This window comes from Neolamprologus brichardi, chromosome 17 (genome assembly GCF_056152115.1).
Source record: "Neolamprologus brichardi isolate AB-2024 chromosome 17, ASM5615211v1, whole genome shotgun sequence".
Classification (NCBI taxonomy): Eukaryota; Metazoa; Chordata; class Actinopteri; order Cichliformes; family Cichlidae; genus Neolamprologus; species Neolamprologus brichardi.
The window spans coordinates 24,416,602-24,560,780 of record NC_142120.1 but is presented as its reverse complement, the minus strand read 5'-3'; the positions used below and the strand labels follow the sequence as shown (position 1 = coordinate 24,560,780).

Genomic DNA, 144,179 nt, shown 5'->3' with positions numbered 1-144,179 from the left:
CACCCAAAGGTGGTTGACAACAACAGAGCTTAGGTCCTGTGGGATTTCCAGTTCCAAACCCCAAAACTGAAAGTGTGGCTCCATTCTTTTGATATTGTAAAGATGGGGATTTTAACATGAGATTCTATGGCAAGCGTGCCCATAGTCCAGTCAGGGGGCCAATCATGGCCCTAGGTCAGATTTTATATGGTCCCTGGCTCCTACCATAAAATGTATTATTTATAGTCAGCAATCATAAACAGAAGTAATAAAATGTAATTTCTCTTTTCACCATTAATTTTGAAAGTGAAATTACCGAGGAGTGCATAGGAGTTTTCTACACTCACACAATAAACACAATAGTAAGTGTCGTTTAAAATAAACCTGAAATGCTGATATTCAGCAGCTTCACTGAAGTTTCAGTTTTTTTAAACAATGATTCATTGATTTTTTTTTGGAACAATACAAACAGCAACAAATCAGCACAGCCAAATACAAACAAGAAGAAGAGGAAGAAAAAAACAAATACAGGTACATGAGTTACAAGTGTACTGGGTCAAAATATGTACAGTGTTCCACATTTAAAGTCAAGGGAAAGAAGGGAAAAAAAGAGGGAATACAGATATTAATTAATATGTTTAAAAACAAAATGTGATCCCCCTTTATGCAATAGCACAGCAAGGTCACGAGGTAGGTGATCAAGCAAAGGCTGCCATATCCTACAGAATGCATCACAATTGCCCTTTATGATAGCACTAAGGCGCTCCATTGGCAGCGCCTTGAACGTTTCTCTGTACCATTGTGTAACAGTGGGGTGCTGTCTCTGAATCCATTGAAACAGTACACATCGCCTCACTAAATGTAAAAGTTTACATAACAAAAGCATTTGTACAGAAGACAGAGAAAGCCCTTCGATAGATAGACCCAAAACGAACAGGACAGGGTTCAGTGGGATCGTCTGGTGAAAGATTGAGCAAAGCTCTATAGCAATATTCTTCCAAAATCTAGTAATTAAAGGACATTGCCGTATGCAATGGCAGTAAGTCCCCACATCCATATTGCACATTACACAATGAGGAGAAATCTGAGAAATTTTATTTTAAAACTCTGGGGTACGCTGCAGTCTATATAAGATTCTGTAATGGCTTTCCTGAAGTCTGCTACAGGAAAACAATTTCTTGGCAGATCTAAAAGTTCTGGACCATGCTTCTGCACTAAGCTCAACTTCAAGGTCAGTTTCCCACCAAACCCTGGCCCTTATCGGTGGTTACAAAATTCAGAGACAATGATTTCTTGAAACATACAAAGACAAAACTAATTTAAAGACAAAAACTTTAATGAGCCAAAGCCAACACAAATGTGTTTTATCTACTTTCTAATTCATTTATCACAAATGTAACAATGAACGTGTTTAGAAAGTAGGCACATACATGTAATTTTTCATTTTTTTATGCGTCCACCTATAGAACGCTGCATGTTATATTCTAAATCTGCCTGTTTTTTTTTTAGAAACCTGCCTGCAAAAAATAAACCTAAAGTATGTAATACATCAATGTAATCACTTTCAAGATGGAGAAAGCATAAGGTTTGTCTGTAAGTGACAGTTATGGACACCTAATACGATAAGGAGATTCTGCAGGTCAATTATCAATGTATAAAACTAAAATAGAATGTATTTTAGTGACACAGGACACAAACATGGAAGCAAGATATATAATTAGGATTATTTATAGTAAATATGAATAAATTATTGCAATTTCTTTAACCATCGAGAATGACTAAATCCTTCAGGACAATATCACATCAGTGCACTGAACTCACTATGTTATCCATCTAACAGAGCCTCCACATGTTCTCACTGTAATTTCGCCCTCATGACTGAATTTATGCTTGCGCTAATCAATCTGAATGTTCAGGGGGGATCAAACGCATTTTACTCGCAGTACTCAAGTTGACTTACCTTTTTTTGAATGATGACATACTCACAAAGTGGAGGCTTAAAAATAGCCAAATCTTGTACTTAACCATTGGTGATTTGGCTGTGCGCCTCCAGAGATTTATAATTGCGAAATTGGCTCGCCGTGTATGCGCTGACTCCACAGACGAGGTAAGTTAATAGCGGTAGGTCTTCGGGGTTTCTACTCCACTGCCGTATTTCATACAGGTCCACATTTCCAATGCACACTATTTTTTGCAAGTACCGTCTCTTTGCATCCGGACGCGATTTGTCTCAATACCATCCTTTTTCTTTTAAGCTGCTTTTAAGCATGGTTCGTAGCAATCTTCCTTCCAACACAGTTTGTTTTGATTCGTGGCCTTCAAATATGACTCCCACAATACATTGCACCGTCAATTCCAAAGCCCTATTGAGGATATACGTATTTTCCGCACTATAAGGCGCACTTAAAATCCTTTAATTTTCTCAAAAATCAACAGTGCGCCTTTATGTATGAATTCTGGTTGTGCTTACTGACTTCGAACCGATTTTATGTGGTACATGGCACTCAAAAATCTGTCAAAAATGCTTTAGTAAGCATTTACTAAAAGTAAAAGTAACGCACCACTTGATGGATTGTCGGAGCATTACAGCTACTGTTACAAGCCTGGCGGCGGAGTAATCAGGGTCCAAACTCCGCTTCAGGTCCTAAAGTCAAACGAACACGGCAGCATCACTGACAGTTAAGACTGTCTAAATTCTTTCATCTTTAATAAAATGATCAGTGTTGCTGCTTTACCAGGTGTAACAATTAAGTTTAACATCCAGGCATCCATGAAAACAGAATTTATTAAATTTAACGGAATTAGAAGTTAGCGGGAAGTTAGCTCGCTAATTTCCACCTAAACATGATATACCATGTTCTGACAGGGATTTCTGAAAAAATTAAAACGTACAGCTCTGCTATCACTTCCAACATAAATGAAGACAGAAAACTAAATAGCAGTGACGTTTGTGGGATTACTGATGTTGGGCTAGCTGGTATATAATGATGTGCTACGTGATTGCTAGCAACACAGCTATGTTAGCATAATATAAACAGTGAAGCTGGAGGATAAACGCTAACCACTCGATAAAAGTTAACATTCACCCGTTCATCTACAGTGCACCTTCTAATCTAGTGTGTCTTATGGTCCGAAAAATACGTACAATGATTTAAACGATATCTTAAGAGGAATGTTTCAAGTAATGCAGAGGCATTTGTTTTTGGGAGCGCCTGGAAACTGTGAAAATATTTCAATGGAGTGGAAAAATACCCCGCTGAGTCATTGAACATCTCCTAAGTTTAAGGCTTTAATGTTTCAATTTTATTTTACATTTTGGTTTGCTTTGTCAGTTTACATGATAACAGCAGTTAGACGTTTTTGAAAGTATCTCAGAGGAAGTAAGTTTGAATTTGATTTAACCACAGAGGCGTCTCATAATATAGATCAGTCATTATTTAGTCGCTCCGTTGATTTATCCCAAAAAGGCATATGATTGCATAGCCGTGAGACAAAAACACTAACCAGCTAAACAAATCACACAAAAATGAGATGAGGTGTTAAATACTTTATGCATCCTTTATTTAGTAAATCTTTTTGTTACAGTACTTACATATGTGAGATGCCTCTCTGCCACACAGATGTATAGTATTTTCACTGTTGGTGTCGCCAGCCGTTAAACAGCAGACCACAGCAAAATACACTGTACTTACCACAGCGGACTGTTAGAAAATGATATTGCTGCACACTTTAAACAGTCTCAGCTTCCTTGGTAAATTGCACCTGTTTACTGAACTGTGTTGGGCTTCCCGTTCAGCCTGATGTCGATGCGGATGCCCATCTCATCCTGTCTCAGGGTAGACAAGGGTTGTGTAGCTGTCCTGTTCCTTTCTGAAAGTGATCACCATCTCTCTGGTCTTCTTCACATTCAAAAGCAGATGATTCCTTTCAGACCACTCCAAAAGATTGTCCACAATGCTCTGTAAATTAAACTACTGGAGACTAATGACAGTATTTCTGTATGCGGCATGACCCAGAGTTGTATTGAAAGTCTGAGGTTGTACAAGGTGACTAGAAATGGAGACACCACAGCCCCACAACACCAGACAGATCACTTCCCAGTATCATGTGCTACAGCCAGTCTGTCAGGTAGTCATGAGATGGTGGATGTGTTTACTGAGATTTCCAGTAGCATCTTTTTTTTAGTAACAACAGCTGAATTGTTTCAAATGTACCCAAGAAATCAAAACAGGTAAGTCTCACTGGAGATGTAACAGTTGTTATGTTAGTATTTGACCACTAGGCGGAGCTCTTGTAATGATAATGTAATTAACGCATTTTATTTTGTATGTTTTATTTTTGTGTTGAGCATGTTAACATTTTCCTTTTTTGCCTACCGGATTGGTGTACAGTTAATTTGATACATGGAAAATAACCGGTTAATTTTGTAAGTATAAGGTAAGGGCAGAGGTCACTTCCTGTTTTGGGAAGTAAGGTCAGAAAAGCTGCTCATGGTGACGGTCTAGCCGTGTAAAAGTCAAGCTAAGAAAGAAGAAATAAGTCCTAAGTTCCAATTACACCGGTTTGTCTACTTGCAGGCCAAAGTGGTATGTTTGTTTATATTTTGTGAATTTTATATTGTAATATGTTTAATGCTGAAATATAATTTTCTTGTACATTTGTATTCACCAGTTCTACGGTGTACCTGTGTACGTTAAAGAAGCACAGTAAACATCAGTAAAGAAGAACTCTCGTGTCTCTCGTGTATGTGTACAAGCCGGCATAGTAGAACACTACACTGCCCCGGAGAAGGCAACGAGATGGTTGGACCGAAGCCACTAGCAAGATAAGCTACTAGCAAGAGACGCTACTAGCAAGAGAAGCTACTAGCAAGAGAAGTATCACATGCTCCAGCAAATGCATTGAATAAGTAAAGAAGCAAGCTAACAAGTGAAAGATAATCAAGCAAGCACAAAAGTCCGTGTCTTGGAAGTAACAAAAGCACTTGTAAATTGCTATCAAGCCTCAGTTCCATTTGAAATTCAAAGTGACCTTTCATATTAAGGAGCAGCTAAAATCAAGATTTATCAAGTAAATGTTAAAGTCAAGTGAAAATACTATTAAGACAACATGGCAGATGAAAATGAAGATGCAATACAGCCCACTGAAGAAGAAAGTGCTGATGATAATTTTCAAAATGATGAAAGTAAAGAGCAGACAAGTGGAGAAGAAACTCCACAGTCCTCAGTATTTACTGAAGGCACACAGTCAGAAAGCTTACGCAGAAGCCAGCGCACACGCACTCTCACTGAAAAGGGACAATCCTTACAAGAAGCCAAGTTAAATGACTTGACAAACAATTTTGAGCAAGTTTACAAGAAGTGGAAATACCACATAAACTTATTTAAAAGAATGGTGAAGAGTAAAGACATTGAGTTAATACCTGAAGCTGTAAGTGTTATAGACGCTAGTATGACTGACATCTGTAACATTCATGATGAGATCAGAAAAATACAAAGTCCTGATATTGAAATGCGCAGAAGATGTGATGTGTGCATGGCTATCAGTGAAACTGCCAGAGCAAAGGCTCGGTGCCTTTTAGAAGAAGATGGTGATCCAAATAGTATACCATGGCCTGATTCAGAGTCCGTGTATGACAGCAGTTCATCCAGCGCTTCTTCAAGGATCACATATAAGTCAAGGTCTATCTCTGGGATGTCAAAGCAATCATCTCTGGTCATACTACAACAAAGACAAGAAGCTGCAGCTGAAGTAGCAGCTACAGAAGAAGTCATTAAAATAATGAAAACACAGCATCAGTGTGAGGAAGAAATCAGAGAACTTGAAGTTGAGGATGCAAGGAAAAGAGCTCAATTTCTAACTGAGAGCACCTCAATAAAGACAAGGTTAGATGAAAAGAGAAAGGAAGTGGAACTTTTGAGAGAATTGCAAAAGCGTAATGCAGCACAAGCACGACTGAAGGTGTATGCTGAAAGTGTGAACAGTGAGGATGAAGACAAATCTCCTGTTCATTCCCAAGTAAGACAAGATAGTTCCTTCCCGCAACCAAGCTTTCCAAATGTGAACTCGAAACCATTCATCCCCTCTCAAGTTAGAGCTCCGCAACAAACTGCACCTCTCCAAGCCTCTGTTCCTCAAACAGGAATTCGTAGTGCAAATGAAACGCCCTCCACTGATCTTGTAAGGATGCTCGCTGAAGCTATCACTGCAAACAGAATCCCAATCCCAGAGCCTCCAGTCTTCACAGGTGATCCGCTGCAGTATAACGACTGGAAGTTGTCTTTTCAAACATTAGTTGACCGCAAGAATCTGCCAATACAAGAAAAGCTATTCTTCCTGAGAAAGTATGTTGGAGGTTCAGCGAAGAAGGCTATTGAAGGACATTTTCTGGTTGGAACAGACACCGCTTATCATGCTGCCTGGGAGATACTCAACGACAGGTTTGGAGATCCCTTTGTGATAAGCAAATCATATCGTGACAAGATTCAGTCATGGCCAAAAATTAACAACAAAGACACTAAAGATCTACGTGAGTTTGCAGATTTTCTAAGCAGTGTTGAGTCAGTCATACCTTACGTTCAAGGTTTACAAGTTTTGCATGACTGCGTGGAAAATCAGAGGATAGCTGCAAAGCTGCCTGATTGGCTAAGTGCACGATGGAACAGAACGGTGACAGAGTTTCAAGATGAACACAGAATGTTCCCAGATTTTAGTCATTTTGTCAAATTCCTGAATAAAGAAGCAAGAATTGCATGTAATCCTATCACTTCTCTGCCTGCAATAAAGCAAACTGAACAAGACAAGCATGCATTCAAAGACAAGCCCAGAAGAAACTACATGCTGAATGCTAAGTCACTTAGTACAAGCTCTAGTGAAAGGACAAATGTCACATGTCTCTTTTGTAAGAAACCTGGTCACACGCTTCAGAAATGTCGCAAGATAATGGACAAGTCAGTTGAAGAGAGAGTAAAGTTTGTGCAGTCTGAAAAACTGTGCTTTGGTTGCCTCAAGACTGGTCATAACTCTAAGAACTGTACTTCCAGAAGTGTGTGTGACAAATGCCAAAAGCCTCACCCAACTTGTCTACATCAAGACAGAGAGAAAAGAGACAAGGAACAAAGAAAGAATAGCCAACAACAATCAAAGACTAACCAGGAAACAGAGGTTTCTGAAGTACAAGAGCAAGTATCTAACCAAGTTACATCCAACAGAGTTGTGCAACAAAAGTCAAAAGGTTGTACTTCCTCAGTTATCCCAGTTTATGTATCCACTGTGGATGAACCTGAGAATGAAAGGTTAGTGTATGCTTTGCTCGATACTCAAAGTGACACCACTTTCATCTTGAAAGACACAGCTCAGTCGCTCAACGCCATGTTAGAGCCAGTTAAACTCAAGATTTCCACTATAACGTCCAAAACAAAAGTTGTTTCAAGTAGCAAGTTAAAGGACTTACAAGTAAGAGGCATTTACTCTGAAACGAGAATCAAACTACCAACAAGCTATACCAGAGACTATATTCCTGCTAACAGATCACATATTCCCACAAACAAAACAGCAGAGAACTGGTCACATTTGAAACATTTATCAAAGGAGATGGCTCCCAAGCTTGACTGTGAAGTTGGACTACTGATTGGATATAACTGTCCTCAAGCATTGCTCCCTCTAGCAGTGGTCAGTGGTGATCGAGACCAGCCATTTGCACAGAAATCTCTGCTTGGCTGGAGCATCATTGGCTACAGTGACTCTGAAGGTGATTATGAAGATGAAATAGGAGTAAGCCATCGTGTTATTGTTAGACAAGTCTTGCCAGCTGTAGGACCAGCTCACAAGCTCAAAACAGAAGTTCACTTTGTAAGCAGAAACAAAGTCAAAGAAATACTTACTCCAGCCGAGATACTTAATGTGCTAGAGATGGACTTTGTTGAAAAAAGTGTTGAAGAAGAGTCAATGTCACAAGAAGATCTATTGTTTCTAGCCAAAGTAAAAGAAGGTATAAGACAAAAGCAAGATGGCCACTTTGAAATGCCACTACCCTTCAGACAAGAAAGACCTGACTTGCCAAACAACAAACTTTGTGCAGAACACAGACTGAAGTGTTTAGAAAGGCGTCTCAGAAAAGACAAGCGCTACTACAAGGACTACGTGACTTTCATGCAAGACATCATAAAGAGAGGTGACGCAGAGAAAGTGCCAGAGGCTGAGCTAAATAATCAACCAGCATGGTACATTCCTCACCATGGCGTCTACCATCCGCAGAAGCCAAATAAGATCCGCGTCGTCTTTGATTGCTCTGCAAGGTTCCAGAATACATCGCTCAATGAGCATCTCCTGTCAGGACCTGACCTCACAAATACTCTTGTTGGAGTTCTGTGTCGTTTCAGGAAAGGACATGTAGCTGTCATGTGTGACGTGGAGCGCATGTTTCACCAGTTTCATGTTGCCCCAAAAGATCAAGATTACCTCAGATTCCTATGGTGGGAGGATGGTAACATGGAAAGGTCCACATCAGTGTTTCGCATGAGAGTCCACTTGTTTGGTGCAGCATCTTCACCAGGATGTGCAAACTTTGGATTCAAGCATGTCGCTGCGCAAGGTGAAAATAAGTTCAGTGAAGCCACAGTGAAGTTCATGCAACGCAACTTCTACGTGGATGATGGTTTGGTGAGTGTGGATTCAGTGCAAGAAGCTATTCAACTTGTAAAGGAAGCTAGAGAACTGTGTGCCACGGGTAAGCTGCACCTGCACAAGTTCATTAGCAACAGCAAGGAAGTGATTGCTGCTATCCCAAAGGAAGAATGTGTAGCAGGAGCAACTGATCTGGATCTGGCACTAGGAGAGCCAAAGATAGAAAGAGCCTTAGGGGTCCAATGGTGTGTAAGCTCAGACACCTTTCAATTCAGAGTGATTGTAAAGAATAACCCCTTCACTAGAAGAGGAGTGCTCTCGACAGTGGCCTCAATATTCGACCCACTTGGATTTGTCGCTCCGTTCATTTTAGTTGGTAAGAAACTCCTCCAAAGAATGTGTCAGGAAAAGCTGGACTGGGACGAGCCGCTTTCAGAAGATCTCAAGCCTCAATGGGAAGCTTGGCTCAGAGACCTCCAGAACCTGTCCTCCATAAAGATATCACGTTGTTATGTCCCATCAACATCTGACCAAGTGAAGCAGTATGAGTTACACAGCTTTTCTGATGCCAGTGTAACCGGTTATGGTGTGTGCTCATACTTGAGTACAGTGACCAAGTTTGGAGAAGTACAGTGCACTATTGTGATGGGTAAAGCAAGAGTCGCTCCTACTAAAGTGACAACCATCCCAAGATTAGAGCTTTCTGCGGCTGTAGTAGCTACGAGAGCAGCTGACTTTCTAAAGAGAGAATTGGAGATCCAAAATATTCAGGAGTACTACTGGACTGATTCCAAAGTTGTCCTTGGTTATATTAACAACGACGCAAGGCGCTTTCATGTATTCGTTGCTAACAGAATACAGAGAATTAGATCAAGTACAGAACCAAGTCAATGGCGATATGTTGCCTCTGAACAAAATCCTGCAGATCACGCGTCACGTGGAGTCATGACAAAAGAACTAGTACAGTCCAACTGGTTCACAGGACCAAGTTTTTTATGGCAAAAGGAACTACCAAAAGAAGATGCTAAAGTGAAAGAGATCAGTATCGAAGATCCAGAACTCAAAGTCACAACAGTATTCGCAGTTAAGGCAAAAGAAGAGAAATCCATTTTAGAACGACTGGAAAAATTCTCAGATTGGACAAGAGTTGTGAAAGCAATAGCAAGATTGAGACGGCGTGTAAAGTATGCAAAGAACTCAAAGGAAATGTCCAATGAAAGTACTACATTGGAAGAAAGGAAAGAAGCCGAGGAGTTCATCATACGGACAGTTCAACAACAAGCATTTGGAAAAGAAATTAAGATCTTAAAGGATAAGGAGGAAGTCAGACCATCTCACTCAAAGCCACTTCAGTTAAGTCCATTCCTTGATCAACACAATATCTTGAGGGTAGGAGGAAGACTTACAAAAGCGTCAATCCATCCCAACATCAAACACCCAGCCATTCTGCCAAAGAAACATCATGTGTCGCACCTGCTCATCAAACATTTTCATGAGAAGATGCATCATCAAGGCCGAGGGATGACAGTAAATGAGATACGGTTCAATGGCATATGGGTAATTGGCTGCAGTACTAAAGTATCGTCATTTATATACAAATGTGTCAAATGTAGAAAGTACAGGAAAGGCAATCAAGAACAAAGGATGGGCGACCTGCCACCAGAAAGACTGGAAGCTACCCCTCCATTTACATACAGCGGTATGGACTGCTTCGGACCATTCTGTGTAAAAGAAGGGAGGAAAGACTTGAAGAGATATGGACTCTTGTTTACATGTATGTGCTCGAGAGCTATACATATAGAAGTTCTAGATGATCTCAGTGCAGACTGTTTTCTCAATGCACTCCGTTGTTTCATAGCAATACGTGGCAACGTAGGTCAGCTGCATTGTGATCAAGGCACCAATTTTATCGGTGCAAGAAACGAGCTTCTAACGCAAGCAACTCAAGAGAAGGTCAAAGAGCTGGGAATAACTTTCGTTTTCAACCCACCTGCTTCTAGCCACATGGGAGGAGTCTGGGAGAGGCAGATTCGGACAATAAGAAATGTTCTGAAATCCATTCTTGACCAGTCAGCTTCAAGATTAGACACTTCATCATTGAGAACGTTCATGTATGAAGCTATGGCAATAGTGAACAGTCGACCACTAACTGTAGAGTCTATCAACGACCCTGTAGGACCGGAGCCGTTGACACCCAACCATATTTTGACGATGAAATCAGCAGTGATCTCACCACCACCTGGAGAATTCGCTAAAGAAGATCTCTACCTCCAGAAAAGATGGAAAAGAGTACAACATTTGGCAAATGTATTTTGGACAAGGTGGAGAAAGGAATATCTGTTAAACCTGCAACAGAGAAGCAAATGGAATAAAAACAGAAGAAATGCAAAATTAAATGACATTGTGGTATTGCAAGAAGACTGTCTTCCAAGAAATCAATGGAAACTCGCCAAAGTTGTGGAAGTCACTCCAGGAGCTGACGGCAGAGTCAGAAAAGTTAAGCTTCTCATCGGTGACTCTACTAGAGACAATAAGGGGAAGCACACAACTAAGACGATTTTAGAGAGACCCATACATAAGACTATACTTTTACTTGAAGCAGAGTAAAGACTCAACATAATGTTTATTGGTTAACCTTTGCTAAGTTCATTGTTGGGTCAAATTCCTTTAGGATCACACATGCTGTTGCGATAGTGTGATGGTGGGAGTGTAACAGTTGTTATGTTAGTATTTGACCACTAGGCGGAGCTCTTGTAATGATAATGTAATTAACGCATTTTATTTTGTATGTTTTATTTTTGTGTTGAGCATGTTAACATTTTCCTTTTTTGCCTACCGGATTGGTGTACAGTTAATTTGATACATGGAAAATAACCGGTTAATTTTGTAAGTATAAGGTAAGGGCAGAGGTCACTTCCTGTTTTGGGAAGTAAGGTCAGAAAAGCTGCTCATGGTGACGGTCTAGCCGTGTAAAAGTCAAGCTAAGAAAGAAGAAATAAGTCCTAAGTTCCAATTACACCGGTTTGTCTACTTGCAGGCCAAAGTGGTATGTTTGTTTATATTTTGTGAATTTTATATTGTAATATGTTTAATGCTGAAATATAATTTTCTTGTACATTTGTATTCACCAGTTCTACGGTGTACCTGTGTACGTTAAAGAAGCACAGTAAACATCAGTAAAGAAGAACTCTCGTGTCTCTCGTGTATGTGTACAAGCCGGCATAGGAGAGCTGTTAGTATCTGGGAGCTAGCTCTCTGCAGATGATTACAATACCATGGTTTTGGTGTAAATTTTACAATTGCTTGACCCACAGGAACTTAAAGGGATGCACTCTGGATATCCACCCGACTGACACAGCTCTTGTTGTTCAGTATAAGGTGGAGGCAACTGTTCTTGGGGAGCTGGAGGAACCCACACTTGTCGTCCAGAAAGATTGTCAGAAAATGTGAGACTAATTATTGACATGAGCTGATTTTTTGTTATGTACCTTACATTTAAAAAAAAATGTCATTTAATGTTTACCTTTGCATTTTTGCCACTTTTAGCATTTGCCTAAAAGGCCTGAATGCCAGCACAGACGCACACTCTTGCTCAGAAGGTGGTTGAGGAATGTCCACTGATTCACCCATCTAAACTCCATGAAGTGGAACAGTTGCTCTTCTACCTGCAAAACGGCAAGCAATCAAATGGTACAGATGAGTTTTCTAGGACTACTTTAATATGACTGCGAGCATATGTTGTAAGACTCATTCTTTATGAATAATGGAACTAGTTTATTGTAATAGTTTTGTTGTGGATGTTGCTTTTCACAGACACCCAGGAGAAGAAACAGATATCACTTCGAGACTTTCCTCCTTATGCTGGATTAGAAGTAGGGACTGATTTTAAGGCTGCATCAAAATCTTGTTTTAGTTAATAATGGAGTGCAGTGTTGGATCATATGTAAAACAGTATATATGTTTATATACTATTCTTCAATATGGTACTGTATTCTCTTTGAAGACTGGTGTTTATTTTCTTACAGGTGGACAACAAAGCGAGCATCATCAGAATTGATGAATATGTGAACTGCTTTATGAGGACATTGAGGAAAAGACCAGAGGAGCAACTCTCATCCTCCAGCTGGCTCGCAACCCAGATAACCTGAGGGAACTCATACAGAATGGTTACTTTCTCTAGTAGTTCTATGTTTTTGGTTTTGCAACATTATTTTATGTCATATGCTAATTAATGGTATACTTCCAACTTTTGGTTCAACCAGCTTTATCAGAGTATGGTGGATCAAAATCCTGGTTTTATATTATCAAGCAGTGGAGGGGGGCTTTTCAATACGAGAGACATACCCCCCAAAAACAAAAAGAGGAACAACAGGTGGGGAAGGTGGCAGGTACATCTTTATTGAAGTCCTCTTATTTGTACATAGTTAAACTAAGTTGCAGTTTGTTAATGAAAATGTTTTATTTAAACAAGGGTTCAATGGGGTGCCTGTGGGGGTCTCAAAAGACAGCCACAAAAGGATAATGCATACTACACATGAAGAAATAAAGTGTATGTCCTTAATGTTGATGGCATTGGTAACCCAGTTAAAAGAGCCAAGATTATGACTAAACTCAAAAAGGAGAAGACACAGATAATTTTCTTACAAGAAACTCACTTATCAAAAATAGAACACGAAAAATTAAGGAAATTTAGGTTCAAAAACACCTACAGCTGTCATACAAATTCTAGGAAAACAGGGGTTGCAATTCTGATAACTAATTCCCTTAAGTTTGAATCTCGCAAAGAAATAAAGGGTAAGGAAGGTAGATACGTTATAGGCTACGTACACAGGTATTTTTGAAAACAGAGATTTTCCATTTTTGTTTTTTAAAAAAAATCTTGTCCACACGTGCAGTTTTGAAAAATCTCTTCGCCCACATGTAAACGGCCAAAACACAGTCAAACGTTGTGAAGAACCAAATCCAAGCCGTGTAGAAATGTTGGCCAATTAGAAGTCTAGAAACCTGGGAGGGAAAGAGTAAACAGGATTTTATGCAGTACTACTGAAAAGTTTTTGTGTTCTTTTGGAAAGACAGATAGTTTTGTGCAGTGTTGGGTGTAACGCATTACTATTTATTTTTCTACTTATTATTATATTTTTTTATATATTGTTTTTTTCTTTTTTTCCCTCTATAGTTCCTATATTTGTTCCTTAAGTCTGTGACTCTCAGTATTTTATTTCGCTGAAGAAACTGTATTTGTACTAGATAGGAGAGTTGTTCAAATAAATAAAATTTAAAAAAATAATTAAAAAAATTTAAAAAGCCACAGTCTGAATGAGGTGGTCATATACTGAGATCAGATTATTAAGTGTTTGTTCAAAGATATTCTTCCTGGATCATTCTCTGACTCGACCTTACTACCTTACTTTTACTCTATAAAAAGTCTTTATGCTCAAAATTGGAATTAAACTCACATGACTTTTAGAAGACAACCCATGAATTACTGTAAATCTTTACTTAATGACTGTATTTAGATCAAAATTGCTAGAACTCACTAAGATCTCAGTGTTATAGCTCCTTCACTCTGCTACTCTTTGACTTGGGAAGAAAACAGAGCTCAGCTCCTGCTCGTCCCCCTTTCGTGACCAAAAGCCCTTTTTTTCCTGTAACAGCATGTATCCATCATTGCCTCCATCCTTTGTGAGATGGCACAACTTCATTTGTTTCTGTCATAAAGCATTGTCTGCTCACTCCATCTGCCACGCCACATCAGGCAGTCCAGTACTGATAAGAGCCAAGTATTCATGTGAACCGAGACTCTGGGGTCAGGGTGGAAAGAAGAGATGAACACTGAGACATATGTTGGATGTGAAGCACCCACAGGTCACAATCCCCAGTAGCAGTCAGCATGATCACATTACCCAACACTCTTTTAAATTAACCTCCAGTTGCACTTTCACAAACTCTGCTTTTCCTTTCTTTTCCTTCCCCATTCCTTTATTTTGTCTCCTGCATATGCATTACACATATCTATGATGACTCTTGTTTACCCGTGTGTTCCCAGAAACTGTCCTTAGAGCCTTGGCCAGAGTCCTAAGAGAAGACTGGAAGTCGAGTATGGACTTGGCAACAACCATCCTCTCTGTCTTTTTCTGTTTCTCCAGGTAAAAAATCTAGTATATTGTTTCAAGAGTAGTAATGTAGCAGGGCATTCAAGCCACTCTAGAATAAGCTTGGTGTATCTACAATAGAGGCAGGGAGAACAGTGATGTGGTTTGCTCCTTAACTGCATACTGCTCCAGCACGCTGCTGAAATGGGAAGCAGAGGGATTAGCTCATGTACAAGAGATGTGCCAGTCACCTCACCTGTTGATGGCCCTGAGCTATCCAGCTCCACCTCCCCCATTTGAAGCTGACCCAAGACTCCACCCCAACACCATAGTTAGATACATCTTTTTATTAAATCAATTTGTATGGATACCCCTAGCAATATACTCACTACATGGCCAAAGGTATCTGGACATCCGAACATACCAGCCATATGCATCTTGTTAATATATTGTTAGATTATTTATATTATTATATTTCAGTTGTCCTGTTCCGGGGTCATGTTCATGTTTATCTGCTCTCTCTCTGTCTCTCTCACAGTAATCACCCATCTTTGGCAGCAAAGTTTTACTCTTTAGCTGTGTGTTTTGAAACGCTAAAATAAGCCCTCACTAAAACAACACATAAACGTCTGTCAGGGCTAATTTAGGCTTCAAGATGAATGTCTGAAAACTGATCGTCATTCTTGGCTTGTCTCCCTGTCCATGTTACACTAATTGGCTTGTGAAATGGCTCAGGTTGGGCTGATTATGCGTCAGACAAGGACATACTGTTTGACTGGATGTGTTTTGACTTTGTCAGTTTGCTTTGTAAAATATTTCAGGGGTGACCGATTGGGTAATTTTAATGACAGCTGGAATCCCAAATTTGATTAAAAGAAAAAAATAGTTTTGAAAATTCACTTTTGGATTAATAGTAGTCTTTTACTTCAGTTCCATGGAACGATCACACATTTCAAGATTGGGTCCCTGTGTAAGAACATTGAATATGAGCTGAAGAAGTATGACCTCTGGCAAGATGAACTGCAGAAGAAGAAGGCTTATATCCTTTTATAAAGAGTCAAAAACACTTGATTATGTGTTTTTTGTGGTTTGTATTTATTTGAGTTCCTTGACTGTTGCTACATGAAGCGCTCTCTGAGGACGAAAATCTAAAGAAAGTAGAGGAAGAACACAAGAAGCCTATGTAGACTTAATTTTAGTGGGTGATTAGTTCAGTTGTCCTGTAGCTTGTATGCAGCTATAATTGTTGATAAATAAGGTGTGATTCCCGCTGTTTTGGTTCTTTGAGCCATTGTTGCTCCAGAAAATTAAATCAGCTAAGTTTATTTAATTTCACAGACATTAAATGATAACTTAAACTGCGTCATTTGGCCATAACTGCAGCACTTTTGTGAGTTAAAAAGTGGCCAGAATAATTATTTTGTCTGAGTTGAGCACTAAAGTCAGATAAAAAGTCAGATCGGGTAGAAACTCTGAGTAAGGCTCAGGTAGATGATGGATAAAAAATAAAAAATAAAACAGTTTTTTGAGGTTTTCAGCTAGGGTGGACAAGGCTAAGCGTCAGGCTTTCAAATTAAATAAAACTCTGTCTAATAAGCTGGAGTGGAAGATTCCCTCCTCGGCCTGTGCTTTGAGGACTCTGGCAATTAGTATGAGTCGGGGTGTCGATTTAAACTAACATAATCATCCTGCTGTAACCAGGTTTCTCTAAGGTAGAGTGTTCTTCACTTTGATTTTCCTCTATGCAATAGATCTTTGGTTTTATTTGTTGTTCCTAATTATGCTTACCCTGCTGTAAAACTAGTTTCAGTAACAGGATTTTATGTCCTTTGTGGCTCTATTTTGCCTTCTTTCTTAATTTTTTGTCTGTGATTTTACTTTTAATATGAATCATCTGTATAAATGAATCCATAATTCTATATGATGTTTTTGAAACTAAATGAAAAGTTCAGCTTTTCACAAGGAAAGATGTGCTCTTTTTCTTGGTCATAGATAGTGAGGTGGATATTTTGGGTGCTATACTGCTGATCAGACAAAAAAATACCTGGGGTTGCTTAATTTCACTGTTTTAAGGTTTACATAAAATTAAATGCAAGATTAACCAATAATTAACCTAATCACTGGTTACACTTAAGAAGCATATGCAGTTAATCTACTTGAGGATTGCTACAAAACAAAAGAAAGATATCAGCAGTATTCTTAGAGCCAGTAACCAGTGTTGGGAAGGTTACTTTTAAAATGTATCCCACTACAGATTACAGAATACATGCCCCAAAATGTATTTTGTAACGTATTCTGTTACGTTACTCAATAAGAGTAACGCATTCTGAATACTTTGGATTACTTAATATACTATCAAGCTTTTTACAACTACATGAATATACTATTGCTGTGTGATTTATTACTATTACTGAAAGTTACTCGCCATACCAATACCAACTAGATGTTTAAATCTTAATATAAATGAGTAACAGTAGGTGGACATTAGGTAAGGCTGCACTTTTTGCAGCGATCTCGTATAGTGAACTATTCTGCGCATATATAAAACAGGTCCGCGGCTCCAAACCGTAGTAAAGGGACCTCTGGCTAATACGTCGGGTTCGTGTCGGGCTCGTAGCCGAAAACTAGCTTTACTTTGTTGCCTGGGTCAACTTTGCTCGTGAGAGACAGAGAGAGGCGTTGAAAGGCTGCTTAAACGGAAGTTATTGTTTTAGAGGAAAACACAAACACATTGTACAGTCGAGTCTTAATAGCTTACTTACAACTGGGCTACACTGCCCATGAGTTCCCATTCTTCAGGGCTATACTTGTAACACTGCCTATTGCCTTCATATTAAATAATTTTTTGAAAAATAATTTTTAAAAATATTTAGTCATGTCATTATGTGGGCCGCAAGTAGAGGTGACATGGGCAGCGAGATTAAGACACAGGTATTAGAGCCTCTAAATGCGTGTTTTGTTTGGCGTGTGGAAGTAGTATTATTTTCATGAGCTCAATTTTTAAAAAAAGATTTTATAAGATATAAATGTCCAAATTCTGAAAAATATCTTTTGCTCATTTATGCTCCTTTACCAAGAATTACTCTGTCAGCGTGGCATAACTTGGAGGTGATCCATGTGTGCCAGTGCTGAGGCGTTATTGAAGCCCAGATTGCTTTGAAGGCAGCCTTCAGCTCATGTATATTTTGGGGTTTTACACTTTCTGTCAACTAGGTAACAGATAAATACTTTCTGCTGATCTTTTATAAATGAAAATGGACTGGCATTTATATAGCACATTGTGAGTCTTACTGACTGCTTAAACAACTTCTACAATCAACAGTTTAACCACCCATTCATACAGTGTTTTATTCTATGCACTTAATCCTGTTTTCGTAGTGTGGAAAGAAGCTGATGTACTTGGAGAGACACATGGAGAACATACAGACTCCACACACAAGCCTCCAGCCAGGTTTTGAACTAGGAACCTTCTTGCTGTGAGGGGACAGTGCTATCCACTCTATCATCATGCCACCAAGCTCATACTACCTGGTATTCCCATCAAGAACTTGAGAAAACACAGTGGATCAACTACCACCACCTGTGTTCCAGCTATGATTGTGTGAGAGTTGTAGCAGCTGTCACAAGTTCTTATTTAATAATTCTTTAAGGCTGGTTTCATCTCCATTGCTTATACATCTTTTGCTATCACACGTTTCCCTTCTTGTCAACTTTCCATTAGTGATGTGTCGGTCGCGAATGAAACGGCTCTTAGAGCCGGCTCTTTGAAGTGAACGACGGTCGCCGTGTTTGTTTGTTTGTTTTTTCCTTTCTCTCACCCTCTCTCGCGCACTTTTTTTCTCTTCACTCGGCACGTGAGCCTTGTGCTTGCACTGAGCAGAGGGAGGAGGGGCAGTAGTTACACTTGCAGTAGCAAAAGAACAGAGCGGGAGGGAGAGAGAGAGAAAGAGAGCCAGGGGCAACAACAAGACACAACATCATCACATTAGAAAGGTATAGTAATCATCCACAACTATTTTCAGTTACAGATGATAAAGGATTTAGAAAGATTATTCATGCAGTGAATCCTATGTATGCAATTCCACGTAGGAAAACACTCTCCCAAAAAATCCTCCCAGGCCTATATGACAGAGATTGTGCATCTTCTTTGTTTTGCATATTTTAACTTATATTTTATTGTGTTGTGGTTTGCAGTGTTTTGTGGTTTCACTATAAATTTGTTTAAAATGAAAAAGCTTTTGTTACCTAGTGGCTACACAAGCCAGGAAGTACCAACGACCAGATTTGATGTGTGGTAGTAACAGGTAAATGAATTTTTTTTTTTAAGTATTTGAATATATATGAGTGTTTGTGTATAAATACACAAACAATACACATATGCTTTCAATTGTGTAATTTAAGTGATCTAGGTAGTTCTGTTTTGGAAGTTCAGTTAACGCTAGCAATGTGTTTTGGAGGATGTACGTGCTTTGTCTCTAGGGGCCACCGTATATATTTATATATAAACATATATAAATAATAAAACACGGGTTTTTTTACATTAGTAATTCCTTTTCTGTATAATTTTATATTGTTGTTGATAATAAATTAATTAAAGCAACAAAACAGCCCTAAGAGCTGGTTGGGACCCGAAAGAGTCGGCTCTTTTTAGTGAGAATTCCCATCACTTTTTTCCATTCATGTCCTTTGATATTCAGTTTTTTCAGATGTGACCTTCATTAGCCTTCTTGTGGAGGCTATCCATCATCATCATCATCTGGACAAATATTAAGTCATCAGTTTTGCCCATGTTTGTGATTGAGTGTACTGAAGACAGTACAGTGAAGACACATATTATACTTTTTAAATATTAATTTACGTACTTGAGATATAATATTCTATTATTTTCTCATATTAGATTTCTGAATTATATGAGCTATAAGCTTTAATCATCAAATTTAACCAAAAAGGTCTTGAAAACAATTCACATGTAAAGAAAATAGTTTATTAAAGTTTACCATTTTTAAATTCAGCTGCAAATAAAGAACAACAACAACCAACCTTTATTTGTCACATACACAATCATACAGAGTGCGGACAGGCTGCAGACGTAGCCGCGCTATTCCAGGGCTTGGTTTTAGCATGGGGGGTCTAGCCAGGACCCTTGGGAATTTACCCTTTTTTCAGTATTCTATTTTTTAAGGTACACTTGTATAAGTCATATTTTTTTGCTAGTTTAGTGTGTTTTTGTATTTGTGTCTTTTTATAATTAAGTAAAGGTTTATTTATCTCTAAACAGCAGTTCTAAAAAGTCTTTAAAAGCAAGGTACAAGAACCACAGCTAAAATAACTGTTACCTGCACTGTTATCTTTGACCCTGCAGTTGCTCTGTCTCTGCTGCTCAACCTGGGTGAAGACACACACACAGAGCTGAAGATGAGGAACAAAAACACTGTTCACATGCTTTTGAAGATTGTGCACTGTGAAGATAATGAGCTACTGCTGGTTGTTATCACCATCCTCAAGAAGCACTCTATCTTCCTGGGGAGCAAGATTGACAATGGTAAACAAAAGATCTTAGATTATAAGAGAAGGTATTATTAAACATCGTAAAACTGCATTCGGAATATTTGTATAGTATTTCAAAATTCAGAAGGAAAATATCAGGGCATCTGTACTGAATCTCATAGCTACCTCCAGCACAACGCGAGTATTTATAGGATGATTAAAGAAGAATAAAGATGTTTTCTAGTAGCCAAGTCAAACTCATGACCTTAATCCAACAAAAATATTATGGAAGGACCTGAAGTTAGCATTGCAGAATCTGGTTTGCTCTGGGTTTAATAATTTGAGGGAAGATTGTGGGACAATGTCCCAAGTCAGCAAAAATGTTGAATGTTAAACCAGCCTAATTAATACAAACTTCTTGCTCACATTCTTCTAATTAAGTAAAAAAAAACATTAATATTATAATATTGTCTTTTTCATACAGTCTATATAACCTACAGACACTGTGGAGCACAGAGTCTTACCAAAATAGGTAAAATCTTAACAAAATGACCATTGTTAGAAAAGCTTGGACTAACTGTTTGAAACTAGATTTTTAAATTCTATTTTCTACCTTTATCTTCACCTCGTCTAATCAATGGTTTGTTTAAATGCATTGTTTTGTTACATTACATAAATTACTCATAAAGGACTGAGGATTTATTTTACTGTATACAAAAATGTAAAGGATAATATTTTCACTAATGTCTGTAACCTTCTGCAGTGCCAGTTAAAACCATGCTTAGATTAGATTTTCATTTTAAAAACATTATTCAGAGTCCACTTTGGTGGGCCATAGTGCTCAAACAGAACCCTTGCCTTGTCAACCGTCCCTAATCCAGTTCCATCTGGTTCCAGTCTAGTTCAAGTTTGTGGGTCTTTATCAAGCCCAGACCCTGTTAGAAACTTGCTTTATCTCCTTGTTTACCATTGATTACACCTTCAATTCACATTAGAAAAACTTTCATACCCACACAAGCTTGTGTCCAGCATGGAAATGTTGGTTTCAACACTTTGACTCATTGACGTATTTAAGGGCATGGGTGTTTAATGAATCAAAAAGTGATGATCCTATCAGGTTATATTTAGTCAGCAAACTGAATCAGATAAGAGTTCAGTACTGCCTAATACACTTTTATTCTGCCTATGTCACCAGTGGAAATGTCAGTGGTAGGTGACACAGGCTGCAGTTGATAATGCAGCTCAGTGTCTGGTTTGGGATGGAGCGACTGGAGCTAGTTTTGCACACAGAAGCAATGAGTGTGTTTTAACTGGTAGCAGACTGTATCACCCTGGTTTCTGGCTTTGGGCAAATCACAGGAGATGGAAACAGACACTTTAGAAAGCAGAACTGGACTGAGTGGCACTGCTGTGCTGATAGTCACAATCGTAGAGTGTAGATGAAGTTGAACCCTGTGCTATATCTGTGTCAATCTGACTTCAGTTCACAACAACTCATTTCGAGGTGCTTTATACTGTGCTATACAAAGTGACCAGTAGAGAAGCTGGCCCGTTTAGTTCCCAGTGACTACAAGGAGCTCCTGGACGCCACCCTGCGCCTCCTGTTCAGCCTGTCTTTTGACACTTCTCTCCACAACCAGATGGTCGAGGCTGGGTTCATTCCCAAACTTTCCTCTCTGCTTGGTAATCAGTCTCAGTAAAGATTAAGTGTTTATGTTTTCCCTGTGTTTGTTCCTGTAGATTTGTTTAATTGTGAGTTCATGTGTCGGAACCAGCATTTAAGGTGTTTTCTAAAACAGAAAGACACGGGACATCAGAAAGACGCATTGATCTCTGCTATTAATTTGCAATGATTAAGGAGGCATATGTATAGGTGTAGCTTTTATGCCCATTCCTTGAAGTTCCTCTTGGGACCATTTTGCAAAGCTGCACAGAATGTGTCTTTGCAGAGTTGTGTGACATCGTCATCTCTGTTGGGGCTTTTGAAACCTCTCAGGAGAGGCTCAGGTAACAGTACATAATTAATAGAGTGTATTTGTTCGAATAACATGCCAGATTCTGGTCAGATGATTTTTTTTTTTATAGGATCAGGGTTGAGAGATGGATATTTATGTCTTTGGAGATTTAGGTAGAGCTTTGTGGAGGGGTGGGGGCATGCATGCACAAGTAATAACACGTAACAGTGAACAATCACGCCTGCTTATAGTCTTGACACTGGGTGTGTGTGTTTTGTGCCCTGTGTGTGAACCAGGAGACCATTAATCATCTGCTCCCTCTGCCAACTGTCCAGTTTTCAGCTGACACACTAAATGCAATTATCTCTAAGGACAGACAACACAGCAATGGTCTCTTCTCCCTTCATGCCTTTTGGATCTCTGTTCAGGCCAGACCTGAGGTCCTGACCCTGACTGATAAGATAAAAGCGAAGAGGGAGACTCTACTTGACATCATCACCTCTTTCCTGTTTCATCAGACAATCAAGCTTGAACACATCATTTCTCTTCATCTCTGCTTTGCAGCTCATGCATAAACAAAAGTAATAATTCACAGTTTAATGTGCAGTAAATTACATTTTTCATCTATTAAAGTGGATCAGTGGGGTCGGGAGTGCAGAAAAGACTTGGGACCCCAGGACCTTGTGGCAAAAACAAATTTATAAACCAAAAATACGTTTTCTCTGAATTTAAGACAAAACCAAAACACGTAAATAAATAGTAAGTAATTAAAACTGATTTTAAGATATTGCCTTAATTTCCAAGAAGTCACAAAGCATGTTATTGTGATATTTTCAACTACTTTATTTAAAATGCTTAATTAAAATGACTCTATCACATGAATCTGAAAGTAAGTAAATTAGTTACATGACTCATCATAAAGCCATACAGACTCACTGTAAATTAGTTACATTAGTGCATTAGTACTATGAGCAGGCGTGATTGTTCACTGCTACATGTTATTACGTGCTATTACTTGTTACCCCTAAATTAGTTACATAACTCATCATAAATGCATACAGACTCCACTGGAAAAAGAGCTAGATATTGTCAGAATTTGGGCTCTTCACAAACACACAACACAAAATGTGAAGAGCTACAGTGCAAGTGGTTAGAATGTTTGTAAAGCTTTACTCACATGTTGTAAACAGCACAGTTAGAGTAACTGCATTCACCAAAAATTTACTGAAAAGATGCTGAAGACAGTTTTTCCACAAATCTAAATTATACTGAGATTTGGAATAAAAGTCAAATCTATAAATATATCTTATGAGGTCATTTGGAAAATGATAGGAGGTAAAATAAGTATTGAACACGTCACTAATTTTCTAAGTAAATATTATCCTAAAGGCCCTATTGACATGAAATTCTCACCAAATGTCAGTAAGAACCAATCCAATCCGCACATGCGAAGCAATCAAACCACTGTGCATAAATTAAGATATGTGTAATAATGAGAAATGGCAGAGGGAAAAAGTACACGAACACACTTACTGAAATGTATTTAATACTGATAAATAAATTTCTACCACTGCTAGCGCTTCAAATCATAAGCTACAGTGCAGCGTGTTGATTCTCATTACAAGACAAATGAGAGGATTTAAGTGGGGGCAGGGATCTTTGTGAAGCATTTTTATAACATCTCGTTATGTGGTATGTGATGTCTTCAAATACCCAACCCTTCATGCTTATTTATCCAGAAAATTCAATAACAATGGAGAGGTGCAGCCCACAGACATTTCTTAATGTTTGTGGGTGTAATTTTACAAAGGCTAGGCAGTTTTAAATTAGCCTGGGGTGTAATTGAAGTTTAGCTCTCCCACTAACTGCCCTTGAACATAGTCTAGTTAATTCTTAACAGCTCCCCTTCACCTTTTTTTTCCTTCTCTGCTGCCCTAACCCTACTTGTGTTTTGAACATTTAATGGGGTCTTTCTTTTCGCTCATAAAGAATCCTCGACTCTATGTTCATTCTAGAAAAGTAGGGAACTTTCTTGGCCTGGACAAGCTTATTGCCTCTCTGTGTGTGCAGTTGGTAGTTGTGCACTTCAAGGTGCTGGTTAAGGTAAAGGCTCACTAATGAGCAGCACATGTTCCGGTCAATTGGTGGGCACACGGGAAGGGCCAAAGCAGCGAGCAGCGTGGCTTTAACTTATTAAAGGCAGTAAAATTGATGCTTCCTCCTGTTTTCCCAATTAAAGCTAGAAGCTCCCTCTCCTTAGCATTCACTCCCTTCTGTGATTCCAGAGGTTCACTGAGTACATCTGGATCTAATTTTTCTGAGATAAGGCTTCCTAAACAGCCAGTGACTGAACACAGCTGAGATCAGTTTTAATTGGAACAGGGTGGGGCTTTGGAGGCTGGTGGACATTACAGGGTGTCTCTCAGTGGCTGTCCTCCAGTGAGAAGCCTCTCTCTTAACACTTCCCTTAATGAAAACTCCCGAGGTGAAACTCTGGTTTCAGCTTCATTAATTCTCTGTAGCTGGTTCCTCCTTCAGACCCCCAGCTGTGGTCACAGGTCAAACTCATAAAGTTCCCGGGCTCACCGACAGCCTAAGCCTAGATTATACCCCACTGTGGATGTGGACAGGGACAGCAGGGGACCAGTGGCTGAGCAGTCATTCCTGTTATACTTCTTTGAACTGTGCTCATGGTGGCGCATGCAAAGTTGACGCTTTAAAATGTAAATTCTCTGCGAATGTAAGGGGCCATTTTTTTTCCCACCTTCCGATAGATGCATCTGAGAACAACTCTGGGTTAATATCTTGCCCAAGGATATTTGGCATGCAGACCGCAGCAGCCAGGCCTCTGAGCACCAAACTTCCAGTAAGTAGATGACCTGCTCTACCTCCTGAGCGACAGCTACAGCCTGATGTTTGGTGAACTGTGCCTTTAGAGCATGACAATCTTGCCTTCATGATGTTTTTGTCTACTAACTGCTTAAGAGACGCAACAAACTGAGAAATTGCAGTTGACTGTTGCTGATTATGCACTGAATGTCAATTGACCTTCAATTAAAGAGGCCTTTCAGCCCATTAATATTTTTAGAAAAACACACAGCCCTCCTAGATGTGGTCATTGGCATCCTGTGGAACATTACAGCACAACCAGTCATTCATCCATTAACTTCCCTCCCCCTCCTCCATTGACTTACCTCCTTCTCTTGTGTTTATGTTGTAGCTGATGAGGGCCAGAGACAGCTCAGCATGTCCATTCTGTATAACATCAGCATGGACCACAAATTTAGGTCCATGTTTGCCGACACAGACTGCATACCGCAGGTAAGACTGGCTAATGTACACTGCCAGTAGAGCAAGACACACACATTAGCATCAGCAACTAATGACATACAGGAATTAATGCATGAGAAACAGAGCGAAAGTGAGAGACACACCACATCTGGAACCAAAACCCACCAGAGGATTGCTGCTCATTCTTCTGTCAAACTGTGTGCACATTGCTTTGTTTCCTCCTTCATTTCTTTTTCCAGTGAGTCCTGAAAGCAGCCTGGCACCATTTCACATTTTTTTGTATCTTTTTCCATATTAGCGTTTTTAAGTTCCATTACTAAAAGGGGACATAAACACCAAAATACAGCTGCTGATGAAAATTAAGGTAAAACCTCAAACAAATTTCTTTCAACTCTTAATTTTAACATCTTTTGAGTTTGCTAAGTTTGCTACGATTGAGCTGACCGGGTCAGTCATTCCTTTCATCACTGCCATCATGTCCGTGTTAGCAGCTAATGTTAACATCAGGGTTCTCCCATGGTAGAAGGAGTACCAGTTTGCAGTGTGACCAGGATGTGAACTTCAACCTTGCCCTTAAATTTCAACAAAAGTGCTCCAAAGGCACAGGCACAGTGGAGAGTTGAGTTCAGGGAATTAAATTAGGCTCAGGAGATGGCTAAAAAAACACATCCAATGTATGAGTTATAAAAATCCACAAATGTCATGAAGAGTATCCATAGAGACCAAAAGCGTTTGTTTGTTTTTGTTTAACCAGTCTGTAAAAATATTTTCATGGCTGAAAGGTTGAACATTTTAAGATTTAATGCTGTTTGATGCATTCTTTCAGAAAACTTCAAGGAGCTACTTTGGTTTACATGAAAGGTGGTTTTAGATCAAACTACCATAACTGGCTGGTTCAAGACATCTATGAACAATAAAACGTCTGTTTTCTGTAGAGCTCCATCACACTCACTCACTATCCTTCTGTCAGCCAACCTTCGTCTTTGTGGACATGCTGTGACACCGTACTTGGATTACCGTAATGACCCTAATATCATTGAAAAGCACCTGTCTGATGCCAGCGACAGGTTAGGCTTTAGAGGGTTAGGGAACTACAGTTTGGGCACTTTGGCATTTTAATATTTTTAGTCCTAAGTTTCCAAACTGGAAACTGGCATATGTGGCAAAATGATGATATCTCTAAATTGGTGAAGTTCTTTCTGGATACTGCTCGTGAAACTATTATGAAGCTTTTTTGATCAGCACATTTTAGTAGAGTTTCAGAAAGTAAAGTAGTTATAAGCTATTTATTTTGTTTAAACAGAATGAAAACAAAAGTGACTTGAGAACATTAGAGTCCTTGTATTATTCCCAAAGATTCACTTCCAGTTTTGTCTGTCTACTTCATCCTCCTTGTTTATCTTCCCACACAAAACACAATTTCAGTTCAATACAGGGAATACATGTTCTTCCATTTGTAAAAAAAAAAAAAAAATGGATCCCTGACAAACTGTTTTGCCCCATTTTCCACCTTTTTATCCTCTCACCTTTCTTGTATTTATAAGACCCCTCTCTTTGATCACTTTCTTAGCATGCTCACTGACCTGCCCTTTTCCCCTTCTTCTGTTTTAATGGGGTCACCATTTGGTACGATGCGAGCTTTACAGAGCGGGGAAGCCAGGAGTAAAGGAGAGGTGCTTACAGAGATGGAGGAGGGAATGGAGGTAGCTGTGTTGGTCAGATTGTGGCATGGTGCTGTGGCCCTGACAAAGCCTCCGGTGGCTCTCTGTGGTAAATAAGCAGATGCAGGTGCCAGAGAGTCTAGACAGGGTTGATTTGGAGTCTGGGGCCCCTGGTATGTGATACCTAACCCTGGCCCGCCCTAGTCTTTCTCTCCCTCTCTCTCTGATTCCTAACGCCTCACTTCCCCGTGAGGCGTTAGGAATCTGCTCCCTGCCCACTGCCACCCCTCAGCTCAGAGCCTTTCCTGTTTAATGTTAAATCAGTGCAGGAGAGACGTACAGACAGACTAGTTAGCAGAAGGAGGGTAGCTTAGGAAATGACGCTTCTTCTCTCTTTCTTTTTAAAATTATTTTGGGACATTTATTGCCTTTATTTTTATAGTCATCAGCTGGAAGAGGCATTAAATGTTGATAATGAAAGCTAGGAATTGACACAGCAAATAGTCCAACGAGTCGGAGAGTAAGAGCTAGAATTTGCATTTGCAAATTTCTTTTTTAAATTATTTTCTGGTCACTCTATTTTGTCCTCACCCTTTTTCACTCTCACACTCAATGTCTACAAATATGAATATGAAAAAAATTTAAATATATAAAAGTGTATGGAGTTTTTATCTAGCAAGGGTTAGAATTATGCAAGAAGCATGGCTCCTATATAGCATTTTCTTTTACTGCCCTTGAGCACCTAAAGTGTCACGGTTTGGCGTGGCAAACCGTGGGGGGTGTGGGGAAGGAGGACCCAGGCGCGGTGCTCTATGTACAAGCAGTGCGTTTATTTACAGTGAAAACTGTACACACAACAATACATCCCCGTGTGCTCCCGACTTCCACTCCGTGTCTTCTCCCAGTGTTTGTGCTCGTGTGTCCGCTCCCTCGTGCCAGTGCACTCTGTGTCTGCTGCCCTCTCGTCCAGCAATCCTTCCTGGGAAAATAGAGGCAGTAGTTAGTACCCTCAGTTCACGTGGTAAGCTCACACTCACAAACAGACCAACTGGAGAACTGACGGGAAGTCTCACGAAATGATCCCGCGTCGGTGGGAGCTCCAAGACTCTCTTAAGTAGCTCCCCCGACGAGGCCTGATCAGGAGCAGGTGTGTGGCTTCGGGTGTGGCCAGTCCACCAGCAGGGCCACACCCACCCGGCCTGAAGTGGAAACACACACATCCGCAAACAGGAAGAAGAGAGACAGCAACACCAAATATACATATAATACAACCAGGCCATAACTGCTCAGGGATCCTGGGTTGCTCAGACCCAGAACCCTGACAGTACCCCCCCTCTAAGGGTCGGCACCCGACGACCCCAAAACAAAAACAAAACCACAGCCCAACCAACCCAGGGCGGGTGGCGGGGGGTCCAGGACGGAGGGCCCCAAAACCTCTCCGCCAAATAGCCACCACAAAGCAACAAAAGAAAAACACAGTTCAGTCCAATCCCCCGGTCCAGTGGCAGCAAACATAGTTCTGGCGGCCGACCCGCAGGACGGCAAAACAAGCGGGACCTGCTGTGGGTTAGGCAGTGGCGGCAAAACAGTTCAGGTGGCCTACCTCTAACCCCTTGATGGAAACGCAGCAGCTCCGGCGGCCTGCCACGGGTCCGGTGGCGGCGGCGAAACGGTTCTGGTGGCCTGCCACGGATCTGGCGGCGGCGGCGCTGCAACTCCGGCGGGCGGCCACGGGTCCGGCGGTGGCGTTGCTGCTGCGGCAGGCGGATATGCGTCCGGCAGCCGCTGCGAAACGGTCCCGGCAGGCGGCCACGGGTCCGGTGACGACAGCGTGGCAGCAGCGACGGGCTTCCACGGGTCCGGTGGCAGCGGCGTGGCAGCTGCGGTGGGCGGCCACGGGTCCGGTGGCAGCGGCGTGGCAGCTGCGGTGGGCGGCCACGGGTCCGGTGGCAGCGGCGTGGCTCCGACGAGCAACCGCGAGGTGTGGCACCTGATCTACGACGTGCTGGTTGCGGTCGTGCGGGTCGCGGACGTGCTGACCCCTCCGGCTCTCCAAGGTCTTGCGTGGGCAGCACGGGTTCCTCCTGCCCGCTGAGCTCCTCAGGCTTGCTGAGCTCCAGCTCAGGCTGCGGCGCGGGTTGCTCCGGCTCGTCCCACTCCCTCCGCTCACTGAGCTCCAGCTCGGCCCCCTCCGGCTTGCCGCGCTCCTCAGCTAGCGGCGCTGGCACCACCGGCTCGCTGAGCTCCTCCGGCTCCTGCCCGCTGAGCTGCTCCTCGGCTGGCTGCGGCGCGGGCTCCTCCCGCTCGCTGAGCTCCACCGGCTGCGGCGCGGGCTCCTCCCGCTCGCTGAGCTCCACCGGCTGCGGCGCGGGCTCCTCCCGCTCGCTGAGCTCCACCGGCTGCGGCGCGGGCTCCTCCCGCTCGCTGAGCTCCACCGGCTGCGGCGCGGGCTCCTCCCGCTCGCTGAGCTCCACCGGCTGCGGCGCGGGCTCCTCCCGCTCGCTGAGCTCCACCGGCTGCGGCGCGGGCTCCTCCCGCTCGCTGAGCTCCACCGGCTGCGGCGTCGTAGCAGGTGGCACTGTTACAGATGGTGAAGAGCTGAGTGGTGTGGAGATCGCTGAACGAGGAGACGCTAGCTGCACTGTTGGCTGGCTTACAGCAGCGTCGGCGGTGTCACCATCCACTAAAAACAAAGAAGCAAATGGGGTGAGAAATGAAAAAGTGTCCTTATTACTCACCACAGCCGGCTCTTGAGATGTCCGGGAAGTCGGCTGCGGTGAGGAACGCCGGCGGCGCGCACGTCGTTTCCGGGTAGACGTCGGGGCCGGCGTGTCAGGCTGTGCATCCACCAGCTGACCGGGCTGGCGAGCAGCCTGAGTAGGAGAGTGAAGGTGGAGAGTTGAGAGCAGGAAGTCCAGGACTACTGAATTGAGGGAGTCCACCAGCCAGGGGAATTTGAACAGCGTCTCTTGCAGCCGCCTCTCCACGGCGTGACGCAAACCTTCCGCGGGCTTCTCCCCCCACAACTCGCATAGGCGGTAAACCTTGTCCATCACCTCCTTCCTGAGCCTCTCCTCAGAGACCGCTGGGTCCATGCCTGGCGGGATCATTCTGTCACGGTTTGGCATGGCAAACCGTGGGGGGGTGTGGGGAAGGAGGACCCAGGCGCGGTGCTCTATGTACAAGCAGTGCGTTTATTTACAGTGAAAACTGTACACACAACAATACATCCCCGTGTGCTCCCGACTTCCACTCCGTGTCTTCTCCCAGTGTTTGTGCTCGTGTGTCCGCTCCCTCGTGCCAGTGCACTCTGTGTCTGCTGCCCTCTCGTCCAGCAATCCTTCCTGGGAAAATAGAGGCAGTAGTTAGTACCCTCAGTTCACTTGGTAAGCTCACACTCACAAACAGACCAACTGGAGAACTGACGGGAAGTCTCACGAAATGATCCCGCGTCGGTGGGAGCTCCAAGACTCTCTTAAGTAGCTCCCCCGACGAGGCCTGATCAGGAGCAGGTGTGTGGCTTCGGGTGTGGCCAGTCCACCAGCAGGGCCACACCCACCCGGCCTGAAGTGGAAACACACACATCCGCAAACAGGAAGAAGAGAGACAGCAACACCAAATATACATATAATACAACCAGTCCATAACTGCTCAGGGATCCTGGGTTGCCCAGACCCAGAACCCTGACATAAAGTGCATTATACAACATGTTTTATTCATCCAGAACATGCAAACTGCACACAGAAAGCCGTTAGACTGATGGTGGAATTGAACTCAGGACCCTCTTGCTGTAATGCAACAGTGCTAACCACTGTGCCACCGTGCTGCATTCACTCATCCTTTTATACAGACATCCATACAAGCACTTTTTTCTACATCTAGTTGCTTTATATCACACACAGAGCGGAGCGTATCACCAGGGCAGGACAGAGCATCTCCAAATCTGCAGTTCTTGTGGGGTGTTCCCAGTCTGCACTGGTCAGTATCTATCAAAAGTGGTCCAAAGAAGGAACAGTGTTGAACTGGCAGCCAAGACACACTGATGCATGTGGAAACGAAGGCTGAATGAATGAAACTGCGTATTCGCAGACTAGTCAGGGTGTTCATGCTGACCCCTGTCCACCCTCAAAAGCATCAACAATGGGCACCACAGATATCACCGTCTAAACATTTGCTGACTATGTGCACACCATTTCTTGGAAACGGTGTTCCCCGATGACTGTGGACTATCAGCAGGATAATGTGCCCTGCCATAAAGCAAAAGTGGTTCAGGAATACTTTGATGAGCACAACAATGAATTTGACTTGGCCTCCAAATTTCACAGATCTCAATCCGATCGATCATCTGTGGGATGTGCTAGACAAACAAGTCTGATCCATGGAAGCCTGACTTCACAGGGTTTAAAGGATCTGTTGCTAAAATCTTCGTGCCAGATACCAAAGCACATACTCAGGGCTCTCTCTAGTGGAGTCCATGTCTCAATGGGTGAGGGCTCTTTAGGCTAACACAATATTTGGCAGGTGGTCATAATGTTATGTCTGATTAGTGTACAGTACAATTCAGACATGATGCATTCTGGATTCATTTTGTTTGATTTATACTTCTAATGGAACTGCTTGACTGATTTTTGGATCATGTGATTGACAGCTGATGAAGAATGGTGTATGACTGTGGGGTAGAGATGATGGACATTGTGTCATGGTCCCCGTGCCTCGCTGGCTGACTCTGTGATAGGCAACACGTTTTGTTTGTTCTTTGCCCTCTCTCTTTCCCGCCCCTGGCCCAAGCACCTGTGCTCACCGTCACACCTGCAGCTGATCCCAGCGAAATGAAGTAGGGGTGGGTTGATGATCAATTTATCGATTAAAATTTATTCTAGCTTGGATAACGTGATATAGATTCATTAAAATCCTGAATCGATTTTTAAATATAAATTTATTTTTGCCCGAAACGGCAGAATCTCAAGTTAAACCTCACAAAATTTCTACAACCACCAAACAGCTAAAACAGTAAATGAGAGCAGGAACACGGATTCTGCACAAAGAGCTAAACACAAACCTGCCGACGCATCAGAATCGGTGAGACGACGCACCGTCGGGGCTGAAAGCTGACAGCTTCACTGATTTTGAAGCGTCGGCGGGCGCTTTGTGTTTACCTTTTTGTGCTAGATTCTGAAGCTGCAGGTTTTACCTCTCCAAACAATATTGACTGAACCAGCAGCCAAAGACGATCCAAACTACGCTTCACATTTTGCTTCACATAAACATTGTCACGAATTTCCTCTTACTTTTACTGTTTTGCTTCCACCACGATAAAATCACACTTCATGTAGAGCTCTCTCTCTCTCTCAGGAAAAGTTTCCCATCTAAAAATCTGTGTTTTTTGCATTATTCGCTTACTTATTAATAACCAGTCTACGGTGTCGGCTGCTGTTTTTAGTTTTTTTACTCACTTCCGACAAGAAAGCCTCATTTCTGCTGTTCAGTACTGAACAAATGTAAACTTTTTAAAATTGCAAAATTCTTAGCTGTGTCAAACCTCTGTAACTTTGCTTCACTTCGTTTTTGACTGCACAGTATTTTTAAGGTCATCTTCTATAAAAACCCAGACCAGGAAAACCACCTTCATGTTTTTCTGTGTTTTATCCTCAGTTACTTTGACACAAAGGAATCTGCTGTGATGCTTACACCTTTGATAAAGTCTCACAAGTGGCAGCTTTCTTTTTATAGATATAAAAATACCGATATGTACTGATAAGTGATCAGAATTATAATATTTCTGACTGTCTGAGGTAAAATTTCCCCGATTTGAATCGAATTGAATCGATTCTAGAAATCAGTGACGATACCCAGCCCTAGATTGAAGCACTATTTATGATGGCGGACTTGTGTTCTTCTTCGCTGGATCGTTGTGTATATATCGTCACTTGGTGTTTCACTGTAAATAAACGCACTGTATTCTTTGCCAAGGATTTCTGGTCTGCGCCTGAGTTCATTTCAAACTCTGTGACAAAACGATCCAGCCATCATGGAGGTCAGGTCAGGATCCCGTGGCTCAGGCGCTGGTTGCCTAGGAAGCTGCGTTAGCTCGCCACAAACAAATGCTTATGCAACAGAGGAATGAGATTGCTCTGTTAACGCAAGCTGTCGCCCACATAACACCTCTGGAAAGCAACGCACAGCCAGGGAACGCAGCTCCTCAGGCGTCCCCGGCGGCTAGCCCACCTCGGTAGCCACACCATCTCCACCGCGGTAAAGTGAGCCGTCATTTGTGAGCCGCGGTCAAGCCAGCCGCCTCTTATCCGCCGCATAAATTTCCTTGCGCTTTTACACCAGTCTTTACGGTAGCGCCTTTTCGCTTTATATCCCGATTGAGAGCCTAGACCCACGCGCACGCGCGCGCACACATTACGATGGAACAGCCCAATACAGTCAATACAATTATGTCTATTACAAAAATTCATTAAAAATCATCCTTAGTAGTTGAGGTCCAACTTTCAACACATCCCTCCTCTGGGACACCTACTGTACCTGTGTGCCAAGTTTCATCCAGATTTACTGTAGAATTCCTCAGAAATTAAAGGAAACTTATATTCAATGCAATACAGTCAATACACTACAATTATGTCAAATTTCAAAAATTCATTAAAAATCATCCTTAGTAGTTGAGGTCCAACTTTCAACACATTCCTCTTCTGGGACACCTACTCTACCTGTGTGCCAAGTTTCATCCAGATTTACTGTAGAATTCCTCAGAAATTAAAGGAAACTTATATTCAATGCAATACAGTCAATACACTACAATTATGTCTATTACAAAAATTCATTAAAAATCATCCTTAGTAGTTGAGGTCCAACTTTCAACACATCCCTCCTCTGGGACACCTACTGTACCTGTGTGTCAAGTTTCATCCAGATTTACTGTAGAATTCCTCAGAAATTAAAGGAAACTTATATTCAATTCAATACAGCCAATACACTACAATTATGTCAAATTTCAAAAATTCATTAAAAATCATCCTTAGTAGTTGAGGTCCAACTTTCAACACATTCCTCTTCTGGGACACCTACTCTACCTGTGTGTCAAGTTTCATCCAGATTTACTGTAGAATTCCTCAGAAATTAAAGGAAACTTATATTCAATGCAATACAGTCAATACACTACAATTATGTCTATTACAAAAATTCATTAAAAATCATCCTTAGTAGTTGAGGTCCAACTTTCAACACATTCCTTCTCTGGGACACCTACTGTACCTGTGTGTCAAGTTTCATCCAGATTTACTGTAGAATTCCTCAGAAATTAAAGGAAACTTATATTCAATTCAATACAGCCAATACACTACAATTATGTCAAATTTCAAAAATTCATTAAAAATCATCCTTAGTAGTTGAGGTCCAACTTTCAACACATTCCTCTTCTGGGACACCTACTGTACCTGTGTGCCAAGTTTCATCCAGATTTACTGTAGAATTCCTCAGAAATTAAAGGACATGTATATTGAATTCAATACACTTACTTAAATATTGCATCATATTCAAAAATTCATTAAAAATCATCCATAATAGTTGATGTCCAACTTTCAACACCGTCTTACTCTGGGCGACCTACGGTATCTCTGGGCCAAGTTACATCTCAATTCATTGTAATCTTTATCAAAAATTGAAAGAACAATTATATGTCAATGCTGGCTGTGTGCCTTTCAAAGTGACACTAAATAACAGAACTCAGGCACATCAGGGAATAATCCAAAAGGTGGATTTATTAAACAAAAACAACATACAAAATATCCCTAACCCATACTACATAACCTAAAAAGAAACAAAGGGACACTTAGAAGCACAAGAAAACAATACTATACTGAAAGGGCAAGAGACACAGCCCAAACATAATCCACAACTAAAACGCCAAAAGAACAAGTCATCCCACATAGCAGACGGGTGTTGCCTGGATCTGGTGTGAAGCCGGCACTGCTGGCTGACTTCTGGCATGGTAAGATGGCACTGTTTATGTGATGGCATGCTACATCTGGCCTGATTGGGTGAATGTGACATGTTGTATAGAGCACTTTGAGTAATATGGGTGAGTAAAAAGGCGCTATATAAGAATCAGTCCATTCACTGTCTGAACAGAGTTTTGTCATGACAGCATATTTGATTGTCTTCACTGACTCGCTATCCGCCTTAGTGCAGCTGCCATACCATCCTGGGATGCAGTAAGTTAGTAGGCTCTCAATGGGCGAGTGGTGGAAGGTCAGCAGAGGATGTCTGGGACGATTGCATTAAAGGCTGAGCTGTAGTCCACAAAGAGCATTCTGGCGTAGCTCTGCCGCTTTTCTGGCGTAGCTCTGCCGCTGTTCACCCTCCACTCAGCACCGAGTGGAGGGTGATGGCATCTTCTGTGAATCTGTTTGCGCGGTATGCAAACTGGTGGGGGTCGAATTCTGGGGGGAGGTAATCCTTGGTGTGCTGAAGGACTAGTCTCTCAAAGCATTTCATGATTACAAGTGTGAGGGCCACAGGGCAATAATAGTTCAGGCTGGTGATGGGAGACTTCTTTGGCACTGGGATGATTGTGGCTGATTTTAGACAGGATGGGATGGCTGCTTCATCCAGTGAGAGGTTGAAGATTCTGGTGAAGATGAGGGTGAGCTGGTGGGCACATGGTCTTAGCACTTTACCATGTATTCCGTCTGGACCGGCTGCCTTCCTGGGGTTCACTGCTTGGAACACACATCTGACATCGTGCTCCGTTACAATGAATGGAGCGGTGCAGGAACTAGGTGAGGATGAGGATGGGAGCAGGCCTGAGGCAGATGAATGCTGCTGTTGTGGTGTTTCAAAGCGGGCGAAGAAGCCGTTTATTTCCTCTGCTAGCTGCACACTCAGGTTTTCTGTTTTCACAGTTCTGCCTCTGTGGTTTATGATGTCTATTATTCCCTGCCACACCTCTCGTGTGTTGTTGCTGGACAAGTGGGACCCCTGTTCAGGTCAGCTCGAGCAGACCTGTACAGAGCTCTGTCAACAGACCTGAAGTCGGCATTGTGGGCTTTGAGCAGACCTCACTGGTCATCCAGGGTTTTTGGTTTGGGAAAACCCGAATGCTTTTGTCCACAGTCACATTTGTGGTGTAATCTGTTTGAGTATAACCTGTTTTATTGTGAAAGGGGGTCCTGAAACAGGAAGTAGATAATAAAGGTCGGAGTTTGAGTGCTCTACAAGGTGTTGCCTAAATTCTTGCCTAAAACCACGACAACATTTGCAATACAGAACTTGATATAGTCCAGTACTGATCCTGTGAAAGTTTCTAATGCAATATATTATACTTTACCAATGTAACACTGCATGCCAAATCACTTTTGAAAATATCTGTGAATTTTGTATTGAAAAATGCAGGTATCTTTCAGATTTATTTTTATGTTATCAAAAATGTATTAAAAGTACAAGCATGAAAAATTACAAGAATGCAATAAAAAATATAACCAAACAAGCTTAATTTACAGTTTGAAATACAGAACATAATAAAAATATATAAATAACTACCTATTAATCCCCATATCCAAGTATCAAGACGTGTAAAAACAAATTACATTCTTTCCTCAGTTTCTATTAATAAGACTTAAATTTACATGAAATTATTCAAAATTATATACATTATTCATAAGGTGACAAAGAATTCAGAAACAACACGGAGAATGTCATCCAGGTAATTAAATCTCTAAAGGTTGATTCTGTTCATCTGGACGTAGCGTTTTCAATGGGAGAAAAGTTTCGTCACTCATCCAAGTGACTTCTGCAGTCTCAGTTGACTTCAGGTTTCCCTAATCTTATAATAATAATAATCATAATAATAATAATAATAATAATGGATTCCATTTATATAGCGCTTTTTGGGACCCCTCAAAGCGCTTTACAATTCCACTATTCATTCACTCTCACATTCACATACTGGTGAAGGCAAACTACAGGTGTAGCCACAGCTGCCCTGGGGCAGACTGACAGAAGCAAGGCTGCCATATCGCGCCATCGGCCCCTGTGGCCAACACCAGTAGGCGGTAGGTGAAGTGTCTTGCCCAAGGACACAACGACCGAGACTGTGGGAGCTGGGGCTCGAACCAGCAACCTTCCGGTTACAAGACAAACTGCCAACTCTCATTATGCAATGTACTGTTTAAAAGAAAAATCTTTTTTTTTTGCCTTGACATCATACATTCATCTTCATTTCAAATAAGTAGTTATTTTTCACACAGAGAGCAATACCATTCTCCAGCCTCTGCTGTCCAAAACTACTCTGTATTCATCTGGAGGCACTGTGTGTGAAACCACTTTAAATAGCTCTCATGCAGGAACAAAGCAATTGTATAAAATGAAGTGAGGGAATGGCGCTATAAATAGATTAATATAGAGATATGAAAATAAACTTATATATAGACATAGAAACACAAGTTTTAACATTAATGTTTCTGGGATATAATAAACAATATAAGCATACAGGTGTCTAAGCAAACATTGTGGCATACAAAGTGAGAGAGTGCAGTGAGTCATGTTTATTCCTGTTCAATATGTGTCTGACACAAGTGGATGAATTAAAAAGTCTGACAGCAGCAGCAACAACAGGCAATGCCTTCCTGATGACTTTCTATCTGGTTACATCTTTGTCTTTGATGCCTATATCCCAGCTTGAAGAGTCCTGGACCTTTTTTCTAGTCAGTGGGTGTGTAGGCAAACAACTCTGGCTTGTCACCCAGTTGGATTTCCTGGTAATTGTCAGGTGGCACTATCTACAAATCAGGACACATTAACTATGATATTAAAAAATTGACATGATGACATAGTCCTTGGTCAGTTTACCAAGCATTTCTCAGTTTTGTTCTTTATAGTTCTGTTCATCATATCATTGTTTGTGAGTCCTGGATTATTTGATGATATGTTTACATTATGTATTCTTTTGTTTTCAGTTCCATATTGCTTTTAAGTGTAGTTCTTTTTAAGCATTCCACAAGTGGATGGAACACTCTAGTGTTAAAGCCAGTCTTGTATTCATGTCTGTTTACGGTTTTGTCTGTGTCAAGCTCGTGTGTCTTAGTCTGTGTTTTAGTTTGGTGGCCTCTTGTCTCTTTCTTGTGTTGAGTCTTACTTCCATTGTCTTCTTATTCCCAATGTATCCCTGCTGTGTTACACAGCTGTCTCCAATTCCCCTAATCACCATCCTATTTATACATTTTGCCAATCTCCCGGTCTGAAGTACATTATTCTATTCGATTCTATTATATTATATTTATACAGCACCAAACCACAACAACAGTCACCTAAAGACACTTTATGTTGCTGGTTAAAAACACAACAATAATACAAAGAAAGCCCCAACAATTTAAGTACCCCATATGAGCTAACATTTAGTGTGAGTGGGAAGGAAAAACTCCATTTGAAGAGGTAGAAACCTCTGGCAGAAACAGGCTCAAGGAGAGACAGCCATCTACTGTGACTGGCTGAGGTTGATGAAAAGGAGACAGGACAACATATACACTGTGCAAGAGATACATACTAACTAATGATTAAATGCAGAGAGGTGTATAAACACAGAAAGAGCAAAGAAGGAAAAAATTCATACATGATGGGAAGCCCACAAGAGCCTAGGCTTATTGCAGCACAAATAAGGGAAGATTCAGGGTCACATGATCCACTCTAACTGTATTATTTGTCAAAACTGAGGGTTTTAATGCTAATCTCAAAAGCAGAGACGGGTGTTTGTCTTCTGAATTAATATAGAATAGAATAGAATTCAACTTTATTGTCATTGCACATGTCACAGGTACAAGGCAACAAAATGCAGTTTGCATCCATCAAGAAGTGCTTTAGCCATGATATAGATATATTACAATATATATTAGCAATAATATAGGTATGTAAGTATATTACAGAAATGGGTCTATTATGGTATGTTACAATGTACACGGTATAAAGGTATGTTATGAATATGCTATAACTATAAGTATGTACAGGCTATGAACAGGATATAAACATGAAAAACTATACAGAATATGAAATTAAAAAAACTATACAGAAATATGAGATATACAGCTATACACAAATGTGAACTATGCAGGTTATAAACAGTTGTAGAATTAAAAATTATCGTATTGTACAGAATGATGTGAGCTGCATCCACAAAAGAGAGGCCTGAGAGATGATTCCTGTTCAACCTTAAAATTCTATAGGAACCACAAGTACACTTAATATTCCAAAATTAAAATCTGGATTTCAAAGCGAGTCAGTGAAGACAATCAAATATGCTGTCATGACAAAACTCTGTTCAGACAGTGAATAGACTGATTCTTATATAGCGCCTTTTTACTCACCCATATTACTCAAAGTGCTCTATACAACATGTCACATTCACCCAATCAGGCCTTTTTAGGTTATGTAGTATGGGTTAGGGATATTTTGTATGTTGTTTTTGTTTAATAAATCCACCTTTTGGATTATTCCCTGATGTGCCTGAGTTCTGTTATTTAGTGTCACTTTGAAAGGCACACAGCCAGCATTGACATATAATTGTTCTTTCAATTTTTGATAAAGATTACAGTGAATTGAGATGTAACTTGGCCCAGAGATACCGTAGGTCGCCCAGAGTAAGACGGTGTTGAAAGTTGGACATCAACTATTATGGATGATTTTTAATGAATTTTTGAATATGATGCAATATTTAAGTAAGTGTATTGAATTCAATATACATGTCCTTTAATTTCTGAGGAATCTTACAGTAAATCTGGATGAAACTTGGCACACAGGCACAGTAGGTGTCCCAGAAGAGGAATGTGTTGAAAGTTGGACCTCAACTACTAAGGATGATTTTTAATGAATTTTTGAAATTTGACATAATTGTAGTGTATTGACTGTATTGAATTGAATATAAGTTTCCTTTAATTTCTGAGGAATTCTACAGTAAATCTGGATGAAACTTGACACACAGGTAGAGTAGGTGTCCCAGAAGAGGAATGTGTTGAAAGTTGGACCTCAACTACTAAGGATGATTTTTAATGAATTTTTGTAATAGACATAATTGTAGTGTATTGACTGTATTGCATTAAATATAAGTTTCCTTTAATTTCTGAGGAATTCTACAGTAAATCTGGATGAAACTTGGCACACAGGTACAGTAGGTGTCCCAGAGGAGGGATGTGTTGAAAGTTGGACCTCAACTACTAAGGATGATTTTTAATGAATTTTTGTAATAGACATAATTGTAGTGTATTGACTGTATTGCATTGAATATAAGTTTCCTTTAATTTCTGAGGAATTCTACAGTAAATCTGGATGAAACTTGGCACACAGGTAGAGTAGGTGTCCCAGAAGAGGAATGTGTTGAAAGTTGGACCTCAACTACTAAGGATGATTTTTAATGAATTTTTGTAATAGACATAATTGTAGTGTATTGACTGTATTGCATTGAATATAAGTTTCCTTTAATTTCTGAGGACTTCTACAGTAAATCTGGATGAAACTTGGCACACAGGTACAGTAGGTGTCCCAGAGAAGGAATGTCTTGAAAGTTGGACCTCAACTACTAAGGATGATTTTTAATGAATTTTTGTAATAGACATAATTGTAGTGTATTGACTGTATTGCATTGAATATAAGTTTCCTTTAATTTCTGAGGAATTCTACAGTAAATCTGGATGAAACTTGGCACACAGGTAGAGTAGGTGTCCCGGAAGAGGAATGTGTTGAAAGTTGGACCTCAACTACTAAGGATGATTTTTAATGAATTTTTGAAATTTGACATAATTGTAGTGTATTGACTGTATTGCATTGAATATAAGTTTCCTTTAATTTCTGAGGAATTCTACAGTAAATCTGGATGAAACTTGGCAGACGGGTACAGTAGGTGTCCCAGAGAAGGAATCTGTTGAAAGTTGGACCTCAACTACTAAGGATGATTTTTAATGAATTTTTGAAATTTGACATAATTGTAGTGTATTGACTGTATTGCATTGAATATAAGTTTCCTTTAATTTCTGAGGAATTCTACAGTAAATCTGGATGAAACTTGGCACACAGGCACAGTAGGTGTCCCAGAGGAGGGATGTGTTGAAAGTTGGACCTCAACTACTAAGGATGATTTTTAATGAATTTTTGAAATTTGACATAATTGTAGTGTATTGACTGTATTGCATTGAATATAAGTTTCCTTTAATTTCTGAGGAATTCTACAGTAAATCTGGATGAAACTTGGCAGACGGGTACAGTAGGTGTCCCAGAAGAGGAATGTGTTGAAAGTTGGACCTCAACTACTAAGGATGATTTTTAATGAATTTTTGAAATTTGACATAATTGTAGTGTATTGACTGTATTGCATTGAATATAAGTTTCCTTTAATTTCTGAGGAATTCTACAGTAAATCTGGATGAAACTTGGCAGACGGGTACAGTAGGTGTCCCAGAGAAGGAATCTGTTGAAAGTTGGACCTCAACTACTAAGGATGATTTTTAATGAATTTTTGAAATTTGACATAATTGTAGTGTATTGACTGTATTGCATTGAATATAAGTTTCCTTTAATTTCTGAGGAATTCTACAGTAAATCTGGATGAAACTTGGCACACAGGCACAGTAGGTGTCCCAGAGGAGGGATGTGTTGAAAGTTGGACCTCAACTACTAAGGATGATTTTTAATGAATTTTTGAAATTTGACATAATTGTAGTGTATTGACTGTATTGCATTGAATATAAGTTTCCTTTAATTTCTGAGGAATTCTACAGTAAATCTGGATGAAACTTGGCACACAGGTAGAGTAGGTGTCCCAGAAGAGGAATGTGTTGAAAGTTGGACCTCAACTACTAAGGATGATTTTTAATGAATTTTTGAAATTTGACATAATTGTAGTGTATTGACTGTATTGAATTGAATATAAGTTTCCTTTAATTTCTGAGGAATTCTACAGTAAATCTGGATGAAACTTGGCACACAGGTAGAGTAGGTGTCCCAGAGGAGGGATGTGTTGAAAGTTGGACCTCAACTACTAAGGATGATTTTTAATGAATTTTTGTAATTGACATAATTGCATTGACTGTATTGGGCTGTTCCATCGTAATGTGTGCGCACGCGTGCGCGTGTGCGCGTGCGCGGGTCTAGGCTTTCAATCGGGATATAAAGCGAAAAGGCGCTACCGTAAAGACTGGTGTAAAAGCGCAAGAAAATTTATGCGGCGGATAAGAGGCGGCTGGCTTGACCGCGGCTCACAAATGACGGCTCACTTTACCGCGGTACCATCTCCGGAGGGACCCCTGCCCACTCCACAGCCATTCTCGGGTGAGTCAGACAAATGTGTCAGTTTTCTAGCTCAGTGCTCGTTGATCTTTCGAGAGCAACAATGTTGTCATAATAACGACGGAGCGAAAATTACCTTTTTGTACAACTGCTGAAGGATCGTGCACTGAAATGGGCCCAGGTTGTGTTGAACTCTGACCCTGGGATTTCCTATACGGACTTTCTGTCTAAATTTAAGAATGTGTTTACCAAAGGTTCCGGTGCAAAAACAGCTGCACTCCGCCTATTAAACTTCAAACAAGGTAAGCGGAGCATGTCTGATTATGCAATTGACTTTTGGATTTTGGCTGAAGAAACGGGCTGGGGTCAGGAAGCGCTGAGAAGCGTGCTTCTGAATAACATTCGTGAGGATTTAAAGAATGAACTAATTATGCATGACCTGCCAGCTTCATTCAATGAACTAATGTCTTTATGCATCAAGGTGGATGAGCGGCTGCTGGCCCGCCGGTCGCAACGAAACTACTAGAAACTCCCATGAGGTACTGGGGCAATTAGGAGCGGGAGCCGCGCCTGAATCCAGCTTCTCCCGGGCACGGGGCATGCAGCTAGGCGGCTCTCATCTCTCTGCTATGGAACGGCAACGGCAAATCTCCGCTGGTGAATGCCTATACTACAGTTGCAAAGAACATGTTGTTGCCACCTGCCCATCGCAAGCAAAAGGGCGGGCCCTTTCGGTCAAGAAAAATCTCCTCCACGATTAATGTTCTCAGCTAAAGTCTCCATCTGAAGTAATGGCTTGAAGATCCCGATGAAGCGGGCGTTAAAGCTGAAGGATGTACAGGTGATGAAGATGATCAGGAATCTGTCTCAGCATGATGGACCCGCCAATATCTCTGCAATATCTTTTTGCTGGTCTGAGAGACACAGTACTGTGACACTGTTCATTTAAACAGTACATATTGAAGCACACATTCATAGAAGCACTTTATTTCTACGGAAATGCTTTTTATCAACATTAACATTATTATTAACATTCATACTCAAATCTGAATGTTTGTAATTTATCATGACAGAGGCATGCACAAAAATATGATTCCTGCTATGGATCTCTGAGAAATGACATGGGTTTCTTTGAAACTGTGCTGAGCAGTTTCGGACAAAACAATAAATATAATACAATAATAAAACCAACAAATTACATAAAAATAAAAAGGGTTCTATGGATCTGTCGATCATTTCAGTGTCAAAAACATCTTATACTGCTAAGATCAGAAGACTAAAGGTTTGAATTAATTGAATCTTCCAAGTAAGAACTGTTATAATGTGATGTATATTACAGAATTCTGTATTTTTCGTTGTATTTATTAAATTGATTCAGAGCCCAAATTACAAAAGAAATGTTTTATTGTTCTACAACAAAAATGTAAAAATTAATCTAAATTCAAATTCCAGAACCAATTCACTGAACTTCAATCTATGCGCTAGCATTTCTGCACTCTGTGGAGCATTCCTACAACAGATGCTCTGAGTGCTCAGAGTAGAAAAGCACTATATAAGAACATTTACCATTTATCTATTCAAAAGTGATTTTCTCTGTTGATCCTCTCTTTAAGTCAGAGCTTCTCTCACATTTCACATCAGTGATTAACTAACTGATGAATTTCTTGTGACTGACACGTGTGGTCAGCTCCCAGTCAGTGTGTGATCACTACCAGACCTCAGATCAACATAATTAGCTGTAGATTAGAGACAGGCAGTGCAACAGGGCAAAGGAAGTGTTTCATTGAAATTATCAGTGAGACCTATTAAGTTGTGAACCACATGAAAGGTAGCCATTGGGGCTCTGGAGTGTGTCAGCAGCTGGACAGCAGAGGTGAGAGAGAAAGCAGAACTGTGGACACAAACACACACATCATTATTGCTTGGCAATGTGGGATCCTTTTGGCAGCACACGCCATAACTGCGCTGTCCTGAAATGCTTGCCTTTGATCATTGCAGCTCTGCTCATGTACAAATACACATTAACATAGTGATGGTTTCATGTGAAACTTTGTAGATGCTCCAAGTGGGACACAGGCCCAATTCACAATGATATTCTTAGCCTGGGTGTATTTCCTTAGGAATATGTTCAAAAGCTCCCAAAACCTGTTATGTGCTTCCTTAGCCCTGCTGTCAGCTTATTTATATGAAATTAGTCATGTAAGAAATGCTGAAGGACCTTTAAGTGCTCAATCAAAGTCTGTGTCATGATGTTGTGTCAGCCTCTTTTAAATCGGTCTGGTGACAAAACATGTCAGGACTAGTGCAGGGTGGAGGGTGAAGGAGGGGAGGGGAGGTCTGAGTAACACTGTAATAGTCCAGGGATTTGGGTGGTTGCATAATCTTCTTTCTTACCCCTCCTATCTCGTCTTTTTCTGTCCTCAGAAGCATGATGAGGATTGGGGGGAAAAGATCCAGATGGAGAAATTCTGCTTGCACAACAGTAAGTGGTTAGAAATGATGGAGAACCATCAGGTGGATGAACCAACCAGACATGAGCACTCACACTAACTGTAACGGTCCTGTGTCGGTGACCCAGTGTGTTCCGTTTTATATTATTAATCTTTGATTTCTTGATGTCTTGTTAGTTCTTAGGTTTTGGTTCTGTGTCAGTATTTAGTCCTGTGTGTGTTTTCTTAGATTTTGCCCAGTTTAGGTTTTGTATGGTTTTTCTGTTCAGCAATAAAGCTGCTTTTTGACTTTCACTCCCGCCTTAGTTTAGTCTGCATTTGGGTTCTTTTCCTGCCTGCACACAGCTGTAACATGACACTAACTGTTGGACCTATATTTTTTTTCTTTTTTTGACATTCAACAGTAAGCCACTACAAAATAAAATGACTGTTTGTGATCAAAACAGCAGACCATCGTGTGCTAACTACCTGTCTAGTGATGTCCTGTGTTACTCATCCTCTGTATTGGGTCAGTGTCCAATCCCTTAGGTTTTCAGCCTTTTGTTGAATATAATGATTTAAAAAGTATACGAAGTGTTTTGTAATTATGAGAAAGTTTTTCCAGAATTGTAAAATGTTTTAATCTTAGTGTGTGTGTGTGTGTGTGTGTGTGGGGGGGGGGGGGGGGGGGGGGGGGTTTAGTAAAGGTTTTTTAAGTATGCGAGTAATATCCAATTTAGATCTATTTTGTCATCGCCAATTATTTGTAATTTCTATGAGCGAGACCTCCAGGAACCAAGGTGTTAAGTAATCAGATCCACTTCTTTTCACATCTCCTTCTGCACCATCCGTCCAGAAGAAGTTTCCTTCAATACCCGCAATTTTACGTCACTGTAAACTGTGATAGGCAGCACGGTGGTTAGCACTGTTGCTGCACAGCAAGAAGGTCCTGAGTTCAATTCCACCATCAGGTCTTTCTGTGTGGAGTTTGCATGTTCTCCCCGTGTTTGCGTGGGTTCCCTCCAGGTACTCCGGCTTCCTCCCAACATCCAAAGACATGCAGCTTGTGGGTATAGGTTAATTGGATGATCCAAATTGCCACTAGGTGTGAATGTCCGAGTGAATGTGAGTGTGAATGGTTGTCTGTCAGTCTGCCCCAGGGCAGCTGTGGCTACAACTGTAGCTTGCCTTCACAAGTGTATGAATGTGAGAGTGAATGAATAGTGGTATTGTAAAGCACTTTGAGGGGTCCCGAAAAGCGCTATATAAATGCAATCCATTATTGCATTTATAATGTAATGTTATATTTATGTTGCCACATGCGAGTGGAAATTGAGTTTTTGGTTTCCCCAATGTACTGGATGTGGCATCTTGTACAGAAAATCATGTAAACACAATTGGAGGTCCTAGGACTAAAATTTTGTGAGAGTTTGTACAACCTGTTTGTTGTCCTGTTCTTAACGAATGCTAATTTGACAAATGGACAAATGGACCGATGAATTTCTGGTTTTCTTTGGTTGTGCCGGGCTAAGTCTCGCCCTCATTAAGTAATCCCTGAGGTTTTTGTTATGTCTATATGCCAAAATCACCTTGTGGTTTCCAATTATCCCGTGTTGCCCAATTAGGGTTGGGGTTAGGTTTAGTCACAAGTCACTGTCAAATTATAATATGGGCAGGACGACTTGTCAAAGTAGGACAGTTTCTCAGAACACCGATGAGAACAGCAAACTCCCAGCACATCTTTTTCAAACCCCCGCGGTCTTTCGCTACTCAGGGTAAACATGATATATAAGTCACTTAGATAAATGTTATTCTTTGGCTTTTTTCAGTGTTTTATTTTTTCGTGGGTAAATCAGTTTGGCTGAGATTAAAGTGATTCGTTTAGATTAAATAAAACTTTATTAATCCATCGGGTGGGTTCCTCCAGGGTTTTCACACAGCTGAATAAACGTCAAACAGAAAACTGATTAAATAGAAGTGTGAGATGGTGGGCAGCCATTGGGCGCCCGGGGAGCAGTGTGTAGGGGCGGTACCTTGCTCAGGGGTGCCTCAGGGTAGCTGTTCAGGGGAATCGAACCCCCGACCTTGGGATCATTGATCACACAGCTGCAATCTCGCATGAAAATATCTTAAAAGTTTATTTTGTGACCCAGAAAGAGTAATATTTAAAAGTTTTTAGCCGCACTCCTCTGGGTTTGAGTTTTTGACGAAATGAATTCTGGGATATTTAGCTGTACCAAGTACACACAAGTCACCACCGATGCATGCTCAATAAAACGGGCAGAGCGAGAACACATCCGGAATTTTTTGCGTTCTTGGCTTGATGTGTACTTTGAGTTGGAACAGTACTTGGTTTCTGACTGATGACGTATCGCAAGTACACGAGAACGCAAGTACGCACAAGTACGCATATCCGGTCTTTAAGTCTGCCGTCATTACCCATGTCTGGGTCCAAAACTCCGCTGCAGGTCTCTAAGTCACACAATCACTGCAACATTACTGAGAGTTGAAAAAAATGTCTAAATCCTTTCATCTGTAATAAAATGATCATTGTGGCTGCTCTACCAGGTGTAACAATTAAGTTTAACATCCAGGCATCCATGAAAACAGAATTTATGAAATTCAGCGGAGTTAGAAGTTAGCAGGGAGTTAGCTCGCTAGCTTCCACCTAAATAAACACTGTAAATGCTGTAAATGGACCAAACTTCAGTCAGGAGAACAACCGAGATAATCCATCCACAATACAAGGTTAGTTATTAATATACTGCTGCATAGGCTGGGCTATCGTTACATCGTAAGACTTTAAAAACCGAGCTTTAAAATGATTAGCGGTAATAAAAACCGAGAGAAGTCGACAGTGATCACTGACTGTTTTTAGGGGCTTGTTGAAATTAAATAGAACAAGATACAAAGCATTAAAACATGTCAAAAACATAACAGCCTTATTAAATGCAGAGTACTTTGGGCCTGGAAGGAGGATTCATCACATCATCACTTAAAGACCGGATTGAGACAGGCCATGCGTCCTCCTTTTCCCCGAATTTGAAGGATGGCTCGAGTGTATCCTTCGCGGCCCATCATATCTCAGAATTCATAGCGAGGGCCAGCCAATTTCAGTTTCCAACAATGGCGACCGCTATTAAGTTTTAATATTACTCTTATTACTCTTTCTGGGTCACAAAATAAACTTTTAAGATATTTTCAGGTATAATGTAGCTGTGCAAACTTCAAATATCTGTTTATCAAGATATCACATATTTGCAAAAGTGCTCCAACGTTTTCGGAGACGTCTGTTACCCACCAGCTCGATAGCTAGCTGGGAGGTCGAGGGTCACTAGAGCTGGTGAGAACTGTCGTGCCAAAGTAGGTATCCCAGACAGAATATGTTTTCCCTGCATTGGGAGCACGCAGGAAGTACTGATGTTTTAGTTTAGTGAAAAAGTGAAAAATTAGTACCATTACCATTCAGTTTGAGGGTTACAACAGAAAATTATACATTTATTGTTGTCATGTGGTATCGGATGGGATTATTTTAACAAACCAAGAACATTTTGGCTGATAATTATTTTTATCCTCCTGTAACTTTACTGTATAAAGAGCTAAATCCTCCAAAGTTTCAGGAGTCATGCGTCATAATAAGAAGTGTTTCTGAACTACAAATCAAGAATGTGGGATACTGTTTGTCCGTGATTTATGCAGGGGGAACAAATTGTGACAGGACCATCCTGATATTATTACCCACTATAACTCCCAGTATAAAGAGCTAACATCTCAACAATTTCAGGAGTAGTTAGTCATTATAAGAAGTGTTTGTATGTACATGTATATCCTCACCCCCCAACAGCCCTTTTGAATGTCTCCCTAATTCTGAGGTCTCAAGGTTGGCAAGTATACCTTCTTCTAGTCCTGCACCACAGATGAGTACTATTAGAAGCTCAAGTTAGAAACAACAAAAATTCAGGCACTTTTCCCAGCCTTCAGAAGATATCAAACTTTGCTATTATGTTTCCTTTACTGACAAATCAAAATTATCTTAAGAGGGATGTTACTAATGATCACAATCTGTTTTGGACAACACTAATATTTTAATTACATTGATATTAGCTGATTATTGTTGAGATTTTTGTATGGTTTGTTTGGATGTGAAATCATAATAGTCTTAAAAATGTTATTTAAAAATCTAACTTCTTTAACCCTTAATTGCCCTTGTTTCCATGCCAACAGTACCAAAAAAAATCATTTTTATAACACCTTTCCTAAAGAGACCCAACTTTCTCACTAAAACACAGCAATTTCAGCGTATGTATGCAGCATTATTGTGAATGTGAGCATATGACAACAGCTGTAAGCAGGGCAGGTTGCCTTGTCCATAAACACTGGCTGTGTGAAAGCACTGAATTGCAGGTGTTTGCCTTCAGCTCTCAGTGACACCGTCAGCTCGTTCAGCAGCAGTACTTTCATACTGTTATTTCGAATCACCATTCACTGATCTGTGTTATTGAACCAGCCCAGGCCTAAATCAACAGCCCCCCTCGCCAATCCCAGAAGACATCACTCAATAGCGTTGCTCCAGCTTTGAGAACAAACATTCTCTGGCTGTCTCTGTGTCACCATGTTCTTGTTGTACTCTCCAAGTTTCTCTCATTCCTCTGTGAAACTATGAAACTAGAGCCAGGGAATCCTGTTATCAGTAAATTCAAGTTTCAGTTTTGTAGTCCCAGTATTAAGCACCAGTTAATTCGATATGCTGCTGAGATGATGAATAGTCAGGGAAACAGAGAGTTTATTCATAGTAATTTGTCTTATTTAGCAAACCAGTCCTTGCACGCAATATACTTCTTGCCAATTATTTTATTTATTTATTTATTTATTTTTGCCTCTACCAGCAAGGATTGTTTAGTTTGGCTGACATTGAGAAGCTGACTGTGACTAGCTGAATCCACTGCAGAGTCAGTCTGAAAGGACTGGAACTCGGAAAAAACCAGAGTGAAATCCCAATCAGTGCTCCCTTCGCTCATTGCTGTCTGTTTTTGCTCTTTCTCCTTCCTCCCTCTGTCGCTTGTCTCTCTACCAGGTTTTGTTACTGATACCTTTTAAATATACTGTGAGCACCAGGGGAATTGGCATCTGTGAGACTGTTTTAATTTGGCCCCTGTACTCTAAGGAATCCAGGTTAACATAATAATCAAAACCAGATCTGCTGCCTGCTCTAAACTATGTGTGAAACAGAGTGTGAATGAGGCCTTTGAAAATGGACACATTCTTGTTCAGTCAGCTGTATTTGTAGAGATTTTATAATGATCTTAATTTAATCATGGAAATGTGGTATCCAAGGCAAGAACATAGTTTATACAATTCAAACAAGTTTAAAGGTCAATAATATTGGGGTAACGGTATTTCAGGAGATAGATCAGGTCACCTACTAATCAGAAAGTGGTGGTTTGATCCCTGGTGTGCATGCCAAATATCCTTCAGCAAAAGAAACTAACCCCAAGTTGCTCTCCAGTGCATCCATGTGTTTAATCTGTGTGAATGTTAGATAGGAAGCACGTAAGTATAGTGCTTGTGTGAATGGGTGTGAAGCGATCAATGAGGCGTGTTGTACAAAGCACTTCGAGTGCTCGGGTAGAGTCAAAAAGTGCTAAATAAGAACAAGTCAATTTACCATATTTGGTATGACAATCTTTATCCTGTTTAATCGTGTATTTTTTATTGTTTTGCAAAATCCATGTATGTTTTTGCGGCATTGGCAGTGTCTTGGGTGTCTCACTGTCATGCTGAAAAATGAAGCCATTGCCAATCAGACATTTTATTGCATTTTATTGCATGCTTTTTAAATCTCATGATACTTTTCTACATTTATAATTCCATCAATTTAGACAAAGTTCCCAAAACCAATAGCTGAAATGGATTATAACAGAATCTCCAGTGTGTTTTTAAGGGTGACTGTAGACGCACTATTGTACCTCTCTCCTGACCTTCTCTGTACATACTGACAACAATTTGAACCAAGACCTCTTGCCACATGTTTTCAGTCCAGTTCTCGTATAATTTGGCTTACCTCTTCTTTTTCTCCTTGTTTCCCTTAAGAATGTCTTCTTGACAGCCACCTTTACACTGTGACCATTTCTGATGAGGCCTCTACACCCACTGTATGGATCTGTTCATGGGCTAGATGAAGTGCAGGTCCTGTGTCAGGTCTTTATTCCTATTTCTTAAGGGGAAGACTTTCAGATACTGCTCATCTGCTGTCGAACCTTTTAGGCATGCCACTTCTTTCTTTTGTTCCTTTATCCTCAACTTGTTCCTTGAAATTGTAAGAACACAGTGCACAATTTTGGCTGACAGCATTTTGAGGATCACTGGTAATATTTAATGGTAAGTGGCCTGTACTTGTATAGCACTTTACTAGTTCCTAAGGACCCCAAAGCACTTTACACATCCAGTCATTCACACGCTGGTGATGGAAAGCTACATTGTAGCCACAGCCACCCTGATGCACACTGACAGAGGCGAGGCTGCCAGACACTGGCGCTAACAAACTATGTGTTAAACACTGCTATAAAGAAAATGTGTGAAGACAGAGTTTGAAATAGTTTTTTTGCCAAGTTATCTGTTATCTGACCTAACGCTGGTTCATCCCTGAAGTTTGTGCATTATTTCCTGCTTGAATGATTCATACATCAGTGTTGAGTAACTTAACAAACAAAAAACCTGCCCACTGAAATTGGTCAAGTGCAAAAAAATCTGGACTAATACATGTAGCACAAGAATGCAAGAGTAAAGTATATGCAAATACAAAAAAATAGGTCTAACTGCTTGGGGCCGTCTAACAGTGAGGGGCTGTCAGGAGACGTGACCTGAGCAATGACAGCAGGCAAAGATCAAAGCGAAACCCTGGAAGAGTCAGACATATGTGAGGGAGAAATGGAGGAACACGGCAAAGGAGGAAAAGGGCCATATTCCCTTTCCTGTTCATTCCAGGAGAATTTTCCCAGTATGATATATTCTGCTCGGGCTTCTCCTCTGAGGCCAAACAGACATCTATGAGAACACTGGGCCCCATTATCCCAGTTGCCACCCTCCTCATTTTGTTGCCCTCATTTTGTCAGCTTCTCACAACACACATGATGTATATAATGTAGCAGACAGGTTGATTTCCATATTTCATCATCACAAATGTCAGAGCTTACAGCAGCCATGTCATGTGTCATTTCTGGTGTTCAGTCCTGCTGGGCTTATAGAATATTTCAGTTACATCCTAAAAAACATGTAGTAGATATTCTGAGGTGCTACACTGACAGAAATAGGAAAAGCATCAGTTGACCTGTTGGATAAATCAGATTCTTCAACTGTAGTGTTTTCAAAGTGATCATTATCCACTGCCTGGAAGGTTTGTGGTTTGATCCCATCTTCACAATACCAAAGCATAAGTTTTGTCAGCATGTGTCAGCAACAAAGTTCAATTCAGTTCAATTTTAGTTTTATGGCGACAAATCACAACAAATGTCCCTCAAGCTGTTTGCGCATTGAGTAAAACGCAGCGTAAATGTGTGTCTGAGTAAATGAATGTGACTTATATTGTAAAATCACTCGGATGAGTTAACTTCTGATTTTAAAAAACAGAACAAAACATATTTCGATTCTCAGTTTAGCCTGCTTTTTAAGCTGTTACACTATAAAAGATAACCATCATAACAACCATGACTCTCACCAATTAGCTTTACACTTCACATTTAGCATTTTGGCTTCCACCACGCTTTTTTTAGAGAGCCAGAAACAATCACAGGGTGTAATGCTGAAGTTGTCATCTACACACAAACACATGTATTTGTTAATAAACCAACTAATAAAATACTACAATTTCACTCACCAAAACTGAAGCATGAACTTCTTGGAGGTTTCTTTACCACACAGCAGTCGTGTTATTTGTCACATAATTAAATAAAAATGCTCCATAAGCCACCAATTTCACAAACATAGCAAAAGGTTTATGGTTATATTAAGGTTTATTAAGGTTATACATTTAGAGTGAATGGTCTGATTCTTATATAGCGCTTTTCTACTCTCCTGGAGTACTCAAAGCGTTGTATACAACATGCCTCATTCACCCCCTTCACACCCACTCATACAAGCACTTCTAAACTTAAGAGCAATCTAACCAACGTTCACACTCCGATGTTAGTATCTTGCCCAAAGATATTTGGAATGCAGACTGGAGAAGCCAACCTTCCGATCAGTAGCTGATCTCCGCGACCACCTGAGCCACACACTTTATGCACCTTAATATAAATTTCAGTATAGATAAGAAGTTTACCTGGACAAAAAAGGGCTTAACTTATAAATTTATATAATTATACTGATGTTTCAGAAAGCAAGTTTAACAAATCAGTAGACATCAAATACTTAATTTTACTAACACAATAAATAAAGAGATGAGGCTACGTTTTAATCAGGTGCATCTTAATGAGGTCGAGGATGTTTCATTAACTAACAGGGACAAATGCCAGTAATGGCAACTGCGAATTAGTTTAATTAAGGAGTTTTGATAACATATCCATTAGGAAGTGAGGTGTGAGTGTGTATTAGACAAAGAGCTTAGGCTCTATATAACTGTGTGTGAATGAGTTTTGTAGTAAATATGAATTGAAACAAAAGTTAGCTTGAAGTTCATAAGACATGAACTTCACATCATCTCCAACATGATGTCAGTAAATGGGGCATTTTTCCATCACGGCAACAGATTACAGCATGAAAAAGATCATTGTTCTCAGTCGATATCACAAACCTCAATCAATACCAAAGCTTAGGTCTTCACTCAAACCTGCAGTTTTAGAACTTTTATATCATAAGTAAATGACTAAACTAAACCAGGAGGACTCATACAGGTCCTATACAGAGCCTGTATAGTGTAACCAGTAAAGCCAGCCACAAAAAGGGTAGACAAGCATGCGGATGGTGTGACTCAGAGCTCCAGTGGTTCTCCAGCCACCTTTAGCCTGGCTCTCAAATCCCCCCTGACAACCGTAGCGTGCAGAAAATAAAAAAGACATATTTCTACCGTAACAGGAGAGAGGAAGATTGTGGAGGAGGTGAAGTGGCAGGGGGCAAAAGCAAAACATCAAGCAAGGAGATGAACCCAGTGGGGGTTGGGTGGGTGTTGCTGCAAGCTGAGCAACTGATCGCTGGAAGTGATTTGGCTAAAAACAACATGTCATTATAGGAGCTTGCAGGGGCAAAGAAAACAGCTCGTATTTTTAGAAGGCCAGGAGAGGACAACGGCTGGGTAGCAGAATTCTCCCACTTCCACTGAAGAACGAAGGAATTTGTGAGATGTGGCGTCATCCATCACAGCCTGCTTTATCCATCAGCTGCTCTGTCCTGACAAGGCAACCGGGCCCAACCCACTGACCCCTTCACCAGGCTCAAACTCCAAGCAGCTGGTCAGAAGATGGAGCATGAAATAAGCCCCCAACCTTCAAATCCACGCCCCATAGTAACTGATTTATATGGTGTAGATACAAGCCCTTTATCATTGCTCCTCAACAGGCCCCTATTGAGGAGGGCAGCCAGGTTCTCTAGGCTTGGCTGTCAGTCCTCACTCTCATCATGGTGGGGCTTTTGTTTTTTTGACATATCTTTGGTTTTTATAGCTTGGCCACTCTGATGTTTACCCCTCCAGCTATTAGCAAAGTGTAATTCATAGTCACTGTGATGTCCAATGTATGCGTCATTGTGGACGAATATTGCATTTACTTTTTATGAGGCTTTTTTAATGTCCAATACCATGACTGAGTAGGGCTGATGGAGGGGCTTCTTTATGAGATGTTTGGTGTCATAGCGCCATCTAGTGGTGTGACGTTTAACAGTATTTAACTGTCATTCATTTATGGCCCTGAACTGAGAGGAGAGCATCAACGCTGATGCTGATTGATAAGATGCAGCTCACAGTCTGAGTCTCACTCTCTATCCAGTTGTGTTTACAGCAGTAGCTGTATTTCATTTAATTGAATTTCTGTTTTATACAAGCTGAAGTTCCTCAAAGCACTTCATGTTCTAAGATAAATACTCTAAAATATTAGAGTTACAACAATCTGAAATTCTGATTAATCTGAATAATTCACTTTTAACAGGAAGAAAGCAGGAAGACAGCAAAACCAGACTGCAAGCCTTTCTATATGTTTATTTTGTTAAATAAATGCAGTCTAAGGATGTTAAAAAAAAAAGTCAAGAGGAAAAAAATCATCATGTGTTTCTCTCCCATTTTTCACTCTCAGTGCTGCTTAACCTGAACAAGATATGACTCTGGGAACGCTAACCTTTGTGCCAGTAATCTCCCTTTTGATTACTGACCTAAAAATAGAGTCGAATCTAAACTATTTCTTCTTCGTTCTACATGTCAGACCTCATCGTTTTTCTCCAAGCTTTCAAATATTTTCATTATTTCCAGCTTCACGTTAAAACATGACACATATTTGATGCAGCCTCAGACTTCTGGACGTCACTGCATTGACACACTGACTGTGAGGCAGCTGTGACTAATATTAGTCTGTTAAAGCACCGGCTTGCCGATTTCCCTCTCTTCTGTTCACTGCTCTGATCCGATTGATTCACCACTGAACACAAGCTTACCTGAATGTTTTCAAACTTTGCGCCTGCCCTGCTATGACAAGTAGCCTAAAAAGTCCATTGGACATTTGCATAGGAAAATAGAGATGGAGTCAGTTTTTGTATACAATGAGGTTTATAAAACACAGCACATATATTTCAAGACATACTATCTTGCACTTGTTTCTTCAACATAGCTTTCAGTCAGGTAATACTTTCTACCTGTGTCAAAGAGTGTAACTCTTTTTTCCCCATCTCCTTTTGTCCTTCAGTGACTATTTTGTTTCTTCAGCTCAAATCCCAGGAGATCAATCACTTCAAGAGCTTCCATTCTGATAAACACGTCTACTACAAACCTATAATACTGCACAATTAATTAAATTTGCCTTGATCTCTCACCTGAGCACTGGGAGATATTTTACTTATATTAATGTTATGCTGTTGTTAACTGCCTTTTATTGTGAACAATCTGTTTTAAATATGAACATTTGAAAAATAGTATATTGATGTTTTCTTATTTTGCTTGTCCTTGATGCACCTGGAGTACTGCTGAAATATGACAATATATCAAATTAGAAAATAATATTATAGTCAAATTTTTCCCGTGGTTCGTTAAAAATGCTGAGGATAATAAATGATTAAATCATTCTGCTGCATTTGATTTACTGGCTGCTAAAAGTATTTATGAATTGTTTCCAAAACACAAAGATTTCACACAAAAAGCTTTCAGGGAAAGTTTGTTTATTATATGTATTTACAGGCTTTTACTAATGAGACATATTCAGCCGGTGGACAGTCTATGGTCAATATGCTATAAACAGGCACTATTAGGAACACACACACACACACACACACACACACACACACACACACACACACACACACCTCCGCATGTCCCCTGATAAGAGTGGATGGATGGATGGATGGATTTACAGACCAGTCTCTATAGCAACTGCATCCAGTTGTATATCTGGTGAAATCTAAGGCAACGTGGATGTACTACAGAGGCACTTTAGGCTGATCCATAGTAGTATTTAGGTGGATATTTAAATTTAAAAAAATCATAATAAGGAGAAATAATGTCAATATTGTATGTGTATGTTAAATTATCTGTTATAGTGATTTCCAAACACCCTGAAACTTGAAAATACCAAATAAATACAGGGCCAGTATTTTAAGCTTATGTCGGGGAGATCAGTGTGATTTCTGCTTCCCACCTTGATTTTTTTTTTTTTTCTTGAGACCTGGAACGTACGTAAAGTACTTTGAGTCAACTTCTATTGTGTAAATGTGCTACAGGATATAAATAAAATATATGTGACAATCAACACAAAAAGATTCAGACATTTTTCATAGTGCATATTTTTCATTCCCCCCCCCCAAACAAATGAAAACAAATGAGTGGACTACATACTGAACACAATAGTATTTATCCTATCGTGCTAGTATTGACCTGATGCCAATACAAGCATTGGTTTAGATACTATCGACATTTGGAACGATCCACCCACCCCCAGTGCTCATACTTCGAGGAGCCGGTTACATCACTCTGATCTAAGGGAACCCTCACACACTTGCGGACACCTTAAATACAACTTTTCTAAGTGGAGCATCGTCCCTCAGAAACAACATCTGGCCAAGTTACACTTTCAGCAGAGAGGAGGAAAATCTTCCCTGCAGTCACACTACTTCAGAAAAAACATGCTACATGAGGCGTTTATCTTTGGTATAAATGACAAGCTGCTAACAAAAAGGTTTAACAAAAAAAGTAACACCATTAGCACTGAACCTGTATTCTGCAAATGTATATTTGAATCAGTTGCACTCAAATACTTCATCCATTTCCTTCTTGGAAAGAAGAGCAGAAATGAGGAAATGTGTTCTTTATGGCCCTTATAATCACACATAACGCTCATATGAACCCCATCCCAAATGCATTGTTCCTTCATATCAGATTAATTTACAGAAATTTCTTCACTTACAAAATTGTTCTAAATTCTTTTTTTAATAATTTAAGAGTTGTAGTGTTTAAAAAAAAGCCCTGTCCAAGTTACTGAGTGGAGAAGACATTTTGGTTTAGCCACTTTGCAGCTGAAATCAAGACTAATTTATTCATATAAATAATCATGCTATCATGCATATTTATAGGAAGGAAGCTGAGGAGGCTTCCCATCTGTCACATGTTCGCGTTTAAATATAATGGATACTGACTGGTATCAGAAGTGGAAGCCGTTCTATATAGAAGTGACAACTACTGGAATATTTAATCTTCTTTGGAGATCCCGCTGGGGTAATGCTGCACAGGTTCCTCCACCTCAATCACCTCCACCACCAGGTCACGGATCTCCTTGACGCAGTCCAGAGCCCGTGCTTGGCCAGGACTGGAAGGTGTCTCCTCTTGGACGGGTTCACTAGACAGAGATGCTGTCATTTTCTCCACCTCCTCTGCTTCCACCTCTATAATGGCTCCAGTTCCAATGACAGTGCCACTCTTCACCTCTGTCTCGACTGGCATTGGTACCTTGTCACTTGCTGTTATGTCCTCAGTAGCATCTCCTGAACCCACTGGTGACTTCCTGATGTTAGCTTCGCCCTCCAAAATGTCTGAGGATGTTGACACGTCATCTGTGGACTCAACATCTGAGGGATGAGACTCGCTTCCCACTGACACAGCCAGAGAGCTCGTCTCTGAGAAAGCAACTGGTTCTGCGTCCCCTACGTTCTCACTGAGGACTATTCCTCCTAGTGCTTCACCACTAGGTGGAGCCTCGACCATGATTTCTGGGTTCTCACACTGTGTCTTTGCTTCAGTATTGGCAGGCAAGGATTCAGTTCCTTCTGCTGAAAGGTTAGAAGCACTGAGAGATTCTGCCTGCTTTGGTGCTTCTGTTGTTGTTATACTTGCTACAGCAGTGGGAGGTTCTGCTTCTTGTGGAGCATCTGCGCTGTTCATTTCAGGCTCAGCAGCTGTCTTAGTTTCTTCTGTTTTGACAGAAATCACATCTTCATGCATCACAATCGCTGGAACTGCTGCTGCTGTATCATTTGTGCAGCTCTCTGGCATGTTCTCTATTAAATCAGGGCTGTTGAGGTTACTATTGCTTCCTGCTTCTTCCGCAGCAGTTTGGATGACATCTTCTGCTTTAAGTGCTGGTAGGTCTGATTCCTGACTGTCAGAGGAACTAGTACGAACCCCTGTTTCAACCTTCCCCAGAGGTGTCTCACCCACTATCATGTCCTTTAAGGCCTCACTCTGAAGCTGGTCTTTCCCTTCCTCCTGCTGTTCTTGCTTCTGGGAGCTGGCGAAGACATCATTAGAAGCAAGTGGAGAAGGCTGAGGCTCTAAAGAAGGTTTATTGAGGGAAGCCAGTGTCATGGCTGGGCTGCCAGGAATAGATGCTGGCAAGGAAGAGAGGCTAGACTGACTGTTCAGGTCTCGCTTGTCTGTGAACAAGTTGTACTTCTTTAGGTTGGCTGCCTCCTTCACCACTGCAGAATGACAGAACAAACAGGAGGACAGATTAGAGGTAACTCTTCACCTGTGTCTGGGGAAAGGCTGTGTGTTGCTAAGTTGCCATTATTAGTTTTTTTGTACCTTTAGTGACTTCCTTGTCCAGAATTTGCAGAAGGATGTTTTCATAAACATTGTCAACATGAACGAAGCTTGAATGGTCACTATAGATGGTCTGTTCAAGACCCTGAAGCTCCTGTATAGAGGGACAAAGACAAAAGTGTCAGGCTTTGCTGAGGGATATGTGTGTTACACCAGCGGTCCCCAACCCCCGGGCCTCGGACCGGTACCGGGCCGCGAGAGTTGAGGCTCAGGTGTGAAATGTGTGGTTTTCAGGGGTTTTATCAGTTTTCAGCGTTATTTTGTTATCGTTTTGATTGTTAAGTCGGTTTTCCTGGGTCTTTTCACGTGTGTTATGAATAAATCTTCTTTTTTTTTTGGTACCGGTACTAGTTTTATTTTGTTGTATTTATCCGCGACACATTAAAGGCCGGTCCGTGAAAATATTGTCGGCCATAAACCGGTCCGTGGCGCAAGGGCCTGATATCCACTTACAGGGACATTATACTGCCTTTATCCTATCAAAATTTAAAGCGAATGTCCTCGTAAGTATATCTCATTTTTCTCAGAAACAAAAATCAGGTTAAAAAAAAAAAATAAATAAAAAAAAATAAAAAAAATAAAAAATCACATAATTCTTTGTTTTTACATTCATCAGGTCCCAATCAGCCCAAATAGCAAAGATAAATTTAAAATGCATGCCATGGAAGAGTGTGGGTCTTTAAATTTGCATTAAATCAAAATACAAGAGAACGTGATAAATTTCCTTGAAAATTTTATTTGAAAGACACAAACTATACAGCGTATTCCCTATAAATTGCTAATGCTGCTCAGTCATATGCTAACTGTTAAGCCAATGTATGTCCCACCTGCCAATGGGACACAAATGTCAATATAAGAGCAGTAAATTTAGGTCAGAGTAATGAGTAATATCGCAAACTGACCACCTCCAAAATTGGCAGTTTGCTATACCTGTATGGACCAACAGCCATTATGGGGACAAATTCCCGTCCCCATGAGTTTGAAGGCATTTTTGAGACCCAAAATGTGGTTTTAGTGTCAGGGTTACAATTAAGTTACTGTTAGGTTTAGCCTAAGGATTAGAGTTAGGCATTAATTTTTGATGTTTAGGGTTAGGGTAAGCATTATGTCAATTAGATGTCCCCGGGGTTAGGGGTATGGTTAGGGTTAAAATAAGCTAGGGTTGATAAAGCAACTACTATTAATTGTAGAGTTATGGTAGGAACAGATGTGCTGGAATTTAAGGTCCATAGAAAGACATTATGCTGTGTGTGTGAGAAAGACAGAGCCCTCACAGGTTTGCAGGTAGACACCAGGCTCTTCTTGATGAAGGGCAGAGTGATGGAAACCAGAGCTTCCTGGAAGATTCTCTTCCTCACCGTGCTGCTGTCATAGTCGTATTTCTGCAAGAAGATGGAATAAAACCAGTCAGTGCATCTGGAGGAGAGTTTATTAGTTTTAGATAAAAAGGACCTATTCTGATTGTTATCTCTTACAAGCATTTGGCCTACAGTTCTGATGACATTTCTGTATACAAGTGAACATTTCATATTAGGGTGTAGATGTGAACCTCACCTGCACCTGGTTACAATTTTCTCATGCCTTAACTAGAAACTTGGGAACTTTAGTTTAGTTTTAGATGACAAACTGACCTTGAGCACTATGTGTTTGACCTTCTCAGTGGCAGAGCTGGCGTTGTCTGGGTTGTCCTGGATGGCTTTGTAGAGCAGCTGCTCGAAGGTAAAAGCTGCATTGTCAATCAGCTAAAATGAAGAAGCAGAGAATTAAATTGGACTTAACACTCACAATATGTTATGATATATATATATATATATATATATATATATATATATATATATATATATATATATATATATATATTTATTTATTTTCTGGAGCTAATCTAAGGAGCTTGGAAAGAAAAGTTGCTTGAAGACGTTTCATCTCTCATCTGAGGGGCCAGGTTTCACAATGAGCTCACCCAAAACCCTGGCTGATTGTGACCCACACCCGTTTTCACACCTTGGCTCGTGTGATTAGGTAGAGGATCATCAGGGGGTCCTTTTGTCCCTCTTTTGGGGGGAAACTCCCACTGGGTTTAAATCTGGGACTCTCCACCATTTGACCTTAGAACTGAAGAAGCTTCTCGGATGAGAGGTGAAACGTCTTCAAGCAACTTAAAGAAGTCCAGACGCTTTTCTTTCCAAGCTTCTTAGATTACGATGACCTGGATGACTGAGAACCTTCACAGACATATTTCTGGAGCTAGTTTTCTGGCATCTTCTGGTTTAATCAAGGGTAAGTAGCAAAGTTAAAGCAATTTAATAAACAACCTTTCTGCTTTTTGTTTCTACTCAACAGGAGTGAACTCACATTTAGCTAATCATCCAGTTGATTTGACAAAATCAACAGTTTTTTTTCTAATAAGAAAAGTGAAGCTCATATTACGAATCACCAGCAATCATAAACTACACTAAGTAAATAAACTATCACCAGTGTTTCATAAAATGCTGATTCACAAACGAGTTGTGAAATCCTTACACTCACTCCATCTCAGTAGAAATAACCTCTCAGAAGGAGGGAAAGGGAATTCAAATAAATCGTCATGTGAATAACAGCATGAAGCTGTACCTGCTGCAAATCGATCTGAGCACTGTGCATCACTCCTGTGGTGTCAGAGAATCCAAACCTCGCCTGCAAGTGCTGCAGTTTAATCTGCAGGGAGCCGATCTTCTCATAGCAGTTCAGCAGGTCCGGTTTTGCCATGGCGTCGAGAGACTGAGAGACGAAGAGAGAAGAAGACAGAATAGAAAATAATTAGATTAATAGACAAGGTTTGTCTGTTCACTTTCACAAGGTATGAAAGTGAGTGCAAATGGTCACTTTGTGTTAGCCATGCAACAGACTGGTGACCTGTCCAGCATCTATCAGATATTAAGCCTGATACGTCACCAACACCTTATGTAGAGGTAAATTTGGGCTTGAGGAAACATCTAGTTTCTGAAAAGATCTCCAGTATTAAAGCAAAACTCTACTCCTAACCTTAGTTAACTCTTTCCTGTGAATGTTATAAAGTTGAAGGTTTAAAATGAGATGAATCAGCCCAACCAAAAGTAATTTCTGGAGTGTAACAGGTTTGTTGCGTTATATCAGAAAAAAACCAAACAAGTGAAATTCCAACCAACCTGTTTCAGCTGTTCGTTACCACATCCCTGCTTGATGTCCTGATACACTTGGTCCATCATGTTTTCACTTAGTTGCCGTCCTTCCTGGAACCCAGCGCTGATTGGCTCCATCAGCTCCTCCAGGACTGAACCTAGGTACGGCTGGACAGAGTCGGAACACAGCTTCTCAGCTGGCTCTGACACTTTGGCTGGAGAAAAAAAAATTACATTTGAGAAAACAGCCCAAGTCCGTCACTCTGTATTCCCTATACGAAGCTGCACTTCATTAGATCATTACATGGAGAGGAATGCAACACATCATTCTGTTTCTGAATGTTCTAAGTAACTAGTAAGGCTATCAGATAGATGAGAATACCTCGGATTTTTTCCTCGAGTTGCCTTCTTGAGTTGAGGATCTGGTCCATGTCGGAGTGAATCAGCACCTCTTGCTGCCGAACAGACACCCGACATTCCTCCTTCAATGCTGATAGCCTCTCAAACATGTCCTCCTGGACCAGGATATATACTGCCTCCACCATCTGAGAGAAGGTAGCAAATTCATGAAAAAGATGAGCTTTTTAAAAAAGAAAAATGACTTCCAAGAGTGCAGAAAAGAGCCTGGAGACTTCATGAATAATGTCTTAGTGCACAACTTTTTCAGATATAACCCTGAAAAACAGACTTCCATTCATTTTTCCTTTCAACAGCTGGGAAATGAAAGTTGCAAACATAAATGACTCACAGCAAACCAAACTCTCTTCTTCTCAGTCTTTTTGGCTTTGAGGCCAGGCAGCATGTCTTTCTCCAGAGACGGCAGCAGCTGCTCCATCACCATGTTGGCCATCACCTAGAGTTAACAGACATAGAAAATATCTCAGGTTTGTCTCATCATCATCCAAACGAGGCCAGAATAAACTTTTATAAACCCTCAGGTTTTACTAGTAAGACAGGATTTCAATATTTTTTTAAAAACTGAAAAAAATAACAAAAGCAAACAAAGCAACAAAAACACACCATTTATATATCGATATATATATACACATAAAAAGAGTGTTCTCTGGAATATTTCTCAAACCTATGTCAGGAAAAATGTCCAACAAACCCCAAGTTTAGAAATTAACTCTGAGCTGATTAACTCTGAGAATATTAGCTAGTTACTTCAATCAACTCTGAGTATATTCAGAGTTCAGCACGTACATGAGTAGAGAAAGGAAGCCATCGTGAATTGAGCTCCAATAACACACGTTGCTCTGTGGCAACAGGTAAATAAATAATCTGAGGGATACTGATGCATGGGAGTGTGGACATTTTAATTAGCTTAAAATATTTATTTATTTTCCTTTGGTCAACATTTACTCCATTGGTACTTTAATTTAATGAAGATAAACTGTATATAAACTGTATCAAGGCCTGATAGCCCGATGTCTTTGTGTGCAGACCCACTCAGACCGATTTAGCTGATTTTCAGTGGAAAAAAATATAAATTTTCTGTGAATTTCAGACTCTGTGCCTTGTAAAAGTCTGTTTGACAACATTTAAATTTACACTGTTCTTGAATACACTCCAGTGGCTCCAGCAAGTGTTTGTGTTTTACGCATGTTTAGTTTGTTATAGCAGAGGACAAATTCCTTCTATAATGCTAAGAGGAAGACTCGCTTGGATTGGAGAAAATGTCATGTGGGTAAAGGCATAGTGTATGCTCACTGCCCCAAATTATTATATCTCTTTCTAATAGTCTGTGCTAGTGGCTTAATATATAATGGGAAAAGTACGGGGACAAAGAATCATCATTGCCGATAGCCTCTTTCAAGGTCCACATGGTGAGACAAATTGCCATTTATTTTAATTAGAATAATAGGAGACTGATGGAATGATTTCACACCTCTGATTATACAGACATCAAAGCCAAAACAGTATTCCTCCAAAAAAACTGAATCAAAACCCTTTTAAGTTTCAAGGCTTAAAACTATTTATTCTTCAGAGGAATTTTGCATGTGGTCAATGAGATTCCTAACATAAGCCAATGTGTGTGTTTTATAAGAAGCCTGTTTGATCTACATCTATAAGGTAGAATAGACAGAATGCCTTTTGTTGCCACTATACGCACGTACATGTCCAGGGGTGCGTTACACAGCTAATAAGTCAACCTAGCTATCCTAGCTTTCCTGTGTTATCCTTTATCCATTTAATTTTCATTTTGTAAATGTATTTACATGTATTAATTATGTAGCCATTTTACTATTTATATTTAAGTAAATATTCATCCTCAGTATTACTATGTTGGGAGAAATAACTGTTAAAATAAAGAAAAGAGACATACCCTTGCATCACTTCCTATCAGCACGTCCCAGGCTTCGTATTTGCCTTTGTCCTGTCTGTAAAGCTGAATAGCTTTAAGGAAGGCCTGAACTTCACAAGTCTTTTTCTTCAGGAAGTCTGACAGAGGGAAGAGAAAAAAAGTCAAGACATGCACGGAGCTTTGAGAAAATGAATTCACTGTCAAAACATTGGGCCATTGCGCTCGCTTGTTTTAGCTTAATCATTTATTCATCAGCTGATTTTAACAGTACTTCACCGATCGCACACAGCAGATATTTATCTTTCATCTTGATGCTCAGACGACAAAATCGTCACACGACAGTCTTTGTGGCACAACGGCCAGTCATAATCCTCTCAGTTTTTTGTAATCCGGCGCACTGCGCAATGGCTGCCACAGCTGGGTAGAAGACACGAGTGTATGATCATGTTGGTTTTCACCACCAGTTTAATGATCTTGCGTGGGTTCTCTCTGGGTACTTCGGCTTCCTTCCACAGTCCAAAGACATGCAGTTAGTGGGGATAGGTTAACTGGAAACTCTAAATTACCCATAGGTGTGAATGCAGCAGCTTCCTGCAGCTTAACTGCGGGTGTAAATACAAGCGACCGTGAGACGAGGTTGTGGAGCCGAGCGAAGCGACCATTGTGGCGGGTATACTGTGGCCACTCTGTCACCGCTCAATACTCCATCCACAACCCATTCAGCCTGCCATTATTATTCATCTTTTCTCTGACTACAGTCCACAAGCTACTGGGTTAATGTTAACAGATGGCTCGTGTGACTATCAGGGAACTGCTAGTTTAATGGATAATGTTAACATGTGTACTGGCCAAGTTAACATTTAAAATATATAATTAACACTTCAGTCTTGTTGAAACAGGAACTTTACTGATCTCTCTGAAAGTCTTCATAAAGGGTTGTTCGGTGTTATGAACATTAACTACTCACATTATTAGTAAGACGAGGAACTGTGTGCCTGAGGAGGTAAGGACATCCTTTTCTGTAGCATTTTACCTTGGTTCTGGTGTCTGATGCAGTCTGATAGGATGGAAATGAAGGTAGCCTGTGTGGCCTGTTGTTTGAAGCAGAAATAGGAGTCCTTTCTGTAGGGCAGACGCAGGTAGACTGGAAACTGTCCCGGCATCCCTGCCATAGGTGGAGCAAAGTCCTCTTTTGCACCTGAAAAAGAAAAGAGTAGATGAAAGTCTACATGTGCTGCTAGTGAGCAGCTGTCAAATGGCCAGAACCATTTATTCTTTAACTTTGTTGTGCACTAAAAATGAGATAATGGTAGCAGGCTAGACAAGATTACTTTGATTATAGAAACATGATGTAGGAGAAGGTAATGGATAATAGGTATTAAACAGGATGATACTGCAGTATATTTCTAACTAAGCAGCTCTTTCTATTTCGCTTGACAATACTTTCCTTAACAAATACCATGCATTTTGGGATAAACTTGAAAGAAAGGCCGATATGAAATGTAAAAGTGAGATCAGAGGTCAAATGTGAACGATATTAGAAAGCAATCTTTAATGTGATTTTATCATATCTTAGATGTTGCCATTACAAAGGCAGTATCGTTTTAAGCATAATTTTAAAGACAAACATTTTATGAAGGTTTGACCGTCTTAAACATTGAACCTTTGATCTCTTCTTAATGTGATATTTATAATTTTCTTATCGTTCCCTACATGCCTACAGACAATATTGCCAAGAGCATTTGCCTGTTTGTCTTCTCATACATATGAACTTGAGAAACAGACCATTGTTAATCCAGAGGGTTTAATGTGATGTCGACACCCTTTGCAGCTATAACAGCTTCAACTCTTCTGGGAAGCACCTTCCACAAAGTTTAGGAGTGCGTTTATTTAATTTCTGATGATTCTTCAAGAGGCACATTTGTGAGATCAGACACTGGTGTTGGACAAGAAGGTCTAGGTCTCCGTTTCTATTCATCCCACAAGTGTTAAAGTTCTTTATGAACCCTGTTTTGTACACTGGAAAATAGTTGTATTGGAACAGGAAAGGGCCATCCCCCCTTCCACAAAGTTGGGCACCCTCCAAACCCAGATTCGTCCCATGGATTACCAGACAGAAATGCGTGACTCTAGAAATATGTTGTTGATCATGAAGTAGTGTACAGGCAACAACCATTGAAAAATACAAATGAAACACATGCAAACAGAGAACATCACATTTACAGGGGGACAATGAAATGAACATCATATATAGGAAAATCAAAAATATTAGGATTTATAATGAATCCTTTTTGAAAAGCATATAGATTTTAATAATCACTGTGTGTGACACAATGTGTGTAGAAGGTTTAGTTCAGATTGGCCCTCTGAGGAGCTACGGTACATACGAACATATATACGCTACAATTATTGTTGATTATTATTATAAAAATAATAATTGATAAAATAACCATTTTCGTTTGGACATTTAAATTCTCATGATTTCGTCTTTATCTGTGCTTCTTAAGAGGCTTGATGCTTTATGTATCCTTTTCCCATCTCTAACTGTTACCAGTTTGAAAATTGGAGCTTTTCATACGTAATAGTAAGGTGTTAGAGGCTGTTCTACTATTAAACTAAAAGCAACTGACTTTTTCCAGTTAAAGAAAGGTCTAAGATAAAGCCTATGATGTCATCACGAGCCAAAACTATGGTTTTATTACAGAAATGACGACGAAAGGTAGAGAAAAGCATTGGCTGTGAGTAGAGCAATGTGGAAAATGAACCCATCACACAGTTACACATTATTCTTACTAAAACATAAAGCGTAATATAAACTTTCATCATTCAGCTGGCTTTTTAAATATATTAACTAATTGCTATAACATTAACATTAATATTAACAGTGGAAGAAAGGGTATTATTTAATATTCTACATTTGGTTTTTCCAAATTTGTCAAAGATTTTTAATAAAAATTCAGCTAACGTTACTAACACTGATATTACTCCCAACAAGGTGGCTTTAAAGAGAGAGTAGCTAATACTAATGGCAGTTTAAGGGAAGGGTTATTTTGAACTGCCAGTTATCGGGAGTTAATTTAGAAGAAGAGATTTGAAGACAGGAGACAGACACGACCATAATCCCCTTTATAGCACATATAAACGTATCGTGCAATGCCTACATATAGTTTAGACAATATTAAATTGAAAATGTTCTCTACTGGAATTCAATGTCTTCTAAAATTACTGTCTGATGATTGCTTTGTTGTGTGATAGAGGAAATTTGCAAAGCTTTATTAAGAGCCCAGTACCATAAGGCGATGTCATAAAAATGTAAGTGAATCTAATAACTCTTAAACCATATGTTAATCCAGTGGTTCCCAAATTTTTTCTGCTAGGTATTTGTTTAATTGTTTCTGCTTAAACAATTAAACAAATACAAGTAAACTGCTATAAATCACAGGCAGTAATAAAATACACTACTAATTCTTTTACGCTACATCCACACCTACACGGGTATTTTGAAAACGCAGCTGTTTCTATGCGTTTGGGCCTTTCGGCCACACGTAAACGGTGTTTCGAATCACCGACAATGGAGACCCCTTTTTTGCGTTTACGTGTGGACGAGGAATTCGTCACGCAACGTCAAAGGTATGTGCCCTTTCTCACGTCACGCTGTGCGCCACGTTATTGTGACAAAAAAAAAAAGAAAGAAAAATAGTTGTATTAGGTGTTTTACTCACAGCTTTCATCAGGAAAACATTTATCCACTACAGCCATGTACGCCTCTTCTTCCGTCAGAACCTTGCCCCCTGTAGGCAGGAGCTTGTGGCATGGAGGAGCTCCTTTAACAAAGGTCTGAAGAAAGAAGACACAGAATGAATAAGAGGGGCCCCTTATGTAGATGCCTTTGATTTGCTGACATCACTTTCACAGACTCACCTCAACGCTGTCGTGACACTCCAGGCAGTAGTTGGCTCTCACCACCACATACCTCTCCCGCCACTTCCTGGTGTCATCAAAGTAAAAGACACTTTCCTCATATAGCACTTCACCCTCCTCTGGAGCCGCCTGGTGAACACGAACACGTGCATGAAAATTTGCACCTGCTCGTCTTTGAGTTGATTATAAACTCAGTTTGCATATCAGAACATATCAGAGTTGAGCCTCCAGGCTATTGTGGACTGCATGATGAACTTTAACTGTTTCTGCTTTTAAAATAATTCATTAAAATGTGTTTCTTTCTTTGTTGTAGCCGGCTGCCAGGTCAATTTTAAAATGCAGGACGTGATCAGGTCAATCTTTCACAGTGAATGCTCTGTTTTTTATACCTTCCTTATTTTAGTATAGCTTTTCCAAAATGCAGCTATTCTACAATTATTAAATTGTTTAGAGGTTATCGTGTTGTATTCTCTATTTATTAGTAGGTGGTGAAATACAGATTTACCTTGACAATCCTCTTTTCCAGTCTCATTGACAGAAGTGCTTAAAGCACACACGTTTAGTGCTCTATATAAAGAGTGCTTTTACCTCTCACACATATTGCAGTGTTACTTCAGTCTCTATTGTGTGTCTAACATCTTCATTTTTTCCCTCAGTATAGGGTTATCTTCTTTTGTAAAATCAGCTGCTCCCAGCAGCCTACACTTCCCGGTATTTGTGTTTGTGATTGGTCAGATGCTGCAAGCCCTGAAACCCCTGTGTGTTTATTATTGATTCATCTTGGGTGAAAAGTTGCTAAGATAAGGTTTGTACGAAGCACATGTATCATGGATCTTAGCTGTTACATTTCTCCAGTACATTTTAAAAGACATACCCTGTGTTTGAGCAGCTGTGTGATCTTCTGTTTGTGCTGCTCCACGTCATCTTCTACCTGAGAGAACTGAGCCACAGAGAACTGTTTCCTGTAGTACGGGCTGAACTCTTCCAGCACAGCCTCGGCCTGGCCTGCAACAATACAGAAGAAACCGCGTTTTTAATACATTGCTTTTGAAGCTTAGAAAAGCACATATTATTGTTGGGGATGGGTGGTGAAAACTGAACACTGAAGCTGTGAATGGATGGTGGTCAGATTACAGACAGACTAACAAAGAGACTGAAATGCAAACCAGGAAGTTTAGACCAAGGGGAAAGCTGTAGAGCTGCACTTAGTGTGAATTGAGTTATTTTGCAATACCAAAAATACAAAAATTAGTCTACAGCAGCGTGAAGACCAATTGTGAAGACCAAAGGAAATGAGATAAGAGAGCCACAATTTGTCAGTGTGAAACAAAATACTGTAAAACCCATATGGACCCATAACCCGGTGTTTTAAAGATCTTTGAAATTAAAGATCACCTTTCCCTCCCCTGCATTTTATAAACTATAAAATATGTGTGTGTGTTCATAAACACAGTTTTACAGTTAATGTACATACAGAAAACAGGCTAATGTTATGACTTTATTTTATTGGACTAAAAAGATTTAAAATCATGACTTGCCATTCAGGAAAAAATTAACAGCATCAGAAGTAGGTTAATATGTAAAACTACATTACTGGTAATAGATAACCTATAAATAATGAATACATCACTGCAATAGCTGTGAATATGAGGTTAGAATGTTTAGCTAAATTATCATGAATTTTCTATTATTCAAGACCCACTTTAGTGTCTACTGGTCTTGAAAAAAATGTTAAAATAAGTAAAGAGAATGATGACGGCTTACAAGAAGTCAAGGAAAAGGTTAAATTCTAACGCTAATGACACTTGATCGATAAACTGCAGACACATTTATCCCTGCTTCAATACTACAAGCCAAATTAAAAACATCTTAACTGGTGAAACAGTTCAACCACTTCAAAAAAAAAAAACTTTGTGTAAACTGGGCCGTGCTTGACTAACAAAACAAACACATGAAGTTGAAATTGCCATATCTGATTCAAACTTTTCCAGATGCCTTTTAGGAAATATTGAAGAAAAATGGCTCTTCTTTCTGCTTATTTTCAGTGTCTTTCACTGTCCTCTAACATAGTATTCCAGTCTTAATACATACCAGATGGTATCTCGCTGTACCTGATGTGACCCGTATAATTCTCCTATAATTAGGTGACCGAGGTTGTTGTTAGTAGCTCTCGAGACTATATGAGTCATCTCTATCCAGATTACAATTGGCACATCAGACTCCAAGACCTGTCACCAATAATCGTCAACCAGAACCCCTTTCTCTTTCTGCTTTTCTTAGTCCTTCCTGTTGTCAGCCGTACTGTTGCCAACACAAAGAGAAAAGAAAACCTCTCAGATTTCTCTCCATTCTTATTAAATCAGGTCAGATGCCTTGTGTGAAGGGATCCTGATTCCTAAGGGGGGGGGAGGAAATAAAATTGAGCTCACCAATTCTTTCCACTGTTGCTTTCCTTTGCAAACCAAATCACACCACCAGAGAGATGAGGAGGGGTAGGGATGCGTTAAATGTGTATTTATGCTCCCCCAGTATCCCCAATTCCCAGTGATACATCATTCACTTAGTGGACGAGCAGGGACAAATATTTGGCTGCTGTTTATTGTGTCTCCCAGTATAGGTATGCTAATGCTGGGGTTAATGCCTCTGCCATTATGCCTGCATTCTGCCTTCAGACTAGTATGGAACTGGAGCTCTGTTACACTGTATTAACGCACTGAAGAACAGAGCACTCACGGAGCAGAGTTGGGAAGTGAAGTATGTGTTTGTGTAGCATTGTCCAAGGCAAAAGCACTTACTAATGTAGCTATTAATTTATGCATTTTTCACAGACTCTTATTGGAATCATAATGGAAGATATTATATATTATAGTAGCCTTAATGGCCTTCATGTACTGGCTACAGCATATAAACTAATGGCTGTAATTTCATAATGGTTTATGGAACATTTCCATTCAACCCATGTCAAATTATCTGATTGATACTGACTCACAATCAGCTAAAACTGTGCTAGCATCCAAACTGAGGGTTAAAAACCTTTAAGGGGACAACAAGACCTAATTGTGGATTGAGGAAGGAAAAGAACAAAGAAAAAGTGGCGTAGTCGTAGTAGTAGTAGTTTGTCATAGTCAGAAGTACTTGGAAGCTAGGAGAAAGGGAAAGAGAAAGGTGGCAAAGGTGAAGGCTAGTGAGTTCTAAGGAAGGCTTGAAGGAAGAGTGGGACAAAATTCCACCCAGTGTGCACTAGGAGTGACAGGTGGGTTGGGATAACATCAAGTATCAGGCACTGAGCCCATTCTTGCTTGCAGTGGTGATGGACAGGTCTATATGGACGACTTGCAGTACACACTGTGATTTGTAGGGAGAGTATGGAGCACAATATATGTGTGAATGACAGGAAGGCAGGTGTAAGGTAAACGTGTGGTCAACCATTCAAAGCAACAGACAGTCCGCAAGAGACGTGCAGAAAAGAGTACAAGCAAGGTGAGGAGTGGGTGGAAATGAATGTCACGGTCATTTATGACAGAAGAATACATCGAGAATGAGACTTCAGAGAAGTTCACGTATGTTGTGAATAAAATAAAGGATAATGGAGTGTGTTTTAATGGACTATTGTGTCACTAGGTACTGATAAGGAGGATGTAGTGGAGGAGGACATGGAAAACGGTTGGTGTGACAGAACAGGATGCTAGCAATATGGTGAGATTGAGGAAAATCATCCACTGTGGCAATGCCTAAAAGGAGCAGCCGAAAGATGAAGACAACAACTATGAAACATTTAAATACCCTTGATCTAAAGCTGAGTAAAATTCCTTTCTGTAAAACAGTTTACATAGCCAGAAACTTTCCATCACGGCAAAGACAGACAATGATGTAATGATGTAAACTGCTGGCTGTTCTGCTTCAAGAGAACAAGAGAAAAGGTGAGATGATTTGGACATGTGCATACGAGGGATAGTGGATATACTGGACAAAATGTTGAAGATGGAAAACAGGAAGACCTCAGAGAAGTTCATGTATGTAGTGAATAAAACAAAGGTGAATGGTGTTTTAATGGATTATTGTGTCACTAAGTACTAAAACATAAGCTGTGAATCATTTAGTAGCTGGTTTCACCTTATTGATGCAGATGTGTGTGGGCGGGGATGCTCCGCACTGCAGCTACAAACAAGGAAATACCCCTACTAACTTATATATACACACACACACTTAAAGGCACACTTATTCTGGCTGCCAGCTCTCTAAGCTTTCTGTTAGAATACATTTAACAATAAAAAATAAAAAGTTTTTTTCGTAGTCTCAGTGGAGCCTCTTAACAAGGTTATCTCAAATCGTCTCTGATGAGACTGAGCTAAGTGTCTGTGATGTCAACCTTCAACTCAAATCTGCTGCTGTTTATGCAAAATGTCTGCAGCCACTATTTGGTTAATGTATTCTCTTTTTCAGGTTAAGTGATCATGCAAACACAGAAAGGTGCCTTTAGCACCTTTTCATAAATCACTGATTTAAATAAATAAATACATGATAACAACTAAGGTCATGGCTTGCTGTATGATACATCCTTTCCAAGACAGGATGTATCTTTTTGTTTAGGAAAATTCTGATTCAGACTTGTGTCTAGGGTTGCCAACCGTCCCTTAAAAAACGGAATCGTCCCGTATTTAGAAACAAAAGTACACGTCCCGTATTGAGCTGAAAAGGGACGCACTTTGTCCCGTAATACAGTGAGAATCAAAAGTAGTCTATAAGTTTTAATGTAATTAACGCTTTGTTTGAAAACATAATTCCCAGCCCCGCTCCTGCTTTGTGACCAATGAGCTGACAGCACACTTATGACAATTCGAGTATGACAATTCAGATTACCGCTCATCTCATTGGTTGAGGAAAGGTCGCTTGCGGAGAAAATACCGGAAGACAACAGATGACCACAACAAAAAGCATGGCCAACAGGGAAACAAACGCCGACACCGCGGTGCAAGTCTCAGACGACAGTACACCTGAAGCTGGGCAAACACTGTGCGATTTTCAAACTGCACGATTGGCTCCCATGGGTTATAAGTTCGTAGGTCACGATGCAGGGTCTCACACTATACCGCCTGATGCTCTGATGCGACCCGAGTGCTCACACTGTGCCTCCATAAAATGAAGGTTATAACAGAAAATCTGTCGCTCGCTCTCAGTCTCTGTCTTTCACTCACACAGACACACGCCACCATCAACTTTGCTAAATTGCTAATGAAAAACACTGATCAGGCAGCTGTGATTGAGCAGCAATGTAAATCCAACTATTTTCACGGTTGTTGTGGTCGTGATAATTTGGTGATGCCACATCGAAAAGGCTCGGATGAGCTTTCCAAAGTTCTACAAGTTGTGCCTCCATCGCTTGTGTCCAGATCACACGCTGCACAGCCGTGCTGCTCCGTCTTTTTCACCGACGTTTACGTGTTTGCGCGTGAGCAGTTTGAGCGGCTGCGGTGACACCCTCACGAGCGATTGATGATCGGGAGCTGGTCGTGAGGTGTTAATCGCTTCTCGTTACACATGCACGATGAAGGCCAAAATCGGGCCGATCACCAAATTGGTCGCACGACTCAAAAATCGGCTCAAAATGGGCCACAAACGCACAGTGTAAGCCCAGCATTAGACCAGCAATGTTTGTTCCTCTCAGAGAAAGAAAAAAAGGCTGCAAAAGTACAGGGAAGAATGGGAAAAGGAAAACACCTGGCTGGAAAAGTGCACGATAACACCTATAAAGCGCACTGCACTGTGTGCTGGCGCATTTTTCCATAGGCATGCTTCTAATGGTGGGCACATGAAGAACATGAGGGGCGTGAAAGCTCGGGGAACCCTTAACCAATTTTTGTCCACCAGGCCATGGCAGAAGCAGATATGGTATGTAAACACGGGTTTGTTTGTTTTTAAACCCTCTGGTTAAGGTTAAAATGGGCATGTGCAGTGAATATCAGCGCTATGTGGCCAGAAGTGTGATAATATAATTTATTTTGTGTAATAAACAACTGCAAGGATAGATGATTACAACAAATAGATGAGTAATACATAAAAGTAATACATAGATGAATAATGATGATGAGTTATGATGCGTAATCAAGTGGGTTTACAAACGGGAGCAAAAGCTGAAATAATGCCTCTACTGAAGCCAATTGCACTAAATGCACTAAATGTGCACTGTTACAAGAATATTTTTCTTTCTATTGTTTTCTATTAATTTATATAATTTTAAGTTAAGCAGGACAGAGTTCTTTTAAAGAAAGATTTACTTTTATTCTCAAAAGTTAAGCATTTAAGAAAGAGACCTGTTTTATTGTGTTAATGTTGTCATTTTGAGCTAAAAATAAATGCCTAAATGATTTTTGTTTCCCATGTCTTGATATCACAAAGAATACGCATCTACTTAAATCTAATTCAAGTCAAATGGTTAAAAAAATAATTTCACACACAAAAAAAGAGCTAAAAAATTCACCACACTGGGAAGGGTGAAGACAACTGGGTTGCCCGGCCCTGGCCACGAGGTGTCCCTTATTTATTTCTCAGGGAGTTGGCAACCCTACTTGTGTCCATGTATTAACGTCTGTATAATTTTGGCTGCTGCTAGCAAGTTTGCTAGTGTTAGCATGTAGCTTAGCTGGGCTTCCTTTCAATCAACTTTCAACTTATTGCTCCAAAATACAAAAGAAAAATAAATTATTGACACAGTGTGTCGCTAGCTGTCACAAAAATTCCCTTATGAAGTGAGACACACAGAGGAGCGAGTTCTAATGCATTTATTTTCACTCACAGTGAACGTCTATGCGAGTGCTTGTCAGAGCAATCCTGTTGGGCCTTTTTATACATTTCTCCCAACGTTATCCTGGGAACAGATATGTGTGTGTCGCTCTTACAGAGAAACAATTCAGCCACATGGTGTGCTACATGATGCTAACGATGCTTTGGATAACAGATAGCAGAAGAGTCAGAGATACAAGGACTTTGAGAAAGACTGATTAGCGGGACAGGGAAACTGACTGACAGAGAGAGCTATTCCTTTAGCTTACTGAATGTCATGTTTTAAGTTCATAGAGTCTGTTATTGTTAAGCTGTCCCTTACTGAAGGAAATGCACTTATCACATTGTCACGGTAATTAAGTGATTTAGAAAATGATTAGAAAATTGTTCTACTTTATTTCAGTCTACTGTTAAGCCTTTTACACTGCTGGAATTGTAGCTACTAGAACAAAGAACACACACCAAGAATACTTGTTCAACCATTTAATTAATTTAACCACAATCTACCTACAGATCTGCTTTTTATTCACTATTTTATTATCATCTGATAATGTCTCTGGAGTACGTGGCACTCAGAGGAATCAATCTGCCTTAAAGAAGAGTCACCTGATCCACGAAATGCCCCTTTTAGATTGGCTAGATTCTGACAACACAATCCTTTTTATGTGAACATGTAAGGGAAAACCTGGGTTTACCTTAACAAGCTGATAACCATCTTTGTGTGGACAATGTTAGGGTAAGTGAATCCTGAGAACAACAACATACCACAGGCGTGTATGCTGTACTTGCTTTGTAGTACAGAGCCAAAGATTTATAATAACTAATGATTCAATGCAGGATTCAGGGTCAACTGATCCAGCCCTGATAAAGAAAGTGTTTGACATTAGGGAGGAGCTAACAAGCCATGTGATAAATAGAAGAGACAATGATAGTGAGTGACAAACAGAGGTAACTGTATGCCTGGAGATGCTGGGGCTAAAAGTGTTATAGCCATGGGCTGTCTACAGCTGACAGGGAAAATGTTGGACTTTTAAACCAGATGCAAGATAACATTACTGAAATGTACCCAGAGCTAAAATTAGCATTTTTGCATTGTATTATACGTGAGACCTATCGAGAGCTAACTTGAATAGGGGCTTCAAGAAGGCCAAACACTGGTATAAGGGTATATGTTTTGATTAATATCATCTTATGTGTCAGTTTAATTCTTGTGATGTTTCTGGAGAATTTCTAGTTCTTAGGCTTTGGTTCCCGTGCTTCCTCTGTTCTCCATGTCTGTGTCTGTCATGTGCTTGTTTTGTTTTGACATTCCCTGTTCTGCGTTCAGTCTCTGTCCTCATGTTTTCTCTGTGCCCGTCCTGGTTCCACGTCTCCTGTCTAGTCATCCCCGTCTTTATGTTCCCTCAGTATCGTGTCAGCTTGTGTCGCTGAGTCTGTGTCTGTAAGTTAAGTCGGTGTGTTTCCTGTTTTACTTTGAAGGTCCGTGTCTTAAGTCAATGCATTCAGTTTTGCTTCCCTTGTCTCGTCCTGCCTGATTAGTCCCAGCTGTGTTTCCCTTCCGTTTCCTGTTTCCTGATTACTCCGCTGTGTATTTTAGACCTCTGACATCCCATGCTTGTTGTCAGAATACATTCAGAATGTATTTCTTTTAATACCGGTCTGTTCTGTGTAGGGTTAACAGACCTAATTTATTAGTGTGAGCTCGTTTAACTTATGTTCACTACTAACTCCCATGACTAGTTTTTTTTTCCTTTTACAGGCAATCAAATGTTAACAAAATTACTTTTGGTATAGTGACCCTTTAGGTTAGAGTACCTATATGTAGAGGAGGGGTCCAGGCCTCATCCAACACCCAGAAAGCTCTCTGAAGTAGAAAAACAAACAAAAAAACTCCATCTACAGTATAAGAATTACTATAAAGAATCAAAATGAACAGTTTCTGCATCCGTGAGAAAAGGAAAATAGCAGCAGTTCCTCCTCTCAATCCCATCCTAATGCAATATAATACAAATGCATGTTCAAACAACATGTTCTCACTCCCACAGCGCAACATTTTACGCTAGGTGACAAATCGCCTGTATATTATGCTTCCGGGCACCCAACACGTCCCTATATACGAGATCGGAAGAATTAGGAAACATGAGAACCGTTTGGAATGAATCTACACATGTACGTTTGTTTTACTTAAATTGCTTTGGAAAACGCTTTCTAACGTCATTAAAGTGCTGATTAAGGTTAGGGATAAGCTTAGGGTTAAAGCTGGAATACATGTCCGGAAAGTGTATTACCCCAGGAGCGTCATTCTACTGGATTCCTTCCATAACCTGGCGCATAGCATAAGAATGTGGACGGTCACCTTTCGCGTTCCTCAGGATCCCCTCGGGACTTGACAAATCATTATATTACACCTCGGGAGTGAGAACAGGCTGTCAAATCACAATTAAAAACCAAATGCACCTATATTTGGTCACATAAGTCAAAACTCAAATCTACTGTATTGTAGATTCAGCCTGTATCAGTATCTTTGTATTCAGTAGTAATCCATCCATCTCAGGAATTATTCCATGTCTGCAAGCCTATGCTGGTTTCAGGTACCCGTTACAGCTTTCTGTGAGAATTCTTGCAGACATTAAAATATACTTAAAAGCTCTATGACTCCAGCAAATCCACCGTCTTCTTAATGAAGCCATTTCTTTTAATAATGACTCTTCTGTTTGCTGATGGAAAGACAAGCTCAGGCCACTTTTGATTTGTGTGTTTATTAAAGGTGACACACAAAAGCACAAATGTGTTTCTGTTGTCAGACTCGGTAGAAACTGATGACACTGCAATGAAATATGTGAACAGGTGCAGTGCAGTAGGTGTTGTGCGTTACACCATTTACACTTGTTGCATGTTAACAAGAATATGAAACCCAAAGGATCTCACCTAAGTCTATAATCTGGATTATCCTATAAGTAAAACAACCATTATGAACAGAATAATCTTTAATTGTTTGCAAAGGAATTCACTTACTAGCTCAAAAACCAAACAAACAAACATCAGGGAACACTACAACCCAAAAGGAATGTAGACAACAGTCACTGCAATGCAATCCAGTTTCTTACCTGAACAATATCTTGGTATGTGAACTATGAGTATGTGCAGGGGAGTGTTGCAGGATTTCAACTGCAAGTCCTAGTTTCACAGGAGAGACCTGCTCTTCCACTTCCACTTCATGTCACAGGATAATCATGGACTAGATTATTCATTCAGTTTCATGCAGATGCTTCCAAGTTAATGCAACTGTTCAGAAATGTCCTTTCTTGAAATTCTTTGAATATTTTCTGAGTCTGTTTCTGCAGCAACAAGTAAACTCAAAACAAAAACACTAAAAATGAGACATCCCGAGTCAGAGTAAAAACTTTTCCTGCAGTCTTTTATGGCAAAAGTCTGTTTTATAAGTGAGGCAACATGAACATAGTTTTGTGGCTCGCCAAAATAAACTGAAGGGCCCCTGTATGGTACAAACTTCACAGTACCAGAACAGAAAGCTGTCCATAGTCTGACTGCACAGAAGCAAGTGTTTGGTAGTGAGAAGTTTTATATAAATAAATTTAAAAAAAGTATTTTACAAAATATATGTTTTAACAATCATGAAAGCGAGATAACCCGACTGACACTTTCACTGTTTTTGTTTTTTTCAGTAATATTGCAAATACAGCATCAAAGAAAAAGTACTATTTTGATATACTTGTACACTTCCGTTCCTGTTGGGAATACCTCCAAGTTTTCTCTATTTTCCTTCTTTAGGAATGCCTTTTTGAAAGCAACCCTTTGATTAAGATAATTTCTGATGACATTTCGGCAAACAGAAGATGTATCGACTGAAGGGCCAAATACATCTTTAAGGTCTTATGACTTCTCCTGTTACTTAAAGATATGGGTTAAGATACTATTCAACTGCTATAGATATGTTTTAGGCCTTCCACTTGTTATTTTGTGAGGCATCGATAGGGCGAGGCATAAAAACATTTATACAGTTTCTGTAACAGCGACATGTAAATTGACAATGACAATGCAACACATATTGTGCTGTAACTTTACAGATGTGCTTTATTCTGTTTGGCACATAAAGCATTCCATCCTCAAAAGATTCAGGGAAAACTTGTCTTTTTTTAAAAAACCATGGTATCTGATCAGCAATCAGGGAATTCTACTGGTCATCTCTAGATTTGTACTCAGAAAACACTCACAGCCAGGATATCTGTGGAAAAAAACTGATTGGTGCATCCCTAGATGTATAATTTTTTTTTTTTTTACATGTTTTTAAAATGGTTTTAAGAACACTGAACATGACCTCTGAGACCGATTACTGGGATTGTTATTAAGATGACATGACAGTGTATAAGAGGAGAATGCCAGAAAGAAGATCTTTCAGAGGTAAAGTTGGAGAGAGGTTCATTTAGATACCAGGTTTACAGTTTACCGTCTAGTGGAAAAATCCCAAAGTTCTTCCAGGACAACAAATAACCCAAAAGGTGAAAACTAATGGAAAAAACTGGAATGTGACTCTGTGACTGTTTGAAACATTAACATGTCACCTCACGTCATGCATGTTTTTACGTGCATTCATGTAAACATGTAAACCCACATGAGCAAATGGACAAGCATCAAGTTTGTAGTTACAACACATGGCTTTTACCAAGTCAGACTTCAGTAAACAAGTGCTTTACAAACATGTTTAAGAAACAAGTATAGTTAATAGTAAATACTGGGAGCATTGTGCTAAGAGGAATAACACTAAATTGAAGTCCAGTGTCTGCACTGAAAGTTTGGCAAGTCAGGAAATACCTGAAACAGTAACTCGCTGAAAGACAGAAAAAAAACAATGGCCCATAGAGACAAAGGCAGAGTGAGCGGAGAGGAAGACGGCTCGAGCGCATGCGTGTGGGTGTCTTTGACAGAAATACAAGTATTGTGAGAACACACACAGAGAAATGAAAATACGCCGCAGCAACACAGTGCAGTACGTCAACTTGTACTGTACTTTTCACCGCTGTATGTAGAGCTGTCAGAAGTATCAGGCTATAATGGCTGAAATGTACAACTGTATAATTCATGAGGATAACTGGTTTGCTCATTGCCTGTTTTTTATTAGAACAATGAAAAATATAAAAGCATTTGCATGTTTACAAAAGCTAATTAACTTAAATAAATTAATGACAGAAAATACTTCATTGATCATTTGTGGCTATAATGTTACTTGTGTTTAAGAAATAAAACACAAGTAACATTGGGAGCCACGTTAATAATATTTTAATGTGCAGCAGAGAAGCTTTGGAATCCCTGTGGTTTAAGAATTATTTGAGAAATGTAGTCGTTCAGGTGCTGTCAAATAAAGTTACCAATAAAATTAAACATGGCAGCAACAGTTAGTGCCAACAAGTGCCAATGTTACTCCATTCCACCCATAGCTGAAAGGTTTTACTGCACTAAGAAATGCCACTCTCATTAGAGACGTTCTCTCTATCAGGCTTACATAACCTGAGAAATTGCTACAGATGGCTGACACTCATCATAAGCTCTTCTTGAACAACTGCATTTCAACAAGTTTTATGGCTTGTAGAGCCAGTTTAACAGTTGCATGCCATCGTGACTTGATTACGTAAAGTAAAAAATAAAGGTCTTGACAGCTCTTTTGCCCACAGTCCTTATGTTTACACTCACAACAGCCTTAAACAGACTTCCCTTGCAACTTCATCTACAAAATACTAACTTCTGTCTGTGCTTCAACTTCCCTGATTGAAAAGTAATATATATAAATATACACTGTCGCTGTTTATTATTACTATTATTAAGTATCACACATAAACTTGTGGAAAGAATAAACAAGTAGTTTATGAATGAAGGTCATTTAACAAGCTTGTTGGTGTTATCAGATAACCATCAGCTAACAAGCTTGTGTTGACCTCCGGCTCCAAAACCACAGCAGCTGCCAAAATGCTAATGTTGAGACGTCAGAATGTGGAGCTCAGAACCACCTGTGCCATCGCCATCTTTCATGTACAGTGCTCATTTGAGATTTAAATGAGCAGAAGCAGCACCAATGCAAACTCTATACACATCTTCATCAGTAGATGCAGGGTGGATTCATGTTGACGATCCTCACTCATGACTAAAGTTGAGTAAGTAACCAAGAGACAGTTTTTACAGTGAAAGACGTCCCACCCTCGAAATCTAAAGAGTACAACCCAAAGAATGCTTCGACCTACACCCGTTTCCACACCTTGGCTCGTGTGATTAAGTAGAGGATCAATAGGAGGACCATTGTCCCTCTTGGAGGGAAACTCCCACAGGGCTTAAATCTGGGACTCTCCACCATTTGACCCAAGAACTGAAGAAGCCTCTCGGATGAGACGTGAAACGTCTTCAAGCAACTCAAGGAAGTCCACATGCTTTTTTCTTTCCAAGCTCCTTAGACTTTGTGCTTTTAGTTTTTGTTCACTTGATGATCAGAGGCTATGACCAGCATATAATGTCAAATCATATATAGTGTTCCAAGGTCATTTGGTGGAAAAAATACAAACTATGAAAACAGTAGTTAGTTGTTGGTCAGTTGTTCGGAGTAAACAACAGGTGGGTTTCCAGCTGAGAGCCTGAGCAGCAGCAGTTTCCTCTCTTTGTACAGAGCAGTGCATTCAGATCCAAAGGGTGGAAAAGTCCCACAGTTTCTCTCAGCTCTCTGAATATCTGAGGGATTGTGTAATGGCAGCTGGAGGCAGAGTGACACAGCATGAAGGATGGCAGGCTTACAGCAAAAATAGACTCTCCACAACACTACAGCAATGAAAGCCCCCTTAACTGCCACAATAAGCCTTTATTACAGCTAATATAAAGTCCAGAATTATTTGTTACATATATGATTATTCGCCAACATTTGGCCAAATGACATATTTTGCTGATTAAGCAAATACCGACACTTCAGAACACACAAATTAAAGCATGCATAGCATATCTTAATAACCTCCTAAGTAAGTGTGGGGAACTGCTGAAAACTGCTTGACCATTACTTACAAGTGAATACAAAATGTTGCAGTTACCTTAGTCTGTAACCTTCACACCAGCAACACATGTTCAAGCCAAAAGAAGTAGATTTAAGAGGATAAAGGGAAATCTTTGACATTTAGACCACATGCATATAATCACCAACTAAAAAGAGGGCGAGTGTGTAAATGAAATACCTAAAAAATCTTTTAAAGTTTACTTAGGAATTAAAAGGGGAGAGTTTGTTTTCTTTAACAATGGCTCATTTTCTCTCTCAGATTTATGAGTTCATTCAAACACACATGCAGACATACCAGCTATTGTGCTCTCAGACACAGCAGCACAGCCTCTCCTCTGGTGTAGTTCATATACAGGCAGTTTGATCATCACTGAGGACTACGTTTTTCAAGTTTAGGTTTGTTGCTGAGGAAGGAACAACAACACACACACATACACAGCTACAGTATATGGACAAAAATATTGGGCCACCTACACATTACACCTCCAGGAGCTGCTTGGCAATAAAAACCCACACCATGAACCTACCGGTGCCTCAGCACTCAACAGTCCTGCTCTGTAACATTACGTGGTCAGCGACTTTGTGAAAGAGTTGCTATGGTTCCTAATTGCTTCCATTAGGCAGTAATACCACTTACAGTGGCTCGTGAAATGTCTAGTTGAGTATTACAGTACCGTGCTCTAATTTAGTGAGCTCTTCAGAATGATCCACTCTTTCAGAAACGCTAGGCAAACTGCATGTCTACGTGCTCGATTGTATACATTTGTGGCAATGGGTCTGAAAACACCTGAATTCAAAGATTAACAGGTGCAGCCCACTACTTTTGTCCATATAGTTTATGTGTCAGAATGTGCAGAGAGCCTTGAAAATAAGCAGCTATTTCACTGAAATATATCTCATCTGTTAAAGTGCAAAGATTGATAAATTCAACTATATTTATAATCGACATGAACAAGTGAAAAAGCTGATAACTGTCATACTGAAAAGACACAAAAGCAGCCTGATATCAGACAGAACTGTCACGTAAATATGCCTGTATGTCTCCTGACACAGCAGCAGTGATGTTAGATGTGAAAAGTTGATCATTTTTTGAAAGCAATGCCAGCAATCAGAATGCAGGAAGCAAAGTTTCTGATGCTCAAAGTTTCTTGCAGACCCTCTGCCCTAAGCTCAAGAGAAGCATATGGTAGCCGATGACAATGTTAACCCTGAATTCTTTTACTATAGAGAAAATTACAGGTAAATTTACATCTAAGCACTGTAATGCTTGGAAATATTAACATTTGCAGTGTATTATGAAGTCCACAAAACTACCCCTCAGACTCCTAGTAGATGCAGTTTTCAGTTTTTAGTAGGTCCTTAATTAAATAAAGGCTTAAGTTCAGTGACTTTTCCCCAAAATGAGGTCTGGAGAGATTTTCTTCCATGCTGGTTACAATTACTATGCACAAAGTTACGCACCAATGTGATTGCATCAGAGAGCTGCAGACTATGCTTGTACATGAACGTAAGTAGGCGAGATATTTGATGTAATGGAATTTTCCTATACATTTGTATTCAGGATTTTTCAAGAGATTTGTCTCTGCCTTATAGTATTATGGCTCAAAGTATTGGATGAAGCCTAGCAGACTCCTGGGACACCTGTGAATCAATGCAAGGCCTAGATGACCTATAATTTTTGCCTCTGCATTTGCTTGTTTTTTCAGCTTTAGAGGTTGTATCTTGGTAAACTGTCAGAAAACACAAATTCAAAGAGAATCAATTTTGTAAACACAAGACTAAGAAAAGCAGCATATCGTTAAAAATAACAGGTTGCAGGAGTGTGGAACGTGGCACGACTTTTCTTCAAAAACAGATTCATCTGCAGCTGATCAACTCAAATTTTCAAGTCTGATTAACACTACAAAAAAATAAAAAAAATAATGAAAGATTGCTTCCCCCAAATAAAAATAAACATCATAAAACTGAATTCATTTATGCCTAAACATTTGATATTTCTAAGGCCACTGTAATAATTTAAGCTTAATAACCTGGGGAATAATGACACCAAACCAAACTGGAACTGAATGACAACACACCATGAATCAAACATTCAAGCCCCCTTTATCCTGTGTGATTCTGGGGTATGTGGGATGTAAGGTCTGGGGTTTTTCTGAGGGGCGGGGTCACATAATGAGTCAGTATTCCTTCTCTACTCCCCTTTTTATAACTCCAATGTGTTAACATGCAGCACCAAGCAACACAGCCCTCTGCTAACAGTTTAACAACAAGAAGACATGATACAGAGTTAGAAATATGTTCAGACACAGTCAGAAAAAGGTCAAATTACATCAGTCAGAAAAACTGCTAGTGAGTGTCAAGGGACGGAGCTCCATCAAAACCGGACCTTTGTCAGCTCATGAATCATACACTATGTACTGCAGTAGGATCACTTCATCTAACCCAACCTTGGAAACTACTCACCAAATTGCCACGCTCCACCCTGTACACACATTTCACAGCTACATAACGATAGACAAGAATGCTCTGGCCATGAGAAACAGATCTAGAGTGTCACTGATTTTGACTGTTTTAAGCCTCCCCTCAGTAGCAGCCAGGAAAATCTGACAAGGCAAACGTGAAAGCACACGCTTCACCCCGAGACTGAGTGTACACACAGCTTGTACAGACCATAAGCATAAACTCCAGAAGATAGAAAGTTCCCAGGAGATGTCATTAAATGAAGGTCTGAACACTGGCTTCCTAACATACAGAGCATTTCCACTCTGAAACTATTAAGAACGGCAACAAAAATAAACACAGACAGCCCCAGCTGAACCCATTTTACAGCTGAGTACTGCAAACTGGTATCAGGTCCAAAATCAGTCCAAATGTTGTCACAGCATGGTGTCTTCTGGTATGCCTGTTAATCGGGAAATAGAGTGGGGCTGATTTAATAGCCGACTCCCCACATTGCATGTTGAAGTGGGCAAGAAAAGTCCAACTTGCCCTGAGTGCATTAATTTAAGTGTGTGTGAGACAAGGCACTTACTCATGGGATTAAGGGCTGTATGAATGTGTGTGTGACTAAGCGAACAAAGCTATTCTAAGAAGCACTCTGAAATTGCTCAGTTGGCTTTGAAAAGCACTATAAGTACCAGTTCCTCTGAAATAAACCATATTTGTGGTTAAAAAACTTGAATTATGAAGCTCAGATTCGCTTTAATAAAAAAACCCTCCTTACAGCAGCCTGTATGATGAAGAAAGCATGAGGGGAAAATGCTGCATGAACGATTGCCTTCAAATCAGATTTCACTATTTATGCAACACACGGGAAGCACAGCTGCGGTGAATCCTGGAACACTAACATCACCACATGTGCACCTGTCTGCTGTGCACTCATACACACAATAAAAGACAGGTAACATTAGTCCACACCCCTGGACACGCCCAAAAGAAAGAGAGAAAAAAGAAAGAAAGAAAGTTCGAGCTCTCTGATTTTCCTTTTTCCTAGCAGTACTGGAAATACTGGAGTGACCTCCATGAGCCCCCCAGACTAACCAGGCGGAAGTAATAAATGCATGAACTAATGTTTTGCCATGAGAAATACATATAAAGTGTCACACACACCCCCTCCAGAGAGCTTATTGGGAGAGGGACAAAATGCCTGGTTAAAGATAACCAGGCATAACCAGACGGACAGCTTTGCGAGTAGCCTGATACTCGGCTCTCTGGAAAATCGACGGGAACTGTTTCCCACTCTAACCTGACTCACATTTTCACGTAAAGAAAGCTCAAACTGGCATTATAATTCAAATTAAAATCGCGCTTCTTATATTTATGCGCAAAGTAACAGCTTCAAGCGCCTCGACTCCAAACACTGTGATGTGAAACGTCGCTCTAAACCCGACAGAAACAGCCCACTTTCTTCGTCGGTGCTCAATGAAACGCGCTGAGGAGTGCGTTGCGTCGCTCACCCAACACATACCAAAATTTCAACCTCAAACTTTCTCGGTTATTTAATTTTTTTTACCTTTAATGTACTTGGATTTGTTTTCATCCAACAGGCTGGACGCGGAACCCCCCATGATGCTTCTGACAGGAGACGATCCGCAGGTAGTGTTCTGCACTCAGGTACTTACACCGTCACATCAGCTTGCAGGGCGTGCTCTCCTCCTCCTCCTCCTCCTGCCAGTGTGTCATTCAGTGACGCTCCGCCACTTAGGCCAGCCCCAATAGCGCCTGTGGTCTCCTTAATCATCCACCGTGACTTGTTGAATCACAGCTGTAAAAAGCTCTATTTAATTCGGTTCATCAAACGACAATTAAAATAATATTAATGTAACTGACCCTTTGGATTCAGGAGTGCTCTATCTAGACAAAGATACAAGAGGGTAGAGCGTAAAATATTTACTTCAAAGATCAAACTTAGAAAGGGACAATCTTGTGATAGATTTATAAAAATACTAGAATTTTACCAACCCAAACTGTGCTGTCCGGCAGCTTGTGCAAACAGAATTGTGATGTGAATGCAATGTGGTGCCGAACAGGTATTGCTTTTGCAAGAACAGCTACATAAAATCTTTTTGTTTTTTATTTGTTTATTTATGGATTTTCTATTTCAGTTATTACATGTGCTATTAATCTCAGGCTCTCTTCCACAGCTTGTCTTTTATCCTGTTTTCTTTCTCTCACCCTAACCCAGACGTTCCCAAAGTGTGGGGCCCGCCCCCTAGGGGGGGCGCAGAGCCATTGCAAGGGGGGCGCGGCATGAAAAGGGAAAAAAACAAAAAAAAAACAACGCTTTGACGCTGCTAGCACGGGCGCCCACACAAACGCAAAGCAGGAGATGAAGCATAGCTGAATATGTTTCCAAACCAACTTCTAAGCCAAAGACTAGAAAATATGGTGAAGCATGTCTTCCCTTTGGCTTCACCTGCACAAGTGCCGAGGTAGGTCTCCCTGCAGGATTGGTTTTCCCTTCGTTGGGAGCAGCGCTGGGCTGTTTAAATCACGGACAAACAGTATCCCACATTCTTGATTTGTAGTTCACAAACACTTGTTGTAATGACTAACTACTCCTGACATTTTGGAGATGTTTGCTCTTTATACAGTAAAGTTACAGCGGGATACAAATAACATCAGGCTGCCACAATTTGTTCCCCGGTTCAAATCATGGACGAACAGTATCCCACAGTTGTTTATGTTTTTGAAACCATTTTGCAGAGGGATTTTTTTGAAAAATGTATTGATAGCAATGTTGAATATTATTACACAGGGAAAAAAAACAACTACATGTAAAATAATTACACCGTGACGCCTCTGCCTTTCTAAATGGAGGGACAGTAACTGCGTGTATATGTAAGCCTGTAAAACCTGCAGACAGTCAGATTAACAGTATTTCGTCTCTATCTGCCATTCTGCAATTCATCTCATGTAAACAATAACGTGCACACAGCTTGACGTGAAAAAAGGCACATACCTTTGACGTTGAGTGAGGAACTCTGTATTCCTCGTCCACACGTAAACGCAAAAAAGGAGTTTTAAAAAATCTCCGTTCTCGGTGATTCAAAACGCCGTTTACGTGTGGACGACACAGCTGCGTTTTCAAAAATACCCGTGTAGGTGTGGACATAGCGTAAAATACTTAGTGGTTTATTTTCTTACTACCTGTCATTTATTGCCAGTGTTGGGTAAGTTACTTTAAATTAGTAACTTAGTTACATTACTAGTTACTTCTATCAAAAGTAACTCAGTTACTTCAAGTTACTTGTTACTTTCAGAGTAACTAGTTACTAGGGAAAGTAACTTTGGTTTTACTCAGAATTCTCTTGTTAATGTGTTGCTTCCGTAACTGGATACCCAGCAAGATTGCCAGTCTTCTAGCTTGCTTACTTGCCACAAGTGCACTGTGCCACCTACCAATAGATAGGAAAAAATAATCTGCACATTTCCACGAGAGAAATCCCACACCTGATTCTATCCTAGCCTGCTTTTTACATCCAACACAAAAACTGCAGTCATGGTGCTTTCGATTGTACTCAGAACTCGGAAATTCTGCCTTCTGAATAGGAAGATGTAGGTAACACCAGACTGCAGATGAGCTGCATACAGGGCTGGACTGGGACAAAAAAAATCGTCCCGGGCATTTTGACTAGAGACCGGCCCACCATTATAGGAAAAATCATAAAGCCTTTGAATGAAAATAAACACTGTTGTGACAGTGATGTACACTGTTCTGATGGTATATATGTATCAATCTATCAATCGTTTGTTGTAAGACTCAGATAATTATTTTTTTAAAAGTGAGACATTTTAAATGAGAATAAGAAAAGTATTTCCTTGTGCCCCCCTTTCCCTTTTAATGCCCTACATGGAACCCTGGCAACACTTTGCTAGACCCGCCCCTGCACAGTTACCAGCTGTCATCTCCTGGTTTCATCTTCATGTTTCCCTCTCACCACATATTCAAACCGATATCATGACCAGCAGGTTTACAGCTGTGGCTCCAGCAAACATCAGCTGATACTTAATTAATATTAAATAAATTCTAACAACAGCTGATCAAGCTTAAAAGTGCTGCTGTTGTTTACCGTGACATCCGCTGGTTTCCTCTTTCTGGCGCAAAGTGGGCGATAAATAAACAAGAGAGAAAAGCCGGTCAGCTGATCATTGATCAGTTTCATGATTGAAGTAGAAACAGGAGAGGGAGGGTGAGAGGATGAGAGAAGAAGAGGCAGCTGTGCAGCGTAAACACAGAATAACTCCAACTTTGTGTCTTTTTCATTGTAGCTGAAGTCCCGGACAAACTGTGTTCCTTTTCAGCTCAATACAAAACGCGTGATATTTTCTCTGAATACGAATTCCGTTTTTTACAGGACGGTTGGCAACTCTAATAATTAACCTTATGAACAAAATAAAGTTCAACATCAGTAACATAGCACCCACCCAGCTGTATAGAAACTCCGTCATGCTAGCTAGCACGCAGTACGAAAAAGTCAGCATAACGAAAATAAACTCCACCTAAACTTGGTTCATATCTGACCCAGATGGACTGCAGGTTATAACTTCTTACCTGAAGTTCAGTTCACCTGACACTCTCGGACCAGCGGCCGCTTCGGGTCTCTCCTCTTGCCTCCCTTTTCCTTCATCCACCTGCTTGCTTCCACCACTTGCTAATGTTACTGAATCTGTGGAAGCTCCGCGATAGCCACCACACGAAGTAACGAATAACGAGCCTATCTAAATCCCAGTAACGAGTAAAGCGTTCCTGGTTTTGGCATAATAACTAGTTACCGTGCGCGTTACCACAATAATAACGTAGTTACTGTAACGCGTTACTTAATAACGCGTTAGTCCCAACACTGTTTATTGCAGATTACTTGTATTTGCTTAATTGTTTACTAAATGTTTGAGGTGTGAAATAAACTGCAATGGAGCAAAATATGGGTGTGTGTGGTTGGAGGATGTGTTCGTGCGCGTGCGAGGGGGGGCGCGAACATTTTTCTTGTAAAACAAGGGGGGCCCAGCAAAAAAAGTTTGGGAACCACTGCCCTAACCAATCACAGCCGATGGTCGCCCTTCCCTGAGCCTTCTTTCTTTTAAAAGGGAGTTTTTCCCTCCCACTGTCGCCAAAGTGTTTGCTCAAAGGGGCTCATATGATTGTTGAGTTTTTCCTCTGTATGTATTATTGTAGGGTCTACCTTGAGTGCCTTGAGGCGACTGTTGTTGTGATTTGGCGCTGTACAAATAAAATTGAATTGAATAAGCTTGTGTGGAAGCACAAACATCAAACAAATAAATCACTCACATAAGCAATGCTAGTCTCGAGTGATTGAAAAGCAGGCAATTGAACTTGACATTTGACTTCTCATCCATGATGTTTTTCACACACAGTAGCTAGGAAGAAACTACCCACAGAGACCGAACCCTTTTCTGTATGACACTGTAAACCGGATTTTAAATGTTGAAAAGGTGGAAATTTTAACGCTGAAATCTGCAGTGACTGAGTTACTTTTGGAGCCATGCATTGGAGGAATTGCAGTTTCTTAGTACTTCCATGGCTCTCGAGTTTGCGGTTATAGTTTTGCTGGTGACTAACAGACAAGCCCAATATTAGCATGTCCAGTGGAAAGAGCCAACGAAAACAAACTTATCCACAGAGCAACAGATTTGGAAAACGAAATCTTTTAATGTTTCTTTTCCCTGAATGCACTAAGGTTGTTTTCATCACTTTTTAGGCTGATAATATTTTCAGTGTCACTGTTCTATGGTTAAACGGGCTGGTTCTTATTCAGCGACTCTTTACTCTGAGCACTCAAAGCACTTTATACAACGTGCCTCATTCACACAAGCACTTTTTTTCCTATGCTCTTTCTATGGAAGTGTTTTCTGTCTAACATTCACACTTTCACACACTACCTGGGTTAGTATATTGCCCAAGAATATTTGTCATGCAGACTTGAGCAGACGGGCATCAAACCACCAACCTTCTGATTAGTATGTGACCTGGTCTACCTTCTGAGCTACAGACCACACAAATATCTAATTACAAGTCTGCTTTTGTATATCTCATGCCTATTGCAGGTTACATTTTAAATATAGTAGTTCTTAGGTGTCTCTCTGCATATGTCACTGCTTAGTATTGACTCTGACCCTTCATTGTACATTTTGGGTAACATGTGCGCCTGTTCCACACTGGACAAAAAGAAACTGAACAGTTTGAAGAATAAAATTAGAGCCCAATAAAGAATTACTAAGACAGCAAGAGAGGAGATTTTTATGATGCTTTTATAAAACAAGGGAAACAAAAAGGTAATAAAGAGATTTTCAGGAGAAATAAATAGAGATAAAATGAGCCATCTGTCACACTTGAATTTGTGTACAAATAGAAAAATATCTTTCCTTGGTTTATGTTTGATTAAGGTTTATTCAGAAAAACCACATGTTTTGACTGAAACTGGCTGAGAATTTAGTTCAGGCGTAAAGAAGCAAAGAAATAAAGTTTCACTTCAGGTGTGGAGTAGTGAAGCCTTTTACTTGCTCACACTGTTTTCTCCATGCTCACGCTGGTCTGAGTGGCGCTAGCGTTGGTGCATGTAGGAACGCTGTACTTGGTGAGGACAGATTTAAACTGCAGCAGCGTGGCGTCGGTTCGAACCCCCGTTGGATCAAAGTGAGTCCGACTCACTCTGAAGCCAGCTTCTGTCAGGTACTGGAGGAACTTGTTCAACCTGTGCACAGAACAAAGTATTTACAGCGAGGTACACTCTGATCCTGACTAGTGTTTGGCCTGTTTTTGTACTTTGGTCATTAGTTTCCTATTTGTTGCAAAGTCACCAAAATGTGAAAATACCTGAATTCTTGAGAGAGTTTGGTAAAGGTCACTCACTTGGGCATATTCATGCCACGAATGCTGTGGCGATGGATGCTGTAGTAGAATGGTGGGTGATCCAGAGCGGCATCAGACTTGAGCTTTTTCACAAAGTTCCCAGATTCATCTGCAATCTTCCTCTTTCCTACGGGAAAATTCAAAATTATACCTCAACAGAAAACTGGAAATGAAGAAGTCAAAAATCGTTTTCATGTAACGTCATATATGTTATACTGAATACTGAATATGTCTGAAATAATGCAGTAAAGGAAATTTTTAGGACAAAAACTATAATAGTAACTGAAGACGATGCCTGTAAAAAGTGTTAAAATTAAGACCAAGTAGTTAATTTATTCATCATGAATCTCTTTAATGCAGGAAAGGCTTGCACTGCCCTCTAGAGGACACATGCATGCCTAGAGTATGGCCGTCTGTGTACACAGTCTTTACTCCTTTCCCTTTTGTGCTGCAGGTTTTCACTCAGTTGTCCATGTGTGTGAAAATATTTCACACCAAGTAGGAGGCCTGAGTGAATAATGGAGGCTTAGAAAACTTTGACTCACCCGACTGATCAGCAGCACCCGACTCCTCTCCAGTGTTTAAGGTCTTAATGACAACGCCGCACTCCACTGCAAAAGAACAGAAGATCCTTTTAAGATTCAACCATGTCAACATCAGACCCATGTTACAGATGATAGATTGGTACCTTGGTTGGTGAGAGCCGACGGTCCGTGGACTAAAGACTTGAGGGTGTTGCACTCAGACTCATAGATCAGGGTTTTGACAAGCGGCTGGATATCATCCATGCTGTGCTTCACAGCTGCAGAAAGCATCCTTCTCAGAAAGCCTGTGTTAAATAGAGGACCAGACCTGCACATGCACACATACACAAACAGCTTGGTAAGTATTTGGACAATGACACTTTAACTCTTTGCTTGTGTACACAACTTCATAGGATTTTAAATGAAAGTCTTTAACAAAAGTATGAACTTTGTAGCACCATTTACATTTTGCATTACCATCTGTGTGTATTATTGTAGGATCTACCTTACAAATAAACACTTTGAGGGAGCTGTTGTTGTGATATCGGCGATTTTTCATAAACAGCCCCCCAGTTTCAGAGGCTCAAACGTAATTGGACTGACTAACAAAGTTTTAAATATAAGGAATGTAAAATGTAAACAAAGCATCCTTCAAATTAAAGAAGAGAGGGACGATCTGGCTCGCTCAGATGGTACAGGGTTGTTGTGTTCGTAGAATTGGCAGCTTGCACATCTGAAAAGATGTGCAAGCTAAGTTTGGAAAAACATACAGGTTTTCGAGCAGCATATTCTCCCATCCAGATGATATCTTTTTCAGGGAATACCTTGCATATTTAGACTTTAGATGGGTTATTTAGTCTAATTAAGGAAGGCATTAGGGGAATAGAGAACTAGGGCCAGGATGAGCCGCACAGTTTTAAAATAGTTCTTGATTGTTGGTTCTTGTGGTCATATCATGCTTTTATCTCTTTCTGGACTCTTTACAAGCTTGTTTTTATCATTAAATTATGCACCCAGTTTTTGTGGGTGTTAGATGCATCCTTCAATAACAAAAAATGGTTTAAAGTATCAGGATTTTGGTAAAGCATTTTTTTCAGTGGCCATTAAGTAATTTAATTGCCACAAAAATGTTTTAAATTAAATGTTAGCACAAGGATAAGTGGAAGAGAATGGATATTAACACCAAACTATTACAGCTACATGAGAACGCAGCAGTCTGTGACTGGTGTTGCTATGTGCAGTTTACCATAGAGGTCCCAGCTGCACTGCTGTTTTTCCAGGCAGACTTCCATGACAGTTGCAGGGTAATGTGTCTGAAACAAACAGGCATTAGAACACGATGATGAGGTAACTTCAGCATCTATTTAAAATTATTTGCTACAGCTCACCAAATATGTGATTCTTAAATTGCTTTAATGCTTCATGATTTAAAAGCTTGTAAAGAATCCTCTACAGTATATGATTTTCAGCCACTCACCATCCACCATGTTTCCCAGTTTGAGGAAGACTCTCTCCTCACACCACTGGCAGTGCATCAGTTTTCGTAACTTCTTGGCTGACTCATCAGCTTGCACAGGACCTCTGAGGACTCTCACAACCACCAGCACAAAATGCTCTAATGCCACCGCTAGCAGCACCTCAATGCCCTTGTTGCAGCGTGCTGCCGCTCTGCAGCAGATGGATGTTAATCAGTATAAAAAGCTGATTTAATTCTGCATCACATCCCACATTGAAATAAAAACAGCCTACCTGGCTACAGTCGCCACGACCATTCGTGCTGCCAACTCCTTGTAGTATTCGGTACGTACAATGTGGCAGCCATAGTGACGCAGGGTGACATTGGGGGACTTGGCATAAAGGGAGCTCGTGTCTGTGGATGTCACAGAGATGATGCCCAGGTTTCTGACGTTTCTGAAGGCAGCATCCAAGTAGTTCACTGCCGTACCAAATGGATCTAGGTGACTGAAACATTCATGAAATAGAAAGAAGTTAGAAAGAAATTTTTAATGACATTCTGACGGAATTGGGACCTCCCATAAACCCATAACACAGACTGTATTTAGATTCATAACATGAAAACCCTACAAAGATGAAGCTATAGTCAAAGATTATATTGAAATAGGGTCATAACCACTTTGAAAGGGAACCTGTTGTTTTGAAACTGGACAAGATGAGAAATAAATGTTTCCAATTCAACTAAGAAACTAAGAGACACTTAAAACTTATGTAGTTGTTCATCACAAGTTAGACTCAACCTGAACGATCGCATTTTGACTAACTGGATCAAAATAAATGTCATGTTAGATGAAACTTGAAACTAGGGATTGAGTCTATAAACACTTCAGAGTTACAGTAACTGAGTAACTGAGGCTACAGTTCAAAGGACTAAGTGCTCCATAGATTTTTATACAACTGGATTTCTTTTTGAAACAGAGGAGCTGCACCAGACTGGCCAAAAATGCAGGTACCTGCAATGGCTTCATATTTAGACCAAGAAGCTGCATCCTGCCTTGGTCTGCAACTCAAATATCCAGGGTGCCTCCTAGAAGCTGAATGCAATAAGTCCAGCATGTGACTAGATCTCTCTCTCTCTCTAAAAAAATTTTAAAAAAATAAATATATGTGTATATATATACATATATACATATATATATAATTTATTTTAAAATGATTTTTTTTTTAGATTTTAAAAATCTATCAACTAAACCTAAAAATGATCCAGATGTGGTTTCTTTGTAGTAATGGAGTTTTGTTTGTGAGGTTTATATAAAAGGGAGCCGTTTCTTGGGTTTTACTCTATCCACAATAGAACCAATATAAATAATGACCAAGGAGCATGATTCAAAGCTATTGCATTATTTCTTCCTTCTCCTGGATTGACCTACTTGATTAAACCCTAAAAGTTCAAGTGAGAGACTGCTGATCAACAGGCCTTCATTTATTACACCAGGAGACTCACAACACTAAGATCTTTTATGACTCAGCGTTACTAACTTGCCATGTAAAAGATACCCAGCACACTTACATGTAGTCAAAAGGTCGCAGGTGCATGATGACATTAGCATCCATTTTGACGACCTCAACAGTAGCAATGGGCACTCCTTCGACCTCATCGCTGGCCCCGTCAGATCCCCGGGGAACTCGCATGCTTCCGTCCACTCGGATGTTGTTTAGCTTGCAGTTCTCTTTGATCATTTTGACACATGTCTCACTGATATCTGTTATAGTAACTCTCACAGCATTAAGAAGATGCTTCGCCCACTGGAGGCCCATGATGCCTGAAAGGTGGCAAAGAAGAAATGTTGTGGAATTTTATTGCTGATTAGCTAATACTGCTGAGACATAATGTAAATTTACTTTCTGTTCTCAGAACAATGTGTCACTGCAAAGAACATTCAGCCTTCCAGCCTCTTAATAACTGATTTGAACTAAACTAAGCTTAATGAATAGAATTTTTATAGGAAAAATAAACAAGATTATGCTAAAACTTCTGTTATTTTATTGTTGTTTTTTTGAAGGTTTTGATTTGAACTTCTAACTAAAATGAAACTCTTCCGTGGAGTTCTGTACATTTCATACTCACCCGTGGCTCCAAAAGCATCCAGACACTCAACGGGGTTTCTCTCCTCGGCCAAAACAGCCAGCGAACAAAAAACCAGCTGCCTGAAACAAAACCCCACAAATTCCACTTTAATTTCTTAACATCAGAGACATACTGGACATATTTAACAAGAGCTCATCTCCACCTGTTGGGCTTCATCTTGCGATTGAAGTAAGTATCACTCTTCTGCGGAGTGGTGTGGTTTGGGAGGAGCTGAACATTTGTTCCGAGTTCTTTCATGATTTCGTAGGCTTGACCTGACGGACCTGTTTGCACAATAAAGCAGACGGGGAGATCAGTTTTTTATTACTAATACCTTGTGATTTTGCAAAACAAAAACAGGACCTTTAACAGCTGTGTTGCACATAAAACCCTGAAATTAAGCTGCAGACAGAGCTAAAATAAATAACAGACAATTTACATTCAAAAACAATTTGGAAAATCGACTCAATAAATAACTTTATAAGCCATTTTTAAGAATTGAAAGGTGGTCCAATGGTCCCTGTGATGGCCAAACCCATGGCCACACTCTAAAGTTGGTAACTCTTGTGTATTTTCATTTCTTTATTTAAACACAATAACACACGTTGGTTTCCAATAAGTTTGTTGATTGGTTTGGATACATTTGTTCTATTTGTAAGCGCACACATTTAGTTTACTTATGTATTCATACCAGTTCATTATTTTGATTTTTGACTAACCATTTGTTTCTTTACTTCTTACTTGCTATGATCCGGGGAGTTGCCACACAAAAGGTGGTGAAACCATTAAATAGAAAGAGAGGTAATTGGACCGCACCACCACTTCCTGCTGAAGGGGGAGAATGTGTGTTTTCTTTAATTAAAAACAAAGTATTTGTACTTAATTAAATATTTGAGTTTAGGGTTCAGTAGTTTGGATTTTCTTCTGTGGTGTTTAGTTTATTAACAAACTGGACAGTACTGCATTGTTTGTTGTTTACGATTGTGTTTTGTTTTGTTACCCCTCGTGTGTCATAGTGGTCTGGTCAGCCATTATATAAACCCTTGTGTGTCATTTCATGTTTAGGTCAGCTATGTTTGTTTAGGCAGTCATTTGGTTTGTTAAGTTTGCAGTCGTTACCTGAGTTCAGTTGTGTTTCTTTGACATTTTTTTATGAGCTCAACATTTATGACTTTTGTAAATATAATTTTTGGGGGTTAAATAAATGAAAACCCTATTTTTCTAATAATTCCTGTGACGACTCTTTTTTTCAACTCGGTCCATCACAGTCCCCACCACAGTTTGTCCAGTTTTGTAGCCAATCATAGGCCCAGCTGTCTTAAACAGTTTATTCAGTTGGCAGTTGTGATGCTGCTTGCCCAGCAGACCACAGCAAACTACACTGTGCTCACCACAACTGATAGAAAATCTCCAGCAATGTTCAGAGTGTGGATACCTAGGAACTCATATTCCTCTACCACATCAACATTCTACGCCAAGACAGACAAAAGCTGTGTAGCAATTGCTGCTTCTCTGATCTTATTCACACTGTGAGTTGGACAAAGTGTGATGTGTTCAAAGAGTAATGCCCAAGTAGTCAGCAATCCATGAGACGGTGGACATGTTTACTGAGATTTTCTTTCTTGGAGTGGGAGCAGGATTGCACTGGAGAAATCAAAGATGAAACTCTTACTATCTAGACTGAAGTAAGCTCTCTGCAGCATCGAGATGATTGTGCCAATATAGAGTTATATTTGTGTCACAAATCACAAACAATCATAATCTGAGACATTAGTTGTGTTTATTTTTGAATGGTACTCCTGGTCCATCTCTGATTGTTTCTAAAATGTTAAAATTGTGTCCATTTCACTCATACTACTAAAAACACCCATTTTTTTCCCAACACCTCCCCCAGATGTTTGATTGGATGGAGATCTTGGAAATCTCAAGGCCAAGACAAAATCTTCATGTTGCTGAGATCTTTATTGAAGCATTTTTTTTGTGATATGGCAGGAGACATGGTTTTGCTGAGAGAGGCCACAGTCACCAGAGAACATGATTATGATGCAGGGGCTGCCTCTGATAGATCACCGTCTTCCCAAAGTGCATTCTGCTTTGTTCTCTTCCCCGAGTAAATGATGTACAACCACGTACACTTCCACATAATGAAAACGTTTTTTTATTTTATTAATTTATCTCTTTATTTTCAAATAGCTGTACAGCACTTTGTCTGAAAGCGCTTTATAAATAAAGTTATTATTATTATTATTATTATTCCAAGTAAACATGACAGCTCGTGGTCAACTTCTTCAAGTGGCCCTGGGTCCAGACCTGCCATAAAACACCTGTCATTTGGGAGATTTTCTGAAAGTCAATCGCCCTCTGGAGTCACTCATATTAACTTCACTTCACCTCTGAGGGGACTTTTATGATTTTTATCAATACTGCAACTGTAAACGTCAGCTTAGCTCAGTGTTTCTTACTTGGCTCTTCAAACAGGACATCTGAGGTCCCGGAGTAGCTAGCCTCAGTCTCCCCTTTGTTTACGTGGCGTTTCAAGTGGCTAATCATGTCCGTCTTCCTGGCAATGGTAACAGAGCACACTACGCAGTGGTAGTGAGCGACGTGTCTCCCAGATGCCTACAGGGAAAGAATACAAACAACAAAGTGATAAAATATAAGCCCAGATCATTCTCTCACAAGAAAAAGGAATAAGGATGCTGATAATATGAATTTAATGTTGCTGTAGTATCCTGTATTGCCACATTCCGTATTTTCCGCACTATGAGGCGCACTTAACCTTTGTCTTGTCCTCCCAATTTCCATACACCTGTGGTCCTCAGGGGTCAAAAACGACCCGACGTCATTTGAGTATTTTTTCAAATACAAAGTACAAATTGTCAATCAATTCAGTGTTCACCTTAGTTTTACTTAAGATTAACATATTAACACAAAATTTACCTTTCATTTTGCAATTTAGGGCCACCAGACCTTGTTTACATAAAGTATTTGTATATATGTATTTGTATTTACTTATATTTGTATCTGTTTTTGAGTGAAAATAAAACGAGACAATAAAATAAAATGTTTAGATTATTTTGACTATCTGACTAACCACAGAGTGCTGTATGTTGAACTTTAGTGAGAATGTTTTTTTGAATCATTTAAAATTTTTAAATGGCAGCACATAATCACACCTGTGGTCCTCAGGGGTCAAAAATGACCCCATATGGTTTGGAGTGGATTTTTCACCCACTCGCTAGCTTCCACCTAAACATGATATAGCATGTTCTGACTGAGAAATTTCTGAAAGAATTAAAAGGTACAGCTCTGCCATCACTTCCAACATAAATGAAGACAGAAAACTAAACAGCAGTGATGTTTGTAGGGTTACTGAAGTTGGACTAGCTGTTATATATTGATTTGCTATGTGATCGCTAGCAAAACAGCTATGTTAGCATAACATAAACAGTGAAGCTGGAGGATGAACGCTAACTTTTTTCCACTCAATAAAAGTTAACGTGAGGGTTCCTGATGGTTAGAGACAAATGTAATCGCATGGCAGGATGCTGTAAACGGACCAAACTTCAGTCAAGAGAACAACTGAGATTATTCCACAATACGAGGTTGGTCATTAATATACTGCAACAACATGGGAATAGAGCAGCTGCGAGAGAATTCGACATTAATGAATCAATGGTACGGAAGTGGAGGAAGCAAGAAGAATGAGTTGAGTAAAATTTGACTTATCTGACTGTTTTGTTTCACTTAATGCGCCTTATGTATGAATACAGATCCATTCATCGACAGTGTCGATGAATCAAAAACAGATACAAATATAAACCCGCCTTATGGTCCGAAAAATACGGTACATAACCCAAAGTTACTGTTTGACCTTGAAGGTAGAAGTACAAATGTGAAAAAAAAAGTTGTCACATAACTTTGAAATAATGAGTATTTGCTTGTTTTGCAGTGCCTTTCAGCTGTGGAGGGTAAAACGTACAAAAATAAAATACATGAATAATTATCAAATACATTGATTTTTTTAAATGTCTGCCAATCTGTCCATCCATTTCCTTCCACTTATCCATGGCCGGGTTGCATTGGCAGCAGCCTAAGCAAGGATGCAGAGACCTTCCTATCCATAACTACCTCCTCGAGCTTATCCAAGGAACATCGAGGTATTATTTTCTCTTTGTTGGCTCCCTGTTAAATCCAGAAACTAATTTAAAATCCTTCTCCTCACATACAAGGTCTGAAATAATCAGACCCAACTTATCTTAATGACCTTACAGTATAATATCATCCCAACAGAGCAGTTTGCTCTCAGCTCCTAGTTTGGATGTGGAAGCCAGACATCCTCTCTACTTTTACGATTAGTTAGGGCTGGATCAGGTGACCCCAAATCTTCCCTTAGCTGTGCTGCAACAGGCGAAGGCTGCTGGGGGATCCCCATGATGAGTATTTCTTCTTTCACTCACTTTTTTTGCTCACTGTGTGGTTATACACCACTCTGCATTTAATTATTATTCATCTCTGGCTCTCTTCCACAGAGTGTCTTTTGTCCTGTCACCCCTCCCATTAGCGCCAACCGGTAGCAGCAGCTGGCCGCCCCTCCCTGAGCCTAGGTCTGCTGGAGGTTTCTTCCTGTTAAAACTTTTCCTTTTAAAAAAGTTTTTCCTTCTCACTGTCACCAAGAGTTTGGTGGTCATTTGATTGTTGGGGTTTCCAACAACCACTGTATGAATAAAATTTCATTGAACTAAATACGTTAAGCATAAGGAAGGAGGCTGAGGACTAGTGAGCGTCAGAACCACTACTGAAGATGAAACAACAAAAATCTGTAAGTACAACAAGAAGATGCAATTGCTCATGTGCTTAATGAGGACCTCAGGCAGCAGAAAGAGCAGCAAGAACAGGAGTCCCCTGCATGGCATGCATCACCAGCAGATAGAAAATGTGTCTCATAGAACAAAATCCTACCAACGCCTGGACAAAGCTTTGCTGAGACACAGCACAGAGGCAGACTGCAATGTGCAATCTACTCTTACACACTGTAACGTTAAAGATCCATTTATTTATTTCATTTCAGCACTTTAGCTCTGCACACTCAGGAAGTCTTAAAACTTGTTAATTGTTACCTGTTCTTATGTTTATCTTATTAGCATTTTATTGTTTACAAAAACCTAAATGATGTGTGTATGTGTTTTGTGTCTTACATGATCTCCGCTGAGGCTGGGCTTAACATTTCTGCAGGGCAGGTGACAGATGCACATCCTGTAGCCTGTTCAAAGAAACAGTTTTCACTTTCTGATATAGAAGAAGATCCCTGGAGTACAAACAGTGACCACACCCTTATCCACGACAGATTTAAACACAAAATATGATCCAGCATCAGTCACACAGAAGAAACAACTCCTTGCTGCTGCAGATTTTAGTTGAAACCAGATGACTGCTGGTTATTGTTGTATGTGTGTCGATTTGTATTGTTCCTACCTTCAAACTCTGCATACACTTTCCAGTGGAGGTTCTGCAGGTGTCGGCGGAGTTTGTGGCTGTAACAGGCCTTAAATTTCTCCTCAGGACACAGAGGACACGATTTCCGCCCAGCTTTTGAGCGAAAAAGGCAAAAATCAGCACAACACTAATCAACTGCTTTATTGATTAGAATTCATTGGTTGGTGTGTGACCTATCACATAACTGTATTTCAAATGTAAAAAATAAAATAAAATACAGGACTAAATCAATAATTGCTTTGTCCATAAATGTCAGAATGGTAAAAGCTAGCATCCTGATACAACGTCTGAAACTGTGAAAATTTTCAATCATGTAAAATCTGACACATCTGATCACATTTGACAGGACTGAAGTAATTATTAGAGTATCAATAATTACGGATTCATTGTCAACTAACCTCTTAAACACATACCAATTTCAACCTTGTGCATTTACTATCAGTGTGCTTTGATGTGTAATTTAACCGCAAACCAATACTATCGGCTGATATTAACTATTTGCCAGCCCTATCAGTATCAATATTAATAATGGCCAATAAATGAACATTTTAAAATTAAAGAAGAAACACTCTTCAACCATGTGTTGCTGTTGCTCTTTTTCCCAGGAAATGGTACTACTTTTTTATTGGATTTCAAATATCAGTATCGGTCTTAAAAAATTCTCTATCGGTCGGGATCTAGAAGTAATGGTATTTGTTACTTGCTGTTTTGTTTGTCTCTCCTGTAGTTTGTGTTTTGTCCCATCTTTACTGGTCTCTCTATATTCTTATTTTTTCCATTTTACCCTCTAACCAGGATGTGCCTGAGTCTGGTTCTGCGAGAGGTCTCTTCCTGTTATAAGAGAATGTTTCCTTCCCACTTTCCCCACGTACTTGTTTACAAGGGATCATGAGATCATTGAGGTGCACTCTACAGAAGTGTTTTTGCCTTTTTAAACTTAACAAGAATTGTTGCACATTTGTACAGCTGTTTGTATTTTCAGTCCACTATCTGTCAATTTAAATGTCTACCGTTGTCCCTTAAAGTTCACTAAAATGTATCACCCTGCACTATAAAAACAAAGAGTAATTAACAAGTATGAAATGGATTCTTTAAGAAATGATTGTCAAATACACACTGAAGGTGAGGGATTGTTATTGTGTCATTTAGCTACTTGATTGGTACTAGGTAAATAATTACATAATCAATAAGCTAACATACAGATGAGGACAATGAAAAGCTGTTCTTTTTTAAAACGATAATATTTCATAATACTCCCACCACAGTGTTTCTATTTGACGACAGTATTCTCTGAGTGTTACGCATCTCTTTTCTTTCCCCAAACCTAAGCAGCATTCTCTATAACCAAAGAGTCTAGAGCTCTTTCATCTCATCTGACCAAAGGACATATCCGTATGTATAATCTTTCTCTAGGTTATCCTTAACATACTTCAGGCTGGCTTGAAGGCATCTCTTCTGCAGAAGTAAAGTTTTTCCCGACCTGCAACATCATGGTCCCTTCCTGTGCATAGTTGTTGTGAGTCTCCTCACTATAGTTCCCAGGTTGGCTGGGTTATTCACTAGTGTCTTGGTAGTTTTACTGGAGTCTTTATACGCATCTCTCACTATTCATTTTTTTATTTTTCACTTGCCTGTTCTTTACTGTGTGCCTCTCTTTGAATTTCTTCATTACTTTTCCCTCCAGTTCTTGACACTTGGAATATCTTTGATAACTTTGTATATCCATCGTTTTTTATTGTTGGTTTTTTTTCTTAAAGTATTTACTGTGTACTATAATAATAATTCATTCTAAGGAAAACTGTTAAAAGGAAGTTTTGTAAGGAAAACTACTATGTTTAGAAATGCTATGTTGAAAACCTCACGGGGGGGGGGGGGGGGGGGGAGGGAGGGAGGCTATCAATTTTGTTCTAATATGTGATTGCTCAATAACGAATCAACAAGTCTTTAAGTCTGCCCGTCTGTCACTGACTATCTAATAAAAACTGAAGAAGTGAATTTACCACCACTGAGGTCAACCAGCATCTCAAGGCCCTCCAGTTTAGTTTGAATGGAGAGGTGTCTCTCTATTTGGAGAAAAGCAGAACACTTGTTATATTATCACAAAGACCAGTTAAAGTTTAGTCATGAATGCTACCTGATTCAATTCTGATGAGCACATGAATGCAGCTGTTATGCAAATCCTAACAAAAATCGAGTTATATTTAATTACCAGCAGTTGTGATGGATGGTTTGGCATCATCATCTGTGGCAGTTTCACTCTTCAGTGTCTCCTCAGCAACAAATGGTCCATCGCCCCCATCCCCACCTTCAGAGATGAAGAGAGAGAAAAGAAAAATACTTCCTTAACTATTTTAAAGGAGTTCAATGGCTCAAAGTTTTAATTTTTATTATTATTATTATTATGATCATCATCATCATTGGTAGTAGTAGTATTATTATATTTACCTCTATGACCAACATCTCCAAAACTAGACAACTAATACCAAATTAATCACTACAGGTCAGAGGAAAATGATGGAAATTCGATTTTATGATTTTATTCCAATAGAAATAAAAAATATTTGACATCGTTTCACAAAATTTATTACAATAAAGTTAAGGAGTTGCCACTGAAGTTTACTCCCCACTTAAATTTGAATACACTTAAAGAAAAAAAACCCAGCTCATTAAAAGAACATTTGGATTTTTCTCTACCACACACAACTGTTAAGTATGTCAGGCATAAGCATTTCAGATAAATGTCAACAGAATCCACTTTTTTAAAAAGTTACTAACAGACTTCTTTGAAGAGAAAGAAAAGCTTAACTTAAAAACAACATTTAAAAAAGAAGAAAAGCTCAGAACAAGAATAACATCCCGTCATGTTTCCAGACAGAGTTTCTTTACGTTTTACCCATTTGTGCTTCATCTGGGGTTCTGATACACGTTTAAGGAACAAGTGATCAACACGAGGCCCTCGCTAATCCTCTCAGACACTTGGGTTAGGCCTTGGTGAATCTTGAGACCCTTCTCCAATGTTATCCTTTTTCCAGGTATAAATGTAGGTATACAGTTTGTCTTTCAAGTGTTGTTGTTCCATCCACTGCAAAGCTTATCATTTTAGTCATTTCCATTTTTGTTTCATGGTTTAATGCCATGTGGTCCACAATTAAGTCTTCTTGCACTTCTTGTAGCCATAAATGGGTGGATCCAAACCACTATATAGAGACTTGTCAAGACCCAAATATAGAGAACTGCAATAATGCAATCTAGAGGTGATGACGGCATGAATACATTTTTCAATGTGTTTTCGGGGGTGACAGGATTTTGCTTTGGTAATTTCATGTAATGGCAAAAACTAGTCTCAATAATCGTGGTCAGCTGCTTGTAAAATTTAAAATAAATATTTAGAAACATTAAAAGATTTCTAACAGTAGAAGAACAATAAGAAGGAAGTGGGCAAAGTGAACTCATCCATAGGGGTATTATTCTGAAGCCTTGTTTTCATTAAGGGTAAGAACATTTTGTTCTTACCCTTCTCTGAGTACCCTTCTCTGTTCTCTGATCTTTGGCATCTTGTAGGCAGTTATATAGTAAAACTTAATTTGTTACAGAGTCAGCAAAAATAAGTCACTCACTATGTGCTCACAGCCAACAAAAACAGTGTTATTGTGGGGCTCAGTGTGAGGACTGAGCGAAGAGTTTCAGGACAGAGCCAATGTTTTGGCACTGCAATAACAAGTTGAGCCATCCACTTGAAGTGCAGATGACTCACTCGCCTGATAACGTAACTGGTTTAAATATTCTCCTCCTGAAAGTGAAACTCTTACAAATCCATATTTCAGCCACAAAACTGTTCACAACTTTCAATCACAAAACTAACACTAGGACTCTTTAAAGCCATGAGCTTTTTAACTTCAAAAGGCAGCTTTCGGCCAGTGTAGACATTTGTAAATATGGCCCTAAAAGTTCCTCTATCTTTAAAATTCCAACCTTTGGAACAAAGGGATATTTTTCCACATGCTGACCTCATTTATATGACTTCCATAAATCAATGATATGAGAACACGTGTTGGCAAATGTGCATCTTGTAGTCCATCTTCTGCCCATTGTAGTTTCAATCCATCTGTCCTAAACAATGTGACATCCAGCATTACATTTTTAAGGACAATAGTGTAAGGTCATTACAATTGACAACACAAGGCTCTTGTCTTTACCCAAGTTCTTAGCAATTCTCCTAACCACTTTTCCTTTCCTTGAAAAGCGTTACAGTCGAAATGTGGAGATTACTCTTGTTGTTTCAAGACAAACTGCCATAATTGTGATACCCTCTGAGGGTTGAGGAGCTGTAATCTGCACTTTTTGATGTTTTCCAAAAAATAGAATTTTGATTTTTATCTCAAAATATTATTTTGACTTTTCTCTCAAAATAGAATTACAACTTTAGTCTGAAATAATATTTTTTTTCTTAATATGGCCCTAACACTTCTTTGTAAAAAGCTGCCCTGCATTTTTTTGTTAAATGTGAAACAGTGAATCTCAGGAAGCCAACATCTATCAGGCTAATATTAGACCAAATGATGAATGTGTACACTGGCAACATTAAAGAAATGTTTTTCTGTCTTTAAGCATTTTTATCCAATAAAAGGTAGAAATAATGGAATTCTTTATCATTACTGGAGTTATAGCAGAAACCGTTTTTACTGACGGTTAGACTAAACTGTGGGTGAATGCATCTGGACTCTTTGCTATCTGGGTCCATCAGTAAACTGTGTCTGATCAGTCTCTCCGCATTTCATCTTCTCTTTCTCTCTCTTGCATTTTGACCTTTCAGGTTTCAGCGGAATCATTAGATCTAAAATCAAACGTAGAATTAGGATTAAAATTAATCTAATGAAAGTTCAAGCTGGCTAAATGATGAGCATGGATATTAAATTAAAATGATACATTTTGTATCAAACGCGGATAACTCAGGGTGAACTTACTCAGAGTTGACTGAACTTACTCTGATCAGCTGTTCTGGAGCAACCCGGAGTTGCCGATCATAAAGTTGACCAACTCATATTTTATTTTTAAACTAAGGTTTGCTGGATATGCTTCCTGGAATAGGGCCCTGAATTTGGGTCCACAGTTGAAATGTTCACAAACATCACCAATGAAAACCAAAACCAGTTAAGCTGGAACACCAGTTAAAATAAATGAACAGTTTAAGCGGTATGAAGTGAGCGGCTCTGCGGTCCTGTAGTGCAGCTCCGTGATGACACCAGGTTAACTGAAAATGCAACTCAAACCACATTAAAATCAGCAGCTGTTCAAGGCCAGCTGCGCTATCTCATGCAACAGGAAGCAATAGCGGAGTACTATTACCGCCTCCCTTTTTGTCGTTGATGTTGTTGACTATTAGGTCCTATGGCGGAGCTCCATGCTGAGGCCCTCGTTTAGTTCCGCAGTTATAAACTCAAACTCCCGTTAAATAGGCTGCGTAGCATTAATAATGCCTGTAGTATGATTTATGCTGCATTGTATGTTTGCAAATTTAGCGACCAAACATGCAGGCGCTACAGTTTACCCACGTTTGTTATCGACGTCCTCCTGGTGTAGCTGAGCAGCGTCCGCCTCTTTAAGCTCCGCCATTACGAACTACAGCAGCACACACAGGAAATGTTCTATTCTACGTTCTTTACGTAAGGCGCGTTGTTTTAAACGCAATTTGACATTTTACGGAAGCGCATCGCATTCACGACAGATGCGTGATTAATACACATTTTATAATCTAAAATGAGTTACTGTTGCAAATAAAATAATACCACACGACTCAGAATACCTGACAACGTGCTGAGGATAACCAGATACCTTCAGTGTCAAATTATGCAAGTAGCCTATAGAAAGTGAAGCAGAACTCTTACTGGTTCATTTCAAAAATGTTAACAAAAATAAGAATTACAAGATCAGAATATTTATGACATATCTAATTATAATTATAAGATAATGTCTCCAAACAGGTTTTCCGTTTTTGTTGCAATATTTTGTCATGGAATTTTATTATTAAACTGAATTTAAAAAAATGAAATGATTAATGTAATGGCTAAAGGAATGAACCACCCATCCATATGGCAAACCAGTTTTGAGACAATTCCTTGAAAAAAAAAAGTAATTGCTAATTTTCCTAAGCAAACATGTGTGTAATTACTCCACAAAGAATGTAAGCTGTTACACAAATTGTTTCTGCAATGACTTATACATTGCTTTTGCATTAGGGTCACTACTGAGAACAGGATGGCTGCACAGAGCGTAATTAACACTACCCAAAAAATCCCTGGCTGCGCTCTGCCACCCCTGCAGTCCATCGCCAGCTCCTCCTGTCTTGCATCCCACCACCTGTTTGACCCGCTACACACTGGCTGACTCCTCAGGTCAATCAGGTCCCACACTTCCACAAACAGCTTCTTCCCCTATTCGGACTGTTATTGTGGATAAGGGTTTTGGCCTGTCTTAGCAATGCAAAGACCCAAGCATATAAGTATATATAATATATAAGTAAGCATCAAGGAGAAGGCGGCACTCATACCGCTTAGTAATATCATCATCATCCTTCCGGCAGACAAGGGTAGGTGCACAGTTTTGCTAAACCAGGACAGACTATCATGAGAAAACTTTGTCACTGTCATTTAGTGACAAAAATACATTGCATCTGGAAAGTATTTACAGCACTGCACTTGTTGCACATTTTCTCACATTACAGCCTTATTGCAAAATAGAGTCATTTTGTTTTTCACCTCAAGATTCTGTACACAATGCTTCATAATTGCAAAGTGAAAAAAAATGTGCTTAAAATTCTTGTAATTTTATTGAAAACAAAAATATATTTACAGTATTCACAGCCTTTAACATTACACTGAGAAACAAGCTTTGATACATCCTGTTTCCAGTAATCATCTATCAGATGTTTCTACAGTTTGATTGGAGTCCATCTGTGGTAAATTCTCTTGACTGGACATGATTTGAAAAAGCACACACCTGTCTATTTAAAATCCCAAAGTTAACAGTGCAAGTCAGAGCACAAACCAAACTGAAGGAATTATCTGTAGATCTCCTTGACAAGACTGTATCACAGATCAGGGGAAGGGTCTTCCAAGAGAAAGCGGCGTCTGGATTGGTACTTCGAGCTGGATTTCAATATCCTGTTCATTTCCGCAAATGCTGACTGATACCATGCATGGAAAAGTGCTGAGTCATTTCAGGCCAGTGAGCCCTTCTAATGCTTGGTTCAGTTCCATTAGGTGCAGTGTTGTTAGGGATAAACGTTCAACAGCACGTTCCGAACATCCTGCATGCCCTGCTGTATGCAATAATGCAGAAAGAAATACAGGTTACACTTGGGGGCAGCGAAGGACTTCTAAACATCTGCAGCATACATGCTAGGCTGGCTGGACAATTACCTGATGGTAGTCGAAATGGTGATGTGAGTTCGATGTAACCAGGTATTTTGCTCAGCTATTTTTACAGCAGTAGGTGTGGACCGCAGTGTCTGATGTACCTCCTACCTGGGTTGTTGACCATGTTTTTCCTTTTATCACCTTGACAAACACCCGGTCTCCAGGCTTCACCAGCTCTTCTCCTCTGTGCTCCGGTAGCTTCTACAGTCATTATTACTGTCAAGGCCGGACAGGCTGGACTCAAACGCAGGCCTCCGGGGGAATCGAGGGAAAGTCCAGGGCCACACTCCTCTTCACACAGTCTGTGGCTCACTTGCAAAATCACTCCATGCTGGAATCCACTCACGCACAGTGGTGCACAGGTGTGGCAGTAATCAGGCCTCAGTGTGGCTAATGAAACTGAACTGAGCTTTTCAAACCATCACTTTTTTACCCAGGGTCATGTTTTTTTGTTGTTGTTTTTTGTTGTTGTTTTTTTTTGGGGGGGGGGGGGGGGGGGCATCAATGTTTCCCCAGCCCCTCACTACTAACCGCTTTTAGAAACTACAATTCACATTTACTTGTGTTGTCTTAACACACAAGTAAATATGTGACAAACATGCATTTACAAATTTGAAACGTCCCTCATTTGCCTATCAGTTAATAATAATAATAATAACTATTACTACTACTTATTCTATTACAACTACAACAACAACATCCTTGAAACATCTGAGGAGTCACAATTTAGGGGCCTTTATTTTTGAAATGTCAGATCAAATCAGATTATGAAACACATTCTAAGCACAATGAACATGTTTACATGAAATATTTTATATATTTATACCCCCCCCCCCCCAATAAAAAAACAACAAGGGAAAAGAAAACAAATACACAGGAATTAGAAAGCAGATTTCTGAAAGTTTGGTATAAAAACAAAAAGAAAAAAAAAAAAAAATCACTCGTTTCCTCTTCGACTCTTCTTGTGACTCTTTTTTGAACTCCTGTAACGTGAAACAAAACAAAACCAAGTTAAATAAACAATGAATATTATAATACCACTACACTGGAGTTGGTGAATACAAATATGCACACAGAGGGAAACTTTCTTCTCCCTCTCTGTCTTGTTATTTTTAACCTGGAGCTTAAAAATACACATTTCTTTTTCTTTCTCCTTCTTCTTTTCTGTCTTTAGCCCATATCAAATTACGGCACAGTATAGTGTGCCTGTGCTATTTCTTGTTAGTTACTTAATTTAGTTACTTGTTTATAGACAATTAAAATCCTGAAAGTATAATGGAGAAAGTGCTCTCACGGCTAGAGATTGGCAAGGAACAACACAAATGCAACACAAGGGGGAGCCAAGACGACAAGTCAGGGGGAGATACCCAAGATTGGGTGGGAATGAAGCCCCGAGTATCAAGAAAGTATCGTTAAGTGCGAGAGGAATTGACCTGAAAGACAGGATCCTGGACCCTCTGTAGCCGGTTACCAAGATTACATAAATTACCCTCTGAAGGTCTTCTAGATGATGTGAATGCAGCACTACGGACAATACGTACTGCAAACATACCGAGACTAACCAGCTGATCTATGGCAGCAGTGATCATGAGATGTTTGGCTACAAGATGAACAGCCCCAAGGAGCAGTACGTGAGGAGTCAACTGAATGGTAAGAACAAGATCTGGGCTATCAACTCCTATGCCTGTGATCAGGTACCCTGCTGGGATAATAAGCTGGCTAAAGGAGGAGATCAAAGCCACTGACATCAAGACCAGGAAGCGCAGCGCCCACTAATCAAATAACGTTACCCAGATATGCATTAATAACAATAATAATAATACTCACCTCTCTGGGGACTTGGAATGGCTGCGATGTCTGTGGCTTCTGTGGTGACCTGGATCACAACAATGACACCAAGTCATTTTTAGTTATAGACAAAAGTTTTCCAAACTTATGTAACTATGGAAAGAACTTGAACATTTCCAGTGTTAAAAACTTAAAACACAGTTGAAAAACAGATGGCAGAAGAAAAACATGAATTTCTATGATTGCTGGCTTCATTTTAGTGGTTTAAAACCCACTGATATTGTGGCACAAATCTTTGCAAAAAATAAATAGATGAAAACAAATTTGAATCCAAGTCATCCTGTGGACCACTGGCCCTGATCCTGAGTGTCCCACAAAAATGTCTGGCCCAGGTGTTTTATGGTTTGCATGCATTTTTTAACAAACCCTGTTGGAGGTAAGAATGTCCGATATATATTCAACCATATATTATTTTTATTTTTATTATTCGCACACACATATATATATATATATATATATATATATATATATATACATATATATATATATATATACATATATATATATATATATACATATATATATATATATATATATATACATATATATATATATATATATATATATATATATATATATATATGGCTACTTCACGGATTTTACCTATTGTGGGTTATTATTAGAATTTAACTACCACAATAAACGAGTCACCACTGTACATATATATACATATATGTATATACATAACAAAAATAACAGTAACAAGCCAATCGATTAATTGTGGTTGATTAACTGTAAACAAAGTGCTTTGTTCATTAGTAAGTGAACAGTAAAAGATATAATGGCTAAAATGCTTTGGAAGTTGATGGAGAACATATATGCTCTAAATCATACGAATGATATATTTGGTTGCTTGTTTAGCTTAAATGTCTGCAGACTCTTTAATAACCCATATTTTCCCCCATTCTCAGCTGTCTGTTATTGTGGTTACACCATATGGCCACAGAACACTGATCTCCCCTTTAATTACCTGGGGATTTGGAGCGGTGGCGTCTCTCTCTGGACCTGCTGCGGTGGCGCCGGGGGCTCTTGCTGCGATGGCGATCTCTCCGTGGTGAGGGGCTGTTTATGTACAATAAAAACCACAGATATTCCTGTAAGACACACATACTAGCAGTGCAGTTTTAACAAGATTAAAGTGAATGCAAAAAGCAGTCATACCTTCTCCTCTTTGGAGACCTGCTCCTCCTGAAGAAGAAATAATGGAGTTTACCATAATGAAAGCAACTGTATACACTCAATGTGGGAAAAGGTTGCTCTGCAAGTCTACTTGTTTTATTCACAAACATATGAAGACTTAAGAAAATATAAGGATGAGCACAATGAGTACCGTCTGGGAGAACGGCTGCGTCTGTAACGTGGTGATGGGGAGCGGCGAGGTCTGTCATTGTCACGGTAACCACGTCTATGTGGCTCAGGAGTCTGAATTCTCTCCATCTGCAACCAAATTCATTCATGTTTTTATTTTCCAGTTAATCCACTAACAGACAACATTTTCAGTGGACATAGAAGCTATTTTATGCAGACGTCTCTATATAACTGAGCTGAGCAACCTAAACCAGTCATTGTATTGCAATGGAACTAATTTACACTATGTAATACTATCTGTATTACTTGTGTTTGCAGTTTTTACATATTCGGCGCCATCTTGTGGCAGTACAGAACGTAACGTCACCAGATTGGTTGCAGCTAATAGGCTTACATTAGTTTATGTCGGCTAAGTAGTAGCAGAACTGATAAATCACTGGAAAACAGGGGGACTAAAAGTAAATAGCAGCCCAAGGGGGGCAGTTTTGTGCTGCACCTGGCTGCAACAATCTGTCTCTTAAACAGTCAGTGGTTCCTTGTTGTTTGGTAACTGCACTGACATGGAAAATCCACTTGTTAGTTTTAAAGTTAGGTTTTGTAGAACAGTATACAAATGAGAACAGTGTGTAGGAGAGCCTGTTTGAGTCACCAGATCGAAGGCCAACACCACAGTTTTCCTAGCCACGCTGGATGTACAGAGTCTTTTATAAGGCATTTTACAAACTTGAACATTACTGCTATTACAGGTGGATTTTCATGTTTCAGTGAAGCTGAACATATGCTAACTGTGCAGTTAAACAAAAGCTGATAGTTGAACATATTGTGTTTTGTTATAGCGAGGGCTCTTTAAACATTAGAAATATATTTGGATCAGTTTTATATGGTAGATTTTTACTGATAATTTTCTTTTTAACCTTATCTTCTTCCTCATCTTCTTCTTCACTGCTTTCTACTTCATCTAAGTCCTCCTCCAAAGCGCTAATCCTTGGGTCCAGCATCTCAGCCTCCTCCAGCACTTGCCTCTTCTGTAATACACGCATAAAAAAATGAAAAGTCAATGACATTGGCACGTCAAACAGGTCAGATATACAAAAATGACACTAACACACCTGAAGCCGAGGAAGGATGACGTCACACATTCTCTCTGCATGAAGAAGCCCGTCGATGAACTCGTCCACATGCATCACCTCAAACTCTGTAATAATTTACAAATAAAAATTTTTCCTGGTTCGAACACATCCACTTTGAAGACAAAATGTTTACTTGCTACCTCACATATCCCACCCACTAACAAGTGTCACAATGACGAAAAAAATCAGTGTCTCGTTGTATGATCGGTGCCTGATTGGTGTACATATACATGCACAGTGCCTACAAATATAAACAACCACCCAATGTAAGGTTTTTGCCAAAGCTGTCCTAAATTGCAATGTTTCATCCACTAGTATGTGCAAGTGCTTTGTACGGAAGAGGATTAGGGCCACTGGGGGAAAAAAAGTGGGCATGTCCTTTTTTTTTTTCTTCTTTTCCAGAATTTTGAGAAAAAAGTCAGAATTTTGACTTTTTTCTCAGAATTCTGAGGAAAAAGTCAAAATTTTGACTTTTTTCTCAAATTTCCAACTTTAATCTCAGAATTCTGAGAAAAAAAGTCAGATTTCTTTATTTGCAATCATAAAACAGAATCAATACTGTCAATGAATTAAAAAATTACTGTTTTAACAAAAAGAAGAGAAAAACAATAGTCAAGTAAAACAAGTTTTTATTAAGATGTCAAATTACATTTTACTGTAATTTATTTATTTATATTCTTTAGTGGGTAAAAGTTATGCTTGATGAATTCCTCACTTCTCTGGACTGTGCTGTCTCAGGTTTTGGTATAAAATAACATAAATTGAATAAATGTATAAAACATATAAAAATTGAGTTAGAAAAACACAATTCAGGTTTATTATATTACAATACTGTACAAGCTCTTGACAAGTTACAAGGTTAAATTACTTTAATTATTGTTAAACTAAAATGTTAACCAGTAGTTTCATACTTAAACACCTATGCCACTTTTGTGCTCGCCTTTGACTCATGCTGTCAGTACTGCTACACTGTAATGCGCCTAGTGCTGGGGCCTTGTTTCAATAAGATTCACACTTCAAATTAGGAAGTTTATTAGTGACATTAGCTCATGTGAAAAGATAGAGAATGCATTTCATGCACTTACATTGTACATTGCAAGTACTGCTGATTGCAAGCAGCGAGCAAATAATAAAATGTTTTGTATTTTTCTTTTATATGTCAGAAATATTATTGCAAATTTTCCGATATCATTCACCTCCCTCCAACACCAGTTAGAGTCCAGTCATTTATAGATTAACTTGTCAAACTCACCTCCATTTCTGTTCTGGCTCTTAATCTTTCTGTAGTCATTGTACAAAGGCTCCAAGTATTTGTAGCAATCCACTGCAGTTCCAGTTAACCTCATGTACATCGCTCCAAGTAAACGCACATATCTAAAAAAAAAAGGGAAAAAAATGAGCACGAACATGTCATACATCTTCTATGTGTTACACACACAAAAATATATTCTTAATCAATCCAGCACGAAATGTGCTACACACGCTGCTGACAACAGTTTACCAAACTGCTGTGCAACATTATAATCAGCAAGATCACATTCAGGCACAAAGACACTTAAAAACACATAAAACTATAAAACAGTACTTAAACAATTTTCAGAGCTTTTTATTAATAACAATTTTACAAAATAGCAGAAACATATTTTCCTTACCTAATCATTATCAATAAAGTATTCAACAAATACACTGCCATGTGACAGCAGCAAAGTAAACCGAGGAAAATAGGTTTCACTCATACAAATTTACTGAATAAATGTACAAATATCTCAGCCCCACTATCATAGAGCCCGACGGGCGGGGCTGAGATAGATTTTGGTCGCCCGACCGGAGATATCGCTAGCTCCGGGACGTCGGGCTAGCGATTTTGCGAGCCCTGGTGATTCATCACATTTGTGTTTGAGTTCATCATTCGATTTGTAAACACAATAGCTTAAAAAGTTTTGAAGAAATTCAGATAAAACTCAAGGGTCATAATAATCTATTACAATTTGGTTTACATCCACCAAGATGAACTGAACAAAAAGTTAAGTTATGATTCTTACAAGTTTGTATTCTGAACATTAAAAAAGTACCATATAAAGGTTAAAAATCTTGTCAAATTTGACCTCTGACTTCTCCTTCAAGGTCAATAGACTGATCTGAAGTTTCGAGTGATAATGCTGCTATAAAGAGCAATTTAAAATGCCATTCTCAATGCCACTGTTTGCACTGATAACATATAGCCATACAAGAAATCATATATGGGTATTCTAAATATCATGCAACTTTTTCTTAAGGTCAAATGTTCATAAAGGTCTTTTATCTTTACAACTATGCTACAACCTTAGCTAAGCAAAATAGTGGGAATGTGTCTGAAAGTCTCACGAGTTTGAGTGAATTCTATACGCTATGAACTTGGTTGAGAAAATTAACACAACATAAGTGTTTACTCCTTTTCTCTCTGCAGAAAACTCACTTGAAATCCTCGTTTTTTATGAATTCGACAATGATGTCTTTTTCAGGTTGAATCTGCAACATCTTCAGCGTGAGACAAAGGAAAGGAGTGGGTTTGATATTTCCACCAAAAACTCCACCAACATACTTAAGTTCCATGGCTTTGTCGACAACCAGCTCGGCTGAGGATGAAACAAAATACAAAAGCATTGTTAACAAAAAACTAAAAATACAAATTGCATTGTATACAATTGTTGCCTGCAAATGCACCTGCATACATGTTTCCAATTAGACAATGAACAGAGGTATACAGACTTGTACAGATTAGAAGTTTACAGTTTTACTACTATTTTACTACCAGTAGCATTTCAGAACTGGGGAGTGATGTCCCTCCCATATTAGCATATTAGCACTCTGAGTCAATTACTGTGGTATCCAACTATCAAAGAAGGAGATGAAGAAAGATGAAGAAAGGAATGCCTAAGTAGTACAACAAGCTGTGTCCTGGATTGTTGATTGCCTGACAGAAAGACCACAATATGTGCGTTTCAACATTGTGTGTTTGACAAGATCATCAGCAACACTGAGGCACCAGAAGGGACCGTCGTCATGCGGTGCAAGCAGAAACCTCTGCAGCTCAATGTGACAAAGACCAAGGAATTGACTGTGGACTTTAGGAGGACCTGGAAATCAATGACTCCCACTGACTTGGTTAAAAACACTGTACAGGAAGGGCCAGAACAGTCTCTAATTTCTGAGGTAGATGAGGTCTTTTAACATTTATTCCTTTTGCTGGAATGCGCCAAATTGGGAGTGACATGCAATTTAATTAACACAAAATTTTACACCATTTCAATTGCAATCTGAAAAATGTTACGAAAGCCTTTAAATAAATATGGCCAAGAACACTCCATGTCTCCCTTTAGACCCCTGTTTGCTGCAGGTAAGGCTGTAAAGGCTGCCATCAGCCTTTAGCAAGCTGTGTAATATAAACATGGTATGAAACCAAGTTAACAGTTCATCTGCATGTTTTAATACTACTCTTGGAGGCTTAGTGTAGATTTTTCTCTGTGTAAAACAAATTTTGGAGTTTGTTGATCAGGCGCTTTGATGAAGGGCTCCTGCCACCTTTTTCCTAGTAAAGGTTTTAATGGTGGTTACAGGAACAACTGCTGTTTTTGGGCTCTAGAAGCATGTTTTCTTTCCTCAGCGTCTCTGTAACAGCTAAGTCTCTTTGCTCTTCCCGGTGCGTGTATAAGTGTAAACAGAGTTCAGCTCCACGTGAAAATATGCCAGTGTTATCATCACTGCTGCTATTGTGTTATCAGTGCTTCTGTATAAAACTGGCAGCCACGTGGACTTAATGTTGTCAAACTAAATATGTTTGCAGGTCTGTTTTTAGTCACAAATGTGGGTGAAACATTTGCATTTACATCGTTTAACACAACGGCATGTTACACAACCATGTGTTAAATTTGTTTCTTTTTCTATAGCCTTTCTTCAGTAACAAACTGTTTCAACTTCTGAAATCAGGCAGGTTTCACACTATCAGGACAAAAACAGAGATACTCAAGAGGAGCTTCTATCCTCAGGCCATCCAAGGCTTAAATCAGAACACGCTCCCACTCCCCTCATAGAATCACCATAAGGGTCTGGAACAGGACCTTATATTATATTCTTGTCATATTTCATATCGTATCTGATTTATTATTACGGCACACGCTGCTACACTGATCATGCTGCTTCACTACTGCTTATGTTACACTGTTGTACTCCAGTCACTCTGTTTACATTACACTAAATAACTATAGTCACTCAGTTCAATTACTGTGTTTACGTTACTTAATTTAGTTTATTCTACTTCCATTGCACGGCCAGGACATTGGTGTGCTAATATGGTACAAAACACTTTAATATTCCATTTGCAAAATGTACATTTTCAGTTTTTTAATTTAAAATTTCCGATTTCTAATTTAAAGTTACTTATTGTTTAAATTATTTTGCAGTCAAGGAGCAGTTCAGGACACATCTTAACGTGTGTTGTCCTTGTATGACTGTGTCTTGAATCTTTGGCCTAAAATAAAATAATTTCTATTGCCTAAAAATATCTATCCACCTATCTCCCCAAGAATATAACTGAGCCCGCTTAATGTCGATAGTAACCCGCTTGCTAAAATGAGCCCTCATGAAGCTAACGTTAGCTCACTGGAGACACTACTAACCGGTGAGACCGAAGCATTCCTCCTTCCAGTACTTAGACTCGTAGATTCGTGTGCGGATGATTTTCTCCACCAGATACTGCGGGTTAGTCCCGTGTATACTGTTAGCGTCTTTAACGGTTCTGTTTGCCATGATACTACTATTCTGGCATGGAGAAAATGAACCAAAAAAAAGAAAACCTTAGACGCCAAACCGGAAAGAGTAAATATTATTTCCGGTTCGACTTCTTCTTCCTTCCGCTTCTTCTTGTTGGCAAACAGCGAAACGGTGCATTGCCGCCGCCAACTGGTATGGCGTGTGGACAAAAATGACACACACACACACACACACACAAAGAAAAAACGACCCTCAAATTCATCCATCCATTCGCTTCCGCTTGTCCTTTTCAGGTTCGCGGGGGGTGCTAGCAACACTGTTGAGGATTTATTCAAAACTGAAAGGACACTGAACCAGAGCTAACACAGCATCCTGCAGCGACATGCCATCCCATCCGGTTTGCGTGTAGTTGGACCATCATTTATTTTTCAACAGGACAGTGACCCCAAACACACCTCCACGCTGTGTAAGGGCTATTAGACCAAGAAGGAGAGTGATGGAGTGCTGCGCCAGATGGCCTGACCTCCTCAGTCACCTGACCTAAACCCAATCGAGATGTTTTGGAATGAGATGGCAGAGTAAAGGGAAAGGGGCCAACAAGTGCTCAGCATCTCTGTGAACTCCTTCAAGACTGTTGGAAAACCATTTCACGTGACCACCTCATGAAGCTCATCCAGACAATTCCAAGAGTGTGTAAAGCAGTAATCAAAGCAAAGGGTGGCTATTTTGAAGAATCTAAATATAACAAATATAAAATATAAAACGTGTTTTGAGTTATTTCACACTTTAGGTTTACTACATAATTTGATACGTGTTCATTCAAGGTAATGCCTTCAGTGAGAATCTACAATGTAAATAGTCACACATTTACTATTATGTCCATGTTATAGCACATTGAGTGAAGTTTCTGTCTCAAAATGTTAACTAAACGTTTCTAACTTTTGTTGAAAATGTGATTTGACCAGGTCATTTCAAGTATCTGGCTTGTTTTGTGACACTGTTGACCTAATGTGATTAAATTATAAATATGTCGGGTTAAACAGCTGAAAGCACCTTGATAACAGCATAGAAAAAGTTGTGCATTGAAGATGATTCTGAACCATGAAGTGTTCATCAGAACAAGCACTTCTAATTGTACTTTGGTCCTCATTGTCTTTGAAAAGCTAGAGCTGACAAAACAAACTCAGTAAACACATTTTTATCTGTATGTTTGGTATAGTAATCTGTCTTAATTACATTTTTATTTTTATGTTTTATTTATTCATTATATGGGGGAAAGTCCTGTCAGCCTTGTGCTCAGAGGGCTGCAGTCACCCATCTGTCCTGTTCTAATAAACACCTTTAGATCTGTTCAGTTTTATTCATATGGCACTACTTAACAGTCAACAAATCTTGTCTTAAGTCACTTTATACTGTAAAGTGTTAATTTAGGACAAAGTATACTGCAAATCTACAGAATTGTCCGTTTTGCCATTTAGTGAACTTCCGTAAAAAAACAAAACAAAAAACCCAGAAAATGTTCAGGCATGAATTTATCAGGACATTTGAAGAGCAAATGAAGAGCAAAGCAGAAAGTTACAGCAAGTTCATGCCTGGTGTCCTGACGCAACCCCGAAGGGCTGGAGTAATCAGCAGGGGGCAGCATGACGCCAGTGTTGGATCCTCAAGACACGAAAAAGAAAACCGGAAACTACGCATTTTTCGCGCGAAATCTCATTGCTGTCCTGTGTTGTATTTTCAGTAGATTAAATCAGAGAAGCGGGCAGATCGGCTTCGCGGTGGGGAGAAGGTTACTTTGTTTTTTGTTGTTGTAATTTTGTCCTCTGTGTGAGCTGAAATAGACGAAACAGGATGAAATATTTCACTCGAATGAAAATCAGACGAGTATATGAGTGGAGTGGAAAGCCACGAAGCTTCAACAGGAGGCTAAAAACCTACGACTATGAGTGAGTAATTATTTTTCCACCTTAAAAAAGCCTTTTTATGCTTCGTCTTTTCAATGTGATGGTTAAAATGTTTCTGTTGGAATAATTAAGGGAGGTAAGAGTCCTGCGGATGAATTAAGTAGAATGACAAACTATCAAACAACAACTATGTGATACTCATTTAAGGCAGTGGTGGGCCGCGTGATTGTGCTCTTTTGTTGTCCCTAGCCCTCGATCGCTGGGGCTGAGGACAACAACTGTCTGTTTATTTTAAAGAAGGGAAAGTCTAGCGCTCCTTGATCTTATTCTTCACTTTATGTTGTCGGCCTTTCCCTTTGATGTAGTTACAAAAATGTCAAAGTTACCAAAGTCGACACTCATACAAAGTTAACATATAATTTACTGGCATAGTTTGTTTTATTGACTTGTTGCTACCAGTTTGTCCACAGCATTGAACTCTCCCAGGTACAAAGATGGTAACTGTGTTGTGGACATCACAACTCTAATCTAGGCTCATGGGTGGAGTCAGTTTTCATGCAGTCTACCATGTTACTGTTTGCCTGGAGAGGGGCACAGTTTTAGTGATGGGTTGATGACGCCTCGTGGAATGTGTGCCACATTGGCTTTACTGTGTGTTTTTTACTGTTTGTGGACTTTAAATCCACACTGGTGGTATGACCAGATGAAAGTACTCTAACCTTTTTTCCATCTCTGGGAACTCCTTCAAGAGTGTTTGAAAAACCATTGTGCAGAGTGAGCAGTAATCAAAGCAAAGGGTGGCTATTTTGAAGAATCTAAAATATAAAAGATGTTTTTTGTAATACATAATTCCACAGGTGTTCATTTATAGTTTTGATGGCTTCTGTGAGAATCCACAATGTAAATAGTCACACATGTATTATTATGTCCATGTTGTAGCACATAGAGTGAAGTGTCTGTCTCAAAATCTTTACTAAACATTTCCAACTTAAAAATGTGATTTATGTAATGCTGACCAGGTCATTTCAAGTATGTGGCTTGTTTTGTGGACTTTAAATCCACACCGGTGTTATGACCAGATGGAAGTACTCTACCCTTCTTTCCACAGAAATCTAGAAGAACTGTTAAAGTGTATTTTCAGAAGTTTGTTAGTTATGTTTTGGTGCTTTGAAATGACCCTCCAAAAGTTGATTCTGTTCATCTGGATGTAGAGTTTTTATGCAAATTCTCATGACCATTGATCAACAACCACTGACCAAAGACCACTGATCAATGGCCATGAGTACCATTCACAGAGTTGGGGAATGGCTGCAATCACAGCATTGTAAGATGTTGACAGATGTACCCTTAGGCCCCCTCCTCGATTCAGAGATGGTCTTTCCCTTTTCATGTAAATGGCCTCCTTGACTCCGCGCTCACACCAGCGTTCCTCCCTGTGCTGTACATCCTCATCATTGAAAGAGTGTCCACTGGCCTGTAGGTGTAAATAGACTGCAGAGTCCTGGCCTGACGAGGTAGCTCTTCTGTGTTGTGCCATCCACTTCGCCAGAGGTTGTTTGGTTTCCCCGATGTATAAATCCTGGCAATCCTCCTGGCACTTAACATCGTACACTATGTTACTCTGTGTCGGGGGACCCGATCCTTGGGGTGGACCAGTTTTTGGCGCAGCATGTTTTGGGGTTTAAAAGCCACAGAGACCTGGTGTTTAGAAACCCACTTTGGCAAGGACTGCCTAAAGCTTGTACGTCAGTATGAGCAAACAGCACGTAAGGTGGCGGACTACAGGAACCACCTGAGATTCAGCCTCAGATGCCGACAAAACAGGATTACTCCTAAAAGTCTGCAAATGAGCTCTTCAGTTAAAGGCTTCCGGGCAACAAAAATCCTCCAGAAGGCACAGCATCAGCTGCTTAATGAACACGCTGCGCCGTTTTTCCCACTTGAAAAGGGGAAGACCATCTCTGAATCGAGGAGGGGGCCTAAAGGCACATCTTTCACCATCTTACAATGCTGTGATTGAAGCCATTCCCCAACTCTGTGAATGGTACTCATGGCCATTGATCAGTGGTCTTTGATCAGTGGGTTTTGGTCAGTGGTTGTTGATAAATGGTCATGAGAATTTGCATAATTATGATTAAGGAACTGACCTCCCAGCCCATTGTTCCTTCTGTGGGCTGGTTTCACTCATTATGCAAATGTACTGTTTATAAGATTGGGGAAACCTGCAGTCAGCTGAGACGGAAGAAGTCACTTGGATGAGTGACAAAACGTTTCTCCCACAAAACGCTACGTCCAGATAAACAGAATCAACTTTTGGAGATTTACTTTCCTGGATGATTGAGAATGCATCAAGACGTTTGAAATGACCCGTTTTGAAATTTTAACCCTAAACCAGAACTCAAATATCTGCTAGATGACAAAGGCATTTTGACACCATTGATCAATGTGGTTGTGTTTTGAGATTCCAGTTCATGCTCCCATAATCAGTAGTTTTTTGATTATGTTTCTTTTATCCTGTTTGTTTCAGCTCTTTTGCGATCAGTGTGGAGGGTCTCTCAAAAATCATCATCAACACAGGCCAACACATCCTCATAGAGGGGTATGATGAAGACAACCCATATGTGGCCAAAGTTACCAGGCTGTATGGTGATGGTGAGTCGTATTCACACAAGCCTGGAGCTGGCTCAGCTAACCAAGGACCTGACGTGTACTTTTCTCAACTGATGACAAATAACTTAGGCTCTGAGTTGGGACTTAACTCAAGACAGATTTGGTTCTGACCCTCAAGCTGACATGGACGTGTCTCAAGTTTGACAAACAGCTTTTTAAAATTAATTAATTGTTTTTATGAATTGACATCGAATTTGGCAACTTGAGTCCTGAGTTGGACTTGCCTTAAACGATGATACATTATTTTAGACTTGAATAACCCAAGGCGCTATCAGGGCTCACAAAATCGCTAGCTCTGGGGCGTCGGGCTAGCGATTTTGCGAGCCCTGAGCAATCAAGTCCAACACAATCAATCATTGAATGTCTCTTGGCTATCTTAAGTCTGAGATCATATTAGTGGACACTTGAAATGGTCTTGTTTCAAATAGTAATGGATTTAGAATAATTTAGAACTCGACTTGGGACTTTCTTGGACTTCAGTTGGACTAAAACAACTCGAGACTAATCTCAAACGGCCTAACTTGATATTTACTCTGTTCCACTTTGAGACACTGACTTTCTTTGTCTTGTGCCTGTCTCTTCCAGAGAATGGGCAACAGATGAAGGCAGTAGTTCAGTGGTTCATGCGTGTGTCTGAATTGCCTGTCAACAAACTGAAATTGCTTGGCAGAGATCCTCATCCGCAGGAGATCTTCTACTATGAATATCGTAATTGTGATAATGAGGTCAACGTCGAGTCCATCCTCAGGCCTGTGAAGGTGAGCTTCATTTAAATCACAAATGCTTTAAACGTCAAATGCGAAAATGTTTAATTTCCTTCCTTTATCTCCAAGGTGAAGCACCTCGACAGCAATGACCCGTTCCCTGATTCCTCTGACAAAGATACCCTGTACGTGAAGTTGTCCTGGGACTCCAAGGTCTTCGGGGTGGTGAACTCGACCGTGATGGAGTCTCCCGCTGAGCCAGCACCTGCTTCTTCACCTCCTTTCTGTCTTAAACCCTCCCTCCCAATATCACCTTCTTGCTCCCAGTCTGCAGCCACCCCCAGAGGACCCTCTCGGCGTGTCCTACCCACACCGGACCACGCCATAATGCAGAAGGCGTCATTAGGGGAAGTTGGCTGCAGCAGTGTAGGTACACCTGCCAATGTCGAGGCTGAGTCACTTCACTCGGCCACTAAACTGTCGGCATCAAAATGCCTCAGTGCCAAGAGGAGGAATGCCACGGCCAGGACGCCTGGTGTCCGAAAGAGACTGGAGCTCAGCAGTGAGTGTTCGCACAAGGATTTTAAAATGCAACCACTTTGTCGTATCAGAGAACAACAGGGCTTTTTATATATCTCTAATACCAAAAGTCGTGAAGTTTGATTAAAACCAGAATGCAAGAATTTGCAAGTCTGCGTAAATCCATTTGTTATTCACAATCGAGCATAGAAAACCTGAGAAAATGTACGATTTTAAGAACAAAAAAAGTCAAATTAAGAAGAAAAGGTTATTTATGGATGGCACCAGCACCTGGGCCATATTTGTCACTGTGTAGCATACCACCTTCTTCTTCTTTTCTTTTTTTTCCAGAAAGGAATTTTCTCCCTTCTTATCTTATATAGGATTCTAGCTCCTCAACAGAACTGGATCATTGTCATATTTATAGTTTCATGATCCAGTAAATGTTTTCAGTTGGCCAATGGCCTGGACCAGGCCAGTTCAGCACCGGGACCCTTCTACAAAACCAATATGTGGTTTGACAGGAGCAAGTTTCTCTAAACCCCGTAGATGCCTTTCAGCATTTTCGGTGCCTTTCCAGGTGTGCTGAGTCCATAAATACTAATGTACCTCCATATTATCACAGATTTAGACTCACTGATGGCCCCTCTTCCTTTTTGTCCCGACGATGCAGCATTCTTGTCTCCCAAATTTCTAGTTTCAATTTATTTGACCAAGCAACAGTTTTCAACTTTGTCTCAGTCCATTTTAAATGACCTACGACCCAAAGAAGACGAAGTGTTTCTGGATCATGTTCATGAAGAAGCTTTCAGGGCGACTGTGGCTCAAGAGTTGGGAGTTCGCCTTGTAATCGGAAGGTTGCCAGTTCGAGCCCCAGCTCAGACAGTCTCGGTCGTTGTGTCCTTGGGCAAGACACTTCACCTGCCGCCTACTGGTGTTGGCCAGAAGGGCCGATGGCGCGATATGGCAGCCTCGCTTCTGTCAGTCTGCCCCAGGGCAGCTGTGGCTACAACTGTAGCTTGCCTCCACCAGTGTGTGAATGGGTGGATGACTGGGTGTGTAAAGCGCTTTGGGGTCCCTAGGTGGGACTAGTAAAAGCGCTATACAAATACAGGCCATTTACCATTTACCATTCTAGAAGCTTCCTAGCCCACGCAATGATTTCCATGACAGATCTGAGTTCTGTGAAGCTTGAAAGCCCACAGATTACAGGAATCCAAGACTGATTTTCGGCCGTGTCCTTGATGATAAGATATTCAAAGTCTTGGCTTTTATGTTGAGAAACATTTTTCTGAATTTATTCCACAATTTGTAGATGTATTTGCAGATTTAGTGACAATGCCCATCTTTACGTCTCTGAGCTTTTTAATCCAATCCTGCTGCAGTTGATGTTCATTTTAGAGTATTTAAAAGCACTTTTTTAGCCCTTTGATTTGTTCTATTGTGAATAAAATATGGGTTAGAGATTTGCAATTCATTACATTTTCTTATTTATTGACATTGTAAACAGAATCCCACGTTTTGGGGCCAATACCTTACAATATGAAGCGCCTTGAAGCGGCTGTTGTGATTTGGCGCTATATAAATAAAACTGCATTAAGTGAATAAAACTCTGTTGTCCATCTTTGTCCTGTCAGGTCCAGACAAGTCAGTGACAGGTGAAGAAGTCCTGAGTCAGCTGCTAAATGAAGAGTTGGAATCAAAGGTGACACTGACTCGCAGGCGTCCTCCCTCTGCCGCTCATCCTCTGCCCGTCACCCACAGCCTCACACCCCTGAGGAAGGCCCACAGACCCACCGGTGCTCGGTGTGGTGTCCCCTCATCTGTCTTCCTCAACAAACTCTCTGATTCGGATAGCCCTCTGTCACCAGCCAAGGATGACTCCACAAGGTCAGCGGCGTCTCGCACACAACACACTGAGACCCAGTCATTTAATTATGTAAATTCAACCGTCACACAGTTTACAATATGCAGTAGAAACTCTTAAGTTAGGTTTAGGATTTTCAAGTTAAGATTGAAAAATTAAGAGGTTTTCATTGACACTCACAGCTTCCTACTTTCAGCTTACGGTCCGTTTAGGTTTAGCTTGTTTTAAACTTTTCAAACGCAAAGATAAACGGGTCGAAACCAGAAAGCTTCTATATTTAGTTTTTTAAAATGACTTAAACTCGATGTAAACATACATACTTGTAGTGAAAGGGGTTGTTGTAGCTCAGGAGGTGGAGCCTGATTTTTATACTGGTCAAAACAGGTACAACAGTTCAAAGGAATGTGAGCATAATTAGGTTATTGGTTTAAAACCTGAGATAACTGGTATAAAACCAAGCACACTGGTGCCACTTTCAGTCCTTGGGAGGTGATGAAATGGTGACTGGTTCAACAAAGAACTTGGTTAGGACACAGAGGATAAGCGATGCCACTCCAAGGAGAGTATACAGTGGTGTGAAAAAGCGTTTGCCCCCTTACTAATATCTTCTCTTTTTTATGTTTGTCACACTTTAGTATTTGTTGTTGTTTGATGCTCTGAAACATTTGACAAAGACAACAAACATGCACTTACTAAATAAAGGTGTTTATTATTAAAAGGGGGGATCCAAACCTACATAGCCCTGTGTGGGGGAAAAAGTGACCCCCTCCCCTTCTTATGGTGACTCTACCATAAGAAAGAGACTAGGCAAGAAATGGCCGGCATGGCAGGAATATCCTAAAAATTTGTGCAAAATATTGTGTGGATGAAGAGAGAAAAGTTGAACCTTTTGGAAGGTGTGTTTCACATCTCATGATAGTAACAGCATTTCAGAAAAGGAAGATCATACTAACAGCTGGATGTGATGGTGGTAGTGTGATGGTCTGGGGCAGGTCAGGACCTGGACGACTTGCTGTGGTAAATGAACCATGAATGCTGCTGTCTGCCAAAACACCCCAGTCCAGCCATCTGTTTGTGACCTCAAGCTAAAGCACACCTCAGGTCTGCAGCAGGACAATGATCCAAAGTCCACCTTTGAATGGCTTAAGAAAAACAAAATGAAGACTTTGGAGGGGCCTGGTTGAAGTCCTGACCTGAATTCGACTGAGATGCTGTGGCATGACCTTAAAAGGGCGGTTCATGCTGGAAAACCCTCCAATGTGGCTGAATTATAACAATTCTGCAAAGATGAGTGGGTCAGAATCCCATTTTCAAATGTTGTAACAAGTCCTGTGTGTTTTCAAACAGAGCTACAACTGTGTCACAAAAGAAAGAGCTGAAAACCATTAAAGAGCCAGTCCTCAGTGTTCTGTGAGTACACTCATCCATACATTTACCCTTCATAATCTTTCACTCTGCACACAGACAGCACCGCGTGATGCTAACGTGACCTGTTTATCGTTGTTGTTTCAGCATGTTTGGCTTGCTACAGTTTGTATCCAGTTCTACTTTTTTCTTAGAAGTATCAACTGATACAATGATTTTGAAATTGATACAATAGCTGCATCTACTAAAAATGTCAAAATTTTGAATTTGATTCTAATTGACCTTGACTTCAAGATTAGAGGTCAGAGTTTTCTGAAAATCTTGCGAATGTGATCATTTGAGAACGATTCAATGTGTGATTTTTAAAGTTTATGTCTGGTTAGTGGTTTCTTGTGCTGACTAATTTTAGATTGAATTCATGAGAAGGAATAAAAATGTACCAGGTTGACCCGACTAACATTCATATTCACATACAAGTCACACACACTGTGCATTTGATATATATGTTGAATTTAAGATGTGGTTTTTGTTATGTAGACTAAACCAAAAATTACAGGCTGTTCCTCTTATACCCGTCCATGTGTTGTGTGTGTAGAGCGGAGGTGGAGAATGAAAAGTCTCCAATGGTCACCGAAACACCGAGGAGCTCTAAGAGGAAGTCGGCCATGCTGGTGTCATCACGCATCAAGAAACAGCTGTGAGTGCAAAAGTGGATCCATGGGATCTCTCTTATTTTTACATACAGTGGTGTGAAAGAGTGCATGTATATGCCTGTTTGTATGTGCAGTTATGCAAAACAACCCTGCAGGCAGTCTTGAAACTTGATCGTGGCTCAAGAGTTGAGTGTTCGTCTTGTAATCATAAGGTCGCCGGTTCGAGCCCCGGCTCAGACAGTCTCGGTCGTTGTGTCCTTGGGCAAGACACTTCACCTACCGCCTACTGGTGTTGGCCAGAGGGGCCGATGGCGCGATATGGCAGCCTCAGCACTAGTTTGATCGGTTGGTTAGCCATCACCAGTTTGTCCATCTGTGTCTACAAGACCCACAGGATCTTAGCTCGGTCATTCTCAGCCACCCTAGGGGCATATATTCCAGGCCACACTCGGCACAGATGTTTCTGCACACTATGCCGGCCACTTGGTTATGGCGTTCCATGTATGCCTTGCCTGCTAGTATCTTGCACCCTGCTGTTATGTGCTGGATTGTCTCAGTGGCATCTTTACACAGCCTGCACCTGGGGTCTTGCCTGGTGTGGTAGACCCCAGCCTCTATGGATCTTGTACTCAGAGCTTGTTCCTGTGCTGCCATGATTAGTGCCTCTGTGCTGTCTTTCGGTCCAGCTTTGTCCAGCCACTGGTAGGATTTTGGGATGTCAGCCACCTCCACTATTTGCCAGTGGTACATACTGTGCAGGGTCCTGTTCTTTCTCAAGTTTCTGCTGCCTGAGGTATTCATAATGCACACATCATCTTCTTGATGATCACGGATGTTTGTTTCATCCTGGATATTGGTTCTGACACCCACTAGTACTCACCCTTGTTCCTTTCACTTAGCACACTTTCTCAGGATGCTCGAGTTTGTGGAAACCCTCCATGGATGATAAGGAGCTTTCTTGTCTTGTTGTCAGTGGCATCTGTCTCCTTCTTTTGCCAGCTTATTATCTCAGCAGGATATCTTGTGCTGGCAGGGCATAGATGTTGATTGCCCGGATCTTGTTGTTGGTTGCAGCTTTCCTAGCGGCCCTTTCATGCTTCCCATTTGCCTGTGGTATTCCAAGGTACTTGTAGCTTTCTGCAATGCTGCCTTCTGGTAGTTCTGACTGCCTTCCCTATCCTTGTTACCATGTGACTACACTCCAGTGTTGTTGGTGTAGTATCCACTGGTGTGGATCAGTTAACTGATGTGTCATTCACTCTTGGCATACAGCTCGGTGTCATCCATGTGGCGGAGGTGCTGACGATTGCTCCATTTCGTAGTCGGTATCCTTAGCTAGTCTTGTTGACGATTTGGCTGAGGTGGTTCAGGTCTTTGCGAAACGGCAGCAATGACAGAGCATCTCACTGGAAAATCCCACACTTAATGGCAACTTGTGCAACCGGCTTATAGTTTGCCATCGACTTTCTGATGGCGAATTTGTTTGTGTCCATGTGCGTGCAGCGTGATGGTTAGCACTGTTTCTCTTCACATGCAAGGCCTTGAATAGTCAGGCCCCATCTTATCTTAATGACCTTAAAGTACCATATCAGCCCATTAGAGCACTTCTCTCTTGGACTTCAGGCTTACTTGGGGTTCCTAGGATATTTAAAAGTAGAAGAGCATTAGGCTGTATAAATAAGGATGATCTGATATCGTCGTGTTGGTGTTGTTCCAGGATCAACATTGCAAGTGACCAATCACATTGTTGTGACGTTATTCTTCGGCGTGCCAAGCCATTCGTGCATTTATGAAATTCCAATGTTCCAAGGACAATATCAATTCTGCTTAGCGTTTATTAAAGGGTCAGGGTCAGGATCCATTGATCGGCGGACAGAGGCGGTTTCTCGCAGCTTAAGTACAGTTTTTTGTTTTACGGCGGTTTTTCCCGAAGTCGCAAAAGTATGACGTCACAACATTCTGATTGGTCACTTGCAATGTTGATCCTGGAACAACATTTACTATGTTGATCCTGGAACAACACCAACACGACAATATCAGATCATGCGTATAAATAAACCTGAATTGAATGGAAAGTTGAACGTTCTGAGTTCGACTCAAACAACTAGTCGAAGCCTTTCTGTGTGGAGTTTGCATGTTCTCTCCAGGTACACCGGCTTCCTCTGAAGTTAATTACATCTAAATTGTGCATAAGTATGAATGTGAAAGTGAAGGCTTGTCTTTGTGCATCAGGCTGCCGACCTGTACAGGGTGTACCCCACCTCTTGTCCAGTGATTGCCACATCATAAAGTCACGCATGAATATGTGGAGCAAAATTAAGTATAATTAGTGAGTGTTGTTTGAAACCACACAGTGTGCATAATTTATTTATAAGGGCCAGTGAGCTTCCAGGCCTTAAAACAAGCAATAAGAAATACCTGGATTAAAGGTGTGAGGGCACCATTACTGCTGCTTGAAGCTTGAATTAACACGATCGTTAATGTTCACACCCTTTCTGTTGATTATTTTTTTAACTTATGTTAAAAAATGTTAAAGTCTTATGTAGCCTGTGTTTTGGCTTCGTAGCACCACCAGAATCAAACGTTAACAAAGTGAAACACGACTTGTAAATCTTAAGGGTGTCTGAGCCGCCTTATGTGTTCCATCAGGAATCTTCTGGAAAACCATCAGGACCTAAACTCATCCGGAGAGGAAGAGGATGAGTTTGTTCCATCTAAGAATGACTTGCTGAGCAGCAGCGAAGAGGAGGGTCAAGATGAGGATGGGCCGAATATTGATGATCAAGTGACAGCGAAGAAGTTCCGATATGTTGCAACGGGTTCTCGCAGTTCTCGTTCAAAACAGAAATCTTACTCCTCAGCGAGAACGCAACGAAGAACTCCCGCAAAGAAGGTGACGAAGACCAGACGCACACTGATATTCAGACATGAGATCACCACTTTCTCACCGTCTCTCTCCTATTTTTACAGATCTCGCCGGGAACGCCCAAAACCCCCCGTCATGCCACGCCCAGCATCCCCATCAGGTCCTTGCAGACCCAACAGCCGGCTAACATCCTGGAGGAAGCCAGAACCAGGTGAGCTCACGGTAGACACAAGTGACAGGACTCAGAAAACTAAACTTTCTTTGTTGCGGTGCAGACACATCAGATGGTGAGCATGAGCTGTTGTATGATGTGTTTGAACCGCAACCACAGTGCAGCAACAATGCATGCACCCTTCAGGTGGACTTTGAGTGTCCTTGAAAGTCAAACAGGAACAACTGTGTTATTGTGTCTGCAGCTGACCTTTTAGTCGCGTATGTGTGAGGGCTGTAGTAAAGCACGTTGCAGTCACGAAGTAGAAGATGGAGAGTTGGTGCAGTAAAAGTTTACTTGCAGATCGACTGAAATTTAAACTGTTGTATTTTAATGAGTTCTTCCTCTTTTATCAGGCTGCATGTGTCATCGGTGCCAGAGTCTCTGCCCTGCAGGGAGCAGGAGTTTCAGGACATCTACAGCTTTGTGGAAAGCAAGATCATTGACAACACAGGAGGGTGAGAGAAAGCTTTTAGCAGTCTTACTGGAGTCGCATCTGCACACTTCAGGGTTTACATGTCTCGAGGCTATTGTTGTTTTTGTTTGTTTGTTTTGTCTTTTTTTGAAAAACTGGGATTTTGTTTTATTACAGGTGCATGTACATCTCTGGTGTGCCAGGAACTGGAAAGACAGCGACAGTTCATGAGGTGATTCGCTGTCTGCAGCACGCAGCTGACATGGATGAAATCCCTTCATTCCACTTCATCGAGATCAATGGGATGAAAATGACAGACCCACACCAGGCCTACGTCCAAATCCTACAGGTGGGAATGAAGCTTTTTCACAGCCGCTGCAGGCTTTAGTCAACTAATAATCAGCAGCTCGGGTTTCAGTGTGGTGGCCAAGGATACTTTGACACATGGGCTATCTGCTGACCTGCCGTATAAACGTCTCTCATTTATTTATCTCATCCCTGCAGAAACTGACTGGTCAGAAAGCCACACCTGACCACGCAGCAGTTCTGCTGGAAAAGAGATTCAGCAACCTAGCGCCCAGGAAGGAGACTATTGTGCTGCTTGTGGATGAAGTAAGAACAATTTTTTTTTCTTTTCTTTTAAAGAGGAATTTTTTTCCCGCTTATCCTTATCATAGTCATGGGGGCCCGGAGCTTATCCTGGCTACAATAGAGCAAAAGGCAGGGGACACACTCAGTATATCAACAGTGTGCCACAGGGCTAACACAGAGATGTGCACTTACATTGACAAATACGGGCAATTTAGAGTCACCAATTAACCCAACCCTAGTAACCGCATGTCTGTGGACTGTGGAGGAAGCCGGAGTACCCGGAGAGAACCCACAGAGACACATGAGGAACATGCAAACTCCACACAGAAAGTCGACTCAGGACCTTCTCCCTGTGAGGTGCTAACAGTGCTAACCACCATGCCACCATGTGGCGTGAGAACAATTTTAGCATTCTTAAATTATATTCTGTGAGCAAAGCCCCTGACTTCACATTCACTTGTTGACCATTTATCACAAGGTAACTGGTATTCTGCCTAATAGTCTGAGAAATGTAGGTTGCTCTCATACAGTGATACGATGCCATCTGCACATCAAGTACAGTCGTGAAGTTTCCTTGATATTAAATATTCCACAATCAGCTGTTTGTGGTATTATGACAAGTCAGGCACAAAGTGGAAAGCCACATAAAATCACTAAGTAGGGTCAACGAATGCTGAGTTGCGTGGTGTCCAGAGGTCAGCAACGCTCTGTAGAGTCAGTCGCTATAGACCTCTAAACTCAGATTAGCTCGAGAACCGTGTGTAGACAGCTTTCCATTGAAACCCATGCAGCTGCATACAATCCTTAAATCATAAAGCACAATGCAAAGCAATGAACGCAGTGGTGTAAAGCATGTCAGCACTGGACTGTAGAGCAGAGGAGACAAATCATGCTTCTCTGTCTGGCAATCCGATGGACAAGTGTGGGTTTGCCTGTCTGCCTGCATTGTGCCAAGTATAAAGTTTGGTGGTGTGGGGGCCATATTATGGAGTTGGGTTATTTTCAAGGGCCTGGTTTGTAGTTCCAGAGAAAGGAAATCTTAATGCTTCAGCAGAACGAGACATTTTGAACGATTTCATGCTCCCAACTACGTTGGAACAGTTTGGGGGTGGCTCCTTCCTGCACACCGCTGCACAAAGCAAGATCTATAAAGACCTGCATGAGCAGGTTTGGTGCGGTAGAACTTGACTGGCCTGCACAGAGTCCCCACCTCAGCTGTATAGAACATCTTTGCGATAAAACAGACCTGAGTCTATAAACCGGACTTTGTCGTCCAACCAGAATGTCTGACCTATATTTGGAAATATAGTCTATTTAGTTTTAACAAGTTCATGTCTGGTTGGGATGTGTGCATCACAGAGGCCGATATTACTCTAATTAGTAATATAAATCATACTGGATAACAGTTTGTTCTGTCTCTCTGTGTTAGCCATGTGTTAGGTTGGTGACCTATCCAGGGTGTGCCCCGCCTCTCACCCTATGATAGCTGGGATAGGCTCCAGCCCCCTCCCACCCGTAACCCTTTCCCCTGTAAGGATGAGCGGGAAGAGGATGGATGGATAATTTTTGCTAAACATGTTGCAGAACCCCAGGTTCCTCAGGAAATGGTGCCTGCTCACACCATGTATAGAGCCTGTGTGCTTGTCTGTCACTTTTAACTAAGAATTGTGACAGCAGAATAACCATCCTGTACTATACTTTTTGTTTCGGCCCGCTTTAGTTAGACCTGCTGTGGACGAGGAAGCAGAACGTCATGTACAACCTGTTCGATTGGCCGACACGGCGTCATGCTCGCCTGGTGGTGCTGACCATCGCCAACACAATGGATCTGCCCGAGAGAATCCTGATCAACAGAGTGGCCAGTAGACTGGTGAGACTGTGATTAAACACTGCTATTCTTTACGTTCCCTGACAGCAATACTATGAATGATGGTTTAAAGGTCACTGCTGTGTGGTAAAAAGATTTGAGCATGAAGCCAAAGCTGCAATTTACTGGCTGATTTATGTTCCTGCCCGCACGTGGACACAAGCTAAAGCTACTATGACAAAGTATAGTAACAGAAATGCACTTGTGTAATTCTCATTCAAGTGTCAGACTGTGTTAAACAATTTGACATCACTTTACTTCCTGTCTTTTCGAGATAATTTCTTTTACTTATTTTGCTTTTCGGCCCTTTGAATATCTGAATAATAATACAACAACTAAATATCTCATTCAGATGACTTGTAGGAAAAAAACATAAACTAAAAGCCACTGATCATTTGCATTGCTGCTTCCAGGGTTTGACCAGGATGTCATTCCAGCCATACAGCTTCAAGCAGTTGCAGGAGATCATCATGTCCAGGCTGAACAAGTTGAAGGCCTTTGAGGAGGACGCTCTGCAGTTGGCGTCCAGGAAGGTTGGCAACCAGATTGTCTTTAATGCAGTCTCACCCGCTCTGTTGTGTACTCACCTGCCCACCGTCAAGTCACGTCCGTGTCCCTCATATCTGGCAGGTGGCTGCTCTGTCCGGTGATGCTCGCCGATGTTTGGACATCTGTCGGCGGGCAACGGAGATCTGTGAGCACTCAGCTGCTGACCCTTCCTCCGCAGGATTGGTGGGAATGAGTCACGTGATGGAAGCACTGAATGAGATGTTTTCCTCTGCCTACATCACTGCCATCAGGTGAGACCAAACCTTTGGTCACATTAGTAATGCACGCTGTAGAGATGTGCATTGGCAGCTGTAAGGAGAAGTGACCGATGTGGGGTTTTTTTTTCCTTCTTCAGGTGTGCGTCAACACAGGAGCAGCTCTTCCTCAGAGCTGTTATTGCAGAGTTTAGGCGGCTGGGATTGGAAGAGGCGACTTTCCAACAGGTGAGAAATATAAAACAACTAAAGTTACTAAAACAAAACCAACAAGCCTCTATAGACTGTATATGAAACGATTCCATAAGTTGATTTACTTTTTTAAAGGCTTCAATAAATACACATTTAAAGAATAAAACACAGACCTTAAATCTAACATGAATGCAGATATTCATTCATAATATTCTAGAAATCGTGTTTCGCTGGCTGTTCTGTGAGGAATTAGATGAGCTCAGAAACACAGGCCTATATCTTTATTTAGATTGCGCTCTATCTCTGTGCGCTCTATCTCTGTGCGCTCTATCTCTGTGCGCTCTATCTCTGTGCGCTCTATCTCTGTGCGCTCTATCTCTGTGCGCTCTATCTCTGTGCGCTCTATCTCTGTGCGCTCTATCTCTGTGCGCTCTATCTCTGTGCGCTCTATCTCTGTGCGCTCTATCTCTACATCACACATGTTGACCGAGGTGGTGCAGGAGAAAACTCATCTGTTATGATGATAAATCACTGGGCTTTCAGCTTACCCAGCTCCAGTCGTCGTTAACTGGAGGTGAATGAGAGAGATCTCTGCAGTGTCCTAAAGAATGAAATGCGTGTAGATTTCAGTGACAATGGCAGTAATGCTTGCATAGTATCCAGAGGATGTTGCATTGGAATAACTTCCTGTATATTCTCTCTAAATAAGCCTTGGTACTGCCCCATTTTAGAGTCTGACAATGGGCCCAATGATTTCATCCCAAAACCTAGTGGCCCTCAGGGCTGTTGCCTATCCTGTAGCGGTCTGTGCATCCCTCCATGCCTGTGTTTTACCAGACCATCACTGGTCCACCTCAGCATGACCCATCAGTCATGCTGAACGATGTAACAGGCAGCATAATTTTCTGTACAGATTCTCCACAGTCTTTATGTTTGTCACATGTGTTTAGAATGAGCCTGCTGTATTCTGTAAAAAGCATCTATGTACCTGCCAGTTCTGGTTCTCTATGGCAAAGGCCAGTCTTGCTCCATGGCACTGAGCATAGGGACCACTAGAGGGTGCCATGCAACCAGTAGTACGCTGGTCAGAAAAGATGAGGGAAAATTTTCAGTTTCCGCTTCCTGCAAAACCATCCCTGTGTTGGGGTTTCTCATTGTTACCCCTCTAGTGCACTTGTTAATTTAATTTAAACCTGCTGAAATGAATTAACCCTCTCAGCTACTTAACTAACCTGATATCCTCTTAATTAGGGTTATATTAGCACAGAAATCGTTAAAAGTAGGACCTTTTTTTTTTTTAAAATGGGGATTTAAAACTTGTAATAGGCAGCTTTAGCTCTCTTTGCCTGTGTGCCAATTCCATGAATGTTTCAACTTATAAACCTTTTTTCCCTCAAACAAAATGTGTGATGATTGACACACACAAAAAACATCAATAGTTTACTCTGTTACTACAATAATTGATAGACGCAGCCCAAATGTTCTACAGTTATAAGCTTAAAAGGCTACACATAAAGATAACAACTGTAGCTGATTGTGTCATTTTAACACAGTCCACTTTCACATTGCACTGTGGAATTGGAGTGCTGTGTCTCAACTTGAAATGCAACATCAGGTCCCCTTGTGTTTTGTATGCCAGGTGTTCGTGCAGCACCAAGCTCTCTGTCGGATTGAAGGTCTTCGGCCCATCGGTGTCTCGGAGGGTCTGGCTGTTTGTCAGCATCTGGGAGCCTGCAGGCTGCTGCTGCTGGAACCGAGTCACCTGGGAGTCCTGCAGCGCATCCGACTCAACGTCAGCCAGGATGACATCTTTTATGCCTTGAAAGCTGACTGAAGGGGGAGTCTTTCACACAAACTGAACAATGACAGAAAAGTGAACCCTCGTCCACGGATTTCAGTTATGAGCTTAAATCTTTGCCCCAATTTTACTGGAAGATTTTCTTCTGTCTCTGGATTTTATTTTTTATTATTCAGTTTTAAATGTACAATAAAACTCTTTACTAATCCCTCAGTTGCTTTCTTGGAGTAATATTAAAACCTCTTTGATTATAGTTTCCTTAGAGTTTTAGCTGCACTTTAGGGATCAGGAACACTCCTGCTGTAAAGAAACTTAAAGACGCTTCTCTGCTAGCAGAGTTCGATCAGAGTTTAATATGGAAAACACATCACCATCATGACTGTGGACCATGTTGCTGATTCACTGAAGCACAACTCTTTTCTCTGTGAACCAAGGAATACTTTTTTTTTTTTTGATAATCATTATGTAGCATATCTACATTTTGTACATTAAACAAGTTGTTCATTAACACAAACCCATGTTTGTTTAATGTCAATGATCTGAAGCTACAAACAAATGAATTTAAGTGTTGTGCTTCTGCTGTAGGTTTTGTGACCTACATGTTTATTTTTTGTTTTTGACCTATGTGGTATATGTGATTTAAGATATTATGTGGTTTTCGAGAAGAAATCAAACTCATTTGACGATGGATATTTGGCATGCAGACCGCAATAGTCAGGGATCAAGCCATCAACCTTCCAATTAGTAGATGAACTGCTCTACCTCGCGAGCTACACCCCTGAACCAGCAGTATGTACAAACACCATAAAGTGTAGCAGCCTCACTGCATGGTGACAGTCAATAAACTAGTGGCTGATATATTAAAACTGCAAGATCGTTTATAATGATTGAACAGCACATGGATTAACAGTGTGAAAACACTGAATATGGATCTTTTAAACAGCATTTAGTTGTCGTCCTGTTTTCCTGTCAATTTGGCTTGAGGTCTGACAAGAAAACTCATCATTGTGTCAGGGAAACACGGAGAGAAAGCCCGAGTGAGCCGATGCTGGAGTTTGATAAATACAAGTCGGATACTCTGCTGGATGCATATGAATGAAAACTCAGACTACTCTGCTATTGGTGTAGGCTGCTGGGGAATTCCCATGATGCACTGAGTGTTTCCCCTTCACTCACCTTTTTCACTCCTCACGTGTTTGTACACCACCCTGGATTTAATCATTAGGTGTTATTAATCTCTGGCTCTCTTCCACAGTGTTTTTGTCCTGTCTTCCTCCCCTTACTTTCAACCGGTCACGCAGACCTGCCTGATTCTGTTGGAGATTTCTTCCTGTTAAAGGGGACTTTTCCCTTCCCATTGCAGACAGGGGGTCATATGATTGTTGTGGTTTTTTCTGTGTTATTGTAGGGTCTTTACCTTACAATATAAAGAGCTTTGAGGCAACTGTTGTTGTGATTTGATGTTATACTAATAAATTTTAATTTAATTAATGGTGCATATGTTTGAGAAAGCTTATGAGCAGTTTGAGAAAAAGTGGTACAGGAAGAGGCAGGAAACTAAAAATGTTTATTTATTTTTGTTCATTTAGGTATGGATAGTGTAAATTTGAAAAAAGACAAATGGTTAGCCCCCAAAAGTTGATTCTGTTCATGTGGACGAAACGCTTCATCACTCATCCAAGTGACATCTTCAGTCTCAGCTTAATGCAGGTTTCCCCAACATAATAAATAGTACATTTGCATAATGACTGGAACTAGCACTGCTGGCTACTCTGTGTTTGTGCTCTTGGAATACAAGGGTCAGTAATACAGGCATAATCATAGGTGTGCCGTGGCTTAAAAGTTCCTTTTTTCTAAATTAAAGAAATATTTTATGCACTTTTCTAACAGCCATTTCTTCTTAGATCTAACAAATGCACCTCTAGCTTTATTCTCATATATTCTTTATTCTTTATTTTATTCTGGATCTCCTCCATGCCTGCTTCATGCTCTGGGGGACGGGCCTATGGTTCCCACACCCTCTAGCAGATCGTTACATGGAGAACGCACACAGGTGTGCACACAGGTGTGCACACAGGTGTGCACACAGGTGTGCACACAGGTGTGCACACTATTTATTTTTTTTGGCTCCTACCTCAAAGCACATTGTGTGCTGTCGGTCTTGTGTACTGCACAATGACATTCAATATTTAGTATTTACTGTTACTTATACTTATCTAGGTTATTGCTGCAGTGATGTGTTTATTGTGTTGCTCTCCTTTTGCTTTTTTCTTTCTTTCTTCTAACAGGTCATCCAGCTGATTTTTTGTGTGTCTTCTCTCACTGTGCCTCTTCCCCTCTGTTTTTCTTTCCCTACCTTTCAATCTTTCTTTCTCCCTTCCTGTCCCCCAGTAATGTCTGTCCTGTCTGTAACAAAATAAAATAAAATAAAATAAAATAAAATAATGATGATCCACCTCACAAAGTAAATCCGTTGTGCATCTTTCTTGGCCTTCAGACATAAATTCTGATTGCTAAAGAACCCCCCAAAAAACAAAGCCATGTTGCCAAATTTGTGAACTCAGATGTAATGAATTCCCAGCACTTTCCAAAACTGTTAAATAGTTTTGCTCTGTGTCCAGTCTTTGCTGATAAGTAGTATTTGTAGTCTCAAGATTTCACATTGGAATTCCACATTTTCTAACAAACCAATTGTGACTGCTTTATGGTCTGTCAGGATTGTTGGTTTGTATTAATATATCCATCATTTTATCTTTGATAGTAAACTGATGGCAGAGTTCCCAGATAGCAACTTTGCCAGTTACTGTGCGAGACCACGACACTATAACCAACGTCCGTTACCTTATGAAATTAAGTAAATTAAATCTTTTCAGCTTATCAAAGGAATAATAGGGCATTCATGGTATAGTATCTTATCATCATATTTTGATCTTAGACCTTGTCTCCTCTATTCCTTGCCTCCTTCACAGCCAGCCACAGCTTGCTTCGGGTTTCTCTATCATCAACTGCCAGATCCTCTTTCTAAAGTTGAGCCGGACGTTCTTCGAGTAACTGCACTTGTTTGATCCCCTCCATAGGAATCCATGCTGTTCTGGACAGGAATCTAATGATTACTCGGTATGCAATTTGGTCGTACCCTACGTCTTCGGGGTAGCCGATCCTGTGGATGACATCTATTGGCGTCACAACTATGCCAGCCTCCATGTCTGTTAACGCTCTCCTCCTGTTATCCCACCAAAAACGCATTCCTTACAGACTGTGTCTGCTCCCCAAGTACATAAATTAATAATTGATCAGCAAATTTGTGTATGCTGCCTTACAGATACCTGGTTACAGTAAAATAATTTTGTTAGTCTAAATGAATCAAAACCCTTGAGATATAGTAATTTGTCAGAAGCCCCAAATATGGCATTTAATGTATTTTTGGACTCAACTGACTTCTTTCAAATGTAAAAGCACCCACTCACTGCTCTAATCACACTCTAGATCTGACATACGGCATAGAAACCGGACATTTAACTGTTTTCTGAAAACCCTCATTTGTCTGATCACTTCCTAATAACATTTTCTCAAAAGAAAGACTTTTCTCCAGGTTATTTCCAGAAAGAGAAACTGAGCACAGTGGCAAAAATGTTATCTTCATTAAAATGAATCCTTATTAAAATCACAAATAGTTTTTAAAAACCAGAAGTGACCCTGAAACATAGAATCAAACATGCAAACTTGACACAAAGTCAGAAAGGTAAACAAGACAGAGTTGACACATGAGGACAAAAGACTGAGATGAAACTAGGACGGAAAAGACATGAAAGGTGAGTGAGATCGTCTGAAAAAGAAGTGAGAACTAGAAGCAAAGGAAACAAAACTCAAAAGCAGTGGGAAATAAAATAAACTAAAGATCAAAACCAAACGGGAACTAGAATGTAATAGCATTTGAAGTCCAAAAGAAACCAAAAAGACAGAAAGTTCAAAACTCTGGATTAAAGACCAAGGACCATAACTGTCAATATATTTAAGGTCTGTAGTTTTACACATTATGAAGCAGAAAGTTATCTCCATATTGCATAATATAGTTCAATTAAAAGCATTTCATAAAGTTTAAAGAGTTGGCAACAGAACATAACATCACTGCGAAGGTTTCTTTAAAGTTGGAGAATGGCCTAAGGGCTGTACTCTTACCTTGGATGCAAGCCAGTTTCACTATTTTGACAGAGAAACATGTCTATAGCTCTTTATATGAAAATATAAGAACTGGTGGTTGCCTGCTAGACCCTGAGCAGCTGGCTCCTTAGAGCAATGACCCAGCTCCCTCTGAACTCCTAATCCATCCAAATAAGCTGTATGTGTGAAGTAGAAATAAAATGTGCTCAATGTGACCTCACATTGAGGACTTCAAACTTTATGAACAAGCCATTGTTAATAAGGAACCTGATCTGTTTTGCCCAAAGGCAAACTGTGTACATTGCAGTGTCACACTAATGCCTTCATTTGCATAGTTCCAATAAAAATACATCAGTCAACATCAACAACACTGATCAACATCAGTCCAAATGTCTGTCAATCTGTTCTTCTCACTTTACTTTATTATTTTGTTATCATTGATTGATTTCGATTTATATGCTTATTTCTGCTGTGTTATTGTTAATAGTAAAATTCCATCCATCCATCTTCTTCCGCTTATCTGGGGTCGGGTCACGGGGGCAGCAGCCGTCCTTCTCCTTAGCCACCTCCTTCAGTCTCAGGCCAGCCGAGAACTATAATCTCTCCAGTGTGTCCTGGGTCTGCTCCAGGGCCTCCTCCTGGTGGGACATGCTCGGAACACCTCACCCAGGAGGCGCCCAGGAGGTGTCCTTGTCAGATGCCCGAACCACCTCAACTGGCTCCTTTCGATGTGGAGGAGAAGCGGCTCCACTCTGAGCCCCTCCCGGATGGCGGAACTTCTCACCCTACTTCTAAGGAAGAGGCCAGCCACCCTTTGGAGGAAGCCCATATCCGCCGCTTGTATACTATACACACTATACACAGTGCAGGTAGAGCACCGCTTTCCCCTCCTAAGTCGCCTGACAGTTTGCCAGAATCTCTTCGAGGCAGTCTGGAAGTCTTTTTCCATGGTTTCTCCGAACTCCTCCCACACCCGAGTTTTGCTTCAGCCACTGCTGCGTGCTGCTCGGCCTGTCGGTACCTATCAGCTGCCTCCAAAGTCCCACAGGCTAACCAAACCCAAAAGGACTCCTTCTTCAGCTTGATGGCTCCCCTCACCTCTGGTGTCCATCGCTTGGTTCGGGGGTTACCACCATGGCAGGCACCAACTACCTTGCGGCCGCAGCTCAGTGCAGTGGCTTCGGCAATGGAGATGCTGAACATGGTTCATTCGGACTCAATGTCCCCAGTCTCCCGCAGAATGCTGTTGAAGCTCTGCTGCAGGTGTGAGTTAAAGATCGCGCGGACTGGGACCTCTGCTAGGTGCTCCCAGCACAACCTCACTGTACATTTAGGCAGGCCAGGTCTGTCCACCGTTCTCCCCCACCACCTGATCCAACTCACCACCAGGTGGTGACCAGCTGACAGCTCAGCCCCTTTATTTACCCGAGTGTCCAGAACATATGTCCTTAGGTCTGGGGATACGATTACAAAATCGATCATCGACCTGCGGCCTAGAGCATCCTGGTGCCACGTGCACTTATGGACACTCTTATGTTCAATTATGGTGTTCTTTATAGCCAAACCGCTCGGGTTCAGATCGTGGAGGCCGTTCCTCCCAATCACGCCCCTCCAGGTCTCGCTGTTGTTGTAGCAGTTTTCATGAATAGTAAAATTATTCATGAAAATTCAAAGACCTGAAGTGTGTGTGTGTGTGTGTGTGTGTGTGTGTGTGTGTGTGTGTGAACAGTTGGTATGCCACTGATCTTGGCCTCTCTAATTGGTTGTGTGTGTGCGCCAATGATTCTTTTTGGGGGTTTTTTTACATTTGGTAAGGACACACGCAGCACTTTCTGGACATTTTGAATTAGAATAGAATAGAATAGAATAGAATAGAATAATCCTTTAATTGTCCCACAAGGGGAAATTTGGTTGTAACAGCAGCCAAAAAGACAAATATACAAACAAACAGTACACAGGACACGGAACAGAAACATACACAATTTTTCTTACATATTTACATTAAGGACAATGGTTACTATAAACAGAGAGTACTGTACAGTTATTAAATTAAATAAAAATAATTACAGGTAAGAGGCAAACCAGGTTGTAGTGCGAATTGGTTAATTAACTAACTTATTGCAGTTACAGCATTGATGTAAACATCTATGTTTGTTGGGAGCAGTTCAGATTGTACAGTCTGACAGCTGCAGGGAGGAAGGACCTGCGGAAACGCTCCTTCATGCATCTAGGATGCAGCAGTCTGTCACTGAAGGAGCTCTGCAGTTCAGCAACATCTACATGCATGGGGTGGGAGACCCTGTCCATCAGAGATGTTATTTTGGCCAGAGTCCTTCTGTCTCCCACCACCTGTACTGGGTCCAGGGTGCATCCCAGAACAGAGCTGGCCTTCCTGATGAGTTTATCCAACCTCTTCCTCTCAGCTGCCGATAAACTGCCGCTCCAACATACCACACTGTAAAAAATGACAGATGCCACCACAGAGTCATAGAAGGTCTTTAAAAGCGCTCCCTGGACTCCAAATGACCTCAGCCACCTCAGCAGGTAGAGTCTGCTCTGACCCTTCCTGTAAAGAGCATCAGTGTTGTGGCTCCAGTCCAGTTTATTATTCAGGTGAACACACAGGTACCTATAAGAGTCCACTATCTCAATGTCCACTCCCTGGATGTTCACCGGTGTCAGTGTGGTGGGTCTGCGTCTCCGGAAGTCCACCACCAACTCCTTCGTTTTCCCGGTGTTGATCAGCAGGTGGTTCTGCTGACACCAGTCAACAAAGTCCAGAGTCCACTGTCTGTACTCTGAGTCGTCCTCACCTGTGATGAGGCCAACTATGGCAGAGTCGTCAGAGAACTTCTGTAGGTGGCAGCGTGGGGAGTTGATGGAGAAGTCTGCAGTGTAGAGGGTGAAGAGGAACGGTGCCAGCACAGTTCCCTGTGGGGCCCCCGTTATGTTATTAATTATGAGGACAGGATTGATGTCCTCAATCCGGGGCCGGGTCGTGGGGGCAGCAGCCCAAGCAGAAGACATGGCACGGGAGCCAGGGGAGCGCGCAGGGATTTATTGTTGGATTATTATTTACCTCACTGTAAATAGACACATTGTTCACCACAAGAGTCCTGCATTTTGGGTCCACCTTCCCCACATCCCTACGGCTTGCACTGGCAAACCGTGACACTGATACTCTCTTTCTGGCCAGACACATGGTGGCACTTCTGCTATAATTTTGTTTGTATTTAACAAAATAAAAATGCTGACATAAGTGTACACAGTTTTTGACTGATAGTGAAAATTGTTTTTAAAGACCTTATTTTAACATTTCACTCAACAACAAACAAACCCTCCCTAACAAAAAAAGGAACTTCAAGGGCTAAATTACATCATATTTCTTCACGTCAAATACGGGCCGCAAGTAGGGGTGACGTGGGCTACAGGTGGCTTCTCGGACTGTGAGTTTGAGACGCCTGCTCAATCGATAAACTGCAGGATTTAGGTTATAAATACATGTTCATATTTATTTTACAATCAGAAAGAAAGAACAAGAGAAGGGAAAAGTGCAGGACAGACAGAAAGGTGACAGCCTCAGATTGTATACACTACTACAAAATTGGCATTATATTTCCTGTTTGTGTTATTATTTGTTGTAATAGGGGTACTGAATAAGATGAGAGCTAAATGTAACCACAGTGTGGTTAAGTTAGCACACTGGCCAAATCTGTGGCTCGTGTGAATAAAATACCATTACGTAACTTAATGAGGGAACTGTCTGCACGTTTCTTCTTAAGACAGGGGTGTGGGAACTCCAGGCCTAAAGGGCAGGTGTCCTGTAGGTTTTAGATGTGTCCTTGATCCAACACAGCTGATTTAAATTGCTAAATGACCTCCTCAACATGTCTTGAAGTTCTCCAGAGGCTGGTAATAAACTAATCATTTGATTCAGGTGTGTTGACCCAGGGTGATATCTAAAACCTGCACAAACCTGATACATCTAACCTGCAACCTCTCTTTTCACAA

General features: G+C 40.4%; 4 protein-coding genes and 1 pseudogene across 5 annotated transcripts; 1 reads left to right on the top strand and 4 right to left on the bottom strand.

Annotated features, from left to right (window-relative positions):
* Window positions 1-28,372: 28,372 nt before the first annotated feature.
* On the bottom strand, window positions 28,373-30,218 carry LOC148097945 (uncharacterized; annotated as a pseudogene).
* A 25,911-nt stretch (window positions 30,219-56,129) lies between these two features.
* niban1a (niban apoptosis regulator 1a) lies at window positions 56,130-86,348 on the bottom strand. Its single transcript, XM_087830848.1, has 14 exons — window positions 86,211-86,348; window positions 69,248-69,378; window positions 68,374-68,502; window positions 68,175-68,289; window positions 65,486-65,650; window positions 64,474-64,589; window positions 62,896-63,000; window positions 62,530-62,692; window positions 62,175-62,362; window positions 61,621-61,767; window positions 60,642-60,752; window positions 60,285-60,392; window positions 58,993-59,104; window positions 56,130-58,886 (listed from the first exon to the last, which is right to left on the bottom strand). The coding sequence occupies exons 1-14, from the start codon at window positions 86,263-86,265 to the stop codon at window positions 57,661-57,663; spliced, it is 2,871 nt and encodes a 956-aa protein (XP_087686974.1). The 5' UTR covers window positions 86,266-86,348; the 3' UTR covers window positions 56,130-57,660.
* Window positions 86,349-90,954: 4,606 nt separating this feature from the next.
* Window positions 90,955-106,800, bottom strand: trmt1l (tRNA methyltransferase 1-like). The gene is made up of 16 exons (XM_087830452.1): window positions 106,724-106,800; window positions 103,381-103,476; window positions 103,172-103,234; window positions 101,151-101,264; window positions 100,874-100,938; window positions 98,138-98,294; window positions 95,839-95,959; window positions 95,676-95,755; window positions 95,118-95,370; window positions 93,842-94,054; window positions 93,570-93,760; window positions 93,339-93,405; window positions 92,257-92,420; window positions 92,114-92,179; window positions 91,569-91,695; window positions 90,955-91,410 (listed from the first exon to the last, which is right to left on the bottom strand). Exons 1-16 carry the CDS (start codon window positions 106,782-106,784, stop codon window positions 91,221-91,223), a joined length of 2,028 nt encoding a protein of 675 aa, XP_087686578.1. The 5' UTR covers window positions 106,785-106,800; the 3' UTR covers window positions 90,955-91,220.
* Window positions 106,801-109,425: 2,625 nt separating this feature from the next.
* Window positions 109,426-117,726, bottom strand: prpf38a (pre-mRNA processing factor 38A). Its single transcript, XM_006803609.3, has 10 exons — window positions 117,528-117,726; window positions 115,328-115,487; window positions 114,125-114,246; window positions 112,852-112,937; window positions 112,657-112,767; window positions 111,765-111,871; window positions 111,596-111,622; window positions 111,405-111,496; window positions 110,414-110,462; window positions 109,426-109,569 (listed from the first exon to the last, which is right to left on the bottom strand). The coding sequence occupies exons 1-10, from the start codon at window positions 117,655-117,657 to the stop codon at window positions 109,524-109,526; spliced, it is 930 nt and encodes a 309-aa protein (XP_006803672.1). The 5' UTR covers window positions 117,658-117,726; the 3' UTR covers window positions 109,426-109,523.
* A 1,613-nt stretch (window positions 117,727-119,339) lies between these two features.
* Window positions 119,340-136,822, top strand: orc1 (origin recognition complex, subunit 1). 2 transcript variants are annotated; one of them, XM_087830482.1, is made up of 17 exons: window positions 119,340-119,567; window positions 122,053-122,177; window positions 122,781-122,953; window positions 123,029-123,461; window positions 125,056-125,308; window positions 126,633-126,695; window positions 127,246-127,347; window positions 129,953-130,196; window positions 130,274-130,380; window positions 130,737-130,838; window positions 130,973-131,144; window positions 131,300-131,407; window positions 133,107-133,256; window positions 133,667-133,786; window positions 133,884-134,053; window positions 134,158-134,245; window positions 135,849-136,822. In XM_087830482.1, exons 1-17 carry the CDS (start codon window positions 119,473-119,475, stop codon window positions 136,041-136,043), a joined length of 2,700 nt encoding a protein of 899 aa, XP_087686608.1. In that variant the 5' UTR covers window positions 119,340-119,472; the 3' UTR covers window positions 136,044-136,822. The 2 variants fall into 2 exon arrangements, with proteins under 2 accessions (XP_087686608.1, XP_087686609.1); XM_087830483.1 differs by having other exon boundaries at window positions 119,501-119,571.
* Window positions 136,823-144,179: the final 7,357 nt, after the last annotated feature.

What these genes read in the sequence shown, in the direction of transcription:
- prpf38a (XM_006803609.3), bottom strand. Translation starts at nt 117,657, where the DNA reads ATGGCAAACAGAACCGTTAAAGACGCTAACAGTATACACGGGACTAAC. An exon ending in GAGCCAGAACAGAAATGGAG is followed by an intron (nt 112,938 to 114,124) that starts GTGAGTTTGACA and finishes AAATTATTACAG; the next exon opens with AGTTTGAGGTGATGCATGTG. An exon ending in CATTCCAAGTCCCCAGAGAG is followed by an intron (nt 109,570 to 110,413) that starts GTGAGTATTATT and finishes TTCACGTTACAG; the next exon opens with GAGTTCAAAAAAGAGTCACA.
- niban1a (XM_087830848.1), bottom strand. Translation starts at nt 86,265, where the DNA reads ATGGGGGGTTCCGCGTCCAGCCTGTTGGATGAAAACAAATCCAAGTAC. An exon ending in CAAATCCAAGTACATTAAAG is followed by an intron (nt 69,379 to 86,210) that starts GTAAAAAAAATT and finishes GTATTGTTGCAG; the next exon opens with GCCAGGCCGAGGCTGTGCTG. An exon ending in CTCAGATCGATTTGCAGCAG is followed by an intron (nt 60,753 to 61,620) that starts GTACAGCTTCAT and finishes TCTTCATTTTAG; the next exon opens with CTGATTGACAATGCAGCTTT.
- trmt1l (XM_087830452.1), bottom strand. Translation starts at nt 106,784, where the DNA reads ATGGCGGAGCTTAAAGAGGCGGACGCTGCTCAGCTACACCAGGAGGAC. An exon ending in GGAGGACGTCGATAACAAAC is followed by an intron (nt 103,477 to 106,723) that starts GTGGGTAAACTG and finishes TCATCTCTGAAG; the next exon opens with GTGGGGATGGGGGCGATGGA. An exon ending in GTCGGCTCTCACCAACCAAG is followed by an intron (nt 92,180 to 92,256) that starts GTACCAATCTAT and finishes GTTCTTTTGCAG; the next exon opens with TGGAGTGCGGCGTTGTCATT.
- orc1 (XM_087830482.1), top strand. Translation starts at nt 119,473, where the DNA reads ATGAAATATTTCACTCGAATGAAAATCAGACGAGTATATGAGTGGAGT. An exon ending in CTAAAAACCTACGACTATGA is followed by an intron (nt 119,568 to 122,052) that starts GTGAGTAATTAT and finishes TGTTTGTTTCAG; the next exon opens with CTCTTTTGCGATCAGTGTGG. An exon ending in TTGTGCTGCTTGTGGATGAA is followed by an intron (nt 131,408 to 133,106) that starts GTAAGAACAATT and finishes GGCCCGCTTTAG; the next exon opens with TTAGACCTGCTGTGGACGAG.